Here is a 118,683-nt window from a genome sequence, read left to right as displayed (position 1 = left end):
TGAACAAAAAATCATTGGGAAAACAGAACAGCAATATGATGAGAAGTGCACTTCTATAAGTTCCTTAGATTATATGCCACAACAAATTCCAAATGACTGAATGATCTAAATATAAGACGCCATAACATAAAATAAGTGGAGGAAAATCAAAGATTAGAGCTTTCATAACTCTAGAAAACTCTTAACCAGCTATAGCATAGAAAAGATTACAAAAGACCAAACAGATAATTTCAATTACATAAAGATAAAATATTTTTGCACAAATAAACTAGTGGAGCTAGACTTTTTTAAAAAAGATATTGACTGGGAAATATTTTTGCATTAAACATCTCTGATGTTTGACATTCATAACTTAGAAGAGAAATGACAGAAAACTTCAGATCCATTCCTGAGTAGATAAGTGGTCAAAGGAGGAGAAATAGAAATAATTAACAGTCATCTGAAAAATTGTTCAAAATCACCAATAATCATAAAAATGTGAATTAAAACAACCTTGACATAGAAATTTGGATCCATCAAATTAGCAAATAGCAATAATAGCCAGTATTTCTATAGTGCTTTAAGATTTCTGAAGCACTTTACATATGTTAGCTCCTTTTATCCTTACAACAACCCTATAAATTAGCTACTATTATTATCTCCTTTTATAGAGAAGGGAACTGAGGCTGAGGGGCTAAATGACTTACCCAAGGTGGGAGGCAGGATTTGAACTCAGGTTTCCCTGACTCCAAGCTCACAGTCTACCCACTGTGCCCTTCTTCTGGCCCAGGTAAGTCCCTCTAAATGCACAAGTCCAGCAGATTTCCCTCTCTATCCTCCCTACTTTGTCATTAATCTTCAATTACTCCCTGTCTACCAGTTGCTTCCCTACTACCTACAAGCTTGTTCATCTCTCCCTCATCTTTAAAAAGGCTTCATTCAATTCATCTCTTTGAAAGCTTTTTTAGTGTCTAAAATCCTTGGAAGGCCATCTACAATAAGTGCCTCCACTTTCCTTCCCCTTACTTCTTGTTAGACTTTTAAGAATCTGACATCTGACCTCATCATTCAACCAAAATTCTCTCCAAAGTCAGCGATGATCTCTGAATTGATAAATTGAAGAACCTTTTCTCTATCTTAATCCTTCTCTGCACTGTTAATCACTCATCGTGATACTCTTTTTTTTTTTTTTTGGAGGGGGAGAAGGCAAGGCAATTGGGGTTAAGTGACTTGCCCAAGGTCACACAGCTTGTAAGTGTCAAGGGTCTGAGGTCAGATTTGAACTCAGATACTTCTGACTCCAGGGCTAGTTGCCCCTCACCATGCTCTTCCTTCCTGGTTTTCATGACATGCTATCTCTTGCTTCTCCTCCTACCTGTCTAACCATTCTTTTTCTGTCTCCTTTGCTTTCCAGGTCATGTTCACTAACTGTGGGTGACTCCCAGGTTGAGTCCTGGGTACTACTCTTTTCTTCTCCTTCTATCCTCTTTCACTTCATGATCTCATCAGTTCTCTTGATTTCAATTATCAGCTCTTTGCAGATGACTCTTAGACCTACTTGTTCAACCCTAATTTCTCTTCTGCTCATCAGCCTTGCATCTCTCACTGTTTATTAGGCACCTCAAACTGGACTTCCCAAAGACATCTTCAATTCTACAAACCAAATTGGAACTTAATATCTTTCCTCCCAAACCCTCCCCTCTTCCCATCTTCTCTTTTACTGTTGATGGTGATATCATCCTCCCAGTCAGTCATCCAGGCTCACAATCATCCTCTACTCTTGACTCTCTCACATCGCTCCAATTCATCCTCTACTCAATTGTCACATTGACCTTCCTAAAATGCAAGCCTGACCATATCTTCTCCCTGTTCAACAAACTCTAGTGGATCCCTGTTACATCTAGAATAAAATAGTAAAGTCCTTTGTTTGGTTCTTAAAGCCCTTCATAAGCTAACCTTTTTCTACTTGTCTAGTCTTCTTATGTGTTTATTCCCATCCACATCCTCCAATGACCTTGTACCCCTTGCTCTTTCCATCTCCCGACTTCAGACATTTTCACTGACTGTCCCCCATGCTAAGAATTCTCACCCTCCTCATCACTGCCTCCTACCTTCCTTGACCACCTTCAAGTCTCATTTTCTACAAGAAGTCTCTCCCAGTTCTTAATCTTAGTGGCTTCCCCATGAGACTGCTCCCAATTGATCACATGTATACCTTATTTGTACCTAGTTATTTGCCTGTTGTCCCTTTTCTCTTGAGAAACAAGGAGTGTGGGATTTGGGTTTTGTTGTCTTTAATTTTTATTCCCAGTGTCCAGGAAATATGCACAATGTCTGGTACACAGTAAGTTCTTAATAAATGCTATTGACTTGACTTGACTTGTGCTACCTAGAAAAGGAAGGAAAATTCATTTTTGGAGGAACTTTGGAAAGACAGACCTATTAAGCCACTGAATGAGGATCAGTGAATTATTCCAACTATTGTGGAAAGCGATTTGGGATTATCCAATATAAGTTACTAAATTGTGCGTACTCGTTGACCCAGAGATCTCATCACTGGGACTTTATTTCCAAGGAAGTTATTAACAGCAATGAAATGCCTATATGGACAAGAAGTATTTGTAATGGCTACGTCTATAACAGCAAAATAGCAAAAAAGGATTAAGGAATGACTGAGCAAATTGTGGTCTATTAATGTATGGAATATTATTGTACCAAGAGTAATAAAAATACAGATAATTCATATACATCTGAAGATTTGTATCAAGAGAGGTAGAGTAAAAAAAAGGAGAACCAAATGAATAGTATATAAACTGATAACAATTATGTAAACATTAAACAGTAACTAAATTCTAGTCAAATATAATGGACTTTTTCATCTTTGTCTTTCAATTCTTGGCACCTAAACGTAATTCAATAAGGTTGAATTAAATTGGGAGGGTATTCTGGGAAGATGACAGAGTAGGTCAGAAATTTACAGACTCTACAGATTTCCTCCACAGACAGAAAAAAAAATTGGTATTAACTAATGAAAGTTTAAGCACATACCTTTTCTTTCTTTTAGCAAAAATATTTTCAATCACCCTTTTATGCTCTTTGTCTTAGCTGTTTTATACTAATAGACATTTCATCTAGGTAAGAGTTTATTAAATTGCCATAATAATTGTTCAGGAAGAGAGAGAGAGAACAATGCCCAGGAAGATACTCTTAGGAGACTCAGTTTGGTATAACCACAAGAGAAAGTGAGCAAGCTGAAGGGAGCGGTGGTTTTTTTCCCCCTCTCCCTTGGAAGATAACACTCCAGGTTTGAAAGGAAAACCATGCCCTGGAAAGGGGAGTAATTTGCAAGAGAATCTCTGCCCAGGTTAAGGGAGGTAGAGTAAGTTCAAGGGAGATTGACAGCTCATCTTGCCTTACTGTCCATTGCCATCTGGTGGCCATAAAAATTGTTACTTAAAAATCCCTAGCCATTATCACATTTTCAAATCCTTTCCAGAGATCAGAGATCAATAAACTCTTATCTAGACTGTGAGTTCCTAAAAGCAATCCAGTTTTTTTTTCTTGGCATCTCTTTGTATCCCCACTTTGCACAGTGCTTGGTACATACTGAGCATAGTGGATACTTGAAGAAATAAAAAAGAGGGTTTGTATGAGGGAATGGTGAACAATCAAGACAAGGATTTCACAGCATAGCCTACGGCAGGCCCCATTGTCAGATTCCTAATTAGAAAAAAAAAAATCTTGTATTTCTCCATATAACAGCATGTGGAGCCCTGGGCTTGCCTTGCCTGGCATGGCACCTAGCATATTGGTGCTCAGTGACTACCAAGTTAATGGTGATGAGAATTAGGCTGCCATGACTCAGTTCATTTCACACCAGACAAGATTTGCATTCACTGGGGGCTTCTGTCCCCTCTCTAGTGGAATTAAGAAGAAATAGGGCATGCTGCTTCTGCTGCTGCCTCTTCTGCCTGAGCTGGAATCAGACTGTAATTTGTTTTGTCTGTGAATGCTTGCAGCACTTCAGTCAAATAAACTGAAGTACCAGGGCTTTCCCTGCTCAGGAGCTGTCTTAATAAGGAAGTATCATGTTCTATATAGTAGTAATGGAAGATTTACAATGTACTTCACATACATTATTTCATTTGATCCATACGACAAGCCTGTAAGACAGGTGTTACTATTATCTCCATTTTACAGTCGAGGAAGCTAAAGCTGAAAGAAGTTGTGACATGTTTAGTGTGTATATGAGGCAGGATTTTAACTTAGGTCTTCCTGACTCCAAGGCTGGCTCTCTGTCCAAGGTTTCCAGATATCTCCTAAGATCTTGTCAAGGTGATAGGTCCTCCACAAAGTCATGCAGACCGATGACATAGTCCATTACGCAGAATTTTCAAAGTTGACTATCTCTATGCATAAATTCCTACATCTTTATATCTGACTCTAGTCTCTCTTAGTTCTGATCCTGAATTATCAAATGTCTATTAGATGGAAATAAGTTTTGTATGACTTTATGAGTATGATCAATATCAAATTGCTTGCTTTTACAAGGAGACAGAAAGGCAGGGAGGAGGAAGAAAGTTTGGAATTCAAAATTTTTAAAAATGATTGTTAAAATATTTTTACATGTCATTGGGAAATATCTAACAAAATTAAAAACAATTTTAAAAAGAAAAAACAACTATCTATTAGACAGTTCATACTACATATATACATTTCAAATTCTACATATTTCAAGCAAGTGATCATGTTTTTCTCCAAACTGACCCCTCCTACAAACTTTCTTATGTCTGTCCCCATATGTTTGTCAAAGGTACCAACATTCTTATAGTTACCCAGGACTATAGACTCAGAGTCAGTCTCTTTAGACTGTGAGTTCCTAAAAGCAATCCAGTTTTTTTTTTCTTGGCATCTCTTTGTATCCCTCCTTTACACAGTGCTGGGCACTTATAAATGTTAATTGATTTACTGCCTCTCACCTCACACAGTCCATCAGTTGAACTCAGTCTTATTGGGTCAATGTCCACATCTCTTGCATGCTTCTCTCTCCTCACATAGCTGCTATTCTAGTCTAGGCCCTCATCACTTCCCTCATTCATTATTTCAATAGCCTCCCAGTTGGACCTCCATATCTCAAATCTTTCTACTTGCCATCCTTCCTCCGCAATGCTGCCAGTGATTTTCCTAGAGCACAACTCTGACCACATTACTCCACTATTTAATATACTCCAGTGTCCCCCTATGATTCCGAGAATTCAATGCAAATTGCTCTGTTAGGTTTTAGCCAAACCCTTCACAACCTAGTTCCAATATAAATTTCCAGCCTTATTACCTATTTCTCCATGGTCCAGAAAAATTGGGGTCTCTTTCTTATCTTCACATCTTTTCCAGTGCCTGAAATGTCTTCCCTTCTTACCTCCAGGATCTCTAACTCCCTTCAAAGTTTAGTTCAAGCATCATTTTCTAGATGACACCCGTTCTGAATCCCTTCAATCTACAATTACTTTTCCCCCCAAATTATCTTATTTCATCATATTTGTATGTTTATTATCAATCTATTTATATATGTGCATGTTATCTCTTCCAAAAGAATTTAAGCTCCTTAAGGTAGGGGCTGTTTCTTTTTTATCTTTGTATCACCAATACTTAGCGCAGGGATGCTGGGCATGTAGGTGGATCTTAATATTTACTTGTTTGTTTGTTTGATTGATTGATCTCAATTGAGATAACAAATTAAAGTTCTAAACCAATGTCAGTTATAATCATCTCAACTTTCTCCCTCAGCCTTTGAAAATGCAAAATATTGAAGTTCCTTGAAATGCCCTTCTTTGTTTCACTTTAATGGTAGATTCGCTCTAATGGTAGATATTAATAAAGAAAATAAGCACTTATATAGCACTTACCATATGACAGGCACTGTACTAAACACTCTTTACAAACATCATCTCATTTCATAATATAAGAAAGAGCTCAGTGTCAAATTCAAGAAAATGAGCCCAATGGTCTTTGCCACATGCCTTCATTGAAACGTTGTTTTTCTTCAATCATTTCACTTATGTCCAACTCTTTAAGACTCACTTGGGGTTTTCTTGGCAAAGATACTAGAGTGGTTTGCCATTTTCCTTCTCCAGCTCATTTGATGAGGAAACTGAGGTAAACAGGGTTAAATGACTTGTACAGGGTCACACAGCTACTAAGTGTCTGAGGTCAGATTTGAACTCTGAAAGATGAGTCTTCCTGACTCCAGACCCAGTAATCATGCTATAGAGCCATAATAACACATGGGCAAATTAGGGTTGGCAGAAACCATGAGGATCATCTATAATCCAGGAGTTCTGAACCATTTTTGTGTCATGGACTTGGATAGTTTGGTGACATCTATGGACCCCTTCTCAGAAAATGTTTTTAAATGCATAAAATAAAATAGAATCACAAAGGAAACCAATTACATTGAAATAAAGCTGTAACTGGTTTTTTCTTATCCAAGTTCTCAGAGGACAGGATTTAGTCCAGCTTCCTTATTTTATAGATGAAGAATCAGAGACTCTGATGATTTGCCCATGGTCATGGGGTAAGTCAGAAGCAGAATGGGGATCAGAACCAGGGCTTCTGATTCCAAGTCCAATGCTAAGGATGTCTAGCACAAAAAGGGGCAGCTTACCCTATCTTACCTTGGGGAGTAGCTGAGTTCTTTCATCTTCCACCATATTCACCTTCTTCCTGGAAAACTCTACCAAAAGGTTAAGAAAAGAGTTCCTCTCTCTTTCTTTGCACAGTTTCTCAAGATTGTAAGAGTGTTGCTGGAGCTGATAAAACTCTTGGGACTGGCTGGAGGCTGAGAATCACAAACATGGGATTGGAGAGCTCTGCCAGTCAGTCAGATACTAGCGTCATAACTGAATCATGTGAGAAGTCATACTTTAGTGCTTAAGACTTGCAGACATTTTCTCTTCTGGGGCATCACTAAGCTAACAGCATTTCTCAGATGCATCAACCGTGTAGGGATTCTCTATAGTTCATTTAGCACAACATTACTACTAAGGCATCTTTCTCCTTGTTATCTTTGCCATATTTTAATAGAGATGTGGGCAAGGCTGACTGCTTTAGGCTGAACCTTATGAGGCAATGTGCCTTGCTGAAGTTACCATAAGTCTAGGCTTTTGTTGTTGTTTGGGGGCAGTCGTTATTAAGTGACTTGCCCAGGGTCCCACAGCTAATAAGTGTCAGAAGGCAGATTTAAATTCAGGTCCTCGTGACTCCAGGGTCGTTGCTTTATCCATTGAGTCAACAGGCTGCTCCTCATTGGTCTAGGTTTTGATCCTCAGCTTTGTTCATTTAAAAACTTTATGTTGCCAGCTCACATAACTTACTGGAGACTGATTTATAAATTAGAATACAAGTTGACTAATTTACAGTTAAAGAATGGTGAGTATACCCAAGATAAAAAGATCCAAAATAAGAAGATGCCTAGCTGACCTTAATCAGAGACATAGAGCTAGAAAAAACTTAGTCATATGCCCTAGTCATAACTAGTGCAGGGTGACCAGGGTTTTGCCTTAGGGTATTGACATTTAGTAAGACTTGTTTCCTCTCTTTATCTATCTGAAGACTGTTATCCCCTTGTCCAGAGTCTTGAGGTCATCTGCCCGCCTCTTCCACGTGGCAAAACCCTCTTTCCTCACCTGACCCTGGGATGCCACCCTTAGAGTCCTGTTGTCATAAACTAAGAGGGGGAAGAGGAGGATCAGTCTCTCTCCTTGTGTATACCCACACATGTGGCCATGACATCACCAATGTCAGCAGGTTTCATGGAAACTGAAGGCAGAGATGTTAAGACTGGAGGTCTCAAAGATTTGTGGAGTGGAGATTCAAACTGAGGTTCTCTGACTCAAATTGCCAAATCAGGTAAGTGTTATGTGAGAAAAGGGAAAGGATGTAGCATGTGGCTATAATTTAAAGGTGATAAAAGGTTGCAAAGATTTTTTTGTTTTTGCTTTTTAAACAAAATCTTAGGAAATGAATTTAAACCTCACCAATAATTTTGGAACAAGCATTGTATACTCATTGCACATCTCTATAAAATTCATTGTGCTTGGAATTCCTCGCCATGATATTTGAGTCAACAATTTTGTAGTGTTTTGTACCGAGGGTACAGTGTTTGTATTTTTACTACAGTCAGTGACAACTGTAGAATCTATGTGTAAGAGAGTGTCATTTTCAGATTTGGCAAATTTTTAGAATGAGAAGGGAAGCTTCAATGTACAAATACAATGAGATATAAGGGTAACCTTCATTTAGGTTTTAACTGGTCACATTTGTGCCTTGTCAAGAGTGGACCCCTTTCAGATTCTGAGATATCACAGAAAGGATGTGGATGGAGGGAATTGTGGGAAGATAGCAGACTGAGGCAGGAAATCACCTGGCTCTTCCAAATTCCCCTCTTCTCCAAATAACTTAAAATAATGCCTCAAAATGAACTTTAGAGTGGCAGAAATAATGAAAAGTCAGAAAAACATATTAATTTATAAAAATAATTAAAAACAGCAGTTCAGCCTAAAAGATGTGAAACTTTGGGTATCTCATTTATAAACAAAAAAGGTCAGGAAAGCAGCTGAACAGTTAACAAAAACAATAAATCTTCCCTCTGGGGCACAAATTGCTTCTGTATCTTCTCTCTCTCTCTTTTTTTCATAGATGTTTTTAAAATATTACGAATTTAACAATCATCAACAAACAATGTACAAATGTGCCAAATGTACCACATGCTCCATTCCTCTCTCCTAACAATTGTGTTGGCAAGCTGGGCCCAAAGAGTTTGGGTGCCTATACTTCCCCTTAAAGTTCTAGCTGTAGCTTGAAGGTTGTGGGGACATTTTTCTACTGCAAAATAACTTACCAGCCTCCGCTAATTGGCTTTTCACAATAATTGTTATTTGATATCACTCAGCCTGCCAGACTTAGTTTTTAGAAAGGATTAAGGTAAGAAGGTAAGAAGAGTCGGCACAAAACATCTCTCCTGAAGTCTGTGACCCATTCTCCTACCAGTACTTACATATCCCAGGAGATATTTGGCTCAAAGCTCAAGGAGCATACGTGGCAAAGGAATAATTCACCTGCTAAAAGTGCTTTTTTCATCTTTATGAGATTCTCATTAAGTTCTCCTTCTCTACCAAGCTTCTTGCAGAGTCCTGAAGCTTCCTTTCCTTAGTGTCTAGTTCAGGAGTGGACAACCTGCAGCCTTGAGACCACATGTGGCCCCCTAGGTCCTCAAGGGCAGCCCTTTGACTGAATCCAAACTTCACAGAACAAATTCCCAATAAAGGGATACTAAAGTGAAGTTTGGATTTAGTCAAAGGGTTGCCCTTGAGGACCTAGAGAGTCACATGTGGCCTTGAGGCTGCAGATTCACCACCCCTGGTCTAGTTTGGTCTCAGCTTCCAATATAAACTCTGCTTCAGCTGTTCCCAAAGTATGTGCCTACTTTTCCTGCTGATGTATTTATTTGTGGGTAAGTGTGGCCCAAGATTAATGAGAGAAATGTTGGTATCTCTACCGTTCTTACTGTGTCAACTCAGAAAATATCTTTGCTTTGAACCAATCTGGCTGATTAAGGAAGATAAAAACATCAGTGGAGGCTTGTGAGCTAAAATTTTAAGAGCATGGACCCACAGAATACCTTTAATCTGGGGTCTTTACCTCCTGGGAGATTCAACTTTTAAGTGCAAGTAGTGAGTATATCCTGTAGTGACTTGCCACATAAGTTTCAAATATAGACTAGTCTCCTAGAATAAAAGGTGACAGGATTAAAGGAACATCTTTCTTCACTTTTGGTTATCAGGGATAATCAATCAGCACTTATTATGTCTTACTATGTACCAGGTACTTTGCTAGATATATAGAGGTAAAAGTATCCTCAATAAGCTTGTGTTTTATTGTGGATATATTTCGTGGAAGGAGATAATACTGTGTTCCTGGAGGAGAAAGCAGGACTTTTTAATGGGAAAAAATGTTTTTAAGTGGCAGAGGGGAAGCTTGATCCACATCAGGAAGTTAGAGAGTGGAAGGATGTCACTCACACAGAATGAAGGGAAGGAAAAGGATGGCTGTACTTCGAGAGCTCAAAAATAAAAGAAGGTCTTCCTGAAGAGGGGGTTACTGGTTACTGGGAAGGGAAGCATATGCTTGTCCTCCAATTACCAGTAAAAGTAGATAAAGTAGAACTATAGGGAACCTATCAGATGAGAAGTCATCCAGTAAGAATCGAAGAAAGCAGGAAACAGTTGGAATGTTGGATGACTACTTCCTCAAGGGTACTGAGGCAGCTATTGGCTGTCCTAATTAAAAAACAAAAACCAAAATCAAACAAATAAACAAAAAATTGAGAAGCATTCTGTCCTTCTAATCTAGGGCATGTATCCAAGACATAACAGGAAGCCTTTTAAGACTTATCAAAATGTTTGACTACTACCAATTTCTGTTGATTCAGGTGGTCACTACCAGAAATAACCTAGAAAGTAGTGCCAAAGATTATGAAGTATTGAGCAAGGCACTGGAGATGATAGGGGCATGGCTTCTATTTTTCTCACTTCTGCCCATTGAAGGGGTAGCAGCAACTCCTCTGGGGCCATCTCCCTCATGTAGCATTCATATGTTGAAGGTGGGGTCCCCAGGGGATAAATAGCTTCTGTGTATGCACATTCCTAAAACTCTAGCTTACAAGCCCTCACTGATGTGCTTACCATTCATGGTCAGACAATAGACACAATTAGCTCAAAACAAAGGCATTTATTTAGTTGGAATATTAAGAACTATAGCTAAAAACCATTCATTTCATAATCCTGAGGCTTATTCTCCCACAAATAAACCCAATGTTAGTTGGAAGAGTTAGCAGAAATTGAGAACATATGGGTAGTGAGGCACACAGGTAGTAAGGACATGGTCAAGGCAATACATGACTCTGGCATTCCAGGACCCTGATATGCTTTTTTTTTTTTTGGTTAATCCTCTCTGGGGCAGGTAGGTGACCCAATGGATAGAGTGCCAGGCTTAGAGTCAGGAAGACTTATCTTCCTGAGTTCAAATCTGGTCTCTTACTAGCTGTGTGAACCTGGACAAGTCACTTAACACTATTTGCCTCAGTTTCCTCGTATGTGAAATGAGCTGGAGAAGGAAATGGCAAACTACTCCAATATCTTTGCCAAGAAAACTCCACATGGGATCATGAAGAGTCAGACACCAGAAACTACTAGACAACAACCACCACAATATCTTCATGCTGCTCCGTGCTTGTCTCTGTTGGGTTGGTTGCTCTGCTGGAATCTTTGGTCCTGTTCTCTCTGCAATATTGAAATTATGATGACAATAATAACAACTGTTATTATAGTTGCATTTATTTGGCATCTACTGTCATGGGGCTGTTGAGGTTTGGGGTGCTGGGACCCCAAAATACCAACTCACCAGATCCTGCCCAAATGAATTTGATACAAGCCTTCTTAAAGCCAAAGAAAAACAAAGTTCATTAAAGATTCATCATACTGGGCTGACTGAAGGAACCTAAGCATTTGTAGCCCTTTTATTAATAAGCGGACCAGACACAATCTCAGCTAGACGGAGTCTATGCTGGATTAAATCTGAGCACCTTCATGGAGACAAGATGGGAACTTAAATACAGAAAAGACTGAGGGAAGAATCAGGGAGGATCCTGATGGGAGTGGCCTGTAGTCCAGACAATCCAGGCTGGCCAATATGGACCTCAAGAGAATACTAAGTCAAATAAGGGGAATCCAAGGAGCCCCCCAAAGCCAGGCTTTCCAGGGCCCTTCAGACAAATGGGACCAAAACCCTCCCAGTCCAAGGGACAAAGGTCTCTGCTTGGTCTTGTACCCTTTCAGGGCAGCTAAATGGGTCAGTGGATAGAGCACTGGGTCTGAGTTCAGATTGGGCTTCATACATTCATTAACTGTGTGACTCTGGGCAAGTCACTTAACCTTTGTTTGCCATAATCTACTGGAAGAGGAAACGGCAAACCTGTTATCTTTGCCAAGAAAGCCTCATGGACAGTATAGTTCACAGGGTCATGAAGAGTCAGGCATGACTGAACAACAACTACTGTGTGCCAAGCACGGTGCTAAATGCTTTGTAAATATTGTACCCTTTTATCTTCTCAACAACCCTGGGAGGTGGCATTATTCTTAGAGGCAGTTAGGTATCATAGTGGGTATAGCACCAGGCCTGGAGTCAGGTAAGACCTGAGTTCCAATCCAGATTTAGACACTTACTGAATATGTGACCCTGGGCAAGTCACTTAACCTCTACTTGCCTCAGTTGCCTCATCTGTAAAATAGGGATAATAATAGCACTTAAGACCTTCCAGGGCTATTGTGAAGATCAAATGAGATAATAATTGTTGAGCGCTTAGCACAGTGCCTGGCATGTAGTGAATGCTATATTGACATTAGCTATCATTATGATAGTGATTCTAGGGCTCCTTTTCTCTTGAATCCACAGCTGACTTCCTCCTTTGCTATGAGAAGTCGTGCTTATTGAAACTGTTCCCTTCCTATTCTCTTTACTCCCTGATAGGTGTGGTGTTTCCTATGAGGTAGAGCAACTCCCTGAAAGGTACTACAGCTGATGGGTAGAGATGAGGAGAGAAATTTCCATCCTTCCACTTCTCAATTGAAAACACTGTGTGTGTATGTTTCTCTCTCTTCTGTTTCTCAGGACACGTCCTCTAATGAAGGGGCCTCTTCCATAAATGCCTCCAACTCTTAAATTTTATTAAACTTTTGGATGAGTGTCTCCATCTGGGAAAATCACCATCACAAGTCACAGCCAATGCAGGAGGGAGATTCCTTTTTCCCTTGCACGGGTCTCCTCTATGAAGTATTCCTGCCGCTTCACTGCCTTGATTTCTCCGGGGCTTAGCTATTTAAAGCCCCAAAGGCATAGCTAATTGTTTTCTAAGCCATTTGGCTTCTTTTCTTGACTTGATCAAAGAGGTTCACCTCTCATAAATGGGGAACAGAATAGACGCATCTTGTTTACACATTAAAACCTTATCAAGTGTAACTATATCCTGTGATTACATCCACTGACAATGATAACTGTGATGCAAATTATAATCTTTCCATGCTGGCTAATCCTGTATGACTCTCTTTGTCCCATTTCAAATGAAAAGGGGGCCTTAAGTCTTATACTCACTTCTCACTGGCCTGGAGCACAGAGTACACACTCCAAGGGTGCTTCAGCCCGGAAGGGATCTGGGAGACCTGAAGGGAGGACAGAATTTTCCCAGTGGTACTTATGCAACTGTTAATGAATATCTGAGATACCCAGAAGAGAATAGATTGGGAACTTGCCCAGCAGAAAGAGGGACCTAAGTGAGCAAATTTGGGGGAATAAGGGTAGGTGTGGTTGAGTTGGAGTATTGACTATAACAACAAGGGTGGTTTATAATCCATCTTCCCAGGCTCCCCTTGGGATAAGATCCTGGTCCCCATTTTGGAGACCACTAGTCTAAAGAAGCAGAACAACAAATGAGTTCTCAGACATGGTCAATGTGTTCACATATTTTGCCAAATTATACATATCTGTTCTATGGGGGAGGGTGTCTATGGGAAGGAGGAAGATAGTATGTAGTGACAGATATGCAAAATGAAAGAAAAAAACATTTTTTTAAAATGCACAGGAGATACATAGGAATTGTATTACTACCTTATTAAATTATACATGCATATACAATTTCTTCAAGACACATTACATGTGTCAGAAGTTCACAGTTTTTTATGCAATCCTTTCTCCTGTTTTATTTGTATGATGAAATGTTTGTGTTTGGTGGTGATTAAGTTCACAATAGTAAAGAACATATTAAAAAAAGAAATCTAGATTTCAGTATCAGGAGGTGAGAAGAATATAAAAGGAAGAGATTGAAGATAAAATTTAAATACAACAGAGTGTTGGTACCAAATTATTAAAGTTAAAATTTATACCTATGCGTGCACACACATACATGGACATAGACATAGACACAGACAGACACACCCATACCTACAGACACACATACAAACTTTATAGAGCTGGAGGTCTAGAGAAATAGCACAATGGAACAGGTAGGCAGGGTCTGGACTCAGGAGATGAAAGGATGAGTTGGAGGGGAATGAGACCATGAGGCGTTAAAGCAAGGGAAAAGAATTTTCACCTTGGAAGGTGGTAATAATGAATGACAGAGATTAAGGGAATAGGAGACTGAAATTCGTTAGCTGTAGAGGCCAGGAACTATCAAGTAAGAAGAAGCATTAGAACACATCATTTCCAAGGTTCTAAATAGAATGTTACTATGACGGAGACTTCACAGATGCCATCTCCAAGGTGAAACTTGCAGGCTTGATTTCAGCTGGAAGAGCCAATGGTAAGTGGCATAAGAGGATTAGAGGTGGAATGAAGCCTTCACTAACCTTGTCTTGGTTATAGCAGAGAAGGACCTGTGATAATGGCCTTAAATCCAGTGTGATTCATAATTAAGATACAGTATTACAGGAATTAGACAATGTCCTTAACTGCGGTGATGAGGTATTGTTCCAAAAGGTCTCATTGTGTAAATCAGTGTGTCTACTTTGAAGCTTGCCTGTTTGGATTTAGGATACCTCTACAGTGAGATGATTAGTTCATGTCTATCTTTGGAATATGGAGTGATCTAAGCTCAATAGATTGTCTATGATGAAACCTGCTCCCTAAATAGGTCATTAGCTTTTGTTTGAGAGAATAACTCTGAGGTGTTCTTCACCTTTTTTTTTTCAACCTTTGTTTCTTACTCACCATGGAGGTGAGAGTTGGGGAGTAAGAACTCATATATCCTTGCTACCTTGACCTATTGATTCTTATCCCTAAGTAAAAAAATTCTTACCCAGAAGCAGGATGTATGGAGTGCTCAAAGAGGACTATTGCCTCTGGTATGAGGGCTTCCAGATCTCTTTTCAGGGCAGCTCATCCTATGTGTCTATGTGGCATTCAACTCTTGTCTGTGATTCCAAGAAGCTGTACTATGCACAGCAGCCACACCCCAGTAAATCATCCTGGCAGACAGGCTAAACCAGATGGAGGGTAAGCAACAGGCCTCAAACCTGTTGAGATAGGTGAAGACTTACCCCTGTGGAACAGGCAGATGAGAACAATTTGTTCCACTTGCCAAAAGGTGGGCTAAAGGAGGTACAGTGGAGGGCTTAGAGTTTGGTCAGGCATCAAAGACACTAAGGCCATCCACTGCATCCTGGGCCATCACCAGTCATCTTGACTTTTGTCTTGTCATTGGACTTAAATGACTCAAGAAGACAGAGCAAGGCTGAAGACTTTGCACAACTCTGCCTCACTTAAATTCAACTTGCAAGTGAGTCAAGACATCACTTGGTGATATCATTGGCCCTTTGAAAACAACAACAGCCCCGAAGCAATGTCAATAAACTGGCTCCTCCATTCTTGTTCATAGGTAACCGATAATTTTAAAAGGTCACAAAACTGCACTAAGGTTACTACAAAATCTGACTTCAACTGTGGCACAGCATAGTGGTTACGCATTCCTATGCACAAAAGGAACCATGTGCCCCTATTGGGCAGCTAGGTGGAGCAGTGAATAAAGTGCCATGCCTAGAGTCAGGAAGACTCATCTTCCAGAGTTCAAATCTGATCCTAGATGTATGACCCTGGGCAAGTCACTTTAATCTTGTTTGCCTCAGTTTCTTATTTGTAAAATGAGCTGGAGAAGGAAATGGAAAACTATTCCAGTATCTTTGCCATGTATACCTCAAATGGTGTCACAGAGAGTTGGACACAAATGAAATGAATGAACAACAACATGACTCCATTCCTCCAACTCTTATTACTATCCTATCCTATATCCCATAACAACTATTTTAAAACTTCTCATCTTATTCCTCACCTTCATTTCTACTCAGTCTTTGACTCTTCTTCATTATTTCTTATTGTCTAACAGAGGCACTGGTTTCTATTTGGTCCATCCTAATTTTCAGGGAGTTTGTTGTTTGAGCAAAGTTTTGTGCCTCTTATGGCAATCTGTTAATTCCTTTTCCAATTCTTTCTTCCATAGCTCTCATTTCTTTTCCAATGTCTTCCTCTAGCATTCTAATTTCATTTCTAAAAACATTCTTTAAATCTTTAAATCTCTTGGCTTCACCATTTTCAGGAATTCTACTTAATTTTGTATTCTTAGCCTAAACTGTGTTTCTTTTGAGGGTTTCCTTATAGATCTTATGGAATCTTTCTTTGCTTTTGGGTTTGTGTCTTGAGAGTCCCTGTCACTATATCAGCTTTTAATAATGGGATTCTTTCTTATTTCCTCATTCTTCCAGCCTACCTTCTGACTTCAAGCTTGATGGCAGGGCCAGTTCTGGTCACTTCTGGTAGGTCTGAGCTTTCCTGGGGGTGTTAAGTGTTATCTTATCCTAGGACCTTAGGGACATCTCAAGCTGGAGTTCTGCCAGCTTTCAATGTTCCTCAAGTGGTCTGATCCAAGGCAAAGTTTAATCACTACCTCTCTGGTCTGAGCTCTGCAAGTTCCTGATCTGGGTCTGAGAAAGAGTAGACTACTGCTGTACCCAGCCACTGTCAACCACCAGGGAAGTTTGGCAGGTTCAGAGTGACAGAATGACAGATTCCCCCTTGGTCTGGGATCCCTGCCCTGGTTATTCCTCTGTTGTGCAGTCTTTCAGTCATATCTGACTCTTCATGACCCACAGACCATATTGTATATGCAGATTTCTTTGCAAAGATACTGGAGTGGTTTGCTGTTTCCTTTACCAGTGAATTAAAGCTGAGGTTTCATGACTTGCCCCAGGGTCACATAGCTAGTAAATGTCTTCCTGATTCCATGCCCAGCACTCTATCCACTGAACCACCTAACTTCCTTCCTATTCCTCCAAAGGCTAAGCTAAAAGCTGGAAGCTGTTCTTCTGGGATATGAGCCAGAGGTTGACTGTATGCTTCTGAACTTCCTTTCTCTTCCCTCCATACAGGCCTAGGGCTTATGACCACTTCTTATCCCTCCTCAATCCACCCTGGATTTGCTATCTGAAACTGGGAGTGGGTAATGAAGCTGCCAGCTGGCCTCTGGTGCCATCTCAGTGCCCCAGTATATGGGACATCCTCTTGCCCTCGAGTACAACCTCTCCTTGGGTACTTGAACGTGCTTCTGAGCAGACCCCTTCCCCGAGGTCCATAGACCACCTTGTCTGTCTCTCTATGCAGGATTGATCTAGAAAAGTGACTCATTGTGATTTTTTTTCATGGATTTACCCATTAGGATTCAGTTTGGTGCATTTTCTAGGTATGTCTGGGAGAGGAACTTTTTGTTTTTTTTTTGATTGTGAAGAACATTGTATCCCACTACTCCCATTTTGATTTGACACCCCTCTCCTGCTGTTCAATCAGACCCTTTCCCCTGGCTCCTCTTCCTCGCCATGTCCTTTTAAAAGGCACATGCAAGGTCTACCTTAGCCTAAAAAACAAACAACAAAAATCTAACAACTCTTCTCTTGGACTATGGTCTCATCTCATTTCTTATCTTAATTCAGTTCTTTTAATTTCCTTCATTATTTCTTTGGAGTTTTTTTTGGTGGGGGAATTTTAAGTCTTTCTTTTTGAGACAATAGTGCAGGTTTCCTGTGCACTTGGTAGATGTTTGAGGTGACAACTCGATGAAATATAATATTAATAGCTGACCTCCTCTAGTTCCTCCCCAGCCTTCTGGGAGAGCTTGTAGAAAAGCAGGCTGTCACTTAACCAACAGGAGAGTGTACTATCTAGATTGACCAGTAGGTGACACTACTTTCAAGCCACCAGTCAAGCCTTAGTCACTTCTAGTTCTGTTTTCTCTGTGAAGCCTCCCAGCCATTGCAAGCAGCTATTGGCTCCTACCCCCACTGAGGGCTCTGTCTCCACTCCACTCCCAGTTGTATGAAAGGAATGGGATGGATGATCGACTAGTTAGCCAGCTCCAAGGAGAAACTCATGAGACTGAAGAAGGGGGAAGGGTGAGTTGTGCACTCATACACAAAATCTAATCCTATGAACTCCTGTTTGGGCAGTGACCTTCTCTTTGACTAAAGAACTTGGATTTTTAAAATAATTTTTTTATTATGAACTAGAATATCATCAACAAACATCAACATTTCTATATACAAAGAAGGCCAGAGAAAGAGGATTGTATATGAAACCATGAATCTATTACATACAGTTTGTGTTTTTAATGTTTATTAAATTTAATCAATGTAGTACACTGATCGTCCACTTGTCATCCCTCCACCAACCTATCTGTATTTGCTGACATCCCTTAGTCCCCGTTTTTCAAAGTTCCTCCTTGGTTATATACGTTGCTTCCTGATCATATTCAACATATGCCTTTCCAATGTCCCTCAGTGGGATGTTTTTTGGAGGTATCAGTCTTCTAGATCTTCGGTACAGCAACACTAGTAAAATACTTATATTGAAAAGATGAGCTTTTGCTGTTATAGGAAGCTTGGGGTCAGTAAAAGTCCTTTGTAATTTTCCAAAAGAAAGTCCAGTCCTCTCTCCTGCTTTTTTTTATGAACTCGGTTGAGCTCATTGTCTGTCTACACTATTTGTTCCAGGTGTACAAATTGTTGAACAATGGACTATCCATTCAGTTAGAAGTTGAAATCTGTATAACAGACATTTTTCATCCATTTGATCTTTCCTGTGTGGATGTGTAGGTTGAACTCCTTTGAGTGATAATAGATCTTGGGAGAAAGTGAGGAAGGTGTCTGCTATGCTATTTGGATCCCTTATGGCAAATGGGTAAGAATTGGACAGATATAACAGGTATACACAGTCATATGATCAACATTATTAAAAGAAACTACCAAATCAATAAGATCACAGATCCATTTGAGTATTAAATTTAACATTGTAATACAAACATTGCTTTGCTTGTCTGTGTCCCCTCCTGGGGTTTCTTGTGCTCTTTTGTGTGTATTTTTAAAATGTTTCACTGTAATTTTTCTTCTGATCTCTCCAAGAGTGCTTTCCAATTTTTCTAACAGTATTTTGTCCTTATTCCAGTGTTTGTGTCCTTGGGTTTATTAAATAGAACACTATCATGATCAATTTTTTTTTTTAAATTTTTAACATTTATTTTCACACAATTTTGGGTTACAAATTTTCTCCCCTTTTATCCCCTCCCCCCCCAAACCCGAGCTTTCTAATTGCCCCTGTGACCTATCTGCTCTCTCCTCTATCCTCCCTCCCTGCCCTTGTCTCCGTCTTCTCTTTTGTCCTGTAGGACCAGATAGCTTTCTTGACCCCTTAACCTGTATTTCTTGTTACCCAGTGGTAAGAACATTACATTTGGTCCTAACACTTTGAGTTCCAACCTCCTTAGCTCCCTCCCTCTCCACCCCTTCCCCTTGAAAGACAGGCAATTCAATATAGGCCATATCTGTTTAGTTTTGCAAATGATTTCCATACTAGTTGTGTTGTATAGGACTAACTATATTTCCCTCCATCCTATCCTGTCCCCCTTTACTTCTATTTTCTTATGGTCCTTTCCCTCCCCATGAGTGTCGACCTCGTATTGCATTCTCCTCCCCATGCCCTCCCCTCCATCCTCCCCCCCACCCTGCTTGTGCCCCTGTCCCCCACTCTCCTGTATTATGAGATAGGTTTTCCTATCAAAATGAATGTGCATTATATTCTTTCCTTTAGTGGAATGTGATGAGAGTAGACCTCATGTTTTTCTCTTGCCTCCCCTCTTTATCCCACCACTAATAAGTCTTTTGCTTGCCTCTTTTATGAGAGATAATTTGCCCCATATAACTTCTCCCTTTCTCCTCCCAATATTTCTCTCTCACTGCTTGATTTCATTTTTTTTTTTAATATATGATCCCATCCTCTTCAATTCACTCTGTGCACTCTGTCTCTATGTATGTGTGCGTGTGTGCATGTGTATGTGTGTGTACTCCCACCCAGTGCCCAGATACTGAAATGTTTCAAGAGTTATAAATATTGTCTTTCCATGTAGGAATGTAAACAGTTCAACTTTAGTAAGTCCCTTATGATTTCTCTTTGCTGTTCACCTTTTCATGGTTCTCTTCATTCTTGTGTTAGAAAGTCAAATTTTCTTTCCAGCTCTGGTCTTTTCATCAGGAAAATTTGAAAGTCTTCTATTTCATTGAAAGACCATTTTTTCTCCTGAAGTATTATACTCAGTTTTGCTGGGTAGGTGATTCTTGGCTTCAGTCCTAGTTCCTTTGACTTCTGGAATATCCTATTCCATTCCCTTCTATCCCTCAATGTAGAGGGTGCTAGATCTTGTGCTATCCTGATTGTATTTCCACAATACTTGAATTGTTTCTTTCTAGCTGCTTGCAATATTTTCTCTTTCACCTGGGAATTCTGGAATTTGGCCACAATGCTCCTAGGAGTTTCTCTTTTTGGATCTCTTTCATGCGGTGTTCTGCGGATTCCTTGAATATTTATTTTGCCCTCTGGTTCTAGAATCTCAGGGCAGTTTTCCTTGATAATTTCATGGAAGATGATGTCTAGGCTCTTCTTTTGATCATGGTTTTCAGGTAGTCCCAGAATTTTTACATTGTCTCTCCTGATTCTATTTTCCAGGTCAGTTGTTTTTCCAATAAGATATTTCACATTATCTTCCATTTTTTGAATCTGCGCGGTATGTTCTGAGATATCTGTCTTTCTCGAAAAGTCCTTAGCGTCCATCCGTACCATTCCAGTTTTGAAAGATCTATTTTCTTCAGTGAGCTTTTGAATCTCCTTTTCCATTTGGTTAATTCTGCTTTTGAAAGCATTCTTCTCCTCATTGGCCCCTTGCACCTCCCTTGCCAGCTGAGTTAGGCTAGTTCTCAAGGTGCCAATTTCTTCAAGATTTTTTTGGTTCTCCTTTAGCAGGGAGCTGATCTGCTTTTCATGCTTCTCCCTCATCCCTCTCATTTCCCTTCCCAGTATTTCCTACACCTCTCTAACTTGATTTTCAAAATTCCTCTTGAGCTCTTCCATGGCCTGAGCCCATTGGGTGGGCTGGGACACAGAATCCTCGATTTCTGTGTCTTTGCCTGATGGCAAGCATTGTTCCTCCCCATCAGAAAGGAAGGGAGGAAGTGTCTTTTCTCTGAGAAAGTACCCTTCAATAGTTTTATTTCTTTTCCCTTTTCTTGGCATTTTCTCCAACCAGTGGCCTGACCTCTGAATGTTCTCCTCACACCCACCTCGCCTCCTGGTCCTCCCAGCCAGCGTTTGGGGACTGAGATTCAAATGCTGCTTCCCGCCTTAGGATTTTTGGCGGGGGCAGGGCTGCTATTCAGTGTGAGAATTAAGTTCAGGTGGTCAGGTCGGGGCAGGGCCGTCTCTCAGGCCCAGTTCCCTCAGGGGGTTTATGCACAGACCTTCCACAATGGATCCAGGCTCCTGTCCGTTTGGGGAGCCCCCGTCCGCAGCCGCCTCTCAGCCCCCACCTCCCGGGGGGGCCCAAGCCATGGGGGCACCCCACTCCCCTCTCAACCCGCCAAAGAGACTCTCTCACCCACCCCCGTCAGTCACCTGTTGGTGGGGGGGCCCTTGCCACCGCTGAAGATCCCGCCTCCGGAGCCCTCTCAGATCTGTGCCTCTCGGAGCACGGCCGCCGCCGCCGCAGGTCCGGGCTGGGTTCCGCGTCTGCAGCACGACGGACCTTTTGCAAGAGGTTTGCAGGTCCCTCTGTGGATGGGGGGACCCGCGTGGCTGCTGGAGATCCCGTCCCCGTAGCCCTCTCGGATCTCCTCCCCTCAGTGTCGCGGCCGCGGCAGGGCTGCACTCTGCTCCCCGTCTCGGCGCCCAGTCCGCAGCGCGAAGGACCCCCCGCGAGAGGTCCACAGGTCTCTCCGGAGCAGAAATCTCCCTCGCTCCAATACTCCGTGGTCTCTGGGTGCAGAATTTGCCCTGGCTTGGTCCCCTCTAGCCGTTCTGTGGTTTGTGGGTTCGGAGCTATGTGTATGTGCGTCTTTCTACTTCACCATCTTGGCTCCGATCAATTATTTTTGGATCTTGGGTAATTTATCCTATCCTTTGGTAAATTTTCTATTTTTTGCTCGGCACCAAATAGTTTTGGCAATTACTACTTTGTAGTAGAGTGTGAGATCTGATATTACTAAATTTGTTTCCACTTTTTTTTTCAGCATTTTCTTGGAAATTCTTGATCTTTTGTTCCTTAAAATGAATATTGTTATAATTTTCTTTAGTTTTACAAAAGAATCTTTTAATAGTTTGATTAGCAGGGCATTGAATTTCTAAATTAATTTAGGCAGTCTTGTTATTTTCATTATATTGCCACTACTCAAATATGAGCAATTAATTCCTCTCTAATTATTTGTCTTCTTTAATTTCTATAAAGAATGTTTTGTAGTTGTGTTTAAATAATTCTTGAGTGTCTTAGAAAGTAAATTACCAGATATTTTATACATTCAGTATTAATTTTGAATGAAATTTATCTTTCTGTCTCTGCTGGGTTTTATTGCCAATACAGAAAGGATGATTATTTTTTCTGGGTTACTTTTATATCCTGCTACTTTACTGAAGTTATTATTTCTATCAATTTTTGGTTGACTCTCTAGGTTTGTCTAAGAATGAAACTAGAATTTAACAAAATATGTGCAGAAGATAGAAGGAAGGATAAAGTGTAATGGAGTTGGTCTTTTACTGACCAAATCACAGAAGAGGGATTCGATAATGAGGTGTTGACTTGTTACCCTCACTATAAAATGCAGGCCTAGGTGATTCCTTTATGAGTAATGGTTAGAATCAGTACTTCGAATGAATCAGAGAAAGTGAGATGAACTATAGGAAGAGAATGACACATCATGATTCAAAGTGACCTATAAAAGTCGGTTCACTGAGTTCAGAAGAAGAATTCAAAGAGGAACCCAACTCCTGATGGGGCAAGTGGGAGAATTAGAGAGTTGGAGAAAGGACATCACACTGGTGCTGAGAAAGAGCCATTAGGTAGAGGCAACTGTCATAAGGAAAGATGCTAGAAATCTGGGAGCTGGGCTGTTTGGTTCATTCAACAGGAGATATATTGGGACAGAAGCCATACTGCTGAACCATCACCCTCTCTCCACTATGGATCCCCAAGGTAGTAATCTGGTATCTTTTTTCATGGAAGCCTGAAGTGATTTCCTTTAGGCACTGGTGCAGAGGAGTTCATTTACGTCTCTTTCTTTCAAATGTTTATTTTGTCCTTATAAATAGGGGTAACTACCACCACCAGAAGTTTCCATTTGACGCAAGAATAGGAGGAAGCATCTGAGAGAGGGAGATATTATCAGATAAGATTTAGAGGTAGCTCTAATAACGGGGTATTTTGCCAGAAGCACTCTCTCTGGTTGGGGACTGAGAGTTAACAGAAAAGATAAAGAGAATTATATATCTTTTGATTCCCCTTTCCAAAGTAGGGGAGAGTTTATGCTGAGAAAACCCGTCTGGTCAGTAGTGATAGGGACAGGGGTACCATTCCTTTGCACTGTTATGATGGGAGTTCATTTGGGGATTTTTTCCCCCTCTGCTTTGGGAGTTTGAATTCTCTTTTTATTTCTACCTTCCTCTTTCTTTGAAGCATATTTGCTTTACTGTTAATTACTAAGTGACACTTATAAAATATTGCTTACATAATTATATATAATAATCATTGTGGTATAATTACAGAATTAGTTTTCTTCTGTAGTATAGTATTGTTAAACATTGCTATTATGGATCAATCTATTGATCAGAGGGGTAAAAGTTGCTTGAAAAGTCTTGTGGCCAGTGAGGTGGCCCACCCCTGTAATTCCTGTTAATGAAGGAGGCTGAAACTGGTAGATAGCTTGAATTTTAGGAGTTTTGAGCTGTGTGGGTTGTCACTAAGCCTAGCACAAATATGGTAAGCCTCTGGGAGAGGCAAATAGGCTTAGGATGGAAAAAGAACGTAGCTTAAAACTTCTGTGTTGATCAGTATTGGAATTGGGCCAGTGAATAGAGGCTGTACTTGCAGCCTGGGCAGACAGGGAGACACTATCTAAAAAACAAAACCAAATCAAACAACAACAATAACAACAAAAAAGGGAGAAAAAGAAGAGAAAACAAAGAAAGAAAGAGAGAAAAGTTTTGTTATTTTTTAAATGGAAATTTATAGGTTCTCCCAATTTTAGGAGTGAGCACAAGAATTAAAAATAAGGAACATTAAATAACACTGGAAACAAATGTCAAAGAAGTGGGAGATTTCGAGGTTAGAACCGAGAAGATAACTCACTCATAATCTGTGACTCACCTGATCTACTGTAGCATTCAAATATACTCACCAGAGGAGACAATACTTAGGAATTGATCTATATAGATAGGTGACAGAAAGGGTAGTGCTCTGGATGTGGAGTTAGGAAAGCCTGAGTTTAAATTTTGCCTCAGATAACTTAGTTACTGTGTGACTAGGCAAATCACTTAACCTCCGTTTCCTCATCTCTAAAACAGAGAAAATAATAGCACTTACTTCACAGGGCTGTTGAGAGGATTAAATGAGTTAATAATGGCTGCTAGGGTTGGAAGCTCAATTCCATGTGGACAGTCTTGGGCGGGTAAAGATGGGAACTTCTAAATCTTAGAGTTCTCACGAGACCCCCCAGGAAACGGCTGGGAATCGAGGTGAACTGAGCTATCTCGTGTATTTCCGCCTCTTCCCGTGAGAAACGTGATGGGAGAGAGCTCTCCCCGCCCTCGAGATTGTCCCGGATCTGGGCACACTATTGTTATCTAACAGCACGGTATTCAGATGCAAACTATGCTGCTGAAGAGTTTAAGTAGGATCAGGAAAGCCTGAAAGCTCTCTTGGGCGGAGGGGCGTGGAGCGGACAGGACAACAAGGCTCCGCTTTTCCTCTCTCCTCTCTCCCCTCCCCCTCTCTCCCTGCTTATACTTCTACTTCCAATCTCTTATTGTAAGATCTTTGCCTCGTTGGGAGATCTTTCTCTTTCCCTCCTAAGGAAGAATTCCCCTGCACTTGTAACTAGACCCTGAAATAAAGCTCAACCCTTGTTCGACTCTGGAACGTCCTTTCTCTCATACGAGCATCCAGTTTGGCCAACCGAAGACCTCGGGAGGTGAGGTAAGAAGACTCGGATAGCCCTCAGGCCTCTAGGCCTGGCAAATGGCCATGTATGTATAATATTTATGTATATATACCTAAGAGTTACATATAATATATATGTATTATACAAGATATCTACAAAGCACTTTGCAGTAACCTCCTATCGAAGACAAATTGTTGATCAGCAAAGTAGATAACTTAATGATCAAAGGTGAGTGGAATATGTAAGTCAGAAAAAGGCTATTCACCTGTAAGGAGGGTCAAAGTTGCTGGGTCTTTTATAGCAGAAAGAGGAACCAAATTCATAAGCAGGGTTGAAGCTAGGCCTCCAGAGTTGGACAGGGAATATGATGCCACCTGTGAGAAAGACTGAAGGTAGATATTGCCTTGATGAAGGACACTGCAAGTCTACCTAGAAATATTATTGGAGAACAGAACCATGTCCTACTGGGGAAGTCTCATGGAAATTTTGGTTGACTCCCTGCAGAACTGGCAGCCCTCTGATTTAGAGAAGAGGAAAAATTTGATGGAAAACTTCAGGAAAGAAGCTGGACAGGACTGGAAAGCCAGGTAGCCTGATATCACATGGCAAGACATGTATACCAAGAGTAAAGAATCCGTTTCTTCATGGTCAGGCCCCGTAAGAACTGGATGCAACATTTAGTCATTCTATTATTTAGCTTGAAGGAGGAAAAAGCCCTAATTATGTGAGTCAGGTAGATATAAAACTTCAGAGACAGGTTTACAGAGAAGTGGTGCGGTACCTGAGTATGAGGATTTGGTCAGACTATATAGTATGATGTATAGTCTGGACATATTTGCAGCCTTTACTGTTCTTGAGACCCAAAGGACACCATTTTCCTCATTTGTTGATCATAGTCTAGACAAATGATGAATGTGCAACTAAAAAGTGGGATTGTCACCAAGAAGGCCCACCCTTGATTAACTTTGCAACATCCTCTCATAAAAAAAGGTCAAAGACATCCTACTATGAAATTAGATTTAAGGCCCCAGAATCTTTGAGAGATGAAAGCGTGGACAAAACCAAACTAGCTAGAGCATTAAAGGCATGAGAGAATGGAGACCATGAAGGCTTTATACACAAACACTACCACCAGAAGATAAATGGAGGGATAGATCTGCCTACTGTCTATTACAGTTGCCAAGTTTTAGAAGAGTTAAAAGCAAATTGGACGTATTCATGAATGCACGTACTCTTGCAGTTTTGTTATTACAGAAGTAGGGTATCTAGGACCTGAACTGGGAAAAATAAATGGGATTATGGAAGGGGACCGTTTTTGACCCTGAAAACAGTGAACATGATTTCATCATCAATCACTTATATGGCTGTTCTATGTAGACTCATAGTCCCCCATACAGAAGAGCTGAAGATTGAGGATGTATAATACACTTCTGTCTTGGAGAATGGAGCACAAGTGACCATCATTTCTCAATCAAAATTTGAAATCAGTCTCAATAGTCTACCACCACTGTGAATAGCTATATACACACACACACATATATATATATTTTAGTATGAGGTATTTGTAAAGGGTTTTGCAGATCTTGTTATTGGTCAGTTGTTTTTAAGTTGTGTTCAACTCTTCATGATCCCATTTGGGTTTTTCTTGGCAGAGATAATGGAACAATTTGCTATTTCCTTCTCCAGCTCATTTTATGCATGAGAAAACTGAGGCAATCAGGGTTAAGTGACTTGCCCAGGGCCACATAGCTAGTAAGTGTCTTGAGGTCATATTTGAACTCAGGAATATGAGTCTTCCTGACTCCAGACCAGGCACTCTATACACTGCATTACCTAGACCTAGCACTATATAAATACTAGCTAAAATCATCCTACTAAGGAGGAATTGTTGACTAACAGAGTAGAGTACTGACCAATAGACCAAAGGGGGGTCCAGTATCTAGGAAATTGAAAAAGATAATTCACCTGTAAGGAAGGTCAAAGCTGCCAGCTATCCTTTTTGTAGAAACTGGTATAGTATTCGTCCTTCTTCAGTCCTGCTATACCTCTCCCATTCTTCATAACCCCAGCAGTCATTTCTTTCAGTATCCTAGGAAAGAAGGTCATCTGGGCATGGATTTGGTAGGTGCTATCTTAACTTCCCTATTTATTTGGGCTATCAGCTCAGCCATTTTTAGCCCATCTTTTGTAGTCCAAACATCATTCTCCTTGGCAGAGAGGCAAAATAAACCAAATGGAACAGGCACTAAAGAGGAATGGAAAAATATGACTGTGCATAGACTACTTGACCTTGAGCCAAAGAACATGAGTACACCATGCCCAAGAGGTCAAGATGCCCAGACTAATAGGACACAAGGGAAACCAGAGAAATGGTTATGCATGCAGATAGATGACAATGATGCTTACCAATGGAATGAGTGCCTTTCACCGAGCTGCATGTTCTTTGACACACATTTTAATTACTGCATACTTTGAATGCTTTTGCTTTTAATATTTTCTTCTTCATGTCTATTTGCTTTTGTGTTAGAATTATTCCTGTTTTGTGGATATATTTGTCTATTAAATGTACACAATTTCGTTGTTTGAACATACTCTGTTACCTGCATTTTCGTTATTCTGTAAGCCTACTGACATTACTGTTTCATATTTGCTTTATTGTAATGTTTATTTGTGCTCTAGGTTCTAATTCACTTAAATTTTTCCAACCACATAAAAATGCTTATTCATTGTTTAGTCTTTGTTTAGGATCATTTGTCTAAATTCCTTCATTATTTTTCCTGATTTGGGGTGGGGGGAGGAATTGTAATGATAGTCATCATTAAAATCTCTGTATATCTCTGAATATATATATGAACTGGGCAGCGAGGCAGTCCAGTGAATATAGTGCTGGACCTGGAGACTCATCTTCATGAATTCAAATATGGCTTCAGTTACAAGCTGTGTGACTTTGGGCAAGTCACTTAACCTTCTTTGCCTTCATCTGTAAAATGAGGTGGAGAATGAAATGGCAAACTACTCCAGTATCTTTTTGAAGAAAACCCTAAATGGGGTCATGAAGAGTTGGACAGGACTGAAACGAGTAAACAACGGCAAACAACATATATGTATTGCTATGGCATGTACATGTAATATGTCCTATGTATATAATTTAGACCTGTAGTCACTGAAGTGTCCTGTTGAGAGAAGATGCTTCATGCTCTGTATGGTATATGCTCTGAATATTTGCTGAGACTGGCACCCTGAGATGGTTAACTGGGATTCCAGGTTAAGTATCTTTTTTCTGTTAAGTGCCGGTGTTTATTTTTGGTTAGAGGGCTAGATCTGGAGTCAGGAAGACCTGAGTTCAAATCCTTACTAGCTGTGTGACCCTGGGCAAGTCATTTTACCCTGTTTGCTTCAGTTTCCTCATCTATAGAATGAGCTGGAGAAGAAAATGGCAAACCACGCCATTATCTTTGCCAAGAAAACCCCAAATGGGGTCACAAAGAGTCAGATGACTGAACAATGACTGAAGGTGACCCTGGGCAAGTTATTTCACCTCCATCTGCCTCAGTTAAAGCTCTTTACAAACACAAAGAAACTATATAAATGCTATGATGATGATGTGATATATAATTCTAAATGTTGAACACACTGTAGCTGATTTTGCAAGGAATCATAACATTTCTAACCCCAGGAAAGAACACAATGTGACTGAAAGCTCAGTTTCCCTTCTTCCTGGGAGCTATAAGAAGAGATTACGTCCCCTAGGAGGTAAAAACAAGATATTGCTCAAGAAGATAGCGCCAGGAGTTTATAATGTTGAGGTTTAATCTGGACCCTCTCTGGGGAGTGGGAAGGCACTTAGTTGTTTGCTAATAATGAGGATGGAACAACTCTTACCACTAGGTCTCCTATTTTACTTTGGCTCTCTCCCAGGGAATCTGTTTTCCTTTCCTCATTCTATTAAAAGATTTATTTGCTTTCCGTTTTTCAGTCATTTGCTTGTAAAGGAACTCGTTACTCCAAAGTAAAATGTTTGTGGATTGTATCATGGGTTCTAGTGTGTGACCTGGGGGTTGGGGTAGGGAGGATTAAAAGTCACCATAGAGAAGGCTAGCAGAGTTTGATTGTGCAACTGTAATACATATTTTTGTTAGAGAAATTCTCTTGGGCTGAGGGCTTAAGACAAACCAAAGAGATTTTTATCATGACTATTATTATAATTCCCTCAAAGCAGGAAAAATAATAAGGAAATCTAGACAAATGACTCTAGACAAAGACTAAGGTATGAGTAAGCATTTTTACCTAGTGGGAGGAAGTGTGGTGAACAGAATTTAAAAGAAGCTCCAGTGAGGCAGAGGCCAGCAGGCAAATTTTTGGCTTCCTTGCTAGAGGCTAAAGACTGCCCCATATTGGGCTTCCCCCAACCCCTGTCAGTTAGGGAGAAGAAAAAGGTGATAATTAGAGAAAAATTTGCACCCTTGGGGACTCAAAAAGAGTGGAGTTGGGAAAGAGTGACTCCCCCACCTCCTAATGGGAGTAAAGTAAAACTGACTGAGCTAGGCTCAGGGCATAAAAACAGGAGCTAAAAGAAAGGCAGTTTCTGCCCTTCTAAAGAATGAAAAACACAAATAAAATGTTAGTGGTTGTTCCATTGTCTCCAATTTGGGGTACTCTTGGCAAAGACACTGCCATTTCCTTCTCCAACTCATTTTACAGATGAGGAAACTGAGGCAAATAGGATTAAATGACTTGCCCAGGGTCACACAGCTAGTAAGTATGTGAGGTCAAATTTGAACTCAGGTCTTCCCGACTTCAGGCCTGGCACTCTATCCACTTCACCACCTAGATGCCCCACAAGGAAGCTAGAAAGGGTAAAATGAAGGTGCCTGGAGCCTGAGATGGGGAGGCAGTAAAGAAAAAAATCCTAGAGAAGAAACTGGAGCTCAGGCTAGAGAAAAATTTAGACCTGGGAGGGTCCTGGGGGTGGTGGTGATGGTGATGTCTACTCTTAAAATAAAGATTCTGGTAGAAGTCATCAAGTCAGAAGGAGAGGCCAAAGTGCGAAGTCCATGCCTAGAGTGAGCTTTTTGGCAGTTTTTTTTCAGTCGTGTACAACTTTCCGTGACCCCATTTGGGGTTTTCTTGGCAAAGACACTGGAGTGGTTTGCCATTTCCTTCTCCAGTTCATTTTACAGATGAGGAAACTGAGGCAAACAGGGCCAGGGTCATACAGCTAGTAAGTATCTGAGGCCAGATCTGAACGAAGATGAGTCTTTCTGACTTCAGCCCCGGAGCTCTATCCACTTTGCTACCTAGTTGCCCACTAAGTGAGCTTCCACACGCCTAATGCCCTGGTCCGATCACACTACTCCACTGCTCCAAAATATTAAACAACCTTTTTTTGGATTTGTTTGTTGGTTTTTTGGGGAACTCCCAATGAGGAAATAACACTCTGTTTGGGGCTCTGAGAGGGTATGACTGGTGTCAGAGATGGAGCTTGAAAGGAGGTTTTCCTGCTGAGATTCTGTACCAAACTACCTCCTTTTGCTTCTTAAATATAACCCAACTACTCACACCCCTGCACCTCTCCCATGAGTCCTGACCACAAACTGGCCTTTGGGATATATTTCCCACCCAGTATCCTTCCAGTACCCTTCACCTCCAACCAGATCATGCCTTACTGTTAGCCAACACCTCTCCCTCCTGGCACATGCAGTTCCCCATGCCCAAAGCCCTCCCCTTCTCATAAATCTCAGCTCCTTAAAAACCCCACCCCTCCACCCCAATTTAAAGCCACCTTCCCGGGAAGCCTTGGGTGAATCCCTCCTGGATGCAGACCAGGAAGCCTTCCCCAAGCCCTCTCACCTCCGGGGCTGAGGATTTCCTATTTATCCTGTGGGCAGGAGGGCGGCCCAGCGGACGGTGCCAGGCCTGGAGTCTGCAGACCTGACCCCCCACGCGAGCTGGGCCGCCCTGTTGCCTCAGTTTCCTCGTTGGTAAAATGAGCTGGAGAAGGAGATCCTAAGGCCCTCCACATGTCTGCTGGGAAAGTCAGAAACCCCCCGAGAACGACTGGCCGTGTGCAGACCGGCTGCCCTCCTCAGACTGCCAGCGCAGGGGCCGCTTCTTTCCTCTGCCCACCCGGGCTCGGGGTGGCGCCGGGCACGCAGCAGGCACCTCGTGGTCGCGCCCTCTCAATGCCTGGCCCTGTTTCTGCGTCCCGTACGTGGTTATGCTCTGTCTTTACCCAGACTTCCGAACGTGTTCATTTCTCTTCCTACAGGCCAGACTCGTCGGAGTAAACTGATCTAGGCGGGAACGAAATCGTTGTTGCCCGCAGGGAGTTTCTGTTCTAGAGTGGGAGAGCAGCCAGGTTTCCTTCCCTAGCGTTTGGCGCTGGCGCCGAAGTAGGCCGGTGGGGGCGGGGTCGGGGTGGAGGAGTGGGAGGGGGTGAGCCGCCGGACTGCTCCCAGGGCGGGGGGAGGAGCGGACGCGGGGCGAGGGGGAGGGGTGGCGCCGCGGTGGAAGCCGGAACCCTGTTTCCGGGTCTGTGTTCCTGGGGGGAGCGCGTTGCGCGAGGCACCGGGACGTCGGCTGCAGGCTGAGGCCGGGCGGGCGGAGCTGGAGCGGCGGCCGTGCCTGGGGAGCGGGCGGAGGAGCGAGGCCGGGGCTGGAGCCGGAGCTGCGGCTGCGGGACACTCGGGGCGGCGGGCGGCGGGGGCCGGGCTCCGGGGCCCGGCGACGGCAGCGGCGGCCATGGCCGAGAGCATCGTGAGTCAGTTCCCCGCGGGCCGGCCGGTGCGGGCGGGGAGGGCGAGCCGAGTGGGACGCCTCCGGGATGAGGCAGCAGATTTCCCCGCCGAGGCCTGCGGGGCGTGGACCCGCGTCTCTCTCGCCCCCTGGCACTCAGGCCTTCTGGCTCACCCCCTTCCCTGGCCCTGCCATCTGGGCCCTTTCTCATCCTCGGCCTTCTCCGGGACTCAGCCGCCGGGAGATCGCCGGCGTCCGAGGTGGGGGAGAGAATCTGCCTACCTTGGGGGAACACCCCGACCTTGGAGGCCAGGAGAGAAGGGTCCCAAATAAAAGAGAGACCCCTCTTACGCGGCCACAACCCAACCCCGTCTCCTCCCCCACCTCCCCTTTTCCCCTTTCTGCCCCCCACCTTCTCTTCCTCCATATGAACTCCAAGGAGCAAAGTAGCTACAGATAAGGACACCCCAGAAAAAAAGTCCCTCTCCCCCGGAGGAGGTCCGGAACAAAAGTACAGAAATAGGACGTTTTCCCCTCGATTTCCAAGGAAAGCTTGTTAAATGCTTGACTAAAAGAAACTTGGGAAAGGAAGTTCATTTTTCTTGTCTTGGGAGATCAGACTTTATCAATCACCCCCTAATACCTTATGGCACAATTAATCTGAAAGCCCAGAAACTGGTTATTTCTTAGGCTGTGATAAGTTTTAAGTGCTTTAGCAAAGAAGCTAATGACTCAGGGAAAATCCGCAGGGAGGATCGGGGCAGTAGCATTTTGGTGGTAAATAAAGAACGCGAAAGGAAGGAGCTGTGGATGCCCGGCTTGGGGAGGGCGCTTCTCGCACCTGCTGCGTAGGCAGCCAGCCCTCCCTGGGTCTCTCTGCCTTGAGCCAAACTTGTTCGTTCCAGACTTTTCACCACCCTCTCCTGCCAGCTTTCTGTTTATGGCACAGGATTCACTGGCTTGTCTTTAGGGAGGTAAAGGAGGAATGGTACAAGAAAATAAAGTATTGATGCTTTTAAATATAAGGTTGCAGAAATTAAAACAAAATAAGGTTACAGAAATCTAACTTGGGGCTCCGAATAGGTTAGGAACTGTTGGTAGTTTAAAAAGTTGCATTAGTACCTTCCGTTTACAGGAAAACTAAACCCAGCGTTCCATTTAGGATAAGAATGGTCAGATCTTGTTGTAGACAAAGTTCTTAAGTCTAATGATAGCCAGAAAAAGACCACTTTTGTAAGGCTAAGCCACCATTAATAAAACCTAGGTGTCCCATAGATGTTTTGACTGAACAACTAAACGCTTTTGCACTTACTAAATTTTTGAAATGTGTTTATTTTTTAGGGGAAAAATGAGTTGAGATAGATTGTTTCCTCTAAAGAATACTGAGTGTATTGTTGAGATCATCAAATTATTCCAAAACCAAGGGTCTAACTCTAATCTAGGTCTAGGTCATGGGTGGGGAACCTGCTTTCTGATCCTAGGCCACTTGTGACCGTGGGTGTCCAAGTTTTACAGAACAGATCATTTTATTAAGGAGATTTGTTCTATGAAGTTTGGATTCAGTCAAAGGGCCATACTTGAAGTCATAGAGGGCCACATGTGGCCTTGAGTCTACAAGTTCTGCACCCCTTGACTCTAGGAACCTTAAAAAATATATATATTTTGATGACTGTGCTTTAGTAAAATTTTCTTTTCTAAGCCTTTGTATGTGATTTTCTAACATTGTTCTGAGTATGAGTACATAGGCTTCACCAAATTGCCACAGAAATTTGTGGGGCCCCCCCCAAAAAAAGGTTAAAGCCCCTAAAATGTTAATTCTAAACATTCTGTTTCTGTGAAGTACATACAAGCTGTCATAGTAGTCCTTGTTTTATAGATGGAGAAATCTTGTACATTCAGGTCTTCTTGTGTCTTATAGAACTAGTACAATTTAGTTTTATCTTTTGTTACCAGAAAACTTGAAATTGGTTTGGGAGCATATATGGTTATGTTTAACTATATATGTTTAAAAACACTGTTTAAGATGATCAAATCAGAATAATTTCTATTTCAGAAATCTGGAATTCAGTCTCTTAGAGGAAGTACCTTGTGTTTTTGAGTAGAATTGATTAGTTCAGGAACTAGTTTTAACATTTCTAATTATTGTGGGAGAACAGGCAGCTGAATATTTTTTCTTAGTTAATTTAGAACTAGAGGATTCAAATATTAATGGCAGTGTTTTTATAAATACGTATGTGTTTTACATTGAAGTGCTTTTTAATATGGAGACATTTAGAGAAACTTGAATACATATGTAAGATGAACAATCCAAAAATTAAAAGGGCTAGTCAGAGTTAAAAGTTTAGGGTAAAACAGGTACGCTAGTTTTTCTAAACTTTTAATGAATGGAATGTCCATAATGTTTTTCCAAAAAATAAACTGCCTTAAACTTAGAAATTGACAACAGAGTTTTTCAGACAAAAGTTAGTGAGTTATTAGACATTGTTATAGTTGTTACAGTATAATGAGTTGTTATAATATAATGAGTACTGCATTTGGAATCAGAGGACTTGAGTTTTGGAATACTGAGTCGTCATCTTAATTATCTGTGACCTTGGGAAAATTATTTCACATTTCTAAGTCTATTTTCTTATCTGCAGAGTGAGGTGGTTGGACTAGACCTTTAAGATTCTTTTCATCTCCAGATGCTGTGATCCTTTGTTTTAGGATGACATGAATTAGTCTTGATAAATTCCATCCCAGAATGTGTCAAGTTCAGGGAATTATGAGCCAGTGGGGCATTTGGCCATGTAATAGTGGAAATAATTTTCAACAGATCATATATTTCTAAAAGAGTTAGGACTTTTATCCGATAAACAGTATGGTAAATGTTGAGAAAAATAACTATAGCAGAAGTGCTTTCTGGCAGTCTGTTGTTGCAGGGACAATTTCTGTTCATGTGGTTAGAGCCAGCATTTATTTTTCCACAGTATTGTCCTTCTATTTCAACAGCACTCTTTGAATGAAGCAATAACTTTGATTCAAATGAAAAATTTAAGTCATCTTAGAAAGTGGTGACCTTTGCTCCGTGGACAAACATATCTACTCCCCAATTTACCCTATACCTGATCTTTTCGGTTTGCTATAAAAAGTATAGAGGCAGTATGGTGTAGTGGATAGAGCCTGGAAGACTTGGGACCAAGTCCCACTTCTGACAATCAGTGGTTATGTGACTCTAGGCAAGTCACTTAATCTCTTAGTGACTCAGTCAGCTCTCTAAAATTAAGTTGTAGAGAAGGTACCTGTCTGCATTGGCAGAGGAGGTTTCCTCTGTGGAAGTTCCCTAGATTAGTGAAATAACAGTCCCAGTCCCTATCCCCTCTTTTTATGGCACAGGACTATATTTCTTCTTTCTATGGCACAGGACTATATTTCTTAATTCGTTTGCACTTCTTACCAAGGACAAGTGGTCATTTGATTTCTTGTACTACAGGTCAGCCAGAGCTTTTGTAAAAGGATTCCAGAATCAAGTGAAATTCCTTTTCAGAAGGACTTTGAATCTTCATTCAGTGATAATACACATTTTCTTTCATGAATAAATCTCAAAGGCTCAGGATAAAAATAATCTCACTGTCCTAGATCTAGTCTTTTATAATTCCTAAAATGCAAGCTGTGTTATTCAGCACAAAACATAAAACCATTGCTCTTTTCAGCATAATCTTAAACTTGCTAGTCAGGGCTATGCTTTTAGATAACATGACATTACCTGATGATGATTGCAAATCTTCCTTTTCACCATTTCATTTTCTATAAAGAATTGATTTGGGATTGAGAAGAAGGAAAAAAGTATCGCCCATGGCTTTTGAAGTTTCAGTGACAGTCTTTGTTTTAGTGCTGCAAGGCTACTGTCATTTTTGTCTCAACCAAATAATGGGACAGGACTTTGTTTCTTCTCAGTAACTCTTTTTGGTTTCATTTCTAACAGATAATCCGTGTCCAATCACCAGAGGGGGTGAAGCGGATCACTGCAACAAAGAGAGAAACAGCTGCAACGTTTTTGAAAAAGGTATCTGTGACTTTGATGTTTACCTTTCAGCAGTTTATTTCTGCCTTCCATTCTTCCCCCCACTTCCACCCCCGTCCAGTCTCTTCACTTACTTCTCCCCCACCCCTGTGGTCATAATTGGGTCAGCATTCTGTAAAATCCTGGGCTTGGGTTTGTAGCAAAACTGCTGGGCACTTGGGATCTTACAAGAGAACTTGAAGGTATTAAAATATTTTTTGAAAAGTAAAAGATATTTAACCCAAACTATATTTCCATTTGTTGTTGCTATTTGTTACCTACCCACATGTTGGAAACGATTTGAATTATATGAATAAAAGAAGAAAGACCATAAAATAGTAACCACAAGGCTCAAAAGAGTCTTGCTGAAATTTAAAATTTACTTTTTGTTTTCTTAACCTGAGTAATAGACATTTATTAGCATTTTTTTAGAAGTGTGAGATGATACTGGTGCTCTGTATGAGATGTGTTCATAGACTATATAAAAGATTTGACTGAAGTGACTTACTAAAGAAAGGTTGTAGGGGAGAGAACTAGAAATATGAAGAATAAATTGAATTAATTATTCTTTCAAATTTTTGAGGTTATAAGATTGCCACAAGCATTGTAAGATTTGACTCTTACTTGCTAGAGGCTTTGATGTTCAGTTTCAGAAACAGAATTATCAAACACTGTGAAACGAGAAACATCAACATTTGCTTTTTTCCTGGGGGAAAACTAGAAGACAGACCTTGGAGTTCTTGACTTTGATTTGCTAGCAGAAGAGCTTGATTTATAATCTCAGTGCTTCCTCCTAGCAGTTTATGTTGCATCTTGCCTTTCTTAAGGAGAGTGCATACATAACAGCCCCAGCTGTTGATATTCTGGAGGGATTATATTGATGGGATGTGATTTGTGAGCATTGTTGTTTCTACTCTCTTCAGCAGACCATCATAGAGCACCTATTGGCCAGGTGAAATTTCCCAGAATTATTCATAAAAATAAAGGCAGAACTGGTCTGAAACGTGCTTTTAAAGTGCATCCCATCCTGTCCCTTCAAAAAAATTGCCTTAGGAAAAGTAAGGGTAGTAAGTATTATTAACTCTTCCTATTCTATCTGTGTCACCATTTTATAAATAATCTCATTGATTAATATAAATGTCTTGTCATCTAGTCCTTAATAGCATCATACTTGATAACATTGGATAACTAGTTTAATATTTTACTTTGTTTCACCTTGAGAATTTAATATTTCCAACTCTGGTTCTTAAAAATTTGTTGCATATATTTCATAGAATTGTAGAGGTCTTAGAGCTTTATTCAGGTCTTCCACACAGCTCATTAATCCCTTCTTTAACATTTCTGATATTGTTTACCTTTGACTTTGTTGAAAGTTGTTTTTTAAAAGCAAAATAAAGGACTGATTTAGAGTTGACCATGTGAAAGATGAAGTGTGATTCTTGTGTTTCTGTTATATGTCTTAAGGGCAACTGTTTAATATCAAGTCAGTCTGTTACAAGATGTTCTTTACATTAACTTGTTTTTTTTTAAATTCTTAAAAATCAATAAAATCAAGTTTCATTATCTACTTTGACTTGGTTTTTTGTTTTTGTTTTTTAATTTAGTGCATCCAGCTACATTTAAAAATATATTTTCAAAACTATGGAAAAAACAAAATCATCTTTAGAGACTTTTAAAAACACAAAACGAGAGAGAAGTAGCGCTAAGGTGTTTCCCTTCTTTCATTGTTTCTTTGCTCCATTCTGTCCTACAAATGGCTGCCAAAGTAATCTTCTTAGTGTGCAGCTTTTATCACGTATCACCACCACTAAGAAACCTGTGGTTCTCTGTTGTCTATTGAACAAACTACAACTCTGGACCCACCACAGTCTGATACTCAACTTTCCTTTCTAGCATAATCTGACAGTACTCCCCATTATCCACCTAAATTGGGCTACTCATCATTCCCTTGAATTTGTCCTACTTCTTTATTTCTTTGTTCTTTTGCTCTTACCATAGAATGTATTCCTCATCTCTTCCTGTTGAAATAATCCTCATCCTTTGAGATCCAGCTCAGGTATTACCTCCATTAGGAAACCTTCCATGATCTTTCATCCAACATTGTTTACTAGTTAAAAATATTTTCCTTATAACTCTCATAGAAGTTCAGAAAGCACCTATAAAACACTATATTAAATCAGGAATTATCTTTATTACTATTATTATTGTTTCTCTAGTAAACTTATAGTATGAAGATGACCCTGGATTCTTGAAGACTCTGCCAACAAATCACAAACTTTGGCAGGTCTTACTGAGCTGAAGAGATTCAAATAGGGCCTTGACAGTGGATTTTAGGACTGGTATCCAAGGCCCAGCCTAGCAGAATTTAAAGAAACTCATCACCAGGAGGTTGATTTTTGAGGAGAGGGGATGGAGGAGAGCATGAAAAGGATGGATGGGGGGCATGGCAGATCATTAGGAAGACATGTCTATTAACAAGCAGAAGATTGAAAATCTCTTTTTTGTAGTGGAGATGCCTACACTAATTAAATCATGAATACTTGAAATATTCAAGTATGACCCTTAATTTGTACATTTTCTATGCATTTATATTCTAATTTGTATTACAGTTACTTGTCTTGCCTTCCCTGTTAAATTATAAATTATTTGATGACAGAAACTGTTTTATTCATCTACCTTGTACATAGTAGATGCTTAATTAATATTGAATCAAATTGTGATTATATCTGTTGCTTTATATTTTCATTAAATTTATTTTTGCCATATTTTCTGTTGACAGTCTATATGTTTGTGCAAGGGGTTGGCTTCTTTCAAACTTAATTTCCTTACTCTAATTGACTCTAGAGTGAGCAGCATATATGTAGGAGGTACCACCTGTCTTTTCAGAGGGAATTCAGTTACTTAGGAACTACTCAGAAGTTAGCAAGATAATAATGAAGGATCCCATCCTGCAGAATATTCTGAACTTAAGAACTTAGAAAATCTGGGTGTGTTCTCGTGTGTGTGTGTTTGTGTGTGCCCGTGCGCGCATGCACATATATGTGTATGTGTTTATACCTTCTTGTTTTGGGTTTATTTTAGGTTGCAAAGGAGTTTGGCTTCCGGAATAATGGTTTCTCAGTTTACATCAATAGAAACAAGACAGGAGAGATAACAGCATCACCAAACAAATCCCTCAACCTGTTAAAAATTAAGTGAGTACTCAGTGGGGAGAATTTCTTGTGGCAAGTGTTGACTGCTTGAGGTAGATTCATTTGTAACTTATCTCCCCAAAGCAGTCTAGATACTTTCCTATTTATAGACCAGTATATGGGCTGTCATATTTCTTGCAAAGTGTTAAGCAGTCAAACTGAGTCTGCAATTACTGTAGAGCTAGATTTGATTGACTTGCAGTATTCTGAGAGGTATGTCATTGAGGGAAGAGATTTGTAGCCTAAGTGTACTGAGACTGGATAAGCTGCATACTCAGCTTCTTAGGAACAAAAGACCTTGAGTGTAGTTCTTTGGGAAGAAATCAAGTCAATTAACTTTATACCTGAAGACCTCCATTGTGTGTGAGTGCCAACAGTGTGGTTTCCACACAGCCTGCTATTTTTTTTTCAGGTATCAGAATCCTCTTGAAGACATTGCTTTCTTCTATAGCCAGAAGCCAATGCCAGTGGGGCCTCCCACTCTACAGTCCTCTTGTTCCACTGTTGCTCCACGATGGAGCAGGTTTTCTGGATGTACAGTAATCACATTTGTAGCCTGTAGAACCTTTAAGTTAGTACATTCTCAAGAGACTATGGATTCCAGAGATCTCCTCTTTGGAGCACTATGTGGCATGAATTCTGTGGCTCTCAGGTGTATGTTTGGTGTGTTACTATGTGACCGCCATTGTATGGGTCTAATCTGTCAAGATGCAGATGTTCTTTGATGGGCATTAAGATGTTTACAAAGATTTCTGAACACTCTACTTAGAAGAAGTACGTGATAGTTTAGTGCAAATTATAGACCTCTTTAGTCTTACGGTAGCACATAGTAGTTGCTTAATAAATGGTTTTGGATTGATCTGACATGTAACATTACTCTGACCACTGTCATTTCTCATATTATTAATTTGTTATCAGCAAACTTTATTATAATATTGCAAGACCCTGCTGTTTGGCCATTTGTTGAGTTGTATAAGTTACAAATTGTATAGTCGGCAATAATAAACCAAGGTAATAGTTGAATCTCAATGAAACATTCTCCAGAGCATCACTTTCCTTACTAGGGGCCATTTGGTTTATTCGCATATGCCTTCCTCTGATGGAACTAGCGCTCCTTCATAATGTTTGCCTATGTGTTTTCCAGAAACTGTTAATATTATGGCAGTTATTTAGTATCAGCCTTTTCTGTGTGCCAGACATACAAAGTGGAAATGCTTACTGCCCTCAAGGAACTCATATTCTGGTGAGGGGGACAACATGCAAACAGCTTTGTACATACAAAATATATACAGAAAAAAGAAAAGATAATCTTGGGGGAAGGTACTAGCAGTGGGAGGACCAGGAAAGGTTTTCTGAGGAGGCTAGAATTTGAGCTGAGCCTTAAAGGAAGCCAGGACAGTTAAAAGGCAGAGGTAAGAGCAGTCTTGGCATGCGAGATAGTGCAGAGGCACTGCCAGAGAAGGAAGCTTATGTGTGAGGAACAGGAAGTGATCAATGTCGGTGAAGTGTGGAGCTCTTGGGAAAGTTAGAAGGAAACCAGATTGTGAAGGGCTTTAGGTGACAGAAGATTTCATATATGATCCTGGAGGTCATAGGGAACCAATATATGCATTTCTGTTATTGGAAACGTTTGTGCTCCTTGACTTGTATAGACATATAGTGCATCTTAAGATCTGTCTTTTGAGTGAGGTCATCTTTTATCCTGTTCTCGCGTTGTGGTATTGGAGAGAGTGGGGAAAATGGGACTGTGTGTAGAGCAAAGAAGATGAAAAGAACTAATAATAATAGTAAATTGACTTAAAAGTTTCCAAACTATTTACAGCAACACTATAAAGCAGGTCCCAGTCTGTAGAAGAGTTAACTTAAACTTAGCCATCACAGGGTCATACAGGTAAACAGCAGAAATAGAATACAAGCCAAAGTCCTCTGAATCCAGATTCATGCAGTTTTTGGTTCTAAATACATAAAAATTAAGTATAATTGGTAAGTAGATTACACAGTAGAAGTGGATTGTCTTAATTTCTTAATTTCATACCCCATCTCTATATACCTGAAGTGCTTTGAGGTCCAGGAATTCCTAGGATGATTAAAATAAAGTGTTTTAGCAAAGGTAATTTTTATTTAGTACTAGATTATAGCAATTTTGAATTTAGAGTGTTAGTTGGGTCTTTTGGGTCACCAGTATAAAACTGTGCTAGAGAACATGTTTTACATTTAAAATGATCAAAATTTGCTAGTGTTTTTGTTTTTTGGAGTGTAGAATTAGAGACAACAAAGTAATTTTTTATTACATGTAAAACAAGAGGATACTAGCATAATGAAAACTGAGGCTTCATTATAATAGTTAACACAATTATTTGCTTATGTTAGAGGGCCCTACATATTTAGTTTGATTTTGTTCATAGGCTCACTAAATTGCTATTGATAAAAGTGTGTATTTGATATTTCTTCTTATTGAATAGACATGGCGATTTGTTGTTCCTGTTTCCCTCAACCCTTGCTGGACCCTCATCTGACATGGAAACTTCCTCCTCCCAAGCATTACGTGTTTGGGGAGCTCCCAATGTGGTAGAAGATGAGATTGATCAATACCTCAGCAAACAGGATGGAAAGATTTACAGGAACCGAGACCCACAACTGTGAGTGTTGAGTGTGATCAAATAGTTCACTTCTTTCTTCCTTATTTAAGCAATCTTAGTAGTTGTGTTTGTCCTTCATTGCCGAAGAAGACCATGCCATCAGAGAAATGAAGACATGACTTGCACTTGACTTTGTTTTCAGTGAGGGAAGGCTGTGCAGGTCACCAGCCTCACTTCTCCAGAGCCATCTCAAGCAATCTTAATAAAAGACAAATGAAAGGGGGAATTATAGGGATATATAAAGGGCCAATGTGGGCCAATAACCAATAAAGCTAGACATTGAAGTGTAAGTCTAAGTCTAATAAGTATCTAATGAAAAACTCATGTATTGAATTGGAGTAGTAATATCTAAATCATTGCTCAGATAAACTCACTTCAAATTTTGGTTAGTTTTCTCTCAGATACTCAAAATTTCTATAACATGCACTTTCAGAAGAAATTTGTTAAGTCCTGGGAAAGAGTTTGAAAAATGACCAAGGGAAGGAAGAAACTTTAAGTCATTCCTTAAGAATGATCACACTTAAGATCTACCTCTAAAAACTTACACTGAATTATTTAGGCAACAGAATGAGGCTTGAAAAGTTTGAAATGGGCAAAACTGAATTTTTTGCCAAAAAGTTAGGACTGTAGTTTGGATTTGTAAGTAGGATAGTTCTTCCACTTTGAATTTTTCGTTGCTCAAGAGATCTCTTATTCTCTAAATGTTTATATAAATTACATGATTATGTAAAATGTATATGCACTCATACACATATTTAGTTTTAAGAGATCAAACAGAAGAAATCTCTTAGTTTACATTCAAAGATAGGAACTTATCTCTGAGAGAAGTCGTTTGTCTGTTGTACTGACTCTTTTTAACTATATAAATTTGTCAGTATGATGTAGTGCTGACATTGAAGCATTGAGATTTCAGATGCTGTATCAGCAACTTTGATTTCTTAGAATAAAGAACCACAAGTGGGACTCAGTTATAGTTGGCTTTTATCCATGTCTTAGCTATAACCATTAGCAGCATTCCTCCATTTGGGTTTCCTCCTAGGAACCCATTACTGACTTTCCTTTTATTACCTGTAGCTTTCTTGGAATCTTTTCAAACTGGAATGTGCGTGTGTTTTTTAAACTTGGACATGTTATCAATAGGAAATTATGTAGTAGAAGACATAGAGGTGATAGGAGGGTAAGGATGCACTGGTATGGAGCATGGCATTTATAATTGATTTTTCCAACGTAATGATCAGTTTTGCTCAATGTTTTTTCTTCTTTTAATTTCTTTTTTAAAAATTTTTTGTTAAAAGGGAGTGACTTTCCTGGAATAGAGAAGGATATGGAAGAAATTTAAGTGAAATCAATATAAAACACATCGATAAAAATCTTTAATAAAGAAATTAAGCAGAAAAAAAAGATGCTTTTAAACAGTTCTGAAGCAGTCTACATAATCATGTTTTAAGTGATATATATTTTTTTAATGTGTAAAATGGTAGTAGGCATCAATCAGAAAAACTAATCTATGTTAATTTTTTTGGCCTATGATATTCCTAGTTGCCGACATGGTCCTTTGGGAAAATGTGTGCACTGTGTACCTCTCGAGGTAAGAATTTTTATGAGAGAGAGTGTATGTATGTATGTATGTATGTATGCATATATGTGTGTGTGTGCATATATTTTAGTTGGTTGATGGCCTTTTTCATAGAACTGTTGAAATACTTTCTCTAAATCTCTCCTTGATCAGTAGTAGCAATTTGAAGAACTTAACGTATTTATTGCCTTGGGCCTCATAGTCCCACCAGTATGAGCTGCAGAAACAGGATGAGTCCTTATTTATGGTAGTGACCTTCTCTGTGGATTATGTATGGTTAAAGCATTTGTTTTACTGTGATAAAGAGACACCATTTACAATAGACTCCCCAGCCAATCCTTTTAAAAAACTGACACAAAGCTGTGCTTGTCAGTTTTTATGCTTGTCATAGTATTGATTTACTTCTGCCCTGAATCTTGGATCTCTTCTACCAATTTGCCCTGTTGAGATTAAGAGTTTTCATGATAATGCTGACTGGTAACTAGGAGCCCTGAATTTATAGCAAGACCACTCTGATTTTCCGGATGGGCTTACCTGACTTCTTGTGGCACTTTTTTGTAAAGTTCTTCCTTGAATTGGTGACTTCTTTCCAGGGAGAAAATCTGTAGGATTTTGAACAGTGGTAAATTGAAAGGATGCATCCACTTTTTTCCCGTATTTTTCTGTCACTAGTGCCTGGTTTACAGAGGGAGCACATGCTGCTATTTTTCTGTAAGCAGTTGAATCCAGTTTGCTTGTTTTTCAGTAACCAGCATGTTTTCAGACAGGTGCATAACCAGACTCTCTTCATATTTGCATTTTGACAGCCATTTGATGAAGATTACTTGAACCATCTTGAACCTCCTGTGAAGCATATGTCCTTCCATGCCTACATTCGAAAACTGACCGGAGGGGCTGATAAGTAAGCAGTTAGACTACAGTAATTGCATCTTAACAGAAAGGAATGCCTTTTTGTTTTGCTGGCAGTCACCTCATGATTGCCACCATGTATAGGAATGATAAAAACAGGGTTAATTTAGTTTGTCATATGGGAAGAATCCCTCAAATTAGGAAGAAAAAAGTTAGGTGATTGTCAATTAGCTAACTAGTGTTGGATGGCTCTGAAGGTCAATAGAAGTGTCTGAGGGTCTGTGTGGCATATAGACAGCATAGGACGGGGGAATCAGGAAGACTTGAGTTTGAATCCTACCTCCATTGTGTACTAGCTGCTTGACACCGTGCAAATCACATAACCTCTCTGGGCTTCAGTGACATGGAGGTATATTGATGGCCTCTGTGGTCCTTTCCAGGTGTATATGATTCTGTGCTTCTGGTTCTAGAATTAGATACCCAAAATAATGACCACTGGGGAATCCTAGTGGATAATTTTAGTGATCTTATCAGACTCCTGGGTGCACGGCCTAAAAAGGATAGATGAGGACACCAGAGTTTTGTGTAGTCTAAGACCACTCTACTGTGGAAACATATCCAGGATGGTTTTGGCTCATGCATTTCTCTGCCTTTACTACCTCTGTTCTGATTTTTGGTTGTGAGAGTCATGGAACTTTGACAGTTGGTGTTGCAAACACTTTTTCTCACTAATTAGACATCAAGATGGAAATAAAAATGGAGCCCTAGCCAAAATTGAGTTTGGTGGTGTCAGAGAAAGGGTTAAGTTTAAAACATTTTGATCTGGCCCGTCTCAGACATTACCTGTGGGATTTTCTTCTTTGTGCTGAAGACACACCTATCAAACAAGTGAATTTCACCTTGGTCCTTTAACATTCTTGTTAATATAGAAAGGCTAGGCAGTGACTGAACTCAAATTAACATTTAGTGAAGAAAGCATTGTCCATTGGATTGTAGCTTTTGCTCTGACAAGCAATTGGTATCTTGGAACACTTTTCCTTGAGTCTGTTTTAGAGGGAAAATAGAATCTTTAACTTATACTTGCATACCAAGAAACTCTGTAGATTGCCATAATAAAAGCAGGAAGGGAGATTTACTTAGTGGGACTTGCGCTTTGTAAGGATTTTATTAATTAGAGAGAGGGGCAGTGGCATGTTCATGTGATGGACCATAAACATTTTTTTTTTTTGTCCATAGAGATGGTATGATGAAAATCTGTTGGAATAATTGAGGCATTTATTGTGACATTATCTGGAAAAATAGTCTTCATGGCTAAAAGTATACATTTATCTCTCAGTTGCTGATATGCTGACTTATTGTTGATTATGAAAATAGAGTAATTATACTGTTATGTTTGCTTGTGTATTTATAATACTTTACCCTTAAGAAAACTGGCATCCTATAATGGAGTCACTTGTTCAGATTCAAAAAAGCCAGTCAGTGATAGAATCAGGCATATAACTCTTATTTTCTTGGTTGTAGCTCTAAACTTTATTTTCGGCAAATAGAAGAATTTTGTGTTTAATTGAACTAAGATATATTTTCCCCAAATATTACTTGTGTATTTTTCTTGAATTATTTAAATGACTGAGATAGGTAATTTATAAGTATTAGCTGATAACTGATGAAACTCATTAAAATAGCTTTGGAAAATTTTTAGAAGATAATATAGTATAGCTAAAGAAGTAGATGTTAAACAGTGTTTTTGAAAATATTCATAGATGTTAGTGACAATAGATTGGTGATGGCAATAAAATATTGGGTTTTTATGATAAAATTATTTTTTCTCTGTTGAATCCTAATGAACAGAAGCTCATTTTTCAAATGTGCTACAATTTTAGCTTTTTGTAATAGAATCATTTTTAGCACATGCTTCCTGCTCCTGCCTGCCAGATGTTTAGCTCCTTAGAGAGGATTCTGTTCATGAAATATAAGGTATTTAACATATTCTTTTGCATCTCTCTCTGCTCTCCCCAGGCCACATTTTGATATTTAATTAAAGCTGCTTTTTATTTAGGGGGAAATTTGTTGCCCTGGAGAATATCAGCTGCAAGATTAAATCTGGTTGTGAGGGACATCTTCCATGGCCTAATGGCATTTGTACCAAGTGCCAGCCAAGTGCCATCACACTGAATAGACAGGTGAGTTGTTACATTGTAATAGAGAAGACTTTGAGAAAAGTGTCTCTTAAGCACCTACTGCATAGGCAATAAGTATAAAAGACATTTTGTGATTGATTGGTTTGTTGACTATTCCAAGGTCATCAGATAAAACAGAAATTTCAGCTCTTGAGGGGAGAGGATCTCGGGCTGCAGGTTTTCCTTTTTCATTGCACAGTGTAGTACGGTATTCTCTTTTACTTGATGTCTAAAATATCACTGTTGTTTGTGCTATACTCTGTGCAGTAGAGACTGGCAGGCTATAGTCCTAGTTTGATTCCCTCTAAGATAAGACTGTTAACAATCTCTTCCTATTTGGTGCTTCTGAGTGCTTAGCAAAAGGTAAGTTTTGTATAACTCACAACAGAGAAGTGACTCAAGGATATGGTAAAAGTTGAAAACCAAATAGAAAGCAAATCAGAATATTCTGTATTCATTCTTTACACCCTAAATTAGAATACTCTGCTATGCAGCTTTTCCTCCTTGTCTCTCTTGTGACTTTCCTCTCCTTTTTTCCCCCAACTTTCCTAAGCATTGTGTATTTTATTTTCCATAAAAGTTATTTGAGCCAGCATTTTAATAAATTATACTTTAAGACAGAGGTTCTTAACCTGGGACCCATGAACTCTTAAAACATATATTTATAATTATTTCAGTGTAATTGATTTCCTTTATAATCTTAGGTATCTTAGTACATTCCGAGAAGGATCCCTAGCCTGCACCAGCTTCCCAAAGGGGGCCACGACAAAAGAAAGGTTAAGAACTCTTGCTGTAAGATGAATTTGAGTTTTTTTAATGATAGTATTCCTCTAAGACTCTGGGCAAGAGTTTATCCTTTACTGTTATCTTGGTTTGGATGTTTAAAAAGTGTATTGATCTGTTTTAAGTCTCTTTAGTCCCATCACTGTTCCTGAAGCAGTCTTAGTATTTAAAGCTTCCTATTGTCCATTCATTTTGACACATCTTTTTTCCAGATATTTATTAGTTTTATTGATACTTATTTTTTATTAATGTTAATTTTTGGTCATGCTTCTCCATAAAATAGTATAAGTAGGAAATAGAGTTATAAATGGATTAATCTAGGAAAATAAATTATTTGCATACTATGACTTTTGTGAATCTCTTGGAATTAAAGTCATCCTGGTGAGTCTGGTTCATTTGTTTCACAGAAATATCGGCATGTAGACAACATCATGTTTGAGAATCACACAGTTGCTGATCGTTTCCTTGACTTCTGGAGAAAGACTGGGAACCAGCATTTTGGGTACTTGTATGGACGGTATACAGAGCATAAAGACATTCCTCTTGGCATTAGGGCTGAAGTTGCTGCCATTTATGAACCTCCTCAGGTACAAACAAACAAACAAAAATCTACAGGATTTGATAATTCATTGTCATCCTTTTTTGTGGAACTGAAAGAAATCAAATTTCACCTGCATTTTCCTATTCCTGAAGGCTGTTTGAATGCTGTTTTCAGTTAGAATTTCTAAATTTTTATGCTAAAAGTCTTCATTTGAATTGTTAATGCTTCCCCTCTTCCCCATTTCAGTTAAGACCATAGTCCTGTTCACAAAATATGGCTTCCAAAGATGTGTACATTCATTCAACTTTGGGGTGGAGCTGGAAGCATCTATAGCATATTGGGTTCTGTTCCCATTGACCTCATTGCTTGTCATGATGCTGGGGTACTGAGAATTTGATAGTTCTACAGTGGTACAGTGTATACTGCTAGAAAAGGACCTACAGTTTACAGACCATTTGCTCCTTAGGCCTCATCTTGCCTGTGGATGCAATGTAAGATGAGCTTTGGATGCTCAGACTTTGTTAGACATGACCTGTCTTTTTATCTGATTTTTCTAAAGCATTTCATTCATAGTTCCAAAGCAGGAAATCTAGCCAATAGTATTTACTATAGAATGTAGTTTTTAAAGAACAGTATTAACTGCAGAATGTATATGGCCACCAGTTGGAACATTGGAATTCTTTGGTTGCCACATATGTGTCATGTTTGTCTAGTAATATTATGAAATGAAATGAAATCCCACAGTGTATTTGAGAACATAGTGTAGGGTATTGTGGGTCTTTTTTTTCTTTTTATGATGATCCATTATTTTGTGAAAGAGTCACTAGGTGGCAATGGAGACACTACTTAAGAAGCTTGGTTACTTTCAGTTTAGATCACATATTATACCATCTTGAGAAATTCCAGATTTGTAGAATATTTATCTGGAGCTATTTGTCATAAACCATTAAAGTTTTAAAACATTCTTTTAAAAAGTAACAGTTTTTAGGGACAGTTTAATGAAATGTCATGTTATATTTTATGAAATATTAAATTGTGTTACATTAAAATCATTTATATTTTTAAAAAAGTAACAGTTTTAGGAACATTTACTTGTAACTTTTTCCTAAGTTAAAATGACTCACCCACATTCAGCTTAGTGGAGTAGAATGATCAAGTCTCTAATTTGGAGATCTGAAGGTTGGAACAGTTGACCTTCAGCAACCCTTGAGCTCATTAGGAGTTGAAGCTCATGCTGCCACATGTCATTAAACAAGTACTTTTCTCTAGATTGGTAATAAAGTCTTGATTTGACCTGTGCCCTAGAGGTATTAATGATCTCCATATGGGGGATATTCAGACCAACATAACAGTACTTTTGTTGGTTTGCCAGAATTTGACTCATTTACAAGGATATATTCAATTAGCATAACTCAATTTTGGGATTAATTTTGCCTTCCCACTCCTGCAAGGGGAGCTCTGTTAGGTATAATTCTTATTCTTAATGAACTACAAAATACATTTAAGTGAAGATTAAAGTTCTTCAGTAAACTTCTTGACTACCAGGAAATAGGAGAGTTGATGTTCTTTGATCAGTTTGTATGTCTTTTTATATTTCATATGAATAAACTCATATCTAGAACACATAAGGGTAAGTTAATTTGTCATAGAACTAAATCTCCTGGCTACTCTGGTGTAATAAATAAAGTACATACTTTATGGATCCTTTTGAATTTTTCTGTATTGATATCGTCTCTTTTTCTCTCCTACATAATATTTTGTATTCTTTTACCTTTCAATATACTTTTAATGGCAAAGTGGCTATTAAGCTAAATGTTATTTTTAAATAAACCACACAAGTATTTTTTCAGGCTATTGTCTCAGGGTTTTTTCTTATTTGTCTTACCACTTGCCACTGGCTTTAATTTTGCTCTTGGCTTCAGTTGCTTCTGAAATGAACAAACCCATCATTTGGAACAGGATTAAACTCCAAAAAATTACATTTTTCAAGGGGGGAAAAAGTAAGGACAGCCTTCCATTAGTCTTTAGTGACAGTATACTTTAAAAAAGGAGCTTTTATTGTAAACCTAAACCAGTATAAACATTCTGCTTTCATTTGTTTCTGCTTCTTTCTCAGCAAAGCTATATGCTTTGCAGATTTGGGAAAGCCTGTGTTTTCACTTGGTTGCTTAGATTTCTTTTTCTGCCTGAAAATTCATCTTTTCATCATATTTGCAGGTCTGTACATTCTAACAAGAGATGAAAGTGAAGAGGACACCCTTGATTCCGGGTATCAGCCCAGTGGTTACTCTACAATGTATACTCTTTTTCTAATTTTCCCACAGATCGGTACACAGAACAGCCTGGAGCTCCTTGAAGATCCCAAAGCTGAAGTAGTAGATGAGATTGCTGCCAAACTTGGCTTGAGAAAGGTATTGGAGCCTTCTGTCAGTTCGTCTGCAGGAAGGAATGTTAGGGTATTGTATTGGATGAATGGCAGGCAGGAGGGGATTTGTCTCATCTGGGATCAATTCTCCCCAGCTGCACAAGGTCAGTTGCAGACCTGACACATTTTGAAGCCTCATTTGTGTTTATTGGGCGCCAATAGCTTTTATACTTTTTGGCCTTAAAGTGAAATAGGAACATTTCCTTGAGCATAAAAAGATCCAAATGCCAGAGCTGTTGTACTTTTAAGCCCTCAGCCACCCTTCATTAAAGAGCAGTAGAAGGAAGACCCTTTCTTTTCTGTCTTTGGCAGGAGTGGTATTCCTGAAGTAGGATGACATTGCTACTCTGGTGCAGTTCCCTGTCCTGATTTCTCTTTTTGTGGAGTTTTGTATGTAGTTTTTGAGGTACTACAACCCTCCAAGATCAAATCCCTCAAAGTTGTTCATTCTTTTCCCTGTGGTTGTGGTTCCAGTTTAGTTGTCATTGGATTTTCTGTTTAGAAGTCTGAGGAGACAAGTCTTGTAGTGTTTTACTTAGATTAGTCAGAAGAGAAAGCAAGAGGAGAATATTGCCTTTGGTTTGCTTACACTAAACCTTTGTAAGGTTGTCGGGGTTCTGTGGACATGTGTGAAATGTATGCATAAACATGAAATTGACGTGTGGTGCAGTGGTGAGAACACTGAACTCCAAATCCCTGCTGGACCACTTTACCTTCATGACATTGGACAAGTGACATAACCTTTCTGGCCTCCATTTTTTCATTTGTAAAATGAGGGGATTGGACTAGATACCCTTAGGAGTCCCTTCCATCTCTAGGTCTGTGAGCTTGTGACCTAACAAAATTTAAATGTCAGCGAACTTGTAAATCTGACCTAGCAGAGTTCAAACATCAGGACGTGTAAGTCAGATTTTTATTCTTCATATTTTTGGATCAGTCTTAGCTGGTAGTGGAAATCAGGTTCTTAAAAATTTAGGAGGAAACCTAAAATGATTTCAAACCTAAAGTAAAGATCTTTGTGCCAAAGTTGTATCTTCTCAAGGTTCTATCTATCTCTTCCAGCTATCTTCTCTTGAAAGAGAAATTAGTATTTTGTGTCAGTTTCTTCCACAAAACTATTAAGGGAAAACAGAACAAGTACTTAAGTGCCTACTTTGTGCTAGGTACGATACTTTACAAATACCTTATTATATTGATAACTAACTGATAATCATCATAGCCCCTTTTAATTTTTAAGTCCTTTCTCAAAGAGACTGAATTCCTAATTTGGCTTTTATGGTATTTCTTTACTGCTTAACCAAACTTGTGCCATAAGCTTTATTTTTCGTTGTTACCAGCCTTCTCCAGTTCATTTTTTTAAAAAGATATTTCAGATCCAGATTTAAAATCTTTCCTGATCCTGAGATCTTGATCTTCCAACTTGAATTCCACTGCATTATTGTTTGTTTCTGAATTAATACTTTGCTATAGCCTGCTTACTCCATTCCTAGACTTCTTTTGGACTAAGTCTTTTAGCCTAAATTTCCACCTCTCCACTCCTTTCCTTGAGCAACTTTTTGAAAGGTCTGGCAAGCAAAGTTAGTCATGTTGAACTCAGGTGGCCATGTTACATCAGCTGTGGCAAATGATACTAAATGTTCCCCAAGTAATTGGTCTTTGGTAGTGGTGGTGGTACTGGGTGGGGGTGCGTATGTGTTGGTATGTATGTCTGTATCTTTTTGTAAGAGATGAAAAAGTGTTCTCTTCAGCTTCCCCTCACTCTCGGTTGATGGATATGACTAGAGTGCTTTAGCTGGGAAAGGGATAGTCCAGTAAATTTTACATGACTTTTTCCTAATCCTTGTTTAAGACTTCTAAGATGTAATTGGGACACCAGCATCCTTTATACTTTGTTCTTTCATCCCTCCCTTATTCCCCCTATCCCTCCTTCCCTTTCTCCCTCTCTCTGACTTGCTTACCTTCTAGATAGGAATGAGTAAAAGTTGGCCCTAAGAGGAGTCTGGTATTCTTTGTTATTTGCGATAAATATAATCTTTAAGGTTATGAGAAAACTAATTTTTAAAGATTCAGAATTGAAGATAGTGTTTTCTTCATATAATTGTTGACACTTAGAAGCATTCTTTCCTAGATCCAAGAGTTCCTCCTAATTTTGTGACTACTAGGAGCTGTTCCTTGGTTGAAGAGGCTGATCAGGTTATTGTACCTAGAATTCTTTCCATGATCAAATCCCACAAGAAAATAGAAACTTTGTCCTCCCTCCTGGCAGAAATAAAGAAGCATGGTGAAGTGCAAAGAGAGACCCAAGTTCAAATTCTGATCAGATCACTTTTTGTGTGACCTTGGATATGTCAATTATCTGTGCCTCAGTTTCCTCATCTGTAAAATAGAGATAATGCTGATGATCCTATTGTGCTACCTATCTCTCACGGTTATTTTGGAGAAGTACTTTGTAAATCTTAAAGCGTTATGTAAGTGTGTGAAATACTGTTATTTCTTTCCAGTCTTTTTGATTCCATGGGACATGAGGTTTTATTTGTTTATCTATCAAATAGAAACCCCATGCCAGCCCAGAAAAATCAGTTTTGAGAGAAAGAAGAATATGTTCAATGGAGGGTCAGGGTTAATGTCACCTAATAGTATCTCCTGGGGCAGTCTACTTCTGAAATAAAATGAGGGAACCCAGAAGCCAATGAATCATATATTTTAAGCTAGACAGAAACTAATCTTCAATTATTGCTTGCTCTGTACTAGTACAAAATATGTGGGGAGTATTAGCATCCAGGTCAGATGCTCTGTTCTTGTGCACAGCCTAAATTCATTCCATCCTCTTCATACCCAAAGTATGCGGCAGCTGTTTTCTTTCTCAGCATCTCTCTCCACCACTCCTGTGCTCTCATGCCAAGTTCCCAAATGCACTTCCAAAGTTTCCAGGCTCCACATTCAATCACTTTCACCCCATTATTGCTGCCCAGGTTCTCAGTCTCCCATTTACTCCCAGACCACTCCGCTCCTCTTATGTCATGTCCTAAAATGCACTGTGGAACTTTTCAGGTTCCACATCCAACCACTTTTGCTCCATTGTAACTGCTCAAGAGAGCCTCACACTTGCTCTTAGGCATTCCCACATATGTACCTTGATTGCAGCCACTAACTCTCCTTCCACACTTAGGTCCCATTAGGCCTCCAAACCACCTTGACATACACCAGTTCTTTTTCTACTTCTTATGCTCCTGATTACCCCCAATGGAAATGCAGTCAATTGTTCTCTTTTGTGACTAACTTCATAGTGTCACAAGGGGAAGAAATCTTCCCACAGTAGGGCTGTGCTTGTTTCCATCTTCCTCTTTCAGTTCTACAGTATCCCAAGCTCTTGTTAGGCATAGGCATAGGCAAAGGGTGTGATCTTTGAAAAGAGTATATGTAATTCTCAGAATGAAAAGAGTGAAGAAGAGAAATGAAAAACAGAACTTGACAGTAACATGGCTGAATTAAAATGCATAATCTCAGGTCTTCTAAAGTGAGAGTTGAATTCTATGATAGATTCTGATTCAGGAAGCTTTCTGGACAGAATGTTTTGGTGACCAAATTGATGGTGCAAGATAGTGCAAGGAAAGGTTCTGCTCCCAAGTGAATTCCTAGTGATGCACTACTGTTGCCTGACAGAAATTCAGCTTACATTGAAAGAATTTTATGGTATAAAATTCATAGGTCTTCTGGTTTAAGTAAGTACAAGCCCAAAACATTGTGGACTGGTAAGATAAGATTTTTTTCTTTTAGAGAGACATCCAAAAAGTGTATATTTTCTCTCTTATTAAGGTTGGCTGGATATTTACAGACTTAGTCTCAGAAGATACCCGAAAGGGTACTGTCCGATATAGCCGCAACAAGGTAAGGAAAAAGCATGGTTAAATGAAAAATTTCTGCTGTTTTTAGTTTAATCAACTATTTTAGACTAGAAATTTTTGTAATAAACCAGTTTTATTTTGTATTGACGATGGTACATTTACAATTCTTCACTGAGTTTCATATTAAATTATTTTCAAAAGAGTCCCTGTGAAAAATTAGGGCTGGAGTCATTGACCCTCCTGATATTAGTGACTTGTGATTCATTTTTTCTTAATAAGTACATTTTATCTGTGTGTTCATGGGAGATACTGTATGCTGTTTCAGAGTAACAGTTCTGGATAGTTGGTTTCAGCGAATGTCTACTATATCTGAGGCATTGTGCTTCATGCAGGGGACATAAAAGTGAAATCAGACAGTGCCCCTAAGGATCTAGCAAATATTAGATTAGATATAGACACAAGTAGCTACAGTGTACATTAGAATATGCATTGTGCCATTTATGTAGATGATTACTAAATGGTGGTTGAATTGGATTGAATTTTGTCTAACATTCAGACATTACTGTCTTGCATTGCATTCTGTTGAAATGAAAAGGAAATGGGAATTCATTCTTGTTTGGGTTTTTCTCTTCTAGGATACATATTTTCTGAGTTCAGAAGAATGTATAACTGCAGGAAATTTCCAGAATAAGCATCCCAACATATGCCGACTTTCTCCAGATGGTCATTTTGGATCCAAATTTGTAACTGCAGTAGCTACAGGTATAAACTGGTTCAAAGTCAAATTTGTAATACCATTATTTTGTTTGTGTTTTGTGTATTTAAATGCATTCATCTTATACCTTTAAGAAGTTCTTTATGCTTAACTGGCATGGTCCTAATCCATTCTTATAATGGGCCAGTGAGGGACAGAGGAGACAGTTGTTAGTCCCCATTTGCCTGTCAAGCAAGACTCAACACAAGAAAATGACCTTATTGGAGTCAACCTCACAACTAATGGCAGATGTGGGAATCCAACCTAGTCTCATGGCCCAGAGCTGTCTCCATTAGACCGTTGCTTTTGGCAAATTAATTTTTGGTTCCCTTGGGTCTGTATACATTTCTCCCCACTCCCTGAAACAAGAATGTGAAGTCCAGCTGTGTGGGAGAATGGTAATTTGTTGTTTCCCAATGCTGCTGAAATTTGCCTGACCACCCCAGTAGCAGGAGGCATTCTCACTCATTCCTGTAGTGGCCCATGAAAAATGCATGTTGAGGAAAACTAATGCTTTTGTTCTGTGTTCTAGTTTGTTCCTTTTGTTTTTCTGAATGTAATGGCCATTCTGAGGTGCCATTTCCATAAAACTTCTTTAGGAGCAAAGAGGTTTTTTGTTGTACATATAACATGTATATCTAAACTTTCTCCATGTCTCTGTACATTCTCTCTCTCTCTCTCTCTCTCTCTCTCTCTCTCTCTCTCTCTCTCTCTCTCTCTCTCTCTCTCTCTCTCTCTCTCCCTCTCTCCCTCTCTCTCTCTCTCTCTCTCTCTCTCTCTCTCTCTCTCTCTCTCTCTCCTCTCTCCCTCTCTCCCTCTCTCCCTCTCTCCCTCTCTCCCTCTCCCTTTCTCTCTCTCTTTCTCTCTCTCTGTAAATTTATGGTAGCATTATAAAAAAATATAGCCTGTAAGAGGTATTGTGAAAAGTCTTCCAAAAAGTCTTGAGATGCTGCATAGAAAAGAGCAGTAAGTACAGAGCACCATCTGTTTCGAGATGAATTGAAATTTGAATTGGAGACCTAATTGACAAAACCATCAATCAATATTTATGGAGTGCCATTCTCTACTGGGTACTCATTTGCAGTAGGTATTGTGGGGGGTTTCAGAGGGGGCAGACATCATCTCTACCTTCCTAGAGCTTGTTCTAGTTCAGTTCATTTAATTTTAATTCTCCTTACATGGAACTGGAATAGATTGAGGATATCTGTGACTTAACAGATACAAAATTTATAAACAACTCATTCATACAAACAACTATTTCTGGCATACCTTTTCTTTCCACCCAGCTGCTGCCCTGTCTTGGGAACCATCATGAGAAAGAATAGAGCTCTTAGAGGTGATTCCTGAGTACTCACATGTTGGGGAGGGAGGAACATGTTAGAAACGAGCACTCTTAGGGAGAGAGAGCTGAGGTGGTGATGGCTCTTGGCCCTCAGTATTTTCTTCCGTATTGTCTTGGGTGATTCCATTGAAATTGTACTTATTAGAAATTCATTTGGCTTAATAACATCCTCTTTATTTTAATTTTCATTTTAAAAGTTTTGATTGTAATCTTTTGTTTTTTATCATTTTCATTTTCAAGTTTGTTCCTAGCTCCTCCCTGATCCAGAGGGCGTCCTTTGTCCAAAGAGGAAATTAGTTCATTAAACTAGCATACCCACATATAGTATATGCATCGTTTCACACCTGTTGCTCCCACTTCTGCAAAAAAGAAAAGTGTACTTTTTCCCTTCTTCAGGGCCAAACTTAATCATTAGAATTCAGATTTTCTTTCCCTCCTCTATTGGTGCAGTGGATAGAGCACCAGAGCAGGAGTCAGGAGGACCTGAGTTCAAATATCACCTCAGACACCTGACACTCACTAGCTGTGTGACCTTGGGCAAGTCACTTAACCCCAGTTGCCTCATCCTGGGTCATCTCCAGTCATCCTGATGGAACATCTGGTCACTGGATTCAGATGGGTCTGGAGGAGAAGTAAGGCTGGTGATCTGCACAGCCCACCTTCACTCAAAACAAAGTCAAGTGCAAGTCATGTCATTATTTCTGTGATGGCATGGTTGTCTTCGGCAGTGAAGGACGAACACACATTTTTGTCATTTGTATATTTTTTTTTTACTGGTTCTGCTTCCCTGCACCAATTCCAGTCTTCCCCTGTACTCTTCATATTTGTTATTTCTTACACTGCAGTAATACTCCATTACATTCATGCACCACAGTTTGTTTGTTTCCCAGTAGATTTGTCTTTAAAAATACAAATGCCACTGAGTGGCTAAGGGGCTTACAGTGATCCACACATTTGTATGAATTAGTTCAATCAGATTACCTTTATTCGATACCTGGCATAATTCAACTTCCCTGAGGGAGTAGCAATTTTGATTGAGTAGAGAGGAAGTGGGAAATTTTGAAGCACAGAGCCTTTTGGAGGGATGAGGAACTTGGAAGTTAGAGACCTTTCTACTGTGAGTATTGGGGAGCTGGGAAGAGATACATGAAAAGAGAGGAGGGGAGGAGTAGAGAAAGGTAGGAAGGATACTAGAGGTAGAGTTGGCTTTTTAAAAATTTTGCCTTGAGCCACAAAGAAAAGGAAAGGATCTTTTTCCTCCTTTTGCTCCATGTATGCCTTCTTCCACGGCTCCTATTAGTGCCATTAGAATTATAGTCCTGTTCCATTATAGGCTAAATATACTCTTGTGAGCCAGCCTGAGAACCTAATAATCATTTATAACTTATTTTCTGTCAGATAGAAAATCTTCTATCTACCAGCTAAGGTCCTGAGGTCTGAAAAACCAATTTATAATACAACTCTCTTCTGAGTTGGAAACCATATACCTTCTCTTCTTAAGAGACAGGAAAAAAATTGGACTTGCTGTCAGGAGTTTGGGTTTGAGTCGCAACACTTGACAAGTCATTTAACCTTTAGCCTCCATTTCCTCATTATAAAATGGATACTCTAATAAATGTAATACTTATCTCACAGGGTGATTGTGCATAGTGTCGTTCTTTGTAAGCTGCAAAGCACATACATATTACTGTATGTTTATTACTGGACTACCCTGCTCTGAGTGATTGATATTCTTAATATTTCATTCCTTATATCTCTAGATGTTTGATAGACATTTGACAAAAGCTAGGTATCAATTCTAAAAGTATAGATTTGAGAAGGTCCTTTAGTTTACCATTGGACCTGCCTCAAAGGATTAATGCTCATAATGTGATGGTCTGTGCTTTTCTGTTTGATGTGGATTAATTTTCTTATTATACTTCTCATTAGTATTATATTCAAAATAAAATTGTTCTTTCCACTAATTTAATGAGGGTTTTATTTTTTATTTTAATAAATGTCCAACAGAGTGGGTGAATCCCAGTCGATAGACTTAAGTGGCTTAGATTGTAAAGGGGATAAATTTCCATTGGTCACCTTGACTGCCCTTTCTCTGGCCATATTCAGAATACCTTCTGCTTGAGCCATTCAGTGGTAGAAGAGCTTTCTTCAGTGAATTTGAGTGATCTCATAGAGCCAGAGAGCAGCTTCTAAGGCCAGAGTTAGAATTCTGTGTTCTCAGTTTAAATTTCTTTGACTCTTCACTGAATGGCACAAACGGGTTGCTCAAAATATTTTAGAATCTACTTTTTTTTTGTTTTATTTATTTTTGGTGGTGATTATTTTGCTTTTACTTTTTTGGTCACCTAAAGCAGTAGTTAAAATTGTGTCTAGAAAAGGGAAATTAGAGGCCTCAGAGCCAAAAGTGAGCTTTAGATAACAATCTAGATTGGAAGGGTAGATGTTAATCACATAGTTCAGCTGCAGATTCAGTGGTGTAGCTTCTTAAAAGAATGCAGCTATGTAATAGATAAAATAAAATCTCACTACTCTATAACACTTCTTGTTCTATAAGTTATTTTCCTTACAGCAGCCAGTATGGGTATCTAGTGTCAAGAAGTATCATTCCTATTTTACATTTGAGGAAACTGAGGTTCCGGAATGTTAAATGACTTGCTCATGAAGCCATCAAGGGAGGATTCAAACTCAAGTTGTTGTTTTTTTTAATGTTCTTTTCTTTATTCAGAACTTAATAAATAATTCAGAATTTAATAAATTGGACATTACTACACAGAGAGTAGAACAGAAAAAGAAGATTGTATATGAAATTGTGAATGTTATTCAACTTTTTTCCTTTTATGTGCGTAATAAATTCACTATGAGATTTTCAAAGCTGTCCTGCTTGTCTTTGTTTCTTTCTGGTATTCTGTTTTTCTCCTGCACATTTTTAAGAAGTGCTTCAGTGACCCTCATTTCCTTTTCTTTCTTTTTTTTTCCTTTTTCTTTCTTTTTTTTTTTTGCAATCCTGTAGATAGCTTGCTTGTCTCTTGCTTCTAAAGAGCTTTTTTTTTTTTTTTTTTTTTTAGATAAAGAAAAATGTTGGATCAAGTACAGGAGGGTTTTTTGAATTTTCCTATTGCTATCCCTCTAGGTTCCAAACTTCATCACTTAGAGATGTTAGAAACAAATATGTTTTAAGAGCTTTCCACCAGCGTAGTAACCTATGTAAATTCTGTGCTGCCCTAGGCACAGGCCCTAGGACCTTTTTTGAGGACCTTTGACTCCAAATGGTGAATTAAAGTAGAACATGAAAAGACTTTTCTAAAGGAAAATGATGGTCAATTGCTTCAGGCTTTCTTTGAGCCCATATTTGGTTTCTGGGAAAGTTAAAAAGTAGAAGGTTAGGGAAAAAATTTGGGAGGGCTACGTGTTCCAGGTAATTTCACACCACTATTAAATAAACCATCAGGACTTTAGTTTCTTGATATTCCACATGGAACGGGAATTTACAGTTCATCTCATTGAATTTACTTTTGGAGTATATCCATATGGATTAATTTTGCTTTTCTTAACAGCCTTCAATTTTGCAAGTAACACTTTCCATTTTCCTTCCATTCTCAAAGGTCAAATTTTTTTTTTATCCAGTGTTGTATTACTTGTTTAATGATAAACTTAATGACTGGTTCAGGTTATAAACATCCAAATTGTTAACCATGTGGTCTTCTCTCCCCATTCCCCCTTGTCTCAACCCATCTCATTCTCCACTTTTTTCTTCCTCCCTTTTTAAGCAAGTAGAACCTAGTGTTCCCATGTGTGGCTTAATCGTTGAGCAGCAACTTTGTACCAGGAAAAATACATATATATCACATTGCCTGTCCTCTAGGAGTTACCATTCATTTGGTTGCAGACAACCATTTTCCCACAAATTTAAATTCTCCCACAAATGCCTTGTATTCAGTATTCTGGCTTTAAGTCTCCCAAATAGTTTAACACATGACGCTGAAATTTGTATCGACCAACAAAAGGTGGGTAGTGTCGGAAGTCACATGAACATCCTTGTTCTTAGTAAACATTCCCATCTGTTTTTGTGATAAGCAAACATGCGATGATTTTCTAAAGAGAATGGGTCAGAGCTATCACTGAAAGGGAGTTTTTGATTTTGTATAGATGATAACTTTCCCTAAGTAGGCAGATCTAATCCCTTTTTCAGAATGCTGTGATACTAACTTTCCATCTCCTCAAAGGTACATTTGCTCATGAACTAAGATTTTTTTTTTATAATATTCTTAATCATTTTTATTTCAGGGATTGAGCTTATTCCAGTATTCTTGACAAACCTATCTTCACTAGACTTCTCTCATACAGCTTTTATCTTTTCAGGCAGGATGTATAGTAAAAAGAGACAGAGTCAGAAGACTTAGGTACAGATATCATCTTTCTCTCTGTGACTTTCTACAAATAATTTAACTACTCTGAGCTTCCATTTCTTCTTCCACAAAATGCAAATAATCTTTATACGGTTGTGATGAGGTTTCAGTGTAATAATGTATGTAAATCACCATATTTTGAATGTAAGCTATTATGTCCTGAACCTGATTTTAAGTTCAACAGTTCTGTTTTTGTTTTGAGGAGGGGGACAAAAGAGTAGCCTGCTATGTATAGGGCTACCAGGTACAGTTGATCCTTCCTAGCATGTGCTGTTTTTCAATATTGCATGAAGAGATGGATGGGATTTTCTGACATTGGACTTTCTACTGTATATACCCTGGTGCCAGGAGAAACACAATATTGGATAGATTTTTGAAAGGGTTGGTTTGACAGTTTACTTATATTTCCCCAATTCACAAGAGGGTGCTACTGACCGTAGCCTGTTGATGAAGTTAAAGTATGCTCATAGTAATCTTAAGATAGTAATGTGTGCTGAGGGACATTTTTCTAAAAATTGTAAATTAAAATACTCCAGAGTTTCACAAAAGCATGCATGGTGCTAAACCCCATTGTGAGGGATTTTTTTTCCTCTTTGAAGAAGATTGAGAACAGAGCTATCTGAAAGTTATTTTATATATAGTTGGCTGCAGTGTGTTTGTTTTGAAGGTGACTTTCTCTTCCAGGTGGTCCAGACAACCAAGTTCATTTTGAGGGTTACCAGGTATCTAATCAGTGCATGGCATTGGTCCGAGATGAGTGCTTGTTGCCCTGTCGAGATGCACCCGAATTGGGTTATGCCAAGGAATCCAGCAGTGAGCAATATGTGCCTGATGTGTTCTACAAGGTAAGATGTATGAAGTTCATATCAAGAATTTATCTAACATAAGTGGTTGTCTTTATTTTGAAGTATGCAGGTCTATTGAGTGATTAGCCATTTGTCTACCACAATTAACTGTTAGAACTCTGCCCATGAACTAACATTGTAAAATTCTTCTCTTTGTGTCTTCAGCAAGAATCCTGAATGAATTATTTGGTAAATTTTTGGCAGTTACCCGTTGTAGTCTGGTTTTTATAAATATTTTTGGTCTTGCTCCTTTTGACCGTTAAAAATAGTGTGGTTAAAACTAAGTCATTACAAAGCCTCTTAAGATTTCTCCATATATATTCATTGATGAAATGTGATAGAATAGTAAGGAATTATGATCTTCTGAAGTTTGAATTGGATCCTCAGTTCTAGCACAAATTTTAAAATTATTTAAAATTCTATTAGGTTTAAACTTAACTAGCAAAACTGGATTATCTATAGTAGTCAAAATGCCTTCCAACTGGTAATTTGGTTGGAAGAATATACTCCTTATTAGGTATTTAATTTTTGACATCACACTACTTTTTAAAAACAAGAATGCCTCTACAGTCATACTTCTCTTACTTCTTGGAATGAAAATAGTTAAAAGAAAGGATTATTTTAGAGACTAAGAAATGCCTATTATAGATTTTTAAAAATGTAATGTGAATCAGTTTTCCACTCTTAATGTTTCATTTTCACTGTCTTGTTCGGTTTGTAAAATTTGCCTTTGTTCTTGATGATTCCTATTTTTTGAGTTTGTCCTTGAATTTCTCTGGTGACTGGTAAAAAAGAAAGATCTTTTATTATGTTGCTAAAAATTAGTTTACTCTTGCAACTGGGAGTAGGACACATAAGAAGAATCTTGTATCTCCATAAATACTACTAAATAATAATAGTATTTGCTTTTTTTTCCAGTTTTCTTCAGGGAAAATGACAGGATTGGAAAACATATTCAGTGGTGATCTAGGTCTATTTTGTATGAAACAACTACATTTTGTTTATGTGATATGAGTGGTTTTTTTCTCTATTGTATTTCTGATTCCATCTGTTGAACCCTGTAACTGATCATAAGGAAATAGAGTTCATGATGTCTCAGTCTTTTCCATCTTTGTGGTCCTTTGAAGTTCTTTGACATCTCTTTGATCTTATATTCTACATAACAATCTCTTGATGAGGCATAAGGATGGTATGTATGTGATTGTATTTAGTTTATTTCCTGTATTATTCTTACCTTCTTCTTGGATACAGTTTGGAGGATGAAGATTTTAACTAGTGATCAATTGTTTAGACTTGAGTGCCATTTAACCCATTTTAGATCTGGGTTGTAGTGTAACCTGGTATACTAGTTCTTTCTTCATCAGACAAATTTACATTCTATGACATTGGTATCTATATCAGCTTTCACTTTCTAAAGCAGAGATTGTTAATCTGGAATCCATGAACTTTTTTTTAAAAAGTTCTATTCTGATAATTTTATTTAAATACAATTGGTTTCCTGTGTAATCCTATGTATTTTATTTTTTACATTTGAAGACATTATTTTGAAAAGAGGTCTTTAGTCTTCATTGGGTTGCCAGAGGGATTCATTGACACAACAAAAAAGGTTAAGAAGTCCTGCTTTAGAGCAAACAGGATGGATAAGACACTGACAATATTCTGGGGAAATTTCCAAGCTCTTGATAAATTTTTTTATGACTGTGAGGGTTTGAACTTTGGGTGAGGAAACATGTTTCATTGTAAGACCTGGTTGATTGCATTTCTTATAATCTACATGAAAACTTCTTGAAGATTTGGTTGTCTTTAGTATTCCTGAAGTTTAGTATGTTGAGTTAAAAATATTTTCTGGATTAGGAACCTAATGGATAAGTTTTCCATAATGCTGTTGTGCCTTTGGAAAGCTGCTAGTTTTGTTTTTAAGGTATAAGAGGGGGTTTTGTAAGTTCACAAAGATGAGGAGTATGAGTGAAGGAGGTCTGAATTTCCCAAATACATTATCCATAGTCACTTAGGGCAACACATCTCATTTGCTGAAGCATCAATGAGCTTTAGTCAGAACTGATCACATCTATGATCATCTGTAGCATAGATCGCCTTGCCAAGGAGCAGGTTTGTCTGCTCAGGCCAATAGGGAGTCAGGAAAGCTCTATGAGCTTTCCATTTTTGAGCAGCCTGTGTGCTTGTCAAGAGTAAATATTTGGTGCATTCTGAAACACAATTTGTTCGGAAGATTTGTTTTTGTGCCCAATTAGGAGTAGATGTTGTATTGTTTTAACTTAAATTGTGTAAGAATGAATTATATTGTCCTGTTTTTAAATAGAGGGGAAGAAGTATAAGTAGTTATGGTAAGTAAAAAAAATCTTCGTCTAAGGAAGAATGATTCTTTGCTTTTAGATTAGCTTCCCTTTCCCTTTAGATTATTTGCTCTAACCTTTTTGGATTGAAAATTTTACCAATGTCTTTGAATTATATTGATGGAGCAATCTAAAGTAGTGGTAACTATCACAGCAGGACAGCTGCAGGAAATCATTAAAAATGCCAATTGGAAGAACTAGATCTGGTAAGCAGAGAAGGGCTTCAGAGGTGACAGGCATGTTTTTTCTTGTAAGGTATATTGTCGTATGCTTAGGAAACAGAAGTTCAAGGCTACCATGTCCCACCCATTTAAAAAAATTATAGCTAAGACTTACAGTGAGACTCCTTTGTGGGTGACTCATTCTGATGGCCTCCTGGGTCTGAGGAGGACAGAGGAAAAAATGGCTTCTGTATCAGTTTTGCAGGAAAACACTTATTAAGCCTTTTTGTTTATCTTTCCTTAGCTCTAAGAAAAAGCTTTTTGCTATTATTGTTTTTGTGCAACTATCTTATTGGCCTTGATTGGGCAGACCTTCCTGCCTATTGATTGGAAAGTATTTTACGAGTCAGAAAACTCACTAAGTTAGCATCCAGTTTGAGGAGCTAGCCATTGCTTTCACATTTGGTGAAGCATCCAAAAGAATGTTGGCTAACCTAAAATGCATTCATGTGGTTAAGTAGTTTTGACCCATTTTTAGAGTCTGATTGATGAAGATCTTGACAGCTACTAGCCTTAGATTATCACTTAGATTTGGGAGCCAGTTAGCTCATTTTAATCAAACTTTCCAGTCAGTAGCCTGAAAAATAAAAATTAGTGTTTTCTTTGGAGAATTTCTTCTTTGAGCCACTTTTGATTCTTTAAGAAAAGGTGAACTCTGAGAACTATTTTGAATAACCTTATCCAATTTGAAAGTGTATTTTTTTATAGTTTAATATAAAGTTATTAGTATGAGTTTTTAGAGTGTGGAGATACATATTTCTATGTTTTTTTTGTTGTATATCTCTTGAATTCTTGATTTCAAACTTCCTTCCCTGTTTCCATATAATATATGCTGTTTCCTTGATAGCTTTCTCTGTTAGGGGCAAGATAAGATTTGATATTAGTCATATGAAATTTTCTACTGAATTTGGATATCTAAACATTACCTGAGGTTTATATATGGTGGGGATGGGGGAGAAAAGTAAAATGTGAAGTTAGTTAATAATAGACTCTTGGATATATTTGTTATTCCATGTTAATACTTTTGTGGACTTTTTTGGTGTTAATTTTAAAAACATACCTTTCAGTATCAGCAGTAAGTAAAGATGCCATCCTTCTGGTATTTACGATGCCATTTTATTGCCCCTTTCATGTCCAGAGGTCTCACCAAGAGGTGATAACTAATGCAAGGAGACTTTCATCTGGAAAACCTATGCATGTCACAGCTCACTCATGTTCATAGTGGGTCTTGCCAGACCTTCCTGGAGGACCCCTCTCTCACCATTCCCCAGAAGCTGCCTGATGGACCTTACCGTTGGCTTAATTAACTTCTTACTTGTTGAGCATTCTCTTGCCAACTGGTTGAATCTTTTCTAACCGGGACTGCTATAAGATGAGCAAGTGAAGGGGGTGTCCCTATGCCCTTTTTTGACTTTTTGTGATTCAGAACCCTCTTGCTCCCCATCTAACCATAAACTAGCCTACATTCCCTGTTTGGGAGTCCTCTTCACTATATCAGTGAGCTTACAAATCATGACCTTTTGATGTTTCCATAGTAATCTCCTGGGACCAGACATGTTATAAGTTCTGGCCCAGTTAGCAGGATTTTGACATGTTAGAATAAAGTATTTAAGTTGGTCTTTTAAGATAAACATAATCAAAAAGACACATTCCAGAAATATTACTTGGTTTGTTTTTGTATTTGTGAAACTGGTGAACTTTATATTGGAGATCAGCCTCAAGAGGTATTACCTGTTAAATTTCAATCGAATTTCAAATTCTGGGAAGTTTAGTTTTGTCTTTTCTTCTGCAGTAACATTTACGTCTTTTTAATTCCTACAATAAACACTCTATGGACCCCAGACTGTATTGTAGGTATGAAGTGTATGTAGTTTCTAAGCATTCTTACACATTCAAGTTCTTAATCAGGTTACATATGCAGCTATTTCATTAAGTTGTCCAAAGGAAACTCCAGCTAAGTGTGTCTTTGAAACAGGTCCTTTTGGGTGTCTGTGTCCCAGATTCCAGACTTTTAGATCTGGGTTGTGAATAATTTACATGCAGTTTTTGCTTGCCCTTTCAAATTTATACTGCTCTGGTATGAGGACCCTGGAGAAAATATTGAATATAGGTTGCATTCTTTCTAAGCTAAATAGCTGACATACAATTTTTCTGGGAGCAGGGATTATTTTACTCTTCTCTCTGTTTCTCATTGTCTGGCACAGAGTAGATAATAAATGCTTGTGATTGATTCATTGTGCATATTTTCCCTTTTAAAAAAATTCAGCCAGTTTGCTTCTATGTAAGCTTTTGCCATCAGATGACTTTTTTGATTGACTAGGAGTGATACGTTGAGTTTACCTGACAGGCCTGTGCCTCCTCAAATTTCAGAACCAGACAGCCAAGAATTCTACAGAAATGTGCCTCATTAAGGGTCCCAGGAACTGTGAAGAATATTCAACTTTTGTTGGAGTCTTGACTTGAATGAATGAATGGAAAAGCATTTAAGTGCTTGCATACTATATGCCAGGCACTAAAGAAGAGTCTATACTGACTCTACTGTATGTAACATGGTGGGGAGCAATATGACCTTATGTTTTATCTCTTGCCTCCAGGGTTTGGTAAACCATATTGAAAGCATATGTTGAAACTCTTCAGTCAGTGCTGGATATAGTTTGTCACCTGGAAGTACTTGAGATGTTTTTGTAACGTCACCTAGTGCATAGTCTGGTTTAAATTATACAAAAGAAAGCAATTCTGACGCATCCAGTGTATTAGTTCAGTCACACTTATTATCCAAATGCTTTTGTGACAACAAGGCACCTTATCAGCCCTGTGTTTTTGAAGTTAAAAGGATCTGTTCCCAATACCCCTATAATAAAGGAGGCCATGTGGAAGGTGCTACTTAAGATTCTTCTGTTCAGAAGGATAAACAAATCTCTCGTTTTATGCAGATTTTAGTGAAGGGAAGAATGTCTCTCCAACATATGGGAAGCAGTTTAGTGTCATTGCTAAATATTAGCATTGCTCAGCATCCTAGCACTTGTAGTAGCGTTGCTCACCACTCCTGCTATAAAATAGTGTATGCTATTTTCTCCCCAGATGCTTTCTCCTCAAAAATTAATTCTCATACAAGCTTGGTTTACAGGAAAAGAAAGTAAGATCCAGGCAACGTCAGAATCAGAGCTTCAGGAGCATCATTAGGAGTTTGTAATTATTGTCTTGCTCTGCATTTATTTTCTCTTCATTGTTCAAACCAGAGCCACAGACTGCCTTAAAGTAAAAGGGGTTTTAAAATTTTTGTGATGTGTGATTGAGTAATTGAATTTAGGGAGACTGTCAGGGAGAACAGCTGACTTCTGGATACCTCATAAAAGAGCCTGAATTACAGTTCTGTTTTCTGGTTTTTGGTGATTTTACTAGTTATGTTTAATAGCATCAGCTTCCTACTCTAAGCAGCAACCTCTGACTTGCTTAGTAAAATTGCCTGACATAATAGACTTGGAACTATACCAGGTATTTATTTGTAGTTTTAGTTCACCATATTTAGAAACTATCCTCATCCATAGGATGGTGAGGAAAATCCTATGGATGAAGATAGTTTATGTAATTTTAGGGTAGTGAATTGGGTCATTAGGAACCTTTAATATTTATTGAGCATTCATACATGCTATTTAGCCACATAAACTATACTGAAGAGGTGGACCTTGTCTTCTAAACACAGTAAGGAGGGAGCTTATGCTTAGGGTTAAATGCTTTGCTCAGTGCTAGACACATTAAAAATGACTTACTTAGCAATGCATATCACAACATATTTACTCAAGCTGTGCAAAGTTTTGAACAAATATTTTTCATCACAGAGGATCCTGTTTGTAATGTAAATTCTTCATAGAAAACTTCAGAACCAGTTAAGTCCAGTAGGGGAATTCTGACAGATTGAGTTAAGATAACTTCTTTCTCATGAAAAATGATCCTTTGTTTAAACTGTCTTGCTCTGAATAGACAGAGCCCTAGCTTTTAAACCAGAAGCATGAAAGACAGCAAGGATCTTATTCTTTGCACTTTAAAGGAATTTAGGCTGTTAACAAGAACTAACCCTAAGGCTTTCAGGAGATGGAGTGTTTCCTATGATACTCTGTGCCCTGTACTTCACTTCTTGATTCTCTATTCTGTGAAATCCCAGAAGAAGCTTGTGGGTGTCAATATTTTCCCCCTCCTCACGATTGCACTGGAAAAGACACCAGTGTCTTAAAGATGTCATTCTCCTTTTGTAAAATAAGATGTCCAGTGTGTGGAATTTCCTGCTGTCTTGTCCCAACACAGGCTGCTTTTGGTCTCCACACGCATGCATGGAACACACACACACACACAGACACACACACACACTTTTTCTTGATTCCTGCCATCTGGTGCCTTTGTTTCCAAGCAGTACATAGAGCCGGGGAATTTAGCAATGAAGACCTTTGATTTCTGACTCTTCCTTGTATCTTGCTATATAACTGGAGATACAATTGCTGACATTTTGCTGGTTACCAAACTTAGAGTTAAGACATCTCCTTCCTAGTGTACTCAGTTTGACATTTGCTAAGGCCCATAAAATGTAATTGCCTTTTAAAATGGTATGTGGGGTTAGGGATTGGCTGGCAAAGGCATTGAAGCAAGGGAGGAGGGAGAGAGAAAAGTTACCTGTTTTTCCCCAAGGAACAGGGGATTCAAGTACCCTTATTTTGGGGGGAGCAGGAAGTAGGGTTCACTTAGGTAAGTTAAATTGAGAGGGAATCGCATGCCCTGCTCAGAAGAGGGGGCATTTAACATGAAAATCCCTGGAGGAGAGGAAAGATTAAAGTGAACAGGTGCTGGAAAAATGTTTCTGCATTTTAGAACTTAATTAGATTTGAAGATGATTTCCAGATGGGCTAATTATGTGTGTTGTTGCAGGTTATTTCTTGTAGGGGCAAGAGCGTATTTTTGGAAATGGTGATTTAGTTTGATTGGATTTGATTCCTGCCTACCATATCATTGATCTGGAAGCATCCTCTTTTGGGGCCTTTGAGATCCCACTCAAAAAGTTCCATGTCTTAGACTACTCCTGTCAAAACTAATAGAACCTAAGAAAGCTAATGCCCTGCCCCAGCCACCTTGGCTGCTACAAAATAACCCACAAAGACAGCCACCTGTCACATGAATGGATAAATGATTCTTATCCAGATTAATTGGAAAGTCATTTCAACTATGAAGGGAGGAAAACTCAAAGAAGTGACACATTTCCAGAACCCTACCTTTGAATCATGGTGGGTTGTTATTTTAAACTTTTAAATTTTTATTTTCAGTTCCAAATTCTCTTCCTCCTTCTACCCCTTCTCCCACCCACTGAGCAGGCAAGAAATATGATATCCATTATACATGTGAAGTCAATTAGAACATTTCCATATTAGTTGCTGAGGATAGAGAAGCAAGAAAAAAGAAAGCTTCTGTCTACACTCATAGTCCTTTCATGGGAGCATTTTTTGAGTCCTTTGGAATTGCTATAAGTGATTGTGCTGATCAGAGTAGCTAAGTCACAGCTAATTATTGTAGTATTGCTGTTATTTTGTGCAATGCTCTCTTAGTTCTGCTTACTTTGTTTTGCATCAGTTCATGTGAATCTTGCCAAGTTTTTCTTAAATCATCCCCTTCATCATTTATTATAGCATAATCTTATTCTGTCACAAACACATACCACAGTTTGTTCAGCCACTCACCAGTTGATGAGCATCCCCTTAGTTTCCAATTCTGTGCTACCACAAAAAGAGTTGCTGTAAATATTTATATATATATATAATGTGCCCCAGAGTGGTTGGGTGGTGGATCATTTGAATGGAAATGTGGGAGCCTAAAGTCTTGCTGCTGTGATGATTATTGCCGTTACTATTATAGAAAGCAAATGATGATAGTGCCAAAAATGTGCCACACAGAATAGTCTAAATAAATTTGAGTAGGGAAAGTATACTTTCATCTGGGGGTTGAGCTAGGCCTTGAAGGAAGGATTATTTGAAAGATTGAGTGGGGGAAGGATGGGGGCGGGGGATAGGATGGAACAGTCTGTGTGAATGCATGAAGTGACAGATGACGTAGAGTATGAGATTGAGGAACAACTCAGTTTAAGCTAGAATGTGGATATGGATGTATAGAAAGGCCTCAAACCAGAAAAATTAATTTAAAATGAGAGAGGTCCCAAATTAGTACCAATGGATTTCTCATGCAAATAATGGAGTTGTTTTGGCTTGCTAGTAGCTTGTGGTGATTGCCTCTAGAAACTAGGGATACTGACCCCCTCCGAACGTTGTCCAGGAAGAATGCTAATGTGTTGGATGGTGGCTTTGAGCCACACTGCACACCTCAGGGGGATCTACTTGCAACCACTTCAGTGTCTGAAAGCCATAGTAACATAAACTTTTATGTAGGGCCCTATAATTGGAAATTATGGATATATAATTTATATATGACTCAATGAATGATTTATAAAATAAGTGATGATTTAGATAGAAAGATTAAAATTTCCCCCCCAGAATCGTTAATGAAAAGCATCAGTTCTTATGAATTTATTTCTTGAGCTATGTTTGAATTCAGAATGTTTGACATAAATCAGATCTAATTGTCGTGTTATGATTAATGAACATATGCTGGCCATTTTTCCCCATAATTAAACTTTATGTTCGAAGCATCTGACAAAGCAAAACAAGTTTAGACTTTGACAGATTGTCAGAGGGTTTTTAAGTTCTCTGTATTTTTTGTATGTGTATGTATTCATTTGTATATATGTTTATTACCACTCATATCAAGATTTTTAAAGAAAAGTTTTCAGAGGTGGGAATGGGATTATTAGGTAATGGTAATTAAATGTTGTTTATAGAGGAAAACAGTGATACAAATCAACTCAGAGTGAAAGAGACATGTGTCACTGACACTGAAGCTCCACCATTTAGGAAGGGAGCAGGGAAATGTTTGAATTCATGCTCCCAATATTACCTTACTATTAGCCAGTAGTACATCTGCTTTCCCATGTTATGGCTGTACTAAAATGCTCCAAGAAATGATGGAAGATGGATCAGTTGTGAAAATATGCAGATTTTTCTCTTCTTTTCATGAGCCTTAGAAAGAATTGAAATGATTCTAAAGCTGACTACGAAGGAGAAATGTCCTGTCCTTCAGTGTTCCTGTATCAACAGAATGCTTAACCTCTGACTTCTTTTTCTTTTTAGGACATAGACAAGTTTGGTAATGAAATTACTCAGCTGGCCCGCCCCCTCCCGGTGGAGTATCTGATCATAGATGTAAGTGTTTCCCTTATATTTAGTCTTCTGGGTTAATATTAGAAGTTGTAATATACCTTAGAGAACTACTTAGATCACATATCTTAAGAAGCTCTGAGCATGCCTGGAAAATATTCCAAGGGGGGGAAAAAGGATTAGGCACTTAAAAAAACAAAGAAAAAAACCCAAATTCCTGGGCTTTTGTTTTATTTCCTTCAAAACAACTTAAAGAGTCCCCAGCCCCCATCCAGTTGGCAGAATATTTAAGTCACTGATCTTATACTTTATTGAGGATGGATATGAGAAGACCAAATAAAGCAAGTTGAGATTGTTGTCAAACTAAGAACTAACATTTGGCCACTCCTGCCAAGATTCTGAATTTCTTACCAGTGGACCCATTGTAAAAAGTATATAGTGTTGTGTCTTTTCTTCAGAAAAGTCAAATCTAGTCTCAAGCCCATGACTTCTATTATCTTTAACTTGCAGGAGAAGAGTCCATTTCCCTACTTGTTTTCCAAAAATGCAGGAAATAATTGATCTTTTTGCTTTCCCAAAATAAAAAGTGGTTTTGTTAATTTTCTCTTGTGCTTGTTCACCTCAACCCTAACTCTCCAGGGTTCTCCTCCAGATTTACTCACCTTTTCCCTTCTAGCCTAAAGAGCTCCTGTTTTATACTTAGTAAGCTTTGCTTCTTTTTAGACCCTTCACACTCTTTCCATCCTCTGACACAGAAATGTCACTTCCAAGATAACAGTACATCCCCAGTCATCTTTTCTCATACTGGTTGTACCTTTATCTTCTCATACATCCCTGATTAACTGGTCCTTGGGGCAGGGTTGGAATATTCCTTGCTCCCCATTACTACTTTCAAACTTTCTTTCTTCCACCATCATTCAGCAAACTTTTCCTCCTTTGAGGTCCTTTCTATTACCTTATCCAGATCCTGGTGGCTATTATTTGGAAGTTCCCCAGATCATCTTCTCTTCTTTCTTAAAAGAATTCAATACGTGGCTCATAGTCTTCTACCCCAAACCTAGGGTTCTTATGTTAGCAGACTTCAGCATACATCTTGATGTTCCTTCAAATACTCCAAACACCCACTTCCTCAGTCTCCTCAACTCCCAGACCTATTCTGCCATTCCACCTTGGCTGCACCTAAGGATGGCTATACTCTTGGTCTTTCTATCACCCATGAACTTTTAGTTTGCATCATCAAGAATTAATAAATTCTTTTATCTAATCATCATCTCTTATTTCATCATTGCCTGTCATTTACTACATCTAAAGGTGTTCTTCATCCAGTGCATGTCCTCTTATCTCTCCACCCCTTAGTACTTTCCCAGGTGATCACATCTGCACTGGCTTTGTTCTAACATTTGTGCCACATGCTTTTTTAGGTAGAAGGATATAAACACAGAGAATGAAGCAATCATCACTCAAGGACCTTATGTACTACAGGGGATATCACAAGTGTATATATAAGTATATATAAGATAAACATCAAGAGAATAAGTACATGGTAATTAAGTACAAGATAGTTATGGTGGGAGAATGCTCTCAGTTGGGGATCAGGTAAGTCTTCATGAGAGAGAAAAGAGAAGCATTCTTTAAAGTGGAGGATGGAGTAGATTCCAGGTTTGGAGGTTAGTTGATACAAAGGCACAGATATGAGAGTGAATGTGTGAAGATCAGAGAGAAGGCTATATCCAGAAGGCTAGATCATGGAAAGGGCAGTTGTGCCCATTGATATGGAAAGCTAGGTTGGGACCAGGTTGTAAGAAGCTTTAAAAGATAGAGGATTTTGTATTTGATCCTAGAGGCTATAAAGACCCATTGAAGTTTATTGATTGAAAGAATGACATGATCACATCTATCCTTACGAAAAATTACTTTGGCAGCTTTTTGGAGGATTGACTGTAATAGAGAAGAAGACCAATTAGGTTGTGGCATTTATCTAAACTAGAGGTAATGAGAGCCAAAAGTAAAGTAGTGGCTGTGTGACTATCTGATGCAAGCGCTATTGTTGATGTAGAGATGGCGCGATTTGCCAGCTGATAAATGTTTGTTGGATGATAAAGAATGAAGAGTTGATAATGCTGAGGTTATGAACCTCAGAGACTGGAAGAATGGTGGCACTTTTGAAAGGGAAGGAATAAGTATTAAGCTCCTACTATGCGTGAGGCAACTTAAACTCAACATGTCCAAGAGAGAATTTGTTGTTTTCCCACCTGTTACTTTCCCTTTTTCTGTCAAAGGTATACTCTTTCTAGTTACCCAGGTTTGCGGCATCAGTGTCCTCTTTGTCTTCTCTTTTTCTTCAGATTTCATTCACTGTCTACCTTCGCCCTCCCTTTCTCCTCTTAGAGCATTCTTCCTAGAACCTCTCTTCAGAGGAAGAACCAAGGACCACCATCTTTTATTCTTTGTACTTGACCTGCCATGCATTGAGAGTGCTCCTCTTCCCCTCCACCTTTGCTTTTAAGCTCCCTTTTATGTGTCCTCTGCCTGACCTCCTTGAAGGCTGGTCTTCTTTTTGCTTGTCTTTGGTTTCTCTAGTACTTAACACAGTGCCTGGCACATAATAAACATTTATTCCTTCTTGATTTGACTGTCACTGTCACACCTAATCAGTTGCCAAGTCTTGTCCATTCTGCCTCTAAAACATCTCATATCTATCTTCTTCCTGGTCACACACACAGTCATCACCCTGGTTCAGTCCCTCATCACCTTGCCTTTTACTTGGATGATGGCAATAGCCTTGTCTCAGGTCTCTTCTCAGTTCATCCATCCTTCACATGGCTTCGAGAGTAGGAGCAGGACAAAGGGGAGAACATATTAAAGAGGACAAATCTAGTGGTAGCAATAAGCCCAGTAAAACAGAAGGTATAGTACCATCAACCTTGTCTGAACTTATTAGGTAAGCATGCCAAAGACATTCATTCTTATGCTTGTTTCTTGCATTTTTTGTTATGTGTTTAGACTCAGAGTGGTCATGTGATTAAGGCAGAAAAATATCATTGCATTTAGAATAGTGGATCCCTATAACTAGAGCTTATATTGACAACCCATTCCAGTTGACAGCTCCAGAGAACGTATTTATTGCTCTGTCAGTAAAGGCATCTGTTTTTTATACTACCTAGAGTGTAATTAAGTTGAAAGCAGATTGATGAAACATATATTTAATTTAATGTAAGTCGGGTGATCCGAAACCAAATTTATGAAATGCCTTTCCCTCTCCTTTTGAAAATGAAGTTAAACCTCTTGCTGCAGTAGAAGAATTGTTGATTCTGCATTTTGTGTTCAGTTACAAAGTATGAATAGTTCCATTCCCTGTACCTAAGATCTCCATCTGAGTGCTTGAATCATCAGAACACCCTATGTAGAAGCAGATAATATAGCAAAAGGCCAAATAATGCAACCCATAGGTGGATAGCTCAATAGAAAACATTTAGCATGTTCTGTTTTGATAGAGAATTTCTGAAGAGTGGCTCATTTTAAATGAGCTCCATTTTAAGTCTTAATATTTCCAAGTAGTCCACAGTGTGTTCCAAAGTTGTGTACAAATCTGAATCATAGTGGTTTGAGGGTTTCCTCAGTTTCTGGAAATGGGCCAGAACCAGGTCAATCCTCTGAGAAGAAGTGAAGTTCTACTGCTCAGTTCACCAAGAGTCTTGTCTAGAAGAGTAGCCACTAGCTCATAGAATCAGAGGCTCATACTTCAGACTGTGTGGCCTCCTCTTCTATAGGTCTCCAGGGTAGGATGGTGGTCATGAATGCTGGTGCATTAGTTCCAAGTTCACTTATTAGTAAACATCTTGGAGCTACCTTTCCATTTCTTTCTGCCTCTCCCTTTCCAAATTTAAGATTTAAAATAGGAAAATACATTCCCATACTTGACCATTGCAAAATGAATCTCAAACCTAAAAAGATTTTTGAAAACCTTATTCTGACCTGACTAGACTCTTTTGATGGTTTAGCCTATCCTTTTTCGCAACTGGCATAGTCACAACAGAATCCCAGGCCGGCAAGCTGTGAAACAGTTCGCTGCCTTTGCTTCTGTAGAAAACTGAACAGAACAACATTTCTGAGGCTTAGAAATAGTCCCAGAGGATCCAGAATGGCTGCCCTAAATCTGAGATAGGTGTAATCTGCTACTGCTGTAAGTGTCATATTGCAGCAGAAAAAGCTGTGTCAACCAAAAGGTGGTTAATAGCTCACACTTGGGTGCTTTCACAGGGAGGGCATCTGCCAGTAGGAATAAAAAACCCTATTTGTATTGATTCCTGTACGTTTACCACTGTCCCTGTCACATGTATTGATTGTATTTTAGATTTAAAATGTTCTTTGTCATCACTTAAACCTTTCTGAGCCAAATGAAAGGATTGAGACTTGGCTTTTGGCCTCAGCTCTCGAGTCCAGGCTTTCTCTTCATTGAAGGAGAGCAAAGAAACTGTGTTCCTTATGTTATTTACTTGCTTTTGTTTTCCTTCCCTTCTTGCAAAGTACAAAAGCTGCATGGGAACTGTTTGAACTGTTCCTGGGCACTAAAAACTATTATCCGTGCTATTAATGGTTCTAGCAATCTGGCTTAAAGTCATTCCATTTCCTAAAATTGTCACTGTTTGGGTCTGCATGTGCTCCCCAAAACCAGTCATATGAATTTGAGCCTCTTAGAGCCTCCCAGAGATACCCTCTTGTGCTTCTTTTCATATAGCTCCCATTAGCTCTGATGGAAGTTGAAAATCACCCTGTAGTGTATAGATGATAACAGGAAAAAAACACACTGCATTAAGAAAAAGCCCATAAAGTGGAAGCTGCCCGCTAACTCTGTCGAGGCAAGGGCTGCACTGCAAAAAAAAAAAAAAAAAGTAGTGATAGGGACCAGAAAACTCTCTTCAGATTTAGAGATTTTACTATAATTTTTTTACTCCCAGAGTGCCATAGTTTCCTAGTCTTCTTTGGGATTGCTTCCCATAGAAGTTAAATTTTTTTTATTTCATTGTAAGAACTTTAAAAACGATTTCAGAATTGATACCAGCACCTTATAAAGTTTGGTGCCATGTAAGTGCTCTGAGCTAAGTAGGGATATCGGAATAGCATCTATATTTTTGTCATATAATCTGGTTTACCCTAGATTCATGTTTGTTTATTCACTTAGATCACTACGACTTTCCCCAAGGATCCAGTTTATACTTTTTCTATTTCACAAAATCCATTTCCTATTGAGAACCGAGATGTCCTAGGTGAGACACAGGTAAGCTCCTCATCCCCAGAAATATATTTTAAAAGATCTGAAGATTGACCCTCTGTCAGTGGTATTTTTCCAGAAAGTGCCAAGTACTTGATCTATCTCTCTTATTCATACCTCTCAAAGAACCTAACCAGACCTTTGACTGAGACAGTTTTGATCTTAATTGCTACAGGGCCTGTGGCTTCAAGTGACAGATTATTTAGCCAGGCCAATCCCTTCTAAATCCCCAGAAGCCTGTGGGACTGTGCGGGGAAGAACCCTTTTCAATTGACTCTTCACTTTTTCCAAAACTCAGTGTTTGTGCTAGGTACATTAGCAGCAGTCCTGTTTTATTAACTGAGACAAACTTGGCAGCTAAAGAAGTATAAACTGCAGGCGTTCTTCTCCTAGGGCTATCCCACATCCTGAAGTGCCATCTTGTTGTCTTTCATAGACATAGTAATTAGAATGGTCTGCATTTCTTTAGAGCCTTCATAACTAATATTTCTATAAAAATATTTCTCAAGAAATTTGTAAAGAATTGTTCTTCCTCCTTTATAACGGATGAAAACCAAGCCTCAGAGAGCTCAAGTGACTTTCCTTGAATCACGCAGCTAGTAAATATTGAATATAGAAGCTGAATCTACACCACAAGGCCTCTTTGAATGAAATGTCTTTCTCATTGTTTTGTCAGAGTTGGGAATGATAGCAGTGACAGAAACATTCAGGCACAAATTGGTGGTGGTGTTTTTTTTTTAAATAAAATTTTCATCAATGTTTTCTGTTGGTGTTATTCTTTATGTTTGGAATACTAAGATGGGTGCCCTAGGTCTCTGCTCAAGTTAGACCAACCAAATAAAGGGCAGATTAAACTGTTTTGCCAGTTTGTACATATTTTTTTTTTAAATCACCTAACAGCAGCTGACTTGTGAATAAAGATCTTAGAAAACAGTATGAATCAAGTGTGTTCATAATAAGATTTACTACTTCTGAAATGATCACTTTCATAGTGTTCCAAAGGTGCTTCATAGACTTGGCCTTTTTTCCTCAAAGACATCTCCAAGAAATTTAGAATGTGGGAGAAAATTCTCGCAGATGTAGTTTCCTGCCTAAAGTTTAAATCTCCTATCCACTTGTATGTCCAAAGTCCAGGGTGAGGAGAAGGTTCAGATGAATGAAAAAAGCCAAACATTACCTTTTTACCCTTAAGTGAAACTTGCTGCCATGCATCACTTTTTCTCCCAGATATGTGACACTGAATTAAATTAGGATTTTTTTCCTATTTACTTGAAGGTTACCTTCTATATCTGGATCTGCTTAACACTTGCTTAGTCTCTTAACTACCTCATTAATTAAGTATTATCCCTAAGGTTCTCTTTCCAGAAAAATATCAGAAATTCTTCTGAAACTGTTCCTTCACTTTGGATCCCATGTTTTTTAATCTCTGTTTAAAAAAAAAAAAGCAGAAGCAAATCTTGTGCCAGCATTATATTTTGTTCAAATAAGTCTAAATGAAAAAGTTATTACTTTCCTAAATATGGAGCTGGAGAACTGAAAGGGAATAGTAAATCTTATTTTTTTCTCTCTCCATGGTCACTGCAGGATTTTCATAGTTTGGCTACATACCTGTCTCAGAACACCTCCTCCATTTTCCTAGACATCATCTCAGATTTCCATCTGCTCCTCTTTCTGGTGACCAATGAAGTCATGCCTCTTCAGGTATGTAACCCAAGGAGAAAATTCTTGGCTAGAAACTTAAGCATATGGAGTCCAAAACTGCCTTATGGGAGTGTATTCATTTGGGAAAGTGTTGCCATTCTCTGCTATTTCTCTTAGGTATCTCCATAGTAGAAACTAGAATATAGCTCTCGATGCCTGAAAGGGAATTTGATTCTAAAATCAGTTTGCCAGTCTTTTTTTGCTTCAGGCTTTGAGAATGTAGAGAGCAGCTTTTTGCAAAAAAGAAAATGTTTGTTTAATGATTGGAAGATGAATTTTCTGATTTTGGAATCTTCATTGGGAAGACTTCATAAGCTTGCCTTGCATTTTGAGGTTGAGGGTAGCTTTTTTCTAATCATAAGCAGAGCCAATTTTACTCCCTCCTGAGGCAGAAAATATTAGAAATATCAGAAGTAAAAATTCCTGTCATAGTTCAGAGTTACAGCTCCTATTCTTTTATATCTTTTCCCCCCAAAATAAGCTTTAGTGTTAATATCTTGGCATCGAGAGCTTGGCTGATTACCAGTCATGGAATTAACATCTGCACAGTTGGCGTTTTCTGAATTTAAAGACACACAGAAAAAAAAGACATGTGTTTTTCACACACTGGGAGTTAGAGACCGTCGGCATGTGCAGAACAGTTAGGCTGACAGTGGGCAGCTGGAGATCAGGACTAATCAGCATTGTAGTTGGTATCCTTCAGCTTTAGCCTTTCATTTTCAAGAAAATACCAAGGAGGAAACTAAACAGCATGTTTGGAGTTTCCCTTGAGTTAAAGTATTGACTAACAGCTTCTGTAGTCTATAGGCTATATGCTTCTGAAACAGGTAAAGTACATTGCTCCTTGCTTTCTGTGTTTACACCATTCATGGTAGAAAGCTTCTGGTACGTGCTGCTTTGGTTGGTTTTTGCAGCTCCTATTTTGTCTGGCAGCAGCTTCTTTTGTCTTCCTTTAAAGACTAGTCTTGGGGCAGTTAGGTGGCACAGTGAGTAGAATACCAGCCCTCGAGTCAGGAGGACCTTAGTTCAAATTTGGCCTCACACACTTACTAGCTGTGTGACCCTGAACAAGTCACTTAACCCCACTTCCTCCCCCAAAAATAAAGATCCATCTTGCTCAGCTGGTCCATATGCACTTTCAGCTTGCACTTTTTCTCCTTGGTTATATTCCAGTACTTAGACCTCTCAATTTCCAAATCTGACCAAACTAACCATCTGTATTGATGAGAAAGTATGAAGAACTTTATGGATCTCTGTACTTATTACAAAAATAACCCTAATAGTTACCTATCTCAAGTTACCTATCTGAAAAATATACTTTGCAGATGAATAGGGTATGTTGGAGCAGCCTTTTTCTGGATGTTCATTGTTAAGAGACCCCTGAAGGCTTCACCTTTAATTTTGTAACTTATAAAATGCTCTGTATTAGCCTTGAGGGCCTTGGGCATGAAGTATGTTTTTAAAAAACATAATCCCCAAGATAAGGAGGAGTTGAGTTGGGGGTGAGGAGAAAGCCACAATTATATCACTCAGTCAGTTCATATACCTATGTCTAACTCTTTGTTCGCCTAACCTAAGAATATGAGCCCCCAGGATAAAGGACCCTCTCCTTTATCTTCTGTGATCCTAAACAGCCTGTCAGTACATGAAAGACAGACACAGTATCCCCCACTTGGGGGTTATTTAGGAAGGATTTAGAAGCTTGATTTAACATACACATTTACGGCCCAAAGGATGTGGTTTTTTTGAGCTTCATGGTGTGGTAACCATAGGATTTCTTTAATTCCCTCAGAAGTTTGTCCTTTCAACAAGAGTCATAGGAATCTGCTAGCTACATCTTTGTCTATACTTCACAAAATAGGTTTAAACTTTACTTATTTTGGGGTCTTTTAGGACAGCATTAGCTTATTGCTGGAGGCTGTGAGGACTAGGAATGAGGAGCTAGCACAGACTTGGAAGAAATCTGAGCAGTGGGCCACCATCGAACAGCTCTGCAGTAAGTACCTAAACTCTGTTCCTATAGCCATGGCACCTCCTACCCTCTTCAACCCCTTCTCCTCCCCTCCTTCCCCCCATTCTGGGAGTCATTATGCTCCCTACTTAAGAAGAGAAACAAAGTCTTGCAATCCCTAAATGCTACTAAGTGCTCTAAATGGTGTTTTATAAACTCATGGAGTTTATTTCTTCCCCCTAGAACTCAAACCTTGGTGGAGTTTAAGGTTATTTGTGATAGAGCAGATCCAAACTAAAAATGTCTGCCATGACATATTTTTAAACTTCTTGGAAACAGCTTACCAAACAGAAACTTGGTATTTTGATAGGCACTATCTTGGCTAGAAGCCACATTTGGGCATTTCTGGCAGGGAATAATGCCTCCTAGACAGACTTTTCTCCATACCTAACCTTCTTCAAAGTGTCCTTGACTGATGATAGAATATATCACAGTCCAAAGTCCAAAGTAGGTCTTAGAAATATTGTGACATCTTTCATTCCCAGTAAATGTTCTTCACCACCACCACACACAAGCACTTTATGTCAGTTTACATTGGCTACATAAACCATCCCAATTTGAAACTACAGTTCTATCCCAATATGAAAACTTGAAACAGCTTCAATTCCCTGGGCCCTCTGTAACTGTAGGCTTTTTCCCTGTAGCTTTGAGAAATACCCGAGTGTCCTATACAAAAAAATTTGCAAATATTATTGTGGTTGGTTTTTTTAAATTTAGGCTTTATCTTCAAGCCAGTTAGGTACATGGACTGTTCACCAGGAGGTGATCATTAGAAAGTGAGGGGATCCATTGGAAAGGGATGGATTAATCTACTTTATTAAAAGCATTAGAAGCTTAATAGCCAAAGAAGTCTCATATTAAATGTGAGGGGATGCAGGGGAGGAGGTGGTATGTGGTGATTAGGGGCGGGGGGGAGGGACTTCTGTTTACATAATAAAGCTGTTGATTATAAAACCAGTAAAATAGCTGACTAAAATCCTATTTTCTCAAATTTTAGTTTGTGTTGAGTTATTCTGAAAACTGACAGAAAATGAGTTATTCCCTCAGGTACCCAGAGTAAAATACCTTGGCAGCTTCATGTACTGTTCCAAACTGAGCAGGTGATATGAGCTTTTAAGTGCAGGTGCTCCAGCATGTGCCTCAGACTTGGTATAAAGACAGTCCTACCAGCTGTCACTTAGCACTTAGTGCTATTGCTGCACCACCAGCTTACTTTTCTTTTTGTTTCTTTGCAAAAGCAACATGGAAATATCAATCAGAAGCTAGAAAAATTCTAGAATTTATTATTAAAGTAAAAATTAGTGAATGTCTGGAAAAGGAAATAGTGATCAGAGAGAACCACATAGGTTCATCAAGAACAGGTTGTTCCAGACTGATTGTATTTCCCTTTTTGACAATTACCACACCGATCAGAGAAATGCTATAGATAACCTAGATTTTAGCAAAGCATTTGGCAAAGTCTCATATTTTCTATTTGTGAAAAGTTAAGCCAGCTAAGCAGAGGTGCAGTTAGGGGTATTCTCAGCTGGGTAGTCATTAATGGTGCGATGTCAGTTTCAAGAGGGAAGTCTCTAGTGGATCCCCCTCAAGTTTAAGACGAGGGAAGAGTGTCTAGATAGTAGTCACTTAAAAAAGATCTGTAGGCCTTAGTGGAGTGTGTGCTCATGTAAGTTAGCAGTGCAGGATGGCAGTCAAGAAAGCTAAAGTCATCTTAGTTTGTAACAAGAGATGCAAACTATGCGTTCAGTGTCCAGACAGGGCAGATGGAAGTCTCACTTCCCTCCACCCTTACTAGACCCCATGTGGAGGATGGTATTAAGTTCTGAATGCCACAGTTTAAGAAGAGCATTCATAAGCTGCTGAATGTCCAGAGGAGAATTTATAGGATCACAGATCTAGAGCTGAAAGGGACCCACCTGAGAGGCCATCTAATCCTACCCCCTCATTTTACAGATAAGAAAATAGGCCCAAGGAGCTTAATTAGCTACTCATGGTCAAACATAGAAAGATGGGATTTAGACCCTAGTCCAAGTTCTTGCCACATGAAGATCAGTCAGAGGAACCTAGGGAAGAGAAGAGAAAATGAAGGAAAGGCCAGGATAGCTGGCACAAGGAAAGATTTGTTCTGGCCTCAGACGACAGGATTAGAAACAATGGGGAGTAATTCTGAAGAGACAAAGTTGGCTTGATGTAAAGAAAAATTTCTCAACGATGAGATCTACAATGGGCCATCTCATGTAGTTGTAAGTTTTTCCTCCATTGAAAATTTCAAGCAAAAAGACTAGTAACCACTTGTCAGGTATTCTTTTTTTTTTTTTTTTTAATTTAACTTTTAACATTTATTTTCACACAATTTTGGGTTACAAATTTTCTCCCCTTTTATCCCCTCCCCCCCCCCCAAACCCAAGCATTCTAATTGCCCCTGTGACCAGTCTGCTCTCTCCTCTATCCTCTCTCCCTGTCCATGTCTCCGTCTTCTCTTTTGTCCTGTAGGGCCAGATAGCTTTCTTGACCCCTTAACCTGTATTTCTTGTTACCCAGTGGTAAGAACATTACATTTGGTCCTAACACTTTGAGTTCCAACTTCTTTAGCTCCCTCCCTCTCCACCCCTTCCCCTTGGAAGACAGGCAATTCAATATAGGCCAAATCTGTTTAGTTTTGCAAATGATTTCCATACTAGTTGTTTTGTATAGGACTAACTATATTTCCCTCCATCCTATCCTGTCCCCCATTACTTCTATTTTCTTATGGTCCTTTCCCTCCCCATGAGTGTCGACCTCGTATTGCATTCTCCTCCCCATGCCCTCCCCTCCATCCTCCCCCCCACCCTGCTTGTGCCCCTGTCCCCCACTCTCCTGTATTATGAGATAGGTTTTCCTATCAAAATGAGTGTGCATTATATTCTTTCCTTTAGTGGAATGTGATGAGAGTAGACCTCATGTTTTTCTCTTGCCTCCCCTCTTTATCCCACCACTAATAAGTCTTTTGCTTGCCTCTTTTATGAGAGATAATTTGCCCCATATAACTTCTCCCTTTCTCCTCCCAATATTTCTCTCTCACTGCTTGATTTCATTTTTTTTTTTAATATATGATCCCATCCTCTTCAATTCACTCTGTGCACTCTTGTCTCTATGTATGTGTGCGTGTGTGCATGTGTGCACTCTTGTCTCTATGTATGTGTGCGTGTGTGCATGTGTGTGTGTGTGTACTCCCACCCAGTACCCAGATACTGAAATGTTTCAAGAGTTACAAATATTGTCTTTCCATGTAGGAATGTAAACAGTTCAACTTTAGTAAGTCCCTTATGACTTCTCTTTGCTGTTCACCTTTTCATGGTTCTCTTCATTCTTGTGTTAGAAAGTCAAATTTTCTTTCTAGCTCTGGTCTTTTCATCAGGAAAATTTGAAAATCCTCTATTTCATTGAAAGACCATTTTTTCTCCTGAAGTATTATACTCAGTTTTGCTGGGTAGGTGATTCTTGGTTTTAGTCCTAGTTCCTTTGACTTCTGGAATATCCTATTCCATTCCCTTCGATCCCTTAATGTAGAGGGAGCTAGATCTTGTGTTATCCTGATTGTATTTCCACAATACTTGAATTGTTTCTTTCTAGCTGCTTGCAATATTTTCTCTTTCACCTGGGAATTCTGGAATTTGGCCACAATGCTCCTAGGAGTTTCTCTTTTTGGATCTCTTTCATGCGGTGTTCTGCGGATTCCTTGAATATTTATTTTGCCCTCTGGTTCTAGAATCTCAGGGCAGTTTTCCTTGATAATTTCATGGAAGATGATGTCTAGGCTCTTCTTTTGATCATGGTTTTCAGGTAGTCCCAGAATTTTTACATTGTCTCTCCTGATTCTATTTTCCAGGTCAGTTGTTTTTCCAATAAGATATTTCACATTATCTTCCATTTTTCGAATCTGCACACTATGTTCTGTGATATCTGTCTTTCTCATAAAGTCCTTAGCGTCCATCTGTACCATTCCAGTTTTGAAAGATATATTTTCTTCAGTGAGCTTTTGAATCTCCTTTTCCATTTGGTTAATTCTGCTTTTGAAAGCATTCTTCTCCTCATTGGCCCCTTGCACCTCCCTTGCCAACTGAGTTAGGCTAGTTCTCAAGGTGCCAATTTCTTCAAGATTTTTTTGGTTCTCCTTTAGCAGGGAGCTGATCTGCTTTTCATGCTTCTCCCTCATCCCTCTCATTTCTCTTCCCAGTCTTTCCTCCACCTCTCTAACTTGATTTTCAAAATTTCTCTTGAGCTCTTCCATGGCCCGAGCCCATTGGGTGGGCTGGGACACAGAATCCTCGATTTCTGTGTCTTTGCCTGATGGCAAGCATTGTTCCTCCCCATCAGAAAGGAAGGGAGGAAGTGTCTTTTCTCCGATAAAGTACCCTTCAATAGTTTTATTTCTTTTCCCTTTTCTGGGCATTCTCCCCAGCCAGTGGCTTGACCTTTGAATATTCTCCTCACACCCACCTCGCCTCCTGGTCCTCCCAGCCAGCGTTTGGGAACTGAGATTCAAATGCTGCTTCCCACCTTAGGATTTTTGGCGGGGGCAGGGCTGCTATTCAGTGTGAGAATTAAGTTCAGGTGGTCAGGTCGGGGCAGGGCCGCCTCTCTGGCTCAGTTCCCTCAGGGGGTTTATGCACAGACCTTCCACAATGGATCCAGGCTCCCACCCGTTTGGGGAGCCCCTGTCTGCAGCTGCCTCTCAGCTTCTATCTCCTGGGGGGGCCCGAGCCATGGGGGCACCCCACTCCCCTCTCGACCTGCCAAAGACACTCTCTCACCTACCCCCGTCAGTCACCTGTTGGTGGGGGGGCTTGTGCCGCCGCTGGAGATCCCGTCTCTGGAGCCTTCTCGGATCTGTACCTCTCGGAGCCGTGGCCGCTGCCGCCGCCGCCGGTCCGGGCTGGGCTCCGCGTCTGCAGCGCGACGGACCTTTTGCGAGAGGTTTGCAGGTCCCTCTGTGGGTGAAGGGACCCGCGTGGCCGCTGGAGATCCCGTCCCCGTAGCCCGCTCGGATCTTTTCCTCACGGTGTCGCTGCCGCGGCAGGGCTGCACTCAGCTCCCAGTCCCGGCGCCCAGTCCACGGCGTGAAGGACCGCCCGCGAGAGGTTTGCAGGTCTCTCCAGAACAGAAATCTCCCTCGCTCCAATATTCCGTTGTCTCTGGGTGCAGAATTCGCCCTGGGTTGGTCCCCTCTAGCCATTCTGTGGTTTGTGGGTTCGGAGCTGTGTGTATGTGCGTCTTTCTACTTCGCCATCTTGGCTCCACCCCCCAGGTATTCTTCTGTAGGGGGGCACTAAGATATTTTGTAGGGGGTTAGATTGAATGGCCTCTAAAGTTCAATGATTTCTGTGAATTGGCATTCATCAAAGCCCATTGCAAAACCCTTCAACCCTGGGGAAAGTGAACAGAAAGATTTAGGTCAGGAAAAGTTGATTTGTGTGCAGAAAATTTTAGTCTGATTTAAAAGAGAACAAGAAGAATGAAAAGATACAGTAAGTTCTCTACTTACTAGAAGTTTAGGTAGCTATCAAGAAGGAAAAACATAAGTGAGTCAGTCTGAGCAATTTCTGATTGCTTGAAGTCCTTCTCCCTACCTCCTCCAACTATGGATGTTGGACTCTACCAAAGAAGAGGAAAGCCTAAATCTGGCAGGTTTTACTTTGCATATTGGTATGTTTTCCCTTTTCACCTGACTGTGTGTCTCTGATTCCACTGGACAGCTATATTTTAAAATTTTCATATTCTTGAACCTCTTGTTTTTTAGTTTTGTTTGAAATGTGTCTACTTTAAAAAATTATTAATATATTTTGTGTTTACATAACCTTCCTTTCCAAATAGTAGCCCTTTTTCCTCTGCTACCCAGAGAACTGTCTCTTGTAACAAAAGATGTAAAAGAAAGAGGGAGAGAAAAGCAATAAGCACAGCTAATCAGTATTAATTGAAGCTGACAGTACTTGCAAGGTCCCAGACCCATAGCCCTGTCCTTTTCTGTTCTCCCCCTGCCCCCTTGAGTGGAAAGGGGACTTGTATTTTCTTATTTCTTTAGGGCCAAACTTGGCCATTATGTAATTACACAGCTATTTAAGTTTTATTTTGGTTTTGTTCCTTTCATTTTTCTTACTATAATTTTATAATGTCCCCTTTGTTAAGAAGTGATCTCAAGCTATTTTTTTGAAATCCAAATACCAGTCCCCAGTTTTGTTTAGGAGGTGTTATCCTTATAGATATATTCAACACCCAAAATTGTGAAAGGAACAGAGGGGTGGTATTGCATAGGGATTCTAATGTTTCATCTAAAGGACTGCCTGATAGTTGGGCTAATTTTTACATGTATGTATGTATATATGTGCGTGTTAGAAGAGCATTTTCACATATATTATTTTATTTGCATTCTCGTTACATCCCTATAAAGGTAGGCAGGGCAGCTGTCATCTTCCCCGTATTTTTTTAACAACTGAGGAAACTGGCTCAAAGAGGCTGATTGCCCAAGCTTGTAAATAGTACCAGAACTAAAAGTAGAACCCAATTTTTCCAGCACCTAGTTGGCATCATACTTACCTCCTTTTCGCATCCAAGATTACTAGTTGTTCAGTCCCTGAGTATTAGCTACTTTTATGTACTAACCACTGCGTGGAGACACAGAAGTAAGTTAGGCACAGTCCCTATCTTCAAGGAGGTTTAGTAGAGGCAGGAGCTAAGGCAGGTGGATTTCAAGAACCTCAGACACATTGTAATGCCAGTGGAGAAAAGAGAAAGTGCTCTTGGCCAGTACTTTTGACTGACACAGGCTCCCTAAATTTATATCTTTTTATATTGCACCCCTCCATATTATTCGCAAGCATAACGTATCTCTCCTCTTCTACCTCCCATGTTAATGAATTGGAAACCAGAATTTCAAACACAAGTCCAGTCACCTCCTTGGAATTACCTTACATCTTCCTCTGGGAAGCTCAAAATATTCCCCAGCATTAGAAAGTGGAGAGAATGCTGGTCTTGTCAGCACTCATTTGAATCCTGCCTTGGGTACCAAATACAGAACCCTGGGCAAATCACTTTAAACAATTACTGTTTCAGTTTCCTGTAATATGGAGATGAAAACTGCCCCCACTTCTTAGCTGCTAATGTTAGTTATCATCACCATTTCTCCAAACAGCATAGCAAAAGGATTTGTGAGAAATTCTTGTTTCCACCAGAATGATAAGAGTTTTTTGTACCTGGTTGTCTTTGGAGGTTTTGGTGCAGAACCAGAGATCACTTCCAGTGCCCCTGATTTTTAGACTAGCTTCGTATTTGTGATGCTAATATGCTTGGGAAATTTACTGAACCTCTTTCAGGTTTTTTTTCATGTTTTCTATCATATTATGCATGGCTGGAAAATAATAGCACCAGACAGATCTACCTTACAAGAAGTAATTATGATTTGAGATAATTTCTGAGTGAAAGTTTAGTATCAAAAGTGAGTGCTTGCCTTTGTGAAGGTAAGGCCTGCTCTCAAAGCCAGCTGTTAACACTCTGTCATCACTAACAAGCCTGTAGGCCAGGCTCCCTCAAAATGGGTTGTCACCAGTATGCAAAGAGAAGAAAGGTCACTGAAGCTGTGCCTGCAGGTTACAACTGTATCAGTTGTTCTTTTGCTGTGGATGCTATGTGTCTGTTCTGGCTGTTCCACCAATACTTCCTTAGTTCTGCAGATTTCCCAGTTGCTGTTTGATGATTTGACTATATATCTTGCTCTGTTTCCACAATTTTGATAGATTTCTTGATTTTTCTTTGGGTGAACTTTACTGTCTCAGCCATCACAGGCCATTAGCATTTACATATTTTTTTATTTCTTTTTGCCTTATCTGACTCATTTCTGTCTGCTGGAAAATAAACTTGACTTGAAAGGTTTAGAAGGCCTAGTGGTACATAGCACTTCCCATTCATCAACTGAGGGTGGAAGTGATCTGCAGCCACCACTGGGGAAGCACATAAAGCACAAGAGTTAGGGTATTGGATGAGTCTGATGCCAAGTAAACAATAGAAATCAAGTGGTACATAAATGCCAGAGGTCTGCAATAGTTGGATATGTCTAAAGTCCTTAGAAGTAGCAACTTGAAGATCTTTCAACAGGACAGAGCAAGGTAGATGGTCAGATGGTGCACAAATAGCAGCCAAGAGATCCTTTAGAAATAAGTGAACAAGAGAAGAGATAAGTGGCCTTATCAGGAAAACAGTTTTTGACAAGGAGGTAGCTTTAGCTACCTTTTGTGTTCCTCTTCCTGGTGAGAATCCTGAGGGATGCTTGCCTTGAGGCTTGCTAGTGATGATGACTCAGGACAACTGTCTGGTTAATATAGGGATGGGAAGCAATCAAAAACATTGCTTTGACTGTAGGGCAAAGTTGAAGAAAAGACTATTCAAATAGCAGCTCTAATAGCAGTCAAGGAATGGACTTCACATGTGCATAGTATGGACATACTTTATCTTACACGTTGGTAGCAAGTACTATTAGAAATTTCAGTATTATTGTGGAAAATGGTAAGAGTTCAGAAGGGCTAGCATGCCCTCTTTGTTTTCTTCTTTGCCCACAGTTGATATGGCTTCTCTGGTTCTCTTCCTGTTCCCATAGGTACAGTTGGTGTCCAGCTTCCAGGAATGCATGAGTATGGTGCCATCGGAGGTTCAACACATGCCACCTCCTCTGCAATGTGGGCTTGTCAACACTGCACCTTCATGAACCAGCCAGGCACGGACCACTGCGAGATGTGTAGCCTTCCCAGGACCTAACACTCCCCAACCATCCTCCTGGGCAAATCTGGGGACCAGACTCGCAGCCCTCTTAGAAGCCAGGATCTTTTCTCATGATTCTTCCCCTGTAATGATGCCCCAGTGGTGGGCAGACCTGAAGGAGGGGAAAAGGCTACCCTTGGGTCTCTATGATCCACGGAAGCATCTTGGCACTGTTCTTTCCAGAGGGTACCCACTAGATAGAGGGATCCAAGCTGGGTTTTCTGCCAGGCTGAATTTAATCTCAAAACTGGAAATCCCAAAACTGTATCCCCAATGCAAGAAAGTCAGACATTTAACCTCAGTTTACAGTTTTGCAATTTGTATTTGATAAGAACTGCGCCCTTCTATGTCACCTGGAATTTGCTTTTTCTGCAGCCTTCCCCTTTCCTTTTGCAATTTCATCCCTTTTTTATTCTCTTATCTCTCTACCTCCCTCCTCTCCTTTATCCCAATCCCTTTTTTATACCTTGTTGGCCCTCTTCCCTGTCCTCTACTCGATTACCAGGTATTGGATCCCTGCTGACAATGGTAGATGCTTCTATCCCCTCAGCTTGGCCAGTCACCTGGTGAGAACGAGAACCAGCACAGTCAAGATGAACTGTGTCTTGGGGCAGGAGGCTTCTTCCCTTATTGATTTGCATGATTTTTTTTCCCCTTTTCACCTCTTCCTTCCTCTCACCATACTAGCAGGTGAGATTCCAAGGTCTGAATTGGTTATAAGGACAGAAATTTGTAATTCCTGCCTATGGGCCTTTTTGGTTTATATGTTTTTATTTTTAAAAAGAAAAATACTGCACAAAAGGGAAGTGTGAGAGGCTACTTTCTGCTTCCCTTTCCCCCTCCCTTCTCAAGCTTTCACCTTAATAAATCCCTTTTGGGGTGTATGTTCGTGGATGGGCGTGTAGGGGTGTGTGTAGGTGTGTGGATCCACAGTTAGTTATCCTTTGAAGAAAACCTCAGTGCCTGAGTCTTTCCACCAAGCTACACAGTAAGGACAATTTTAAAAACAAAGTCTAGATCAGGAGAGAGCCCACCCAGGCAAGTGGAACACTGAAGCTGAGCACTGGAGTTGGGGTTGTTTTGTTTTTGTTTTGCTTTTTAAATTTTTAATTAGTGCCAATAGTCCCTTGGGTCTACCAGAGGTGAGCTCAGCTCACCCAGGTATTCAGTATTGTGTTCCTACCCATTAACCTTCTCTTCTCTTCCTACTTCCTGAGTCCTTGGCCTTCTGATTCACTGGCATGTCAACTGTAGCAATCCCAGGAGGGAATTTAGAGTTCTGCTAAGTGTGAGGTCTGTGCCAGGCCCCCTGAGAAGGCAGCAGAGGAAGTGAATAATGACAGCTACAGGGGCAAGAACAGAGGTCCTAATGGGATCACTGGCATCTGTTTACTGGCCAAGACTCTGAGTGCAGGTGGGTGGGTACATTGTAGCCCAGCATCTCCAGGGAAGTAACTTTACAGTCTTCTCCCATGTTGAGCCAATTGGCATGGCATGGGCACCTTGTTACAATTCTGTCTTGATGCCAGCTGCAAACTGTCACTCAGCCTTTTAGCATAAAGGAAAATGGGCACAGCTACAGGATGCTTCTACCACTTCTGCACATCATGATATTTCTTGCATATGCTGAACCCTTTTCCTCTTGGGTTCTAGAGAGAATGTTTGCATCTCCTAGTTTGCATGTTGACTTCTGATGTGTCAGAAAGCTCAGTATAAGCTTTGGCTGATATCTTTGGGCAGAATTGACTAGTGGCATTAGCTACTTTCCTGGCCAAGGGTTTGGTTTGGATGATTATGTTTGCCTGGGCAATAACTTCTATGGGGCATGTGGTACTGTTGCAATAGAGGATACGGAGTAAAGCATGAAGCCCTGCATAGGGAAGTACCTCTCTAGGTAATCCATTACAGAGCTGTTGAAATGGTATTGGGGGCGGCATTTTCTTTTGGAATATTGACTTATCCTTTTCAGTTCAGACCTAATCCTTAAGGTTGTTCTGGGAGTTGAATGCATCTCGTTAGTGAGCTTCCTTAAGTGCACACATTGAAATCATTCTCTTTATTGCTACCGAGACTTCAGGCCACAGGAAAGAAAGACCTCCTCTGCTTGCTCCAGTCTCCTTTATTTGCTGCATTTGTTTCACTTTACTTTCAACCAGTCTTTTTTTTTCCTTTGAGAAATTCTGGCATTTACACAACTTTTTGTCCTCATGATTTTATTTTTCTTTAGGTTTAACTACCTTGGTTCAGTAATGGATTTCATGTCATTGTCCAAAGAAAGCTGTTGAGGGCTAGATGAAGCTATAAAACATGGCAGTAGTATTGGGAGGAGGGTCTAGCCCCTGACCAAGTTCCTGGTTGCTTTCTTCAGAGTGGATGACTGACCCCAGCCCCACTGATGAATCTGAAGGCAAAGTTTGACCTTCTGGCCTTCCTAAATGCAGAAAGCCTAAATTGAGCTTGTCTCTCCTGCCATTAGTATAGGTCTTTTTCCCTTGTTGTCCCAGCCAGAAGCACGTCTCCCATGGATGTGGCCCACTGCAGTGTCTACAGCAGAACCAGTAATGGTGCACAAGCCAGGAAAGTGATGATTCCCAAGTGCTCAGGATGGAAGGGCTCATATAGGCCATTCCAGCAGCCGTTTTTGACAAGGAAGATGTTGATCTTTTCTCAGCCCACTTCTCTTTTCCCCTTACAGTTTGCATACCTAAAAACTAGCTCTCTTGGGGTGTTGGTGCTCCAGCTTTGCCTGTTTGCAGATGTGCATTTGTTGGATTTGGATTGGCGTTATCTTAATTACAGCCCTGTAAGTGAAACCTAATAAAAGTACCTGAAATGACTGCCTGAATCCCCCATTTTGTTGCCCTCTGTTTAGGGATTTTCTTTTTTTCAACAAACCAGTATTTTCTTTCCCATCATCTCCCCCACCTCCCACCGACGTGTGTGTATGTGTGTGGTTTGTCCTTCATTCTTGAAAAGGCTCATAACATCAGGGAGATGATGATATGCCTTTCATTGATTGAAGGGAAGGCTGTGCAGTCACCCGCCTCACTAAAAGAAAAGCAGAGCCCTCATAACAAATTCATGTAGTCTAGCAAAACAAATTTGCTTGTTGGTTGTATCCAGAAATATATGTCTCTGCATCTTCAGTCCATCAACGTCATTGTGGTTCCTTATTGGTGGTTCTCTGGAATTGATAGCCACTCATTGATCAGAATTCTCAAGTCTTTCAAAGTTGCTTGTCTTTACAAGGCTGTTATTGTATAAGTTGTTTTTTCGTTCTATTCACTTCATTGGCATCATTTCATACTCGAGTTCTTTTCCAAAACTGCCTCTTTTGTCCATCTTTATGGTATCCATTACATGGAATTAAATTGTTCCCCAGTTGACAGGTGCCCCTTGGGTTTCCAGTTCTTTACCATTTCACAAAAAAAGCCTGCTATAAATAATTTTATTAATATTTGTCCCTTTCCTTTTCAGTCTCTTCAGGGTATAGGCCTAGGAGGGGCCAGAGGACGTACGAGTTAATGATTTGGGGGAGTGTTCAAATTGCTTTCCAGGATGGCTGGACCAATATAAATTCTTCCAGCAGTTCTTATGTTCCTGCTAGCCTGCAGCCCCTCCAACATGTTGTTGTCTTTTGTCACCTTTGTTAATTTGATGGGTGTGAGGTGGAATCTCAGCATTGCTTTATTTTGCATTTTTCTAATAGTGATTTGGAGCATTTATTTTTTTCACATCATTTTGGATAGCTTGGATTTCTTTCTTGAAAAACTAACTTTTCATATCTTTTGACCCTTAATCATTTGGGGAATCTACTTCCATTTGTTGTTGAACGGTGGAAGTCAGGGTGTTACCCACCCAAATTATCTTCCCTGGCATTAAAAAAATTCACCACAAGATTGTTCCCTTTCCTTCCCAGTGTTAATCCATCATTTATTTCCTGATGTTTCAGTGATGCATTTGTGGTCCATTTGTTGGTGCAAATTAGTTTTGTAGTTCTTTATTAGAGGATTCCCTATTGAGCTTTCTTTTGTCCCTTTAATTTTCCTAACTGTATCTCGGCATTTCTTTTCCACTATCCTTGGTTGGAGAATTAGTTGAAAATGCCTGCAAAACTTTTTTTGCACATGATCTTGAGCAGTAAGCAGAGTGAAGAAATAGTGTGTTTGACTGCTGGTTTAATTTTTGGGCAAGCTGGTGGAAGGCGGTTAAAATACTACAAAACTAGATTTATGTTCCATTTGCAACTCCCACTTTAACCTTGTGGCACCTTACCATTTCCAAATGTAAGCCCACTGTCACTGAATTAGTAAAAGGCTTTGGACTTAACTGCCATTTTATAGCCTTCTCAGGTTGACTTCTGTGGACAACATGATATTCAAAAGGAGTAACTAGTTAAGCAGGAGATCTGTTGCATCTTTCTCCACAGACTCCATACTCCACTTACGATCCTAGGGGGAGGGCCAGGAAACAGGTACAAAGCGATACCAAGTGCCTAAAACCTCTTTCAACATACACCCAGGCTTGCATTGTGCACCTCCCCAAGGGATTTATTTTCCTATTTATGCTGTATCAGAAGATAAATTCTAAAATCTAACAAACATTGATTCCCTACTACATGGAAGGCACTTGGATACAAAACTGAAAAACAGTCCCTCCCCACCATGTACCCAGGTAAGTAAATATGAGGTGGGGGGGCGGGATGGGGAAGGGACTAACAACTGGAGAAATTGAGCAAGGCCTCCTTTAGAAGGCAGCATTTAAACTGAGCCTTCAAGGGAGACTGCAGAGATTGCAAGAGGTAGAGGTGAAGAGAGAGATCGTGGCAGACAGAACAGCCTGCAAGGAGGCCAGTATGGCTGGGCCTGAGAATATGTGAGAAGCAGTAATGTACATTCTGGAAAAAATAGATGAATGGACTTCTGAAGGACTTTACCTAAGAGGGCTGTTTAAATCCTAGGTGTAATAGGGAGCTACTGAACCTTCTTGAGCAGGGAAGTGACATGGCTGCCTTTGTATGGAGGATGGATTGGAGACAGGATGAGTCTTCAGGGAAGGGACCAGTCAGAAGGCTATTGCAACAATGATGATGATGTCCAGCTAGCAGTCAAAGGTATAGGACATGGAGTTCAGAAGAAGTGAAGGCTGGATATGTAGGTTGGGGAATCATCTACACAGATACTGATAGTTGTACTCAGGTGATAAATAAACCTTAAAATCCTACTATATACCAGGCACTGTGCTGAGTGCTGGGGATATATGTCAGTTCATGCTTTCAAAGGGGAGACAACGTGAACTGTGTACAGAAATTGGAGATAACAGAAGGAAGGCACTAATGCTAATGGCAAGCAAGAGAGACTTCTTGTAGAAGGTAGGGTTTTTTTTAAAAATTCATTTATTTTCAGTTTTCTACAATCACTTCCATAAATCTTAAATTTTCTCCCCCTCCCAACCTCCTTCCCTGAGATGGCATGCAATCTTATGTGGATTCTACACGTGCATTCTTATTAAACACTTTCACATTAGTCATGTTGCATAGAAGAATTAAAACGAATGAGAGAAACCATGAGAAAAAAAAACATAACAAGAGAAAATAGTCTGTTTCATTCTCTGTTCCAATTCCATAGTTCTTTCTCTGGATGTGGATGACATTTTGCCTCAAGAGTCCTTTGGGAATGTTTTAGAACCTTGCATTGCTGTGAAGGCTAAGTCTATCAGAAATGGTTACTGTATACAATATTCTCCTGGTTCTGCTCATTTCACTCAGCATCAGTTCATATAAGTCTTTTCAGGCTTTTCTGAAGCTCTGTTCATCATTTTTTTAAAAATTATTTTATTTGTTTTCAGCATTTGTTTCAGCATCCCAAAATGAATGGGAGAAACCATAAAACAAAACGAAACAATACAAAAGAAAATGGCCTGCTTCATTCTGTGATCCAATTCCATAGTTCTTTCCCTTGGATGTGGAAGGTGTTTTGCCTCAAAAGTCCAGTGGGAATTTTTTAATTCCTTGCATTGCTATGAAGTACTAAGTCTGCCAGAAAAAATCCTCACACTGTGGTTGTTGCTGTGTACAAAGTTCTCCTGGTTCTGTTCCTTTCACTCAGCATCAGTTCTTATAAGTCTTTCCAGACCTCTCTAAAGTCTTCCTGTTCATCATTTCTTATAGCACGGTAGTATTCCATTACATTCATATACCACAACTTGTTCAGCCATTCCCCAATTGATGGGCATTCCCTTGATTTCTAATTCTTGACCACCACAAAGAGAGCCGCTATAAATATTTTTGTACATGTGGGACTTTTTTCCTTTTTATGATCTCTGGGGTATGGTCCTAGAAGTGATATTTCTGGGTCAAAGGGTATGCACATTTTTTTAGCCCTTTGGGCATAGTTCCAAATTGCTCTCTAGATAGGTTGGATTAGCTCACAGCTCTACCAACAATGAATGTGTTCCAACTCTCCCACATCTTCTCCAGCATTTATCATCTTCCTGTTTTATCATGTTAGCCAATCTGATAGGTATGATGTGGTAAGAAGGTAGGATTTTAAGTGAGACTGTGTGTGTGTGTTCATCCTTCATTGCAGAAGACCATGCCATCAGAAATAATGACGTGACTTGCACTTGACTTTGTTTTGAGTGAGGGAGGGCTGTGCAGGTCAGCAGCCTCACTTCTCCTCCTGAGCCATCGGAATCCAGTGACCAGATATTCATCAGGATGACTGGAGATGTCCCAGGATGAGACAGTTGGGGTTAAGTGACTTGCCCAAGGTCACACAGCTAGTGAGTGTCAAGTGTCTGAGGTGAGATTTGAACTCAGGTCCTCCTGACTCCTGCACTGGTGCTCTATCCACTGCACCACCTAGCTGCCCCTTAAGTGAGACTGAAAGGTAGGGAAACCAAGAGACAAAAATTAGAAAGGGGGAAATTCCAGGCACGGGAGAATAGCCAATGAAAATGATGGTGAATATTAAGCAATGGACCTAGTTTGCCTAGTTGAAAAAGGAGGGCACAGGGCGGAGGCCTTTGGATACATCCACACATGTCAGACAAGCCATAGATGATGATGATTGCCCTGGAAAGGAGACTGGGGATTAGTCAGACAGGAAGAAAACCCAGATAGATTATAGCATGAAAATCCAGGGAAGAGATTGGTCAAGAGAGTCAAGTGAAAATGGCAAAAGAGGCTAATTTTAGAAATAAAAGCATCATTGGTGACTTTGGGGAAAACAATTTAAGCCAAATGGTGAAATCAGTGGTAGGGATGAAACCAGATGGCAAAAGTTAGAGAAGTGAGTAGAAGGTGAAAAAATAGAGGTGATGAGCATAGATACTTTTTCTAGGAATTTGAAGTAAAAGTGAGGACAGTAACTTAAGGGGATTTTGGAACTAGTTAAGGGGTTTTTTTTAAAGAATGAGTCATCTGGTAGTGTTTGTAGGTATCAGGAAAGGAGTCAGAACATAAGGAGAGATTGGAGATTAGGGAGGAAGAGATGTTCAAAGGGATAGCATGAGGGAATGGGATCAAAGACACAAATTGGTGTTGACAATCAGCCTTTCAAACTCCCAACAAAGTTGAAAATGAGAAATGGTGTTAAGGTTACTTAAAGTGTAAAAGAGAGAGCTTGTGATAGATCTTATTTTTTTTGAAAGTGAATGTGAATAAGGGAACAAGGTCCTCTAGTGAGGGGAAAATGAGAGAGAGAGTGTGTGTGTGTATGTGTGTGTGTGTGTGTGCAAATGGCTTGAGATTTGGAAAGGACTTTTTGAGGAATCTGGGCAGCCAGTTGGCATAGTGGGTAGAGGATAGGGCCTGGAGTCAGTCTTTTTCCTGAGTTCAAATTTGGCCGTACACTTCTTGGCTGTGTGACCCTGGGCAAGTCACTTAACCCTGCTTGCCTCAGTTTCCTTCTCTGTACAAAGAGCTGGATAAGGAAATGGCAAACCACTCCAGTGTCTTTGCCAAGAAAACCCCAAATGGGGTCACAAAGAGTTGGACAGGACTGAAAACTGAACATTTTGTGGAGTTAGGTAATCAGGAAGAAGGAAGAGGCTTGGCATGCAACAGTGAGAGTACAATTCAGGTTAGATGGCATAAATTTGCAGCACACCCAGTCAATGCCATTGTGTGACTTGTAGGAGCATTCAGCAGCATAAGTAGGAGCTGAGAGGATAGAACAAAGAGAAAAGTGATTGAGAAAAGTGTTGAGAACAGTATAAAATTAAACCATTTAATCAGAAGGTCAAGACTTTGAAGGGAAAAAATAAGGCTAGAAGAAGGGTGACTGCCTGGGAAAGCAGGGATGGGTAGAGTGACTGGAGATTACAGTCAAACTAGAGGCAACGTACATTTACATAGGTATGATCCTAGTCTAACAGAAAGTGCCATGATTGGGGCATAAAGGTTATGGGGCACCTTTCAACTCTGGACCAATAACGTAATAGGATCATGTTCAGTTTTGGGAGTTTGATTTACCTAGGCAATTATCCTTTCCTTAGCCTTTGGCTTTTTACATTCTGACTTTGGTATCCAGTATATAGAAGCTTTACTGAAATCTTTGGTTCAGGATCATGTATAAGGTCTCCCCAAAAAGGGGGAGTAGGAAAGCACTCTGTGCACTCTAGGTCAGGTATGGGACAGGTATTTATTTGTTCCCCACATGAAAAATGCTCAATACAAAAGTTCTCACAAGTTCAAATTAACGAAAAATAATGTGCAGTAACATAACTACTATTATACTCAGTACATATTGATAGAAATTGAAATAATGACAACAGTAACTGTTATATTTAGCTACTGTTATATTCTACCTAGAGGTTGAGACTTTTCAGGATATTTTATATTTTACTTCAGCTTGACATTGTCTCCCTCAAAATCCATGTCTTTTGGCAAGAGGGTCAGAGATTAGGCTCATTTTCCAACCAGTGGTCATCTCCAAGGGTGGTGGTATAGTTGCCAGGGACTCCTTCCTAAGACTGAGGATCCAGGAGCAACAAAACTTCAAACTAACAAGGTGACCTCTGAGTCTGTATATGTCCATCTTGGAATCAATACTCACTAAAGGCCAGGAAAGAACAAACAGTAAAAAAGCTGGCCAAAACCCAGGACTTGGGCAAGACATGAACTTTAGCTGCCATATACTCATGGCCATATAGCAACCATGATGGAATATTGCCCTATCTCCTACCCCTCCCAGAATCAACACAAAATAATTCTGACATGCAGTCAGGAAAAAAGAAAAGGTAATAGGAGTCAAGGACCAGCATAACTTTGTTGTTAAGATCTCAACTCTTCCTGTTCAATGGCCAATAAAGGAGTTTTCATCTCAAAGCACCAAGTCCCTTCAGCCCTCACTCTCTCCCTTTCTCTCTCCCTCTCTCTTTTTCTCTCTTTCTCTTTCTCTCTCCCTCTCTTTTCTCTCTCACATGTGCACACACACACACTCTCTTTCTCTCTCTCTCTCCCTCCCCCTCCCTCCCCCCCTCCTCTCTCTGTCACATGCTCTCTCTCTTCCTCCCTCCCTCCCCCCTCTCTGTCACATGCTCTCTCTCTCTCTCTCTCTCTCTCTCTCTCTCTCTCTCTCTCTCTCTCTCTCTCTCTCTCTCTCTCTCTCTCTCTCTCTCTCTCTCTCTCTCTCTCTCTGTCTCACATACACACACACCACTTTTTTACAAGGAACAAAGTAGACTTTGTATCCCCTGCACCCAGCACAGAGCCTGGCACATAAATTCTTAATAAATACTTGTTGATTGATTGGTTGGTTGATTGATGAGGTCAAAGAAGAGAGCCACACAGTGTCCTGAAAAAATTTGAGGAGGAAAAGAACTGGAAGGTTCAGAGAAGATTTGATGAATTTGATGGCCCTTGACCTCGAAAGAAGGGGAAGCAAGCAGAGAGGAGAAGGAAATGCATTCCAGCCAGAGGAAATGGACTGAGAAAACATATGGTGGCCCTAGAGGCACAAGTTGACCACAAGATATGTTGGAACCAAATTAGGATGGATGTTAAATGCCAAGATAAGGACTTTGTGTTTTCCTCAGGGGTGAATGAGGCCATCTATATATAAGTCAACTAAGGACCTTCTCTGGCTATAGTCCATCTGTTGGGTCTTGCTGATGAGAAATAGATTTGGCTTAGGCATGCAGACAAACCTGAAATGGGAGTCAGGGTCCTGAATTTTCATTCCAGTTATGCCACTGATTGACTATATATTCTTGGGCCAGTTGAACCTCCTGATTCTGAGGCCTCTCCATTGGGATACAGGGTAATATCCTGATAACTCCACTTATTCATCCAGGTGTGAAAAGAATTGAGCCCTGCTGAGGGGGTGGTGATAGCCCATGTGACTTGGGACCCCTTCCATGTGACTAACTTACAACAGAAAAGGGAAGCATTTCCCCAAGTGTGTTAACAATTAAAAGTAGAATTCAAGAATTCCAAGTCTAAACTTCCACCCTCCCTTCTCTCCTGGCAGAAGAGGAGGGATATCAGCTAGTCGATGATGTCATTTGCTGCCTCAGCATGTATCTCTCATATTCCTTTCAGTGGCTTTCTCGTTCCATATAATTGCCAAATTCCATCATGTAAATTCTCTGTCCTTAGGGAGATTGCACCACCTCCAGATTTAGCACAGTTACATCTGCATTTCAGTTATATATTTCACTGTCTTTACTACTCTCCCCTGAGAGTAGAAAGTGTTTCATTCTTTGTGTTTGCATCCCTGGCATGTAGTACAGTGCCTGGCATGTAGGCACTTAATAAAATGTTCGTTGATTGATTGATTAGCAAGGTCTTGTAGTACAGCTGTTCCCTAGTGTAGGTATTCCTATGCCCTTTGCCATTTTACTTGTTAGCTACCTTTCAGTCAATTACCAATCTGAGCTGGCACAAGACTCTACAAGCAATCTGAGGACTGCTCTTCAGACATTTCCAATTGTCCCTTTCTCCAGAATAATCCTAGCTCAGGTTACTTACCAAGGAGAGAGGGTCTATTTATAATCATAAGCCCTCATGTCAGGAAATTACGTGGCTTGGCTTTGTAATTATGTGTGGAGAGAAATGCATATAGGACTGGTAGAAGAGGGAAAGGAAGGGAAAAGGAATTTGTTAAGCAACTACTATGTGCCAGGTAGAGTATTAAGTGATATACAAATATTAACTTATTTGATCATCACAATTACCTTGTGAGGTAAGTGATATTAATTCCCTATTTTATATTTGGTAAACTGAGGCAGACAGAAGTGACTTGCCAAGGGTCGCATAACTCATAAGTATCTGAGACCAGGTCTTCCTCACTGAAGGTCCTGTGCCTCCTAGTTGCCTAGCAGAGATGAGTCAATACATTGTCTCTTTGATAAAAAAAAAAAATTACTGATAAGAAGGCAAGGTAGGCAAAAAAATCAGCTTAAACTCACTCTGGCACTCACACTTAAACTCTACAATCCATTTCCTGATCAACCACTTAGTCATTTCCTCTTCGCATTGAGGACAAAGAAGGACTGCATATTAACGTAGGGAGTTGTTTTTTGTTTTGTAACATAAGGGAAGATTAGGAAGTTAGAATAGTCTTCCTCCAATTACCAATTAAAAATATTCTTTGCAACATTTACAGGATCATGAGATTATAGGATCTGGAACTGGTAAGTATATTAGGAGTCATCTAGTTTAACCACTTTATGTGGTTGAGAAGCCCAATGCCACACTGATAGTCAATCAGCATTCAATAAGCAACCTACTATGTTCCAGGCACTGTGTTAAGTGCTGGAGATACAAAAGAGGCAAAAAAAAAAAAATGATCTCTGCCCAGAATCTAATGGGGAAGGCAAGAAGCCAACGTATGTACAAACAAGCTGTGTGTGTGTGTGTGTGTGTGTGTGTGTGTGTGTGTGTTCGTCCTTTATTGCAGAAGAAGACCATGCCATCAGAGAAATGATGTCATGACTTGCACTTGACTTTGTTTTTTGAGTGAGGAAGGGCTGTGCAGGTCACCAGGCTCACTTCTCCTCCAGAGCCATCTGAATCCAGTGACCTGATAATCATCAGGATGACTGGAGATGACCCAGGATGAGGCAGTTGGGGTTAAGTGACTTGCCCAAGGTCACACAGCTAGTGAGTGTCAGGTGTATGAGGGAAGATTTGAATTCAGGTCCTCCTGACTCCTGCACTGGTGCTCTATCCTATACAGGATAAATACCAGAAGAAAAGCACCAGAATTAAGAGGGGTTGGGAAAGGGTGCCTGTAGAAGACGGGATATTAGCTACAACTTAAAACAAGTCACAAAGCCAATAGGGAGAGATGAGGAAGGAGAACATTCTAAACATGAGGGGCAGCCAGGGAAAATGCCCAGAGCCAAGAGATGGAGTTTCCTGTTAGAGGAATAGCCAGGAGGACAGTGTTACTAGATCAAGGAGTACCACTCAGAGAGTGAAATATAAGAAGATTGGAAGAGTAGGGAAGGGCTAGGTTATGGAGGGCTCTGGATGCCAAACAGAGGGTTTTGTACTTGATCTTGGAGATGATGGGAAGTCACTGGAGTTTACTGAGTGAGGGGTGACATGTTGTGATCTGCGCTTTAGGAAAATCATTATGGCAACGGAATGAAGGATGAAGATACTTGGGGTATGCTGACCCACTAGCAGCTCTTGCAATTGTCCAAGTGTGAGGGCCTATGCCAGAGTGGTGGCAGTGTCAAAAAAAAAAAAAAAAAGAAGAAGAAGCACATGGGAGAGATGTTGCAAAGGTGAAATTGATAGACCTTGGCAACAGGTTGGATATGGTGAGGGATAAGAGAGGATGAGAAATCCCGGATGACTCCTAGGTTGTGAGCTTGAGGGACTGGGAGAATGATGTTCCTCTTGACTAGAGGTTCCCAAGCTTATTTGGCCTACTGCCCCCTTTTAAAAAAAATTACTTAGTATCCCCCTGAAAATCTACTTTTTTTAATCCTTTAACAGTTTTTTAAAAAATTTGAGTCATTGCAAAAAATATAAAATATAATTTTAAAAAATGATGCATTTTAAATTTAATAATTTATTGTAAATTTGTGGGAGGGTTTCTGCATTGAAATTTGATGATGTAATATTGCATCATATATCCACATAGTATCATATTATAAACAAATCATTGCACACACATTTTCCTGCTGATGCATGCAGGACTTAACATGACAATGCAAGACACTCTCCTTTCCAACACTTGCTTGTTATGACCTGTTGGAGGACTTGACCACTGATTGGTTATAACTAGCATTTTGTGTATTTATCTGGAAAATAATGTAATCACTATGACTTTAACTCTGTTACACAACAAATGAAACATATATGAATGTTTTTCCAAAATTTTCTTTTTCTTTCCTTATTCTTCCACCACCCTCTTATTTTTATTCAACACCCCTCAATTGCACCCAAAGCTACTGTCATGCCTTATCCCTGCATCATTCTAGCTGCCCCCCCAGGGGGCAGTATCACCTACTTTGGGAACCTCTGTGTCTTGACAATCATAGGGAAATTAAGAAGGGGAATGGATTTAGAGGATAAGATAATGAGTTCCATGTTGGACATGTTGAATTTAAGACAATTTTGGACATCCAGTTCAAGATATGTGAAAAGCAGTTGAAGATGAGACATTGGTGATTAGCAGAGAGGTAAGGGCAGGATAGATAAATATCAGCATAGAGATGATAATTAAATCCATGGAAGCTTATGAGATCATCAAGGAATGTAATATAGAGGAAGAAGTGAAGAGGCCCCAGGACAGGTTCCCTGTGGAATCCCATGGTTAGAGGGCATGACTGGGATTTGGATCCAGTAAAGGAGAAGGAGCAGTCAACTAGGCAAGAGGGGAACCAGTATAGTGTGGTATCTCAGGAGAGAGCATCCAGGATGAGAGTATTATCAACCATGTCAAAGTTTGCAGAGAGATAAAGGAGAATGATGATTGAGAAAAGGTCATTGAGTTTGGCAATTAAGAGATCATTAGTGACTTCAGGGAGAGAAATTGCAGTGGAATGATGAGATCAGAAGCCAGATTGTAAGGGGTTAAGAAGAACTCTAGAGGAGAGAAAGTAGAAATACCTATTATAGATGCTCTTTTCAGCTCAGACTACTCACAGGTTATGGTTTGTCTCTCATTCTCAAAGAGGACCATGACATCAGGGAGGTGATGACATGACTTGCAATTGACTTTGATTTGAGTGAGGGAGGGCTGTGCAAAGTCACTGGCCTCACTTTCTCCTCCAAAGCCATCTGGGTCCAGTGACCAGATATTGATCAGGATGAATGGAGATGACCCAAGATGCAGTGGGAGATACAAAGGGCAGAAGAGATATGGGTCCATAGTTATCAGGAATGAAGATCAAGTAAGGGTTTTATTTTTTTGTTTTTTGGGGATGGTACAGACATGGGCATATTTGTAGTCAGTAGACAGTAAGCCAGCAGAAAGGGAGAGATTGAAAATAAATAATAGAATGGAGATAATTCTTTTGGAGGAGACAGGATGGAATAGGATCACTTGAACAAGTAGAAGGGTTAGCCTTGGCAAGAAATAAGACCATGTTATCATGTGAGACAGGTGTGAAGGAGGTTAGTATGGTAGGAAACAACTGAGTTATAGGAGATGAGGAAGAAGGAAGAAGAGGGGGTTCATGGTGAATGGTCTCAAATTTTTTCTGTAAAATATGAGACAAGTTTCTCACCTCAGAGAGTAGGGGAATGGAAGCCATGGGACGTATGAGGAAGGATGAAGAGGTTTAAAATTTTTCTTCAACTATAATCAAGTTAAATGAATGTAATGTCATATAATAAAAGTAAAGTAAAATCCCACTAAGAAATTTGAAAAGTAATATAGTATAATGAAAGTAAAGTAAAATCCTACTCTGGAGAGTGAGATAGTGGGTTGGTAAGGGAGGTATAGTGGAATTGCCTAGCAGCAGTGAAGGCCCAGTTGAGGTTATGTAACCTGAATTTGTAGTGAACCAATCAGAATGGGTTGTGTGATTTTCTCCACCCTCATTCAGTAGCAAGGATGACAGATGATGGGAATGATCCAAGACAGGGGTTTGGCACAGTCAGTGATATGATAAGTGTCCAAGAGAAAAGGGCAGTATTGAATTGAATGAAGGTTCATCAAGAGGTCAAGATGGGGAAAAGAGGAGAGAATGGTAAGTGCAGGGGAGATAGCTTGGGAGAGAATTGAGGGATCAAGGGATTGAAGGGCAAGGTAAGGATGAAAAGTAGGGTTTGGTTAAGGAAGGCAGACAGAGAGATGAAAAGTCGATAGATTATAGTAGGATAAAGGGGATTTCAGAATTCTTGAACATGGAGGTGATGCATTTGTGGGTGATGACAAGATCAAGAACATGACCATGTTTGGGCAGCTAGGTAATACAGTGGATGGACATCAGGGCCTGGAGTCAGGAAGACCTAGGTTCAAATATGACCTCAGACACTTACCAGCTGTGTGACCCTGGGCAAGTCACTTAACCTCAGTTTGCCTGTTTCCTCAACTGTAAAATGGAGATAATAACAGCACCTACCTGCCCCACAGGATTATTGTGAGAATCAAGTGAGATGATGATTTTAAAGGGTTTACCACAGTGCCTGGCCCATGATAAGTGCTGTGTAAGTGCTAGTTGCTATAATGATTATTTTTACTATTATTATTATCAGTGTGTGGCTCATTTGGGTCGGGAATAGGTTGAGGACTGAGTTTTTAGGGTATTTGAGGGAGCATCAGTATGAATCTTGAAGTTCCCTAATATAAAGTTGAGGGGGATGGGAATAAGATCATACATAAACAGAATCAGGATTCAGGCCTAGGTCTTCTGATAGCAAATCCTGCGCTCTGTGCATAATATATGTCAATTCTATCACTTCTGACAGAGGGAGAAATTTTTGATTCAAAGATTTATTGCCTGGACTTATCTGGGCATGCCTAGTTCTATGCAGCCTGCGGGGCCTTTGAATCAAGTCTAGATTACCTAACATGGGCCTCTGTGTGCCCTACCATGTGAGTGAGCGTAGCCTCTTTTGACTGACTGCTTGTATCTTTAAAACTGGCAAGACTGAGCTACTCAAACAGGTAGTTCTCAGGAGAAATCAAAAGCTATTTATAGTCATGTGAAAAAATTCTCTAAATCCTTATCGATTATATATAAATGAAAATTAAAACAACTCCGAGGTACCACCTCACACGTATCAGATTGACTAATATGACAGAAAAAGGAAAATGACAAATAGTGGAGGGGATGTGGAAAAATAGGGACACTAACACACTATTAGATCCAAGCATTCTGGAGAACAATTTGGAACTATGCCCACAGGGTTATAAAACTAGGTGTACCCTTTAACCCAGCAATACCCACTACTAGATCTATATCCCAAAAAGATCAAAGAAAAAGGAAAAGGATCTATATGTAAAGAAAGTATTTATAACAGCTCTTTTTGTGGTGGCAAAAAATTGAAAATTGAAGGGCAGTCCCTCAACTGGGGAATGGGTAAGCAAGTTGTGGTATATGATTGTGACTGAATACTATGCTGTACTATGGAATACTAATGCTATAAGAAATGGTGGGCAGGATGCTTTTAGAAAAACCTGGGAAGACTTACATGAACTGCTGCAAAGCGAAGTGAGCAGAACCAGAAGAACACTGTACACAATATGTGTGTTTGTCCATTGTTGCCAAAGAAGACCATGCCATCAGAGAAATAATGACATGACTGGCACTTGACTTTGTTTTGAGTGAGAGAGGGCTGTGCAGGTCACCAGCCTCACTTCTCCTCCAGAGCCATCTGAATCCAGTGACCAGATATTCATCAGGATGACTGGAGATGACCCAGGATGAGGCAATTGGGGTTAAGTGATTTGTCCAAGGTCACACAGCTAGTGAATGCCAAGTGTCTGAGGTGAGATTTGAACTCAGGTCCTCCTGACTCCTGCACTGGTGCTCTATCCACTGCATCACCTAGCTGCCCTGTACACAGTAACAGCAATACTGTATGATAATCAATTATGAATGACTTAGCTATTCTCAGCAATACAAGACAATTCTGAAGGATTTACGATGAAAAATAAAATCCACCTCCAGAGCAAGAAGTGATGGTGTATGACTGCAGATAGAAGCATAATTTTTAAATCTTCTTTATTATTTTTGGGTTTTTTGTTTTCTTTTGCAACATGACTAATATGGAAATGTTTTGCATGACTGCATATGTATGATCTATATAAATTTGATTGCTTTCTCAATGATGATGGAAAGGAAGAAAGGCGGAAGAGAATTTGGAACTCAACATTTTAAAAAATGAATGTTAAAAATTTCTGTTTACATGTAATTGAGAAAAATAAAATTTAAATTTAAATTAAAAAAAGACAACTATTCAATCTCTTTTTATCCCACTTCTTTTTTAACCATTCTTATCTGCTGAGTTTAGAGAGTGAAGATCACTGTTTACCCATTGCATGGACAGCATGAACTGAATTGATGAGAGAGGAAGGACTTCCTTCCTTGCTCCCTCTTCTACCCTGGCTCAGAGAAATGGGCCTAGAAGTGTTTGTTGATGTTTAGTTGCTTTTCCTCCCAAATTTCAGGTGTCCAGGGTGGAGTCTGAGCCATGAGGAGCCAGGATTGCAGGTGGGATGTACAGACAGTCAACCTGGCATGGAAGCCCTAAGAAGCCAGGGTACCAAAGGGAGTTTGGGACTGTATTTTATAGGAATCTATCTAAAATATGGACCTAATCCCTTCCCTCCCCAGAAACTGAGGTGGTGCTGGTGGGATGAGAATTATGCCTCCCACATGATGGGGCAGTAACTATGTCTATTTGTGATTAAACTTTCTAAAATAAAAAGCTGTGTAAAAGCTAATCTGACTGTTAGTGGTTAATGGAATTGGGGTGCAGGGGATCACCTCCTACAATTGAGTGGAGACTGGAGCCATTTGCAGAAAGCCTAGACACTCCTCAGTCCCCTTAAGGAGAACCTTGGGTGAGAGGTAAAATGGTAAATCTAACATATCCAGCCTTCAGGCAGTAGGGACCAGGGCAGTCAGTGTTACAAACTAATGCCCAATGGAGCCAAAATAGCAGAATAGTAGCAGGCAACGTAGTGAATGCCCATCCACAAACTTTTCCAAATAGATCCAGAAAATGCACCAGATTTAATCTTTATGGGGAAATCTAGAAAAAGTCATTTGTCCAGTTCAGCTTAGCATGAGGAGACGTGGAGGTCTGTGGATGGACACTGAGGGAATGGGTTGGCCATGCTTCATGTGGAGCATTCCAGCACCCAGGGAGAGATTGTGCACCAGGGCAGAGAAGGTCCCAGATCCATACTGGGTCACTGTGACAGGTTGTATTATTAATAGAATGGGAAGATCTTTCCCACCCATTAATAGGCCTAACACATAGAGCCTGTCATCCCATGGAGCGTGTGGTCACATGGAGCTCAGACTTGGAGGAGCTTGCCCAAATAGGAGAGAGAGAGAGACAGACAGACAGACAGACAGAGACAGAGACAGAGACAGAGAGAGCACTAGCAGAGAGTGAGAGCAGGAAGAGCAGAGAGAGAGGATTAAGCTGTGATAGGGTGGAGGGAGGAATTTGTCTAGGGGAACTTGTTTTTGCGGGGAGACCTGACAGAAAGAATGTTTAAGATGTCGAGCTCCCTGGATTAGTGATAAGTACCCTGTTGTTAAATCTTACCTCCTGGTATTCTAATGATATCTCAAATAAATATTTTGGTTTTGCCTTTGAGGAAGAGAATTTATTACATTTTGTGATTTACCCTGGAAATATGCATGCATACTCATAGTAGCTGCTGTGGGTATTGCATTGGCATTACACGGGAACAGGTGAGATCTGGCAGCTTTGCACCCACTACCTGATTCTGGAACATTGATCCAGAGAGGACTGAGAAGAGGAATTGCTTAGCTGAGTAAGTGTTCTTGGGCAGAGGCCCCGGGCTATTTGTGGGGAGAAAGAAGGAAGTTCAGAAGTAATAGCAACAGAGTGACCCAGAGCTCAAATTTTTTGTCTGGTGTCTCACTTCTGGTATCTAGCCCAACCTTTAGAGGAATAATTAAGGCAGGAATCCCAGACCAAAGAGCCTACAATTCTGCCACTCAGAACCAACAAATCTTCTTAACTGACTGATAGGGATGGAGTACAGCAACTACCCAGGTTAAGACCTTGAAGAGCTCAGACCGGGGGTCAGCAACCAGACTTTGCCCTGGATCAGACCACTTTGGAAGCACTGAAAGTTTGCAGGTCCCCAACCTGTCCCTGAGATCCTGGAATGACACAATACCCCAAGAATACTCAATACCCCAAGAAAGTAGCAACAGGACCAATCCAGATCTTCGCTCCAGAAGTTTGGCACAAGTCCAGCCCTAACGTCAAGTCCAAAGTCGAAGTAGATTGGAAGAATGGGCAAACAAAAAAATGTTGTGGTTCTCCCCACCATTAATGAGCTATTATGATGGCAGGAATGCTCAAGGCACAAACATAGAAGAGACTGACTCCCACCAAAATATCTATAAGCAATGCTTTGGAGAAAAATATAGCTTGGGCACAAACTCAACTAGAATTTCTGAAAGAGATGAAGCATGAGTTATTTTTAAAAAAAGACTAAAAGTGTTTCCATAAATGGAATGAAAGAATTTGAGGAAAAATTAGAAAAGAAATGGGAGACTCTCAGCTCTTCTCCCAAGCTAGGTGCCAGGATCTGCTGCTGCTACTGCAACTGCATCCCTGAGACAAGATGATTAAGGTTGGAGACGGTGGATTTGGCACCTGGTGGACATTATGGCTATTAGTGACCCCTTCGTTGATTTCAACTATGTGGTTCATCTCTTCCAATATGATTTTACCTGTGGCAAATATCTAGCAAACCTGAGAATGGAAACCTGGTGATCAGTGGAAAAACCATTACCATCTTCCAGGAGACTGATCCTAATGGTATTAAATGAGGAGGTGTTGGAGCCAAGTATGTAGTAGAGTCCTCTGGTATCTTTACCACCATGAAAAAGATTGGGGCTCACATTAACTGATGGAACAAAGTGGGTCACTATCTCTGCCCCTTCTGTTGATACTCCTATATTTGTGATGGGAGTGAATCATGAGAAACATAATTCCTTGAAGATTGTCAATAATACCTTCTGCATTACCAACTGCTTTCCTCTCCCCTGGCCAAAGTCATTCACGACACCTTTGGCATTGTAGAAAAACTCAAGACCACAGTCCGTTCCATTACTGCTACCCAGAAGACTGTAGGTACATCCTCTGGCAAGTTGTGATGGGTACGGCACTGCCCAAAACATCATCCCTCTTCCACTGGTGCTACTAAAGCTGTAGGCAAGGTCATCATCCCTGAACTTAATGGGAAGCTCACAGGCATGTCCTTCTGTGTTCCTCCTCCCAATATATCTGTTGTGGATCTGATCTGCCACCTGGAGAAACCTACCAAATACGATAACATAAAAAAGTGGTGAAGCAAAGTATCAAGGGGAACTTTGAAGAACATGTTGGATTACACTACAGATCAGGTAATATCCTGTGACTCTCCTACCTTGGATGCTGGTGTTGGTATTGCCTCCAATGATGATTTTTATCAAGCTCATTTTCTGGTATACCAATGAGTATGGTTATAGCAACTGTGTAATAGATCTTATAGTTTACATGGCCTCCACAGGATAAAGTGGAAAGTCACACATCTTCATCCTTAGTCAAGAAAGAAATTCCACCTCTGAGGAGCTCGGATCTTTTACTTATTTCCCTATGCTGGAGATTTCATGTCCTATCCACAGTCCTTGCCCCAAGACACCCCTGTAGCGGGAGGGAGGGGGAGGTATTGAGATTTATGTTGTTTACCATCCATGAAGTTGCCATATTAATGCAAAAAAAAAAAGAAAAGAAAAGAAAAATAAGAAAGAATTCTTTTCAAGAAAGAATTGGAAAAGGGGGAACTAATAGCTTGGCACAAGAGGTACAACACCTTACCCAAGCAACAAACTCCCTGAAAATTGGATGGACAAAATAAAAGCAGTAATTCCATGAGACAACAAGAAATATTAAAACAAAGTTAAAAGACTGAAAAAAAGAAAATGGAAAGTATCTCATAGTAAAAACAACTGACCTAACAAGCAAATCAAAGAGAATAAATTTAAGAATTATTGAACTACCTAAATGCCTTGACCAAAAGAAAAGAACCTAGACATCGTATTTCAAGAAATCTTAAGGAAAACTTCCCAGATCTGTTAGAACCAGAAAACAAAGTAGAAATAGATAGAACTCTGAAAGAAATCTCAAAATAAAAACTCCTAGGAATGTAGTCAAAATCCAAAGCTTCCACCTTAAAGAAAAATACTCCAAGCAGCCAGAAAGAAATAATTCAAATACCCAGGAGCCACAGTCAGGATCACACATAATTCAACATCTATCACAATAAAGAAGCAGAGAACATGTAATATGTTATTCCAGAAGGCAAAAAGTATAGGCTTTTAGTCAAGAATAACTTACCCAGCAAAACTGAGTATAATGCTACAGGAGAAAAAAATTGATCTTTAATGAAATAGAGGACTTCCAAGCATTTCTAATGAAAAGACCTATCAAGAAACTTTTAAGTTCAAACACAGGTGCAATGAGAAACATAAAAGGGTGAGCATGAATTAGCAATGATAAAGGATAAACAAGGATAAATTGCATACATTCTAATATGGGGAGATGATACATGTGTCCCCTCTGAATCCTATCGTCATCTGGTTTCAGAAAGGGAGTCTAAGTAGACAAAGCTTAGGAGCTGTCTGTTATGTTTTGATCATCTTAAGAAAAGAATGCAAAGAAAGGGGAAAAGGAACACACTGGGGTGGAGGGAAGGAAAAGGAAGATTACAGAAAATTATCTCATATAATCAGAGTGTACAAGCAGACATCTATAGGAACTGGGGAGAGGCTAGGAGGAGTGTCCTGACACAAACCTCATTCTCATATATATTGGTCAAAAGAAGGAAAAATATATATGCACACACAAAGTCAGGTACAGACATATGTTTCACTCAACAGGAAAACAGAAAAGAAAGTGGAGAAGAGGGAAAGGAATTAGAGAGGGGATGAAGTAAGGGATTAGTTCTAAGCAAAACAAACTCTAAGGATGTACAAAAATATTTGTGATGCTTTATGAGATGGAAAAGAATAGGAATCTGAGTGGGTACTCAAACTGAGGAATAGATGAATAAGTTTTGGTATCTAATATAATGGAATACTATTATGCTAAACTCTTAGCAGTGTGATGACCAACAAGGACACCAGAGGACTAATGATCAAACATGCTACCCCCCTTCTCATTAGAAAGGTGAAGAACTCAGAATGTAGAATGAATTAAATATTTTTTTTGGACGTGGTCAATGTAGAAATTTGTTTTGAATGACTATTTTTTTAAAAAAGTCATTTAGCTTAAGTATATCCCACTCCCTCTGTTTATTCCAAAGATTAAAAAAAAGAAGAATTGGAAGTCTTTGATGTTTGTCTGCTAATCATGGCCTCTTTTCCATTGCCCTTCCCACTCACTCTTGTCACAAGTAATATTATTGCCTCTACTGGACTGTTCAGTTTTAGAGCAAGCATCTTGTTTCCTGGCAAACTGTCTTCAGAACAGAGCTAGAAAAAAAGACTAGAGAGAAAAATAGTAAAAACTACGTGTCCCAGAATATACCGGGTATATAGCAAGTGACCAGAAAACCAGAAAACAAAGAAATTGCTATTCCTTTCTTCTTGTGAATTCAAAATTCACTTAACACCACAATAAGTGTGTGATATATTCAATATCTTCTGTAACCCTCACTTCACATTCTGGTGGCGTTACCATGGAAACTTAGGATGCAGAAGTAACTGGGAGCCAAGCAGACGTTTTTACCCAGAGTTCCCAGATGCTTCTGATGATAAACTTGAGGACTTCTGCAAAAGAGAGAAACCTGAATAAGGAGATAGGAAAAGAGGAGTAAGGGTGTGTGAGTCACACCAGAGAAGCTTGGACTGTTGCCATGTTTTTGACTGTCTAAGGTAGGAGCAGAAGGAAGGACTACAGTCAAGGTCTCATTGATAGAACCAAAGAGAAGGGTCATGTAGTCCAATGCACAATGAATGGGGACTGTGATTGACATGTATCACAACTGATCAAGGCAGATCATGGAGTCAGCTGGTTAACTTCCCATATGGGGTACCTGACACCTTCATTTCTCCTCTTCCATCCTTGGGGTGGGGTAGGTGAGTGACCATCTGATGAATGTTTCATTCACTTCTCATTTTTCCTCCTCCTAGGATAGGGAAAAAGTAAAATGGAGAGGTCCATACAGTTTTTATACAGTAGGATTGGAATTTATTTCCACTTCCATAAAAAGCTGGAGGCTACCAACCCTGACTAGTGTGGTTAACTGTGGATTCCTTACTTCTTTCTTTTATTCCAGGATCCAGGGACCTCCCTTGCCACACCAGTTTCTGTGGGAAATTGTCTCCTATCTTTTTAAAAGAAAAAAAAATCCTCTCCCTGTTCATAACTTATTCCTCAAGGATCATTAAAGGTTTTTTCATCACCCTCTCTATCTTGACCCTCCTCCCCACCCAGGGCTGGGGGAAAGATCGAGGGATCAAAACAGCACCCCCAAAACTGGACACACTAGGGAGGGGCAATATAGGGAGCACAAAGGAGACATGGGTCAGGTGGGGTAGACCCAGTATTTTATATTCCCTTCTATCACCCCCTCCCCTGATATACATGCCCCTACACACACACACACACACACACACACACACACACACACACACACACACACACATACACAAAATGGGGTGTGAACAAAGGATATGAACAGGAAATTTTTGGAAGAAGAAATTAAAGATATCTATAATCATATGAAAAAATGCTCTAAATCACTATTGATTAGAGAGATGCAAATCAAAACAACTCTGAGGTACCACATCACACCTATGAGATTGGCAAACATGACAGAACAAGAAAATGATAAATGCTGGAGAGGATGTGGGAGAGTTGGAACACTAATTCATTGCTGGTGGAGCTGCGAGCGCATCCAACCATTCTGGAGAGCAATTTGGAACTATGCCCAAAGGGCTACAAAAATGTGCATACCCTTTGACCCAGCAATATCGCTACTAGGACTGTATCCCCAAGAGATCATAAAAATGGGAAAGGGTCCCACATGTACAAAAATATTTATAGCAGCACTCTTTGTAGTTGCCAAAAACTGGAAGTCAAGGGGATGTCCATCAATTGGGGAATGGCTGAATAAATTATGGTATATGAATGTAGTAGAGTACTATTGTGCCATAAGAAATGATGAACAAGAAGACTTCAGAGAGGCCTGGAAGGACTTATATGACCTGATGCTGAGTGAAAGGAGCAGAACCAGGAGAACTTGGTGCACAGCAACGACCATAGTGTGCGAGAGTTTTTTCTGGTAGACTTGGAATTTCGTAATAACGCAAGAACTTCTTAAAAAAAAAAAATCCCAATGGTGGTTCTCTAAGGCAAAATGCCTTCCACACTCAGAGAAAGAAATATGGAAGTCATTCGCAGAATGTAGCAGATCATGTTTGTGTATGTGTATGTTTTTGTGTATCATGTTTTGATTTGTTATATGATTTCTTCCATTTATTTTAGTCCCACCACATAGCATGACTATAGTGAAAATGTACTCAATAGGAAAGTATATGTAGAACCTATACAGAATTGTATGCAGTCGTGGGGAGGGAGGGGGGTTGTAGGGGGTAGGTGTGGGGGGGATAAAATCTCAATTGTATGGCAGTGATTGTTAAACATTAAAAAATAAAAAAATAAAAAAAATACAAGCAAAAAAAAATGGGGTGTGAAACCACACAGGAACATATTTACATAGCTTAGATCATGACTGTATGACTGTATGAGGGTTGGTGCATGCCATACGAGGATCAGTTGAAGGAACTGGGCATGGTTAACATGGAGAAGACATGACTTGGGGGAACAAGACTGTTGACTTCAAGTATTCCAAGGGCTGACTCTTCATAAGACTAAGACTTTCCATTTCTATTACTCCATTCTAGGGATAATAGGTAGAGAGTGGCAAAGAGGCAACTTTGGGCTTGATGCCAAGAAAAACTTCCTAATAATTTGAACTATCCAGAAGTGGAGTAGGTTGCTTATAGAGGGTGAGTGTTCCCCTCTTTGGTCTGCAAGCAGAGGCTGGATGACTATTTGTTCACTGTGTTATAGTGAAGATTCCTTTCGTGTTTGGGCTGGACTAGCTGCCTGCCAAGGTCCCTTCCAAATCTGTCCAAAGGACAGAGCCAGAGACAGCCATAATACCTTCCACTCCAACAGCTGAGACTTTTCACAGAGCAGGAAGCAACTCTTTCACCCCCAAGTTGCTAAGCGACTAGCTGCCTTACTCCCCAGGAGATAGCTGCTGTGACATAGATCTCTTTCTCTCTCCATGAGCGTGAATTTATGACGCTTCCAAATAAAGTCAAACTAAGTCCAGGCTAAGGCCTAGCATTTTCTTTTTTCTATTTCTGTCTGTATTCTTACAATAGCCTCCTAAAAGATCTTTTTCCCTTCCCTCTCTCCCTCTTTCACTTTGATGCTAGACCTATTGACCTTATGCATAGATCTGCTAATATCACTCTTGTATTCAAAACCCTACTCTTTTCACCAATTAATCGGTGAAATCCTCTCCTCCTTGGGCTTCTATGACACTGTTTTCATTTCATTCTCCAATCATAGGCCTCTCAGGATCCTCTCACTGAGGAGACTGGTGGAGCCATCTTTTCCTATCTTCCCCACATTGATCTATCACTATGAATTTTTGTACCTACTTCAAAAGGCAGAAAAGTTGCCTTTTTCTGGATGAAGAGAGAACTTGGGATACTGGTGTGAGGCTGAGGTCAGACCTTACCCCTTTGAACCATGGTGGTTTACCATTTTAACTACTATGAGGCATGGGGGTGTGTGGGAGGATGTTGGGGTGGAAAGACCTGACCAATAAGGTCCCAGTCCTGGAAGCATTAGTGTTTGGTGAGTCTGCTTCTGAAAGTGCATGATGATGAAAAATGGAGGAGGCCTACTTCTCCATTTAAATCATGTATTGGTTGGCTACTGAGAGTACCAATAAAAGACCTTAAGACGCTATTATCTATATGTGTTCATTGTGGGACTAGTATTAGCTGGGGAAGGGGTGAAGTCTTGTATATAGAAGTTGGGGTCTCTTTTCCCTCCAAAAATGATGAAGTGATCAAAAATTAGATGGAATCCAATCACATTCCTCAGACAATCTTTAAGGGAACAGATAGATATACTTGGGAGCAGATAGCTATTTCAGTGGTTTCAGGGTAGTTCAAGTTCAAGAGTCAGGAAGACGAGTTCCAATCCAGCCTCAGACATTTGCTAGCTATGTGACCCCAGGGCAGGTCACTTAACTCCTGTTTGCCTCAGTTCCTTATCTGAAGTCAATGGCAAACCACTATAGTGTCTTTGCCAAGAAAACCGCATGGACAAAGTCCATGGGCTCATGAAGAGTTGGACACAACTGAATGACCCAACAACGACAATAGCACCCAGTACCCCCTCTCTTTGAGGAGAACAAAGCGGTGGCCTCTGGCCCCAACCTCCTGCTTCCCCTCCTGGAAGGAATGGAAGTCTCCTTTGGAGAAGGGTCAGGGGAGAAGGGGCTAGAGATGTCTACTCTACCTGCCTTTCTCAACACATGGAGCACCACTAAACCTGTAAGGTCCCACTCTATTCTGTTACTATCATTATTATTAGCCTACATTAAGGCCTCCAGTCTACAATGACTTCATTCCCTGAGCCTTCTACTGCCCTTGGGCTGAGCTCAAGAAATGTTTATAGAGCAAGAGTTGGCTCCAGCACACCCCTGGGCATTCGTTGAGAGATGTAGGTGATATAAAAACAAAAGAAGTCAATAAAAATTCACTTTAAAAGAATATGAACACAGACAGCTTGACCCAAATACATTATAGTATATGAGTTCCCTAAAATGCAATGAGGGCTTCCCTCTACATTGGGATCCCTAAATTACCTGGGTTCAATATGAGAGAGAAAAAAAGAATATAAACTCCAATCCAGCATAGATTCTATTCAGAGTCCAGGCAAATCACCAAAGGGCTAATATAAAAACATTTAATTGATGATAGTCAAATGTAACTAACAGGCAACTAGGTGTCACAGTGGATAGAGCATCATGCCTAGAGTTAGGAAGACCTGAGTTCAAATCTAACCTCAAGACACTATCTGTGTGACCCTGGGCAGGTCATTTAACCCTATTTGCCTCAGTTTCCTCATCTGTCAAATGAACTAAAGAAGTAAATGGCAAACCATTCCAGTAGCTTTGCTAAGAAAACCCCATAAGGGTTCACAAAAAGTTGGACATGACTAAAAACGACTAAACAACAACAAAAAACCCCTAACACGAAAACCTATGTCATAAAAATCATTCTTAATCTCTCATAAACAAATGGAAAACAATTTTCTCCATAGTTTGCCATGCCAGTGGAGGAAAGGCCCAAATTTACTCCTGAGGGAGGAAATAAATCATACTTCTAGGACCTTGGGGCTAGTGGAACAATTCTCTAAATGGTTCCTTGCCCTCTCAGCTGTCACTTCAAAGCTCCATCTCTACCTCTTCTCTACTTCTGCAACTATTAATTATAGAAACCCCACGTTACCACTCAAAAAATCTTGTGGCTCTCTAAGAGTCATAGGATCTTGACTTTAGAGTTAGATGAGACCTCAGAGGTCATCTAGTCATCATTATGCAAGAGAGGAAACTGAACTCTAGGAAGGTTCCGTGACTTACCCAAGCCTCCACAGGTAGTGAGCATTAGAGATAGACTCTGAACCCCACTGCCTTCTTTCCACTGTATTATGTTGTCTCTCCTAAGATTTATTTTCAGCAGGTTTGTTCTGTGCAGGCCACTGGCACATGCCCTTTTTCTGTCCTCTGTAAATTTCCATGCCTCAAGCTCCATGCCCCATTTGAGCTGAGGCTCAGTCAACACCCAGCATCTTCCTGCACCCTTTGCCTCCTGTTATTATTAATGATTTGAAGCATTTTTGCACATAATTTTTGATATCAGAGATAGGAGACCAACTGGGTTTACTTGACCCAGGTTCTACCTCATTCCTATAAAATCCAGCACCACTTGCCTTCTGCTGCCTTCATGATGTGCCCTAGTATGAAGATGATTGTGAAGCTCTCTCTCTGTCTCTCTGTCTCTCTCCCCTCCCCTGTTTCTCTGTCTCTCTGTCTTTCTTCCCCCCCATCTCTCTGTCTCTGTCTCTCTCTCCCCCCCTCCTCTCTCTCTCTCTCTCTCTCTCTCTCTCTCTCTCTCTCTCTCTCTCTCTCACACACACACACACTCACACGCACACTCACACACACACACACACACACTATCCAAGGGGAATGAGCTTGACTGAGTTGACTATGCCAAGTCTGAAGAGTTACCTCTCTGAGGGGCCATTGCTGATCCCTTTCATCCTGTGGCACAAAGATCAGCCCACTAGCGTCCTACAGACCACCCTGGTTATACCCTTCCTGTGTTTGCCCCTACTTCCCCATGCTCCTACCTCTAGAGATTTCATTTAGTCCCCGAACTTCCTCCTTGTGTGCATTAATATAAGCCCATCAATGAAGTATTGCTTTAGGTCATCTGGGTCTGCCTGGTTCTTTTGTGAAACTCATTTCTAAGCACCCAAACTGCGGCTAAGGGCTAGGACCTGCCTGGTGAGGCAGCTCCGCCTCCACTCCTGTCAATCTCAGAAGTTCTACTTCTGTCCTACTACTTAAGGGTCAGTTGCTGCATCCTCCCTTTCTGCACCTCCCCCCCCCAACCCTGTCATAGCTTCCTATCATAGGAACAGTCTCTGCATCACCATCCCAAAGATGCCTTTGCTGCTAATAATGCCTCAGGCTTCTCCTCTACTGCTGGTCAAAGTTCTACTCCAGATTTTATTTTTCTTGCTTTCTGAACAAGGGTGAGTTGTTGGGAAAGAGAGGAAGCATATCTTAGTTTGAAAAAAATTTTCATAAAAAAAATTCTGCCCCAATTTATCCTCCCCTGCCCTTTGCTATGTGCTGCTTCAGTTTCAGTTTTGTTATCTTTTAGCCCATTGGAGAACAGTTCCTGTGGTCTATGGGATGCATGTTAGGTCTCTCCTTTTATTATTCTCACATAGGCGGCATCAAAAAACGGTTGTTCAGGCTGCATAGGGGTGACTCCCCCTTTCCTCCCTCAACTTAAGATTTCCTACCTTCACACTCAATTGGGTTAGGATGAGAGATTTTTAAAAAATAATACCTCAGTGTACCTGTGACACCTTGCAGAAGAGATTCTGAAACCAATTTTGGTTTTCAGCAAGGATGGTTCTTGCCCTCAACAAGTTTATAGTCTACCAGGTAGAATGGAATGCTATATGTATTTTTAAACTGGCTATAAATTAACAAAATACTTTTTGGAGAATATGGCTAAATCCAAGAAGCAAAATCTCCTCTCAGTAGTGCCTTTAAACACTATATTGAACTCAAAATTCTGGGTACAACCAAATCACACAAACAAGTACAGTAGAAGGTAATATTTGATAGAAGCAAAAGAGATAGGCATATATGAGTGGTTTTCAGGGCTTCTTAACTTGGCATCTGTGAACTTCTTTTTAAAAATCATTTGATAACTATATTTCAAATTAATTGGTTTCCTTTGTAGTCCTGGGCATTTTATTTTGTTCATTAAAAATATTCTGAGAAGTAGTTCATAGACTTCAACTTCAGAAGGAGTCTATGACCTAA

General features: G+C 39.8%; 1 protein-coding gene and 1 long non-coding RNA gene across 7 annotated transcripts; one reads left to right on the top strand and one right to left on the bottom strand.

The window, feature by feature from the left end:
• Window positions 1–9,816: 9,816 nt before the first annotated feature.
• Window positions 9,817–31,054, bottom strand: LOC140527957 (uncharacterized). Its single transcript, XR_011974997.1, has 3 exons — window positions 27,066–31,054; window positions 13,183–13,250; window positions 9,817–11,315 (listed from the first exon to the last, which is right to left on the bottom strand). It is a non-coding gene; the product is annotated as an uncharacterized lncRNA (long non-coding RNA).
• Window positions 14,305–91,680, top strand: NPLOC4 (NPL4 homolog, ubiquitin recognition factor). 6 transcript variants are annotated; one of them, XM_072645305.1, is made up of 18 exons: window positions 14,332–14,389; window positions 35,800–35,880; window positions 36,801–36,944; window positions 38,959–39,071; window positions 41,531–41,707; window positions 43,247–43,295; window positions 44,090–44,184; window positions 46,189–46,312; window positions 47,500–47,679; window positions 49,958–50,044; window positions 53,875–53,946; window positions 54,539–54,665; window positions 61,090–61,250; window positions 71,046–71,117; window positions 76,255–76,350; window positions 77,929–78,045; window positions 79,939–80,041; window positions 88,683–91,680. In XM_072645305.1, the coding sequence occupies exons 5-18, from the start codon at window positions 41,586–41,588 to the stop codon at window positions 88,838–88,840; spliced, it is 1,563 nt and encodes a 520-aa protein (XP_072501406.1). In that variant the 5' UTR covers window positions 14,332–14,389; window positions 35,800–35,880; window positions 36,801–36,944; window positions 38,959–39,071; window positions 41,531–41,585; the 3' UTR covers window positions 88,841–91,680. The 6 variants fall into 6 exon arrangements, with proteins under 6 accessions (XP_072501404.1, XP_072501406.1, XP_072501408.1 ...); XM_072645307.1 differs by lacking the exon at window positions 14,332–14,389 and adding an exon at window positions 25,118–25,135; XM_072645306.1 differs by lacking the exon at window positions 14,332–14,389 and adding an exon at window positions 31,200–31,307.
• Window positions 91,681–118,683: the final 27,003 nt, after the last annotated feature.

This window comes from Notamacropus eugenii, chromosome 2 (assembly GCF_028372415.1).
Source record: "Notamacropus eugenii isolate mMacEug1 chromosome 2, mMacEug1.pri_v2, whole genome shotgun sequence".
Taxonomy (NCBI): domain Eukaryota; kingdom Metazoa; phylum Chordata; class Mammalia; order Diprotodontia; family Macropodidae; genus Notamacropus; species Notamacropus eugenii.
Note: the sequence above shows the minus strand (reverse complement) of the source record. Positions and strands in the feature narration are given on the sequence as shown.

Bases quoted from the DNA above. Each gene is read 5' to 3' on its own strand.
- NPLOC4 (XM_072645302.1), top strand. The intron at 47,680-49,957 runs GTACAAACAAAC...ATTTTCCCACAG, and splicing joins CCATTTATGAACCTCCTCAG to ATCGGTACACAGAACAGCCT. The intron at 61,251-71,045 runs GTAAGATGTATG...TTTTCTTTTTAG, and splicing joins TGCCTGATGTGTTCTACAAG to GACATAGACAAGTTTGGTAA.